Genomic DNA, 142,334 nt, shown 5'->3' on the forward strand with positions numbered 1-142,334 from the left:
TCTTACCTTCTCTCATCTGTTACAATTTTCAGCCCATTTCTCCTTTTTTTCTTTAACTGAGGAGTCAAAAAAGAGCTGTGTGTCGTGCATAGTTGCCCATTGCTTGGACAGGAACACTCAAAGAGAAGTATTGGGAGACCCAAGTCATAACACTCAATCAAAGAAACAACTCCTGTCACAAAGACTACGGGAAAGGCAGAAGTCAACTGTCAACATTATTCTTCAAAACTATACATCTAACCTTATTTTCCACATCTGAAATCCCATGCATATATGTGTAACTGGTTCTGTCATTTCAACCAGGAAGTCAAGTACAGTCTTCCTGCTTCCTCAAAGCAGGGCTGGCCACTATGAACAAAGTACTGGAGAGTAAGCCGTTATTAAGAATTGAAGAGTCCCATAGGACACACAGACTCATCTGGACAAAGTCAAAATGAACCTCCCAATAGACTGAAGATGCACAGAACTAGCACCCTGGAGACAGCCAGGTGGGCAGAGAGGCAGAGCAGGAAGTCACACTTGTCTCTGACCAAGTGGTCTACACATTACATTCCCACTATCAAGCTTCACCCCTCCCTCTGTGCAGTCTTATAACTATCATAGGAGGTCTCTTGTTCAGTGAATGAGGACACTTCACGTTGCTCTGAAAGTTCCGACTTCTTATTTCCACAGGTCAAAATCAGAAACAGTAATTTCCCTAGGACATTCTGTACTATTAAATATATCCATTCATCCTTCTACTGTGAATGTTAACTGCTAAAATTTTATCACTGAGTCATTCTTCCTTCGACAAAGAAAGCTGATTACTTTTCTTTGATAAGTGCAATTCTTACCTAATTACTGGTCTATGTAAAAATATAAAGACTGATCCTCTTTCTCCAATTTTAAAGAATACTGATAGACTACTTTCCTCAAAAGCAGCCCATGGAACTATTTCAAGAACCGGAAGCAACTGGGTCATGTACATAAGTTCTGGCACTAGTTTAGTAAGAAATATGATTTTTTAAATTTTTATTTATAAAATGGAAATATAGATAAGACTATAGGATAAGAGGGGGTACATTTCCACACAATGCCCACCCCCAGAGCTCCATATACAATCCCCTCCCCTGATAGCTTTCCTATTCTTTAACCCTCCGGGAGTATGGACCCAGGATCATTATGCGGTGCAGAAGATGGAAGGTCTGGCTTCTATAATCGTTTCTCCGCTGAACATGGGCATTGGCAGGTCGATCCATACTCCCAGCCTGTCTCTCTCTTTCCCTAGAGGGGCAGGGCTCTGGGAAGGTGAGGCTCCCAGCTTTCTAGTCCTTTTTCCAATTATGACACCATCTCCCTAGACAATAACCTGGGTTCACCTGTATATTAGATGTCAGGCGAAGGCAAAAACTAGTAAAGTCATAGGCCCTCTGGAATACTAAAATAAACCTACTAGCTTTTTCTTTTTTTAATATTTTATTTATTTCTTAGTAAGAAAGATAGGAGAAATGACCAAGATAGCATTCTGGTACATGTGCTGCTGGGGATTGAACTCAGGACTTCATGCTTGAGAGTCCAATGCTTTATCCACTGTGCCACCTCCCAGACCACCTAACTAGCTTTTTCCAAAACGGAGATCCCCCAAATCCTCATCTGCAATATTCTTGCCTTTAGGTTCATGATTAGTCAACAATTTGTTCTATATTATATCTTAACTCTTTTTCAGAAATACGATATATTTTTATAATGTTTTTTTAATATTGTATTTACTTATTCATAAGAAAGATAGGAGGAGAGAGAAAGAACCAGATATCACTCTGGTACATGTGCTGCCAGGGATTGAACTCAAGATCTCGTGCTTGAGAGTCCAATGCTTTATCCACTGCGCCACCTCCGGGACCACTGAAATAAGATATTTTAATAAGAGAGCTTCAGCTCTCTTATTCATGTGCATATTCATGTGCATATTGCATACATTAAAGAACTTATGTGCAATTATTTTTTCAAATCACTTTATTGGGGGGTAAATGTAGTCTAGTTACACGTGTTCAATCTCATTTCCCTGTGATAGGTGTCTGCAAGGTTTCCACGCACTCTGGAATAATAGTTGGATATACAGAAGATTATCAAGACTTTTTACTAAGTCATATTATCAGACTAAGGTTGTGCAAAACTCTTTTGGTCAAAGAGGTATCAAAATAAACAATCAACAAAAATTGTCTTAAACTTGCACTCACAAAGGAATCTACTTCTGCAACCCTGCCGTTGGCTTTCCTGAGTATCTTGTTTCACACACACATAAAACAAAGTTTAGTTGGGCAGAGTGGTTTCCACTTTTTGTCTTTCCTTCGAAGAGTTATCATTTTACTAATGAAATTAAATATTAATATTTATTACAGAAGAACTGGGATCTTAGAGTATGGCATGGAGTGTAGACTACTTAGGAGAAAGTTTTAGACAGACTCCCATGGCAATGGTCTATAATATTACACTTTAGAGACGGATGGATTTGTTTATTCAAAAATATGTATTTGTCAATGTGACTGATGAGGAAGTGTTCTAGTAATGACACCATCCTTTAAAATAATGAGATTTGTTTATTGAGTAAACATTTACAGAGAGCCTATTATGTGGCTGGTACTATTCTAAGAATATAATAGCTCATCATTTCATGAGAATTAGAGACAGAGATGATTCCACAAGTCATTATCTATAGATGATTACAAATGATGTTGAACAGTACAGTAAAGATACACAGAACTGAAGTCAGTAGGCAAGCGACCTGATCTTGTTAGAAAAAATATCCTTCAAGGAGGTGAGGCTTTAGCTGAAGTTCAAAATTAGAAGGAATGGTGAAGTTAAAGCCAGGGAAAATGTAGTCCCATTAAGAGCCATGCATCTCACAGATAGAAGTATCGGCACTTGAAGAAGTAAAGGAGACTACATTAAGAATGCATAACATTCTATTAGTACTACATATGCTTCAGTGAAATTTAAATATTTATAACAGCAAAGCATTAAAAGACATATAACAAATACATTAAAGCGGATGCTGACAATAAGAACAGGAAGGAAATGATCAAGAGAGTTAGGAATAAAGACAGAAAATTAAAATGATAATTAGAAAAAAATATTGTGTGTAGCAAACATTAACTCAAGTTCCTGTATCTGGAACTAAAACTGAAGCAAAAGGAGTATTATCATAGGCGACCAGGCGGTAGTGCAGCGGGTTAAGCGTACGTGGCAAGAAGCATAGGATCCCAGTTCGAGCCCCCGGCTCCCCACCTGCAGGTAGGGTTGCTTCACAAGCAGTGAAAGCAGGTCTGCAGGTGTCTCTCTTTCTTTCCCCTTCTCTGTCTTACCCTTCTCTCTCAGTTTCTTTCTCTCCTATCCAACAACAACAGCAGTAACAGCAACATTAACAACAACGGGAAAATAAAAAAACAAAAGATAGCCACCAGGAGCAGTGGCCCCAGCAATAACCCTGGAAGAAGAAAAAAAATGTGTATTATAATATTCCCCAAAATTAAAAATATAAATACCATAAGAATCATAGAAGAATATCTGTATACCCTGGAAAGAGCAAGGTGTAAAGAAATGAACTATACCTACATTGATGGAGTCCAGTGGAATGTATATTTGTTAATTCCTGTCATAAATTTTGAACATCTAAAGTATCTCTGTAATCTGCCACCCCTTTTTCTGTGATGCCAAAATTTTACTGACAGAATAATCTAGCCTGGACAAGGATATAGGATGGTAATCATGCAGAAAGATTTCCATGCCTGAGGCAGAGGTCTTAGGTTCAATCCCTGACACAACCAGAACTGACCAGAAGAGAAAGAGGAAGAGATGGAGGTGGGGGTGGGGTGGGAGTGACGGAGGAGAAGAGGTGAAGAAGAACATGGGGAAGGGGAGAGGAATAAGAAAGATGGAACAAGAAAAGAAATAGTCTGTTGATGCCCACAGAGTAGCCGTGTATCAGTGTATCTGTCATTGGTGGTGGGACGTAGCCTATGTTTTCATACGTTCAAAATGAACACCCAGTTTACCTCTGAACTCTTAAGTCACTTGATCTAAGTCTAAGTCATAATTACTTCTCAATTTACCTGATGAATTTAGATTGTCAGCATAAGAAAATCTTAAGCTTTTAGAATTAAAAAATAATAATCAAAATATGCATGCTGACGGATCACCTGAGGTATCCCATTGTTCCTCAGTTTTCCAGTTTCATATCAAAAGATTCTAAATTTCAGAAGAGATTCCCAATGTATAAACAGTAAAAAAAAAAAAAAAAAAAAGTTCATTTACTTTATTTTCACTGTCCCCTCCAGAAGAGGGACCTCTGGGATACAACTGGTGAGAACTACTCTCAAGTGGGATCAAGCCCTTTGGGACTCAGAATCTTGCACAGTTGCTCTCGGATCTGCTTAGTCTTGACCCCATAGACAATAGGGTCCAGTGCAGGTGGGAAAAGCAAGTAAAGGTTGGCAAGTATGACCTTGGCAGCAGAGGCTGTGGGTGGCCCGAAGCGCTGCATGACCACAGAAAGAAAGCCTGGTCCATAGAAGAAGATGATAACACAGACATGTGCTGTACACGTGCTGGCTGCCTTAGCCCGTGCCTCAGATGAAGGAAAGTGAATCACAGTCCTCACAATCTTCCCATAAGAGTAGGCAATAAAGGCCACATCCCCCACACCAAGAAATAGCGCCACTGCAAAAGCATAGAGGTTATCCACGGTGGTGGCCCCACAGGCTAGCTTCACTACAGCCATGTGCTCACAGTAGGTATAGGCGATTGTGTGGGAGCCACAGTAGGGCAGTCGGTGGGCCAGACTTGGAAAGGAGATGGTCAAACTAACACCTCGCAAAGCCACCAGGCCCCCAATCTTGGCAACAATGACCGGGGTAAGAATGCTTGAGTAACGCAGTGGACTACAGATGGCCACAAAGCGGTCCAAGGCCATGGCCACCAGGGCTCCTGATTCCATGGCAGAGAATGCATGAATGAAGAACATCTGGGCAAGACAGGAGTGGGAGCTGATGGCTGTGGCACCAAACCAGAAGATAGCCAGCATCTTGGGCAGAGTGGAAAGGGACAGTACCAGGTCAACAAAGGAGAGCATTGCAAGGAAAAAAAACATTGGCTGGTGAAGGTTGTGTTCTGTTCGGATGAGGAAAAGCAAGACCCCGTTCCCAGTCACTGCCAGGAAGAACATGAAGCAAAAAGGCAGTGAGATCCAAATATGGGCATTAGCCAGTCCTGGTATGCCCGCCAAGAAGAAAGTATGTGGGAAGAGATGAGAATTGTTGGAGAGAATCATGGGGATCATTTTGTTTAGGACAGGAGAGAGTTGCTGCAAAGAAAAGTATACATGTTAAGTTCAGTTGCATGGGCATTGGGTTCTCAAGGTATATATATGGTCTCACAGATGCCACCATCACTCTCCTTCCACTGATCTCAGAAAACGGTCAGAAGTAGTTTTCAGTTTAGTTGATGTTTCTGCAAGATCTTCGAACACAGAAGTGGCAAGTGAGTTTGGTCCAGTGGAAAATGCATTTGGATAAGAAGCTCAGAAACAAGGCCCCAGGATTAGATATCTTAAATATATCCATAACTTGGAGCAATTCATATAACCGTAAGCAAGTTAAAACCCAGAAACTATAAAATTAATAAAAAAAAAGACTTCCCATCATGCACATATTGCCAAGTCCTAAATGCTGATATTTGATTCAATCAGAATAGACCTTAGTCAGCCCACTCATCTTACACCACTAATTTATCTGAAACTGGAAAAAAAAAAAAGTAGCATCTTTGAATTCCCTAATTTGGAGACATCTCCATCCTCTAAACGTCACTTGATGGCTAAATTATGAAATCACTGGTTCCAGATAACTCTGCTTCTCTCTCCTTTAAACTATCCCTCAGCCATTTCACAAGTGCATTATCTTGTTTCTCACCTCGGTACCTTAGTAGCTATCTGATTCCGCTACCTCTGACATCCTTCTCCTTCAAGTTGGCATTGTACAGAAGTAGATCTGAAATTCAGAGCTGTGGTGGCCTAGAACAGACAGAAGTTCTTGGTAACTACAAGTATGTAAACATGAAATATTTCACATGGCAAGTAGATTATGGAGAAAAGGAAAGAAAACAGGCAACTAACTGTCATACCTCCAGTCCACTTTTCATATAATCCACCAAAAAAAACAGACAAAATTACTCAGGTCCATGACATTTACTGTGTGCAATACTGTTATTTGTAGGTTAGAAAGCTGAAGTCTAGAAAGGAGTAAATGTGCATGGATCGCAGACCTACTTGGTGATCTAAGAAGAAAAGAGCTCACACCCACTGACCACTGAGCTAGAAAATCATCTTCCTGTCGCCAGGTCAGCAGTGACAGCTGCAAGGCCAAGGAAGACTGTCCAGTGCCCTGTGGCCAATGGGTGAGAGTTAAGGAATCAAATGACAGATCAAATAAAAGAATGTTTTGGGGATTACATCACTCCCTGACACATACATACACCCTCAGTACCTCCAGCATCATGGTCAACTTATATGAAATAATAGTGCTATCGCACAGGAGATCCAGGCCCAGAGTCTGAAGATTTGTGAGCATAAGGGAAGTGATTTACATTCCAGTCAGGGAAGAGGCAGCTGGATAGATCTCGAGGTTTTAATGGCAGCCAGAAGAGGTCTCTAAGCACAAAAGAGAGAAACAGAAGTCAGCAGAAGTGCACAGCCCTTGAATAAAGAAACAGCAAGGCTTTAAAGTGAAAAAAAAAAAAAAACACTTTTACTTTCCTGTTCAAGAGAAACTACATAGTTATTGCCTATTCCTTCAACAACAGCTGCTACGGTGACTGAGGTCACAGCGGAAAGGATGAGAACCGAGAAGACAGAGGTGAGTGGACCCACACCACAGATGTGATGAGATAAACTGCATCAGCCATCACAGACCTGCTTCTGGACCCTGTTTCTGTCTTATGCTTCCAGAAAGAAAGAATCTAACCATTTTCAAGCCTGGATTTCCTCACATATGACATGGGTTTGCTAACATCCACCCCAGAAAATCATAATGTGTGATAATCAGATATGAAATAGCCTGTCAAATGCTGAGAATAGCCATATTAGTTTCACTGAATTATAATACATTGAAGACATAGTAGAGGGAATCTAGTTAAGAACAATAGAAACTATGATGATTCAAAGAGAAGGCACTTGATTTGAGCAAAGATGATAAATTCATCCCAAAGGGCAATGTTGTATAGTAGTAACTAGCAGCACTACAATAAAAAATATGTTATGTCCTTTCTTCTCTGTCTTCTTCCTCCATCCTAATCACACATGATTCCCATCAGCACCACCCCCTCAGGGTAAGTATTAGATGGGGAGCTAGGCTATGTCAAAAAACTTGACTCTGATCATCTGAGTAATGGCTTCAAATTATCCTCAAAGCTGCATATCCTTAATCTTACCTTGTGAGGCATAACAGTGCCATCAAAACAAGGTGAAAAAAATAATTACGTGTGATGTCCCAATTATCCCCTTCAGAAACCAGTGAGTGTTCCTCATTATTCCCTCGTGCCTCAAGAAAAGTCTAACCCAGTAAGTTCAACAACTCCATCTCTAACGGAGTAGTAAGTAAAGGAGGTAATGAGTTCTGAAGTTGGAGACATAGGTTTCAGTGCCTCCATAAATGTTACCACCCTGGGAGCTTCAAAGAGGAGCAGGTCTACAAATAGCTTATGAGTGTGTTCTAGAAGAATATTTGCTTGCTTTGGAGGAGTGAATGCTCACCCACTTGATCCCTCCTTGGCCTGTGTCCATGTGAAGTGAAGAGTCCACACAGACCTCTGAGATGTACACATGGTATTTGCAATTTTCCCTCATGATATCAAGTTCATGTATTTCCACCCCAGACCACCTGTCAAATTATCCAGGTTTAAAGGAACTTTATTGCTGGAGTGTGTGTGCACCTCACTTCTCTAGATCTACCCTTCAGTCATTACTCACCAAAGTGATGCACTGACTGCCCTACTGAGGATGAGAAGTTAAGTGATGAGTTGGGTTCCTAGAACAGGGTCTTTAATGGTACCTTCTCAGTCAGTACCTGTAGGGATCCACAGTGAAACTCCCACCACCCAAACACCAATTAATAATTTTGCTTCCTTTTCAAACAAAGCTCTAACAAGACCTTTTCCTCTTATTGGAGCCTCAGGGAACATGCCCAGAAGGGAATATTTTGAAGAGCATACTCCAGGGTTCCTTGCCAAGAGGGAACTAGGGCTGTATAGCCAGCAGCAAGGAGAGACTTCCTGTCATGGGATAATGACTAGAAAATGTGATAAGCAATCTAGGGTGGAAATGCATAGACTTGACATCATTAGGAAAATTGGGAATACTGACAGTACTTCCTGTCGTGGAGAACAGGGCAAACTGGATTGGTGGCCAAACAAGAACTGACCTGCAGAGGGCTAAGAATAAGACAGGAAAAAATTGGGAGAGGCAACACTAAAACATCTTTGGATTACATCACTGCATGATTTAAGTGGGACCATAAAAAGAAGACTGGACTAATAAGGAAAGAAAACGAGACCAGGGAATTAACTGAAGTAAATGGCCAATGTCTTTCACTTCTGAATTCACAACAGAAAGTACAAGGATAGACCAACTTCTGCCTTATTGCTTGTGACGCTTCTGCCCTGAATATGGGAAGTAGGGGTTTGAACCTGGATCACTGCACATGGTAACATGTGCTCATGCAGGTGTGCCACCACCCAGCCCCAATAAACCAACTGCTGTAGGTCTTGCCATCTATATGTTATCTCACCTTATTGAAGTAACACAGAATTCTGTTCCCTTTTTAACTTCTCTACATTTGACTAATTTCAACCACCATCATCCTAAAAACAATGCCAAGTTGATCTTTGGGAGAATATTCAAGAATGTGAAAGACTGGATTGAAAGGGATTGGAGAAATTGAGTGTACATGAACAGTCTTTCTCAAAACACAAAGACATTCTACTAAGAAAGGTTATTATAATTATTTAAAAGTTTTCTGAAATTCCATGTGATTTCTGCTTTAAAGAGCAAGCCTACCTGAGCAGTGCTTGCAAATATTTTTTTTCTGTAGAAATCGACACCATTTCTTTCCATAGAATTGTTTTTTAAAGACATTTTTTTACTTTTTCTTATATTTATTTATTTCCCTTTTATTGCCCTTGTTTTATTGTTGTAGTTATTATTATTGTTATTGATGTCATCATTGTTGGATAGGACAGAGAGAAATGGAGAGAGGAGGGGAAGACAGAGAGGGGGAGAGAAAGATAGACACCTGCAGATCTGCTTCACCTCTTGTGAAGCGACTACTCTGCAGGTAGGGAGCTGGGGTCTCAAACCGGGATTCTTATGCCGGTCCTTGAGCTGCATACCACGTGAGCTTAACCAGCTGTGCTACCACCCAACTCCCTAGAATTGTTTATAGTGTCCTAAGAAATCCATTGCTATTCAGTAAATCCTTCTTGGTTGTAACTTCAACTTTTTACCGATTTGCAAATTTGTTGTTACCAAATTAAGAACAGTAGTAAATACTGTTCAATCAGAACCGCTTAATCTCTTGACTATGCACCTCTTTCGAGTCAAAAGGCAAAGATCTGTCTATTATTCTGACAAATCTGTAGCTTTAATTCACTAAACCTTGAAATTATTTAAAACTAGATGTATTTTAAGAAAGGAGAAAAACAGGAGAGGCAAGTGGCTCTAACATAAGGAACTGATCAGTTGTCAGAGAGGGTTCAAGTAAGATGAACTTTTAAGAGCTATCCATTAATGTTGACAGCTTGAAGTCATTTGTAAGAGCAATTCTATGTGAAGTTGAGACATAAATTAAGTGACAGAGGGAGCAAAATGTTAAGGGAAGACAACCAGAGGGTTCTGAGCTCCAATTCCATCAGGACCCAGAGAGAGAAGAGGACAAAATGAAGCAGCAATAGGTGTAGGTGTGACTTAGAAAGGAAGAGAAGGCAGGACCATAGGGAAAAAATGGGCAAATATGTAAAAATATAGTTACAGAAATGATAGTCAATCTATATCTGTGACCTTAAGAGAATACTACAGTTTCCATTGGAGGGAAGGAAGGAATGAGGACACAGGACTCTGGTGGTAGGAATGATGCAAAATCATACCAATGTTATCTCATAAAGAAGGAAGAGGAGAAAGAGAAGTAGAAGGAGGAGGAGGAAGAAGAAAAGGAAGGAAGGAATTGAGGGAGAAAAGAAGGGAGGGAATATGTAGTTTAAAAAATGTGAGGACAAATACCAGGTGATTTCACTCATAGGTGGAAATTAAGAAACAAGGACAGTAAGGGAAGACATAAGATGCAACTTGGACTAGTTGTGATATATTGCATCAAAGCAAAAAGACTCTGGGGAAGGAAAACAGAATGGGATACAAGGACACCGGACTCCTGAGACCTGATGATGGAAAAAGGCTTAGGTTTCTAGAGAGACGATTTTGCAGACATCAGTCATGGGGAGATGAGAGGTTGTACTTCTGTGCCAATAACTATACCGTAAACAATTAACATGTGTGTGTGTGTGTGTGTGTGTGTGTGTGTGTGTGTGTGTGTGTGTGTGTGTGTGTGTGTGTGCAGAGAGGGTGGAAAGAGAGAGAAAGAGATAGGAAGACTTCAAAATTTTCTCATAGTAAGGACACTTTAATCAGAGAAGTTGCAATTGATCTCTGAGGATTCAGTGAATATCTGTCCACCTGGTTGGCTGCCCAGGGACTAGTTTGAATGGATTTACTCCAGAGATTACTTGGCAAATCTCTAGGAGTATTTGAGTTCAATTCCCAATGTAATGTAATGAGAGAGAGAGAGAGAGAGAGAGAGAGAGAGAAGAAATGAAAGAAAAACCCTGGAGGATGTTTGGAATAAAACAGGAAGAATCTAGAGAGTAGCACAACTGGATCAGGGATCTAGTTTATACCAAAACTCCACACTCCAGAAGTGTCCAGCAAGATAGTAGCCTTTTGAACACAGGCAGCTGAAGTCATAAGAGTAGAAGAAGCTACAGAAGACATCATTGGCTTGAGAGATCTTAGTAGTCCTTCCAAAGTAGTAAGTAGATGATCTAATCCCTTGCATTCTGAGAAGCGAAGGGACAGGTGCCTGATGTCATAATTCTATTTCATTCTGATACCTGACTTTGATTCTATAAATTATCTTCAGCTTTCATGGTTGGCTTTCCTTATTTGGTGACTCACCTTGGAACCTCTCATCTGCCTGGCTCTTTATTTTTTTAGAAACTAGATTCTGGGATTAGAAAACAGGAGAAAATAGAAGCTAGGTTCTATGTCATGAATAAGTGATGAAACAATAAGTCTGACAAACTCTATATATAAATGCCTTAAAAGCAACTTTTAATAAAAGATTATATCTGAAAAACAAAGATATAATCTTAAAAAGCAACATGTTTAATATAATACCTAGAAGAATCCTCATTAAAACCACTCCAAAACCTTAAAGTTGTTTTCATCATAATTATTTTATTTTATTTTATTCCCAAAGCACTACTCAGCTCTGGTTTATGGTGGTGTGGGGGATTGAACCTGGGACTTTGGAGCCTCAGGAATGAGAGTCTCTTTGCATAACCATTATGCTTTCTATCCCTGCCCTCATCACAATTATTTTACAATGGCTATAAATATCTAGACATTTTACTGAGTACAAAATAAAAATTTTATACATTCAAATTTATAAAGAAAGAAAGGGATTTTGCACATAACTTCTTTGATCTGCTTAGAAATTATTTAAGATATTAATGGAAAATTTTTAAGAATTGATAAGAGTTTATAAAATGGACAATACACAAGTTGTAATAACAAAACTAGTACATTTGCAATATATAAAATAATATATACTAATATTTAGCAAAAGTTGTATATAAAACTCAATAAATTTCTAAAAGGGGCACAAATTTCAAGAGGATGAGTATAAAAGAAAATGGTGAAAGCCAACATGAAAACATTAAAGAAAAACTCTATGAATTGTCATGTCATAAATACACATTAGAATACACATTGTAGGGAGTCGGGCGGTGGCGCAGTAGGTTAAGCCCACGTGGTGCCAAGTGCAAGGACCAGTGTAAGGATCCCAGTTCAAGCCCCCGGCTCCTCACCTGCAGGGGAGTTGCTTCACAGGCAGTGAAGCAGGTCTGCAAGTGTCTTTCTCTCCCCCTCTCTGTCTTCCCCTCCTCTCTCCATTTTTCTCTGTCCTATCCAACAACGATGACACCAATAACAACAATAATAATAACTACAACAATAAAACAAGGACAACAAAAGGATAAATAAATAAATAAATATTTTGAAAAAAGAATACACAAGGCAAAAGCAATCATAGTCAAACAAAATATCTCCAAATACTCAGAAAAATCATAAGAGAAGGGTAGTAGTACACATTCTTATTTAAAGATTTAAACAAATGCAGAAAACTTGACACTTACTATAAAGATATAATTTTAATTTAATTTATAAAATAAAATTTTTTTCAATGACAAAACCACGTCATACTCTTAATTTATCTACAATTTCACATAATTCAATCAAAATGCTATTTCAACAAGAATTTCATGCAGAAGCAAAATTACAACAAGACCCGGGTTCGATTCCACACCATTTCCACCACTCAAGTTTGTGTCCTTAGTCTCTAATCATCCTCCCCTAACATTTCTCCCTCTAGAAGTATGGACCAAAATTCTTCTTGGAGTGCAGAAGGTAAGAGGTCTGGCTTCCATAACTGTTTCTCCATGGAATTCTTGTTCATGAGCCCATATATTTTATAAAGATCTTGTTTGTTTGTTTGTTTGTTTATAAGAAAGAGAACCAGAACATCACTATGGAACATGTGTTGCCCAGGACTGAAATTGGGACCTTATGCTTCAGATTCCAGTGCTCTAACCACTTCACCACCTCTGATACCACGCAATATATAATATACATTATATATATGAGTAATTTAATAACGATTGACAAGATTGTAGGATAAGAGGGGTACAATTCCATACAAGTCCCACCACCAGTTTTGTATCCTTTTGCCTCAATTGGAAGGTGGCCCCCGTTCTTTATCCTTCTGAGAGTATGGACCATGGGGAACAGAAAGTGGAAGGTCTGGGCTCTGCAATTGCCTCTCCATTGAACATGTATGCTGTCAGGTCAATCCACACCCCAGCCTGTTTCCATCTTTCCCTAATGGAATAAGGTTCTATGGAGGTGAAGTTTTAGGACACACTGGTGAGGTCTTCTGCCCAGGGAAGTCAGAATGGCATCATGGTAGCATCAGCAACTTGGTGGCTGAGAAGCGGTAAGATATAAAGCAGGACAAACTGTTCAATAAACAGGAGCCTAAAGGTAAGAACAGAGCAAATACCTAAGGGTCTTCATGTGGGAAGAATCTAGGAAGTCTATTTTAGGTATGCTTCAAGGGGTCCATGACTTAATAGCTAACATACAGGTGGGCTAAAAGTAGAATCTGAGATGGTGTCAGAGTTGAGAAAAGGACTAGAAAGCTGGATCAGAGCAGAAAGTAACTCCCAAACATGAGGGATTTTCAAATAAACCAAATTCCCAAATAACTTGGTTATAATAATAATTATCAGATGAGATCAGGCATGTTCAGAGTGGTAAGGCCATAGACTATAATATCTATTGCCTTCTTAAACTCTAAGACAGAAAGGAACCTTCCACATTTTCTTTAAAATCCGTGTTTCTCCCAGTCCTAGAACCTCTGTGGCTTTCCTTGTTTTTCTTCACCCTTCTCTTGACCCATAACATTTGATACTGCATGTGCTGACCTCAACCAAATCAATGCAAACAGTGTTACCTCAACATGCTTCACTTCAGACTGTGTCCAGAGACACCATGCCTAGGATGTCAACCCTCCAGCTCCAATACTCTGGTGAGACCTTTCCTAGTTCGTAGCACCCCTTAGTTCCCTCTCTGGTGGCTCACTTCCTAACAAAGTTACAGGACTCATATATTTCTTAATGTATCCAGAATTCATAAGGTAAAACATAATAAACTTTGATTATCTTATATAACAAAATCTTTATCCTAGAATCTACTTTGACCCTTCTAACATTCATACCTGAATTCACTACAGTGCCAAAAATTAAAAACAAATTATGATGAATAAAAAGTGAGGTTGTTTGTTTGTTTGTTTGTTGCCTCCAGGGTTATCACTGGGGCTCTGATGGAGCCTAGACTTCGAACCCACTGTGCCTGGAGGCCATTTTTTCCATTTTTGTTGCCCTTGTTATTGTTGTTGTTGCTGGATAGGACAGAAAGAAATTGAGAGGGGAGAGGAAGATAGTGAGGGAGACAGAAAAATAGACACCTGCAGACCTGCTTCACTGCTTGTGAAGCAACCCTCCCTGTAGGTGGGGAGCTGGGAGCTAAACCAGAATCTTTCGCCGTTCCTTGCACTTCGCACCATGTGCACTTAACCTGGTGAACTACAGCCCAGACCCTAAAAAAGTGAGATTAATTGTCCTCCCCACCCACCCAATGAATTGCATGCTATGTAAAATTGGAGAATTCAGAGGCAGGGATCACAGTTATTCTTGTTTCCTTTTCATTTACAGGTAAATCCTGAGAAGAAGGCATCCCATGATATGGATTCCACCCTGACAACAAGCAATAGCTCAAGGTCCCAAGTGTCTGAGTTCATCCTCATGGGATTCCCAGGCATTCATGAGTGGCAGCACTGGCTCTCTCTGCCCCTGGCCCTGCTCTACCTCCTCGCCCTTGCTGCCAACCTCCTCATCTTGATCACCATCCTCCATGAGCCTCCCTTGCACCAACCGATGTACCAGTTCCTTGGCATTCTGGCTCTAGTAGACATTGGCTTATCAACCACCATCACTCCCAAGATTCTGGCCAGTTTCTGGTTTGATGCCAAGGCCATCAGTCTCCCTGAGTGCTTTGCTCAAATCTATGCCATCCACATGTTTATGAGCATGGAGTCTGGCATCTTTCTCTGCATGGCTGTGGATAGATATGTAGCCATTTGCTATCCCCTCCAGTACCCCTCCATAGTCACTGAGGCTTTTGTGATCAAGACCACATCGTCTGTGGTACTCAGGGGTGTCCTGTTGACCCTCCCATTGCCTGTTCTGGCTTCCCAGAGGCACTACTGCTCCAAGAATCACATTGACCACTGCCTGTGCTCTAACTTGGGGGTCACCAGTCTGGCCTGTGATGACATTACTATTAATAGTTTTTATCAGTTAATCCTGGCCTGGGTAGTGTGTGGGGGTGACATGGCTCTGGTGTTTGTTTCCTATGCTTTGATTATTCGCTCAGTGCTAAGGCTGAACTCTGCTCAAGCAACATCTAAGGCCCTGAGCACCTGCAGCTCCCATCTCATCCTCATAATCTTTTTCTACACAGCTGTTGTGGTCGTGTCTGTCACTCATTTGGCAGGAAGAAGGTTTCTCTTGATCCCAGTTCTGCTCAATGTGCTGCACAGTATCATCCCCCCGGCCCTTAACCCCATGGTGTATGCCCTTAGGACCCAGGAGCTGAGAGTAGGCTTCCAGAGGGTGCTTGGTCTGGGTGAGCCAGTGTCCAGGAAGTAAGTCAACGTTGAAAGGTAGAATGTTGTAAATCATACGACAGAAAGAGCACAGACTTTGGAGCTCAGCTGTCCTGGGGTAAAATTAAATCTCTCCAAGTTGCTTATGCATCAATTCAAATCAATTCACGTATTGTGTATGGCATGTACTATATGTCAAACATTGTCTGAATATCTCACAATTATTAACAAATCTAACTATCATAACAACCCTACAAAAGCAAGTACAATTATTACTTATACATTTTGAAAGTGAGACCAGAAAGTTAAGGAACGTGCCAAAGATTAAAGGAAGCTGCAGAGTGAGAATGAAGTCCAAATAGTCTTTGGGCAAGAGAGATATCTCCAGTGATAGTGTGCAGGTCCAGCCTGCCTGAAGTTCCCTGCTCCATCTTCAGTGCCACATGTCCTAGAGTATGACTCTATGACTCTCTCTCTCTCATGCACACATGTACACACATATGCAACTCTCTATGTTATATGAAATAAATAAAATCTAAAAAGAACCCAAACTCTAGTCACTGCTTAAAAACCTTTGTAGTAAACATCACTACTGATTTTAATTAATTTATGTATGACATTAAATATACATTTATGACATAATTAATTAAATTATGACAATAAAAAGAAATGATACCTAAGTAAAATTATTAATTATTTTTCTTTCAACAAAAGGTAGTTCCATTTAAAAGTGGACACTTTTTCTGGCTAATTATAAAGATAGCAGCTACTGCTTAGTTTGTGGTGGCACTGGGAACTGAATCCAGGACCTTTAAGCCTCAGGTAAGAACTTTTGTTGTGTAAACTGTTTTATAATGTCCCCAACCCAATACAGCAGATCTTAAATCCTCTACAAAAGAGTCACTCTACAGGACCCTCTAGATCATAAATTTACTTGTCTAGACTTGAGGAGCGAGTGTCTTTACAATTCTTTTTCAACTCAGGGTTTAATTTGCATTTGAGTTCTAAGAGCACTCTCTCCACTCTTTGTGAATATAAAGAAAGAGAACTAAAAGTTGTTTTTTGTGGTGCACGTGGTTGAGTGCACATGTTACAGAGCGCAAGGACCCAGGTTCAAGCCCCCAGTCCCCACCTGTAGGAGCAAAGCTTCACGAGTAGTGAAGTTGTGTGGCAGATGTCTCTCTGACTCTCTCCCTCTCTGTCACCCTTTTCCCTCTCAATTTCTGGCTGTCTCTATCCTATAGATAAAGATAATAAAACATTTTTTTGGTTTGTTTTCTATGTCTGGTCCTCTCTTGTGTTTCCTATTTGATATAATTCCTCTTCTGAAAAATGCCCCTCCCCATACATATGGTTAACATGAACTACCACCTTACCACCAGTCTTTGGAGTAGTAGTAGGAAACCGACTTAGCTGTCTCAAAGAAATAAAAAATGGTAGACAATCACTTTCCACAGACAAATGTTTACAGTGTGAAACTCAGAAACTGTGTTTCCAAGCTCTGGAGAAATCAAACCACAGTATGACACACAGCTGCCATACCAAGAAAATAGAGATGATAGGGAGTCAGGTGGTAGCCCAGTGGATTAGGTGCATGTGGTGCAAAGTGCAAGGACCGGCATAAGAATCCCGGTTCAAGTACCCGGCTCCCCACCAGCAGGGGAGTCACTTCACAGGTGGTAAAGCAGGTCTGCAGGTGTCTATCTTTCTCTCCCCCTCTCTGTCTTCCCTTCCTCTCTGCATTTATTTCTTTCCTATCTAACAATAACATCAATAACAACAACAACAATTAAAAAACAAGGTCAACAAAAGGGAAAATAAAAAAAAAAAGAAAATAGAGATGATAAAGACAAAGTTTTGCCGGTTCTTATATTTTATTATTATTATTGGTATAACCCTTTTCTGCATAAATTTTATTTTATTTATTTTATTTTTTAAATAGTATACTCATTTTAAAGAGCTAGAAATATCAGATATTGTTTTAACAAAGATATAAGCATAAACAAAATGCATATAAAAGTATATTAAATGTAGCAAGCTTAGTCAACAAATCAAGGACAATATTTTGTGAACAGAAAGATGTATTTCCAAATTTTCCTTTTATTTTAATATATATTTTTATTATGGGGTAGAAACCGAGAGAAATTGAGAGGGGATAAGGAATGGGATTGAGACAGAGAGAGAGGAAGAGGAGTAGATAACATAATAGTTATGCAAAGAAGATACTCATGCCTGAGGCTCTAAAGTCCCAGGTTCTATCCAGACTGAGTAATGCTCTGGCAAAAAGAGAAAGAGAGAAGATACATCTGCAGCCCTGCTTCATCACTCGTGAAACTTTCCCTCTGCAGGTGGGGACCAGGGGCTTGAACCTGGGTCCTTGTGCACTGTGATGAGTGTGTTTAACCAGGTGCGCCACCTGCCTCCCCCCCTTTTTAAATAACTTTCTTCCTTTCTTTCTTTCTTTTCTTTTCTTTTTTTTTTTTTTCTTACCAGAGCTCTGCTCAGCTCTGGGTTTAAGTGGTTCTGGTAATTGAATTTGGGAGCTCAGAGCCTCAGGCATGAAGTCTATTTGCATAGCCATTATGCTATCTCCCCAGCCCCTCTCCAGTTATTTACATAGATTAATATCCATGCCATTCCACAGTCCAGTTTCTAAGGCCTTCCTTCAGTTTCACAAAACAAGTTTCTACTGTGTTTATGACTTCTATTTTGGTCTCAACTACAACCCCAAAGGCAGAATACTTAACCATTTATTTTTTTATTTTTATTTATTTATTACTGGATAGCAACAGGGAGAAATAGAGAGGGCAGGGGGAGATAGAGAGGGAGAGAAATAAAGAGACAGTCACGGTGTCTTTACCACTTGTGAAACTTTCCCTCTGCAGGTGGGGGCCAGAGGCTTGAACCTCGGTCCTTGTGCACTATAATGTGAGCGCTTAATCAGGTGTGCCACCGCCTGGCTCCCAAACACTTAACCATTAAGTAGTACAGTGGAAAGTCACTGTTCCCCAGTGTAACTAAGATGCTGATAAAATCAAAAAATAGTATAAGAGGATGGGCAATGCGTATGGAGGTCATTAAAATTACTTGGGGGCTAGGAAATTTCTTTTTTTATTATTTTTATTTATAAAATGGAAATCCTGGCAAGACCATAGGATAAGAGGGGTACAATTCCACACAGTTCTTATCACCAGAACTCTGAATTCACATCCCCTTCCCTGATAGCTTTTCTATTCTTTAAGCCTCTTGGAGTATGAACCCAGGGTCCTCATGGGTTCATACTCAAGGTCTGGCTTCTGTAATTGCTTCCCCGCTGAACATGGGCGTTGGCAAGTAGATCCATATGGAGGCTGGGAAATTTCAATCCCTGAAGCCATATTTGAAGATAAGAAAGGAAGAAAGTCATCTATGCACCCAACGAGGGACCATCTAAATACATTAAACACCTATTGAAACAATTTCAAAAATACATCAATAGTAATACAATAATAGTGGGAGACTTCAATACCCCACTCTCACACTTAGACAGATCAACAAAGAAGAGAACCAATAAAGATATAAGAGAATTGAATGAAGAGATTGACAGACTAGACCTCTTGGACATTTTCAGACTCCTCCACCCCAAAAAACTGGAATACACCTTCTTTTCAAATCCACATAACACATACTCAAGGATAGACCACATGTTAGGCCACAAAGACAGCATCAATAAATTCAAGAGCATTGAAATCATCCCAAGTATCTTCTCAGACCACAGTGGAGTAAAACTAACTTTTAACAACAAACGGAAAATTATTAAAAGACATAGAATTTGGAAACTAAACAACACGCTCCTTAAGAACCACTGGGTCAGACACTCACTCAAACAGGAAATTCAAATGTTCCTGGAAACTAATGAAAATGAAGACACAACCTATCAAAATATTTGGGACACAGCTAAAGCAGTACTGAGAGGGAAACTTATAGCTATACAATCACATATTAAACACCAAGAAGAAGCCCAAATGAACGAACTTACTACACACCTCAAGGACTTAGAGGAAGAGGAACAAAGGAACCCTAAAGCAACCAGAAGGACAGAAATCACTAAAGTTAGAGCAGAAATAAACAACATCGAAAATAAAAGAACCATACAAAAGATCAATGAAGCCAAATGTTGGTTCTTTGAAAGATTAAACAAAATTGACAAACCCCTAGCCAGACTCACCAAACAAAAAAGAGAGAAGACTCAAATTAATAGAATTGTCAACGATACAGGAGATATCACAACTGACACCACAGAAATCCAGAGAATTCTGCGAAACTTCTATAAAGAACTATATGCCACCAAGCTAGAGAATCTGGAAGAAATGGAACAATTCCTAGAAACCTATGCACTTCCAAAACTGAACCAAGAAGAACTACAAAATCTAAATGCACCAATCACAGACAAAGAAATTGAAACCGTTATTAAGAATCTCCCCAACAACAAAAGTCCTGGACCTGATGGCTTCACAAACGAATTCTACAAAACTTTCAGGAAACAGTTAATACCCATACTTCTTAAGCTATTCCATAAGATTGAAGAAACAGGAATACTCCCTTCCACCTTTTATGAAGCCAACATCACCCTGATACCAAAAGCTGATAGGGACAGAACAAAAAAGGAAAACTACAGACCAATATCTCTGATGAACATAGATGCCAAAATATTAAACAAGATCTTGGCCAACCGGATACAGCAACACATCAAAAAGATTGTTCATCATGACCAAGTGGGATTCATTCCAGGAATGCAAGGCTGGTTCAACATCCGTAAATCAATCAATGTCATTCATCACATCAATAAAAGCAAAGCCAAAAACCACATGATTATCTCAATAGATGCAGAGAAAGCCTTTGACAAAATCCAACACCCATTCATGCTCAAAACTCTACAAAAAATGGGAATAGATGGGAAATTCCTCAAGATAGTGGAGTCTATATATAGCAAACCTACAGCCAACATCATACTCAATGGAGAGAAGCTGAAAGCATTCCCCCTCAGATCAGGGACTAGACAGGGCTGCCCACTGTCACCGTTACTCTTCAACATAGTATTGGAAGTTCTTGCCATAGCAATCAGGCAAGAGAAAGAAATCAAAGGGATACAGATTGGAAGGGAAGAAGTCAAGCTCTCACTATTTGCAGATGATATGATAGTATACATAGAAAGACCTAAAGAATCCAGTAGAAAATTACTGGAAGTTGTTAGGCAATATAGCAAGGTATCAGGCTACAAAATCAATGTACAAAAATCAGTGGCATTTCTTTATGCAAACACTAAATCTGAAGAAGAAGACATCCAGAAATCACTCCCATTCACTGTTTCAGCAAAATCAATCAAATACCTAGGAATAAAGTTGACCAAAGAAGTGAAAGACTTGTATGCTGAAAACTATGAGTCGCTACTCAAGGAGATAGAAACTGATACCAAGAAATGGAAAGATATCCCATGCTCATGGATTGGAAGAATAAATATCATCAAAATGAACATTCTCCCCAGAGCCATATACAAATTTAATGCAATACCCATCAAAGTTCCACCAAGCTTCTTTAAGAGAATAGAACAAACACTACAATCATTTATCTGGAACCTGAAAACACCTAGAATTGCCAAAACCATCTTGAGGAAAAGAAACAGAAATGGAGGCATCACACTCCCAGACCTTAAACTATATTATAAAGCCATCATCATCAAAACAGCATGGTACTGGAACAAAAATAGGCACACAGACCAGTGGAACAGAATTGAAAGCCCAGAAGTAAATCCCAACACCTATGGGCATCTAATCTTTGATAAGGGGGCCCAAAGGATTAAATGGAAGAAGGAGGCTCTCTTCAATAAATGGTGCTGGGAAAACTGGGTTGAAACATGCAGAAGAATGAAATTGAACTACTTTATCTCACCAGAAACAAAAATCAACTCCAAATGGATCAAAGACCTAGATGTCAGACCAGAAACAATCAAATACTTAGAGGAAAACATTGGTAAAACACTTTCCCATCTACACCTCAAGGATATCTTCGATGAATCAAACCCAATTGCAAGGAAGACCAAAGCAGAAACAAACCAATGGGACTACATCAAATTGAAAAGCTTCTGCACATCCAAAGAAACTATTAAACAAACAGAGAGACCCCTCACAGAATGGGAGAAGATCTTTACATGCCAGACATCAGACAAGAAACTAATCACCAAAATATATAAAGAGCTCAGCAAACTTAGCCACAAAAAAGCAAATGACCCCATCCAAAAATGGGCAGAGGAAATGAACAAAACACTCACCACAGAGGAGATCCAAAAGGCTAACAAACATATGAAAAACTGCTCTAGGTCACTGATTGTCAGAGAAATGCAAATTAAGACAACACTAAGATACCACCTCACTCCTGTAAGAATGGCATACATCAAAAAGGACAGCAGCAACAAATGCTGGAGAGGATGTGGGGACAGAGGAACCCTTTTACATTGCTGGTGGGAATGTAAATTGGTACAGCCTCTGTGGAGAGCAGTCTGGAAAACCCTCAGAAGGCTAGACATGGACCTTCCATATGACCCAATAATTCCTCTCCTGGGGTTATACCCCAAGGACTCCATAACACCCAACCAAAAAGAGGTGTGTACTCCTATGTTCATAGCAGCACAATTCATAATAGCTAAAACCTGGAAGCAACCCAGGTGCCCAACAACAGATGAATGGCTGAGAAAGCTGTGGTATATATACACAATGGAATACTATGCAGCTATCAAGAACAATGAACTCACCTTCTCTGACCCATCTTGGACAGAGCTAGAAGGAATTATGTTAAGTGGACTAAGTCAGAAAGTTAAAGATGAGTATGGGATGATCCCACTCATCAACAGAAGCTGACTTAGAAGATTTGAAAGGGAAACTAAAAGCAGGACCTGATCAAATTGTAAGTAGGGCACCAAAGTAAAAACCCAGTGGTGAGGAGTAGACATGTAGCTTCCTGGGCCAGTGGGGGGTGGGAATGGGCGGGAGGGATGGGTCACGGTCCTTTGGTGATGGGAATGGTGTTTATGTACACTCCTAGCAAAATGTAGTCATATAAATCAGTAGTTAATTAATATGAGAGGGGGAAATCAATTGTATGTCTCAAAGGTTCTCAAAAGACAAACTGAATCTTTTTAATAGATAGGCTACGTATTTGATATGCGGACTCTCTCAAAAGCCTAGACCAAGTAGATTAGAAGCTTCCAATAGCACAGCTATATACAAGATACTGGGTACTGTACAGCAAACCATAACAAAGGGACTTTTCAAAGTTAACCCAATTAACAAATAATGTGTGGGTAATATTAACTATTGATTGTCTTTTTGAACCCTAAGACAGCAGGAACCTCACATCTTCACTATAGAGCCCCTACTTCCCCCAGTCCTGGCACCCTTGGATAGGGCTCACTTTCCCGTATGCTTCTCCCATTCCATACCAAATAATATTGCATCCGCCGATCACAACCTAACCAAAGCAACGATTGCCATCTCAACATGCTTCACCTCAGAGTGTATCCAGAGACTTCACGTGTGGAGTGACAACCCTTCAGCTTCATTACTCGGGTGAGACCTTTCCTTTTATAGTACACTCTAATTTCATCTCAGGTAGTTCACTTTCTAACAAAGTCCCATAACCTAGACATATACCAGTTTCTGTGAGAGAGAGCGTATGTGCACACGTATCCATAAACTACTGCAAAATATATACCTGAAAGCAGCATTACACTAGAGTTTGCAGTGAGTACCTCCCCAACACTTCCTCTCCACTATTCCAATCTTGGGATCCATGTTTGCTCAACAAATTGATTGGCTTTGTATGTTAACTCTCTTTTCAATCACCAGGTTCCAGATGCCACCAGGATGCTGGCTAGGCTTCCCTGGATTGAGGACCCCACCAATGTGTCCTGGAGCTCAGCTTCCCCAGAGACACACCTGACTAGGGAAAGAGAGAGGCAGACTGGGAGTATGGACCGACCAGTCAACACCCATGTTCAGCAGGGAAGCAATTACAGAAGCCAGACCTTCTACCTTCTGCAACCCTCAACGACCCTGGGTCCATGCTCCCAGAGGGCTAGAGAATGGGAAGGCTATCATGGGAGAGGGTGGGTTATGGGGATTGGGTGGTGGGAATTGTGTGGAGTTGTACCCCTCCTACCTTATGCCTTTGTTCACTAATCCTTTCTTAAATTAAAAATTTAAATAAATAAAAAAAAAAAAAAAAAAAAAAAAAAAAAAAAAAAAGAAAGGAAGAAAGTGTTAGCGAGCATAAATCAAACCACCATCCACTGTAAGGAAGCAAAAGATGTTTATTGACGAATTGCAATCCGGGCCGAGATGGAGACTGGCCGCAGTCTACCAGGCTCGACCCTGAACAGGGCTCAAACCACACAATTTATAGGAATTCAGACTACACTCAGGGAGGGGGAGCACATCACCTTATCAACCTACATCCAATAACACGCTATAGCAAACACAAAATCCAATCATTTCAAACTTAGTAAAAGCATGATCCATTCAAAGCAAAGCGCGGGCTAGTTTCAAATATAGTAAGATCACACAACCAATAGAACTCAACCAGGCAGGGTCGCCACATCCTCCTGCCATCGGCTATGACCACCCATCCGGTAGACAGCACACCACAAAGTCTGTGCAAAGGTCCTGATAAGGCTTGTCCCCAGGCAGGGTCCTTCGAACAACTTACAAAACAATGGGTGGCCTTCACTGATTAGGGCCTGTTTATTCAAGGGGGAAGGGGCAAGGAATTTTCCACCTCATACTACAAGCAACTCATACTAAAAGCACTTAACAAACAACTGCATAAAAAGGGAATTTCAAGGCTACTGCCTTTTACAGAAAGAGAGAAAGAAGTAAAGGGAAGGAGGGAGGGAGGAAGGGAGGAAGGAAGGAAGGGAGAGAAAGAAAGCAGTATCATAAGTGATGAAGTCATATACTGTTCTCTGTCTTTCTCTTATCATGTGAACGGACCCAGATTTGAGCCCGGTCCCCACCTGCAGTGGGGAAGCTTCACAAGTGGTATCGCAGATCTGCAGATGTATCTCTTTCTCTCTCCATCTCTGTTCTGCCTTCCCTCTCAATTTTCATCTGTCCTATTTAATAATCTTTTTAAAAAGGAAAGGAAACATAGGCACTCGGAGTGGGTATATGTACATCCCCAGCATTTCCATCTCAATTTAGTTGAGATATCATGATTGTAAACTTGAGCAGGTGGGGAGGTGACTCAGTGAGTAGAGTACAGGACACCCATACAAAAGGCCAGGGTTCAATTCTTCCAGATAACATACGCCAAAGGGGGCAGGGTAGTGGCACACCCAGTTAAACACACATATCATCATCATCAATGTATGCCAAAGCAGAAATTATGCCCTGCTACAAGTGGACCTACCCTATGGCCTTGCAATTCCTATATGGGGATATAACCTGAGGGACCAAACACATCCATCCAAAAATATCTGTGTATACCTATGTTCATAGCAACACAATTTGTAATAGCCAAAACCTAGAAGCAACCCAGGTGTCCAACAACAGATGAGTGGCTGATTAAGTTATGATACATATACTATTCAGCTATTAAAAATGATGAATTCATTCACCTTCTTCACCCCATCTTGGCTAGAACTTGAAGGAATCCTGGTGTATGAGGTAAGTCAGAAAGAGGATGATCTTACTCATAGACAGAAGTTGAAAAATAAGAACAGATGGGAAAACACAAAGCAGAACTTTGGGCTGGAGTTGGTGTATTGCACCAAAGTAAAAGACTCTGGGGGGTTCAGGTCCTGGGACATGATGACAGAGAAGGACCTAGTAGGGGTTGAATTGTTATGTGGAAAACTGGGAAATGTTATGCATGTACAAACTACTGTATTTACTGTCAACTGTAAACCATTAATCCCCCAGTAAAGAAATTAAAAGAGAGGGAGTCATCTCTCCCTTTCTCTATCTTCCCCTCCTCTCTCCATTTCTCTCTGTCCTATCCAACAACAATGACATTAGTAACAACAACAACAATAACTACAACAATAAGGCAACAAAAGGAAATAAATATTTTTAATGTAAAAAAAAGAAATTAAAAGAGAGAGAGAGCGACAGAGACAGAGACAGAGAGACCTGCAGCACTGCTTCACCACTTGAGAAACTTTCCACCTGCAGTTGGGGCCAGGGATTTGAACCTGGGTCTCTGTACATGGTAATGTGTGCACTCAGTCAGGCATACCACCACTTGGCCACTAACCTTTCAATGTTTAGAAGAAAACAGAGAGGAGTAGCTTCAAGTCTTCAGGGCTGGGAATGTTAATGTTTAAGAAAAAAGAGCGATTCTACTAAATTAAAATGCAAAGCCCGCATGCTTGTGCATGGCCACATGTGTGCTCTACTGGCTGTGCCATTGCCCAGCCCCTCCCAGAGGACCCCCGCCCCACTCTTGAGGCCCAAATTTTCCTTATACTTAGGGAAACTGAGGCAGCAGAGAGTGCTGTCCAGGGGAGGTGAGACATTCCAGTGTTCAGCGGCCCAGCCTGGCAGCTGTGTTCTTTGTCATCCAACCAGGGTGACAGCAGGCTAGGGCTCGGGTGTGTACTGTGTGGGACTTCAACTGGCTGCAGCTAGCAGCTGAGCTCAGGGAGAGGGGGTCAGCTGGGACCTGAGGACAAATGCCAGGCCTGGATTCTAACCCAGGGCCTTGTGTATAGTAAGGTAGGTTTGTCAGCTTTTAAATGAACGTGTCATTTGCTGTGTATTTTGCATCTTTCGACATACACATTTAGGGCTGTGGAGACAACGCAGTGGTTCTGCAAAAAGCTCTCTTGCCTGAGGCTCTGAGGTCCCAGGTTCAATCCCCAGCACCACCAACAGCCAGAGCTGAGTAGGGGTTTGGACTCTGTGTCTTTCTCTATATCTTTCTCATTAAAATAAAAAAGAAAGAAAGAAAGGGAAGAAGAAAAGTAACAATAAAAAATTCAGTGCACTTTATTTGTTTCAGTGATACTAATCTGTCCTTCTGTCCTTGTGAGGAACTGGGTCTTTGAACTAGTGGAACTGACCATTTCAACATACTCTAGAGACACACTATCTAATCTCTCTGAGGCGTTTATGCTCTCATTCAGTTTTCAAACATTTATTATGAGTCACACACTTCATAATACACCGAAAGCATGAATTTGGTTTTTTTTGTTTGTTTGTTTGTTTTTTTTTTGGTGCCATACTCCAAACTCAGTCAATTGAAAGCATGAATTTGAATGACACATTTCTGATTTCAACAAGTTTACAGTCATTCTGGAGCACAAACAAACAACAGCATAATAATAAAATGGATTTGCATGCATTAGATTGTGTATAGATGTGTATAAAATACAAGCAAATACAGGAGTCCTAGATAGCTTAGGAAATACTGGAAAATACAGGGAAGGAATTTGTTTATTGAAATTTGGGGAATGAACAGGTTTTTCGGATAGCTAAGAAATATACATGGATATTTTCTAACTGCCAGACATTGGAGATGTGAGTAGAGAGCAATTCTTGCATCTGTAGAGAATCAAAGCACATTTGAGAATATTTTTAATGTAACCCATTCAGATGTAAAAATTAAAAATTCTCTATTTCCTTATGTTCTAAAGGCTCTTAATGTGGTATTCAAGAAGGGCCAAAAGAAAAAAGTCGGAAGATAAGCATGAAAAATGAGGAAAAAGAACCTCCCACTTCCTCTTTAGAGCCTCTATTTCCCCCAGTTCTGGAGCCTCTAGGGTGGGGCTCACTTTCCTCCATGCTTCTCTCAATTCATACCAAATGATATTGTATCTGCTGATCCCAACCTAATCAACACAATGAGTACCACCTCAGCATGCTTCACTTCAGACTGTGTCCAGAGACGTCAGGCATGGAATGTCAACCTTTCAGCCTCATTACTCAGGTGAGACCTTTCCTTCCATAGGATTCTCTAATTCCATTTTGGGTGGTCCACTTTCTAACAAAATCCCAAAACATAGATATAGACCAGGTCCCATGAGATAGGGCGTATGTCCACATGTATCCATAAATTAAGGCAAAATATATACCTGAAAGCAAAAGTGCTAAATAGTCTGCAGTGAGTCAATATATGCAGCAAGCAAGTAGAAAGACCTAAAAAAAAACACCATAAAGTTCATAATGAAATAGTATCTACTGAGCCTTAGACACTCTCCTCACCTACTTCCTGTTATACTTCCCTCAGTCACTCTAAAGCTAACCTTATCAAAGTAAGGACTACAAAAGCTGAATAAGGGCAGGAGACTGGCATACTTTAATGATGACTCTTTAGTCACTCTCAGGCCACCCCATCAGCTGGGGCCCTAATCGGGGAGTCCTGAGATTCCCAAACAGACATGATGGGCGTAGACCTCAAATAAATCCCTCTCTCCCTTGTTACTGGTCATCTCTATCAGGAACAACACAGTAGACCTCTTTGTGGGCCCTCATAGCACCTTGCCTTCAACATGGATCAACAATGGTAGAGGAGGCTGGACAACATACTCTATGCTACACCTGAGGAAGGTGGGTTCTGAAATTGGGGAAGCTTAGAATGTTCCTACTCATGACCACAGAATATGAGCTCAGATCTACAGGGATGAAGAGATCACATAGGCTCCTAAACTGAACATGGGCCCCATATCAGATAAAATTGATGGGGTTTACAGTCAATAATATTTTCACATCTCTCCCATATTTGAGAGCTACTCTCTTCCCTGATCCAGCTTTCTGGTCCTTTTTCCAGCCATGACATCATCTCCCCAGACAATAACTTATATCCACCTGCATATCAGGCTCAGAAAATAGATATATAGTATAGTCATGGGCCCTTTGGAATATAACTAAAATAGGCCTACTAACTATCTATGAAATGGAAACCCCCAAATCTTCATCTGCACTCATCCAGCCTTTAGGTTCATGATTAGTCAACAATTTGTTTGGCTTTATATGTTAACTCTTCTTTCAGCCACCAGGTTCCAGATGCTACCATGATGCCAACCGGACTTCCCTGGATAGACAACCCCACCAATATGTCCTGGAGCTATGCTTATCCAGAGCCCCACCCCACTAGGGAAATAGAAAAGACAGGCTGGGAGTATGCATCAACCTGTCAACGCCCATGTTCAGCAGGGAAGCAATTACAGAAGCCAGACCTTCCACCTTCTGCACCCCATAATGTCCCTTGGTCCATGTTCCCAGAGGGATAAAGAATAGGGAAGCTATCTGGGGAGGGGATGGGATATGGAGATCTGGTGATGGGAACTGTGTGGAGTTGTACCCCTCTTACCCTATGGTTTTTGACAGTGTTTCCTTTTTATAAATAAAAATTAAAATAAATAAATAAACAAAAAAGGAAAAGAAGAAAGAGAAAGAAGAAGAAAGGAAAGCCCACCTCAGTTCAAGAAGCCCAGAGAAAATAGGGAATAGAGATTGGTGGGAACCATCAGTCCAGAGGTGAAGCACAGCACCAGGCTTTGAAACCATAGAACCCATGGACTACTCCATCCCGAATCTGCTTAGTCTTCACTCCATAGACAATGGGGTTGAGCATCGGTGGCACCACCACATAGAGATTGGCCAGCAGGATGTGGATGTGACGAGGAATGTTGCGTCCAAAGCGGTGGGTCAGTAAGGTGAAGAAGGATGGGACGTAGAACATGAGGATGACACAGAGGTGGGAGCCACAGGTGCTCAGGGCCTTGTGCCGGGCATCCTGGGAAGGCAAACGAAAGACTGCTCGGAGGATGAGTGAGTAAGACACAGCGATGAGGATCACGTCCAAGATGACCATGACGATGGGCACTGAGAAGCCATACCAGATGTTGACAGTGATGTCAGCACAGGCAAGGCGGGCCACTCCAATATGCTCACAGTAGGAATGGGGGACAACGTTGGTCCGGCAGAAGGGCAGCCGCTTCAGCAAGAAGATCACTGGAAAGATGATGCAGAAGCTACGGGTGACAATGGCCAGAGCAATCTTGCCCACGGCAGGCCACGTTAGCACTGTGGTATAATGCAGGGGGGTGCAGATGGCCACAAAGCGGTCAAAGGCCATGGCTAATAGGATGGCCGACTCTCCCACAAACATCGTGTGGACAAAGAACACTTGGGTGACACAGGCATCAAAGGCAATGTCATGGGCATGGAACCAAAAGATGGCTAGAGCCTTCGGCACCGTGGTGGTAGACAGCAGAATGTCAGTGATGGCTAGCATGGAGAGGAAGAAGTACATGGGCTCATGAAGGTTCCGCTCTGTGATGATGACCATTATCAGGAGGCTGTTCCCCAGGACAGCAGTCACATACATGAGGCTGAGGGGGAGGGACAGCCAGAGGTGATAAGCCTCCCACCCAGGGATGCCAAGGAGAACAAAAACTGCAGGATGGAAGATGGTAAGATTGCCGTGACTCATGATAGACATACACATCCGGGTCCTGTCTATCACCACAGAGAAGCTGGTGAATCTGCTGGAGGTGGTAGGAACAGATAGCCCCTCTGAGTACACGCAGACATAGCAACATTAGCAAACAGTTAAAACTCTTGGGCTCTGCAGGGCAATGTTTTCTCAGAGAATGCTCATGTGAGTGCAGGACGGGCACTGGGTGCCTCACATGCCCATAGACCTGCTGTGCAAGAAAGATTCAAGGGCCAACAAGGACTTCATCACACCTCCAGTCACCCTGTTCCCAAAGTCTGCCCACCATAATTTTCACTCTCACTCTAGCATTTCCACACCACCCGTTTTGGACTTTTCCCTCTCCTCAGGCTTTCACTCCTTCACTTACCTGAGTGACCTTTCTCGTTCACTGTGTATATTCAAGTATTAATCATAAAATACTTCAAGACACATCTCTGTTACGTGCGTGACCTGTGCTCACAGCCATATGTATTCCCCCAGAAGGCCTGCTCAGGAAGCTGTATTTTAACTTGATTTTACTTAATTGTGTTAACTTTATCTGCCCCTTATATTGAATATATCAAATAAGACTTGCTTAACATCTTGGCATTTGTGGCTTGCTAGTGATGAAAGGAAGCACCAAGTGGAAGTCCAAAAGCTTTCTGAGGTCCTTTCTCTATTCTACTACAGGCTCAAATCTTCCCTAAAGGTAATGAGGAACAGGACAGCTGATAAAAATTGAAGCATTCGTATTCATTACCTATTCCTGGTGAAATTCACATGCTCCTACTCAAAACAGTTCCATAAAGGACTCTTGATCCTTTTGATGACGTGACCCTTATGAGCCAGTCCTCTCCCCATCCCCCTGCCCCAGAAATAATTCTGAGTATAGGACAGGGAATCAAGGTTCAGATCTCAACAGCCTTGGCCCTCTCTCTGCTTACTCCTCAAAAACATTTAGGTTTCCCAGCAGCATTACAGAGTTAAGCACAGAGCCCTTCCTGCCTTATTTCTTCCTACCCTTTGATGTGGATGATTAAGCAGGTTTGTAAATAACAACAGTAATCACGTTGCACTTTTTTTTTTTTTTTTTTGCCTTCAGGGTTATCGCTGGGGCTCGGTGCCTGCACTACAAATCCACTGCTCCTGGAGGCCATTTTTCCCCATTTTGTTGCTCTTGTTGCTGTTGGATAGGACAGAGAGAAATCTAGAGAGGAGGGGAAGACAGAGAGGGGGAGAGAAGGATAGACACCTGCAGACCTGCTGGGGGTTCGAACCAGCTTGATCATCATCTTCTGGTATTTTTTTAGTAAGTAAAGCACATTAATGAATATTCAACAACATTCCTCTAAATAAAACAAAATTTTTTTTTCTTTTTCCTTTCCCAGGAAAAATCTCTCTCTGATGGACCTGAGGTGTTGAGTCCACCAGTGATGAATTTATCATGAGTCCGATCACCTGGTAACTTTCCTCAAATGTTTTAAAAAATCTGTCTCAGTAGAAACAAAGGGGGGGATTGCATCATTTGGTGAACCCCAAAGGACATGGTGATCGATGGGAGTCACAGCTTCAGCTCAAGAACCAGGAAGGAGGAAGAGGGAACCAGAGTTAACATTCAGCACAGATCAGGAAGCAATAAAATCATTGCTACAGTGCAGTAATTCTTTCTTCCTACAAGTCACTTCTAGCTACCCGTTTTTTACTATGCCCAATCTCTCTTTAGGAAGTTGTGATGGCCTTTTCTGTCATCCAGCCAGCTTAAGTCTGAAGTCTCTCCTAACATCATCACTGTCTGTTGATTTGCACTCAGAAAACATCAGATATGATTATTAGTGAGGCTTACAGATGTGGAGACAAGTACTTTTTACCCAGTTAATTTAACAAAACATTTCATTACATAATCTTAATTTTCTTTTTTTATATTTATTTTTATTTATTTATTCCCTTTTGTTGCCCTTGTTGTTTTATTGTTGTAGTTATTATTGTTGTCATTGTTGTTGGATAGGACCGAGAGAAATGGAGAGGGGAGGGGGAAGACAGAGAGAGGGAGAGAAAGATAGACACCTGCAGACCTGGTTCGCCGCTTGTGAAGCGACATCCCTGCAGGTGGGGAGCCAGGGCTTGAACCAGGATCCTTATGCGGGTCCTTGTGCTTAGCGCCACCTGCGCTTAACCCGCTGCGCTACAGCCCAACTCCCAATCTTAATTTTCTTTTGCCTTTTCCCCTGTACATCTACATCATATTGCAAGTGTTTTCCATCACTCTTGGTATCTTTCAGATGTACAGACTCTATACAATAAAGCCCTATTCCTAATGAAAAAATAGCCTTAGGGTATAGGAGTGGCCTCTGGCTACAGTACAAGATACAGATTAGTTGTAAGAAGTCTTACAAGAATTTTTTTTTTTTGATAGGACAAAGAGAAATTGAGAGAGGAGGGGAAGACAAAGGTGGGAGAGAAAGACAGACACCTGCAGACCTGCTTCACCACTTGTGAAGCGGCCCCCCTACAGGTGGGGAACTAGGGGCTCGAACCAGGATCCTTGAGTGGGTCCTTGTGCTTCATACTATTTGTACTTAACCCACTGCACCACTACCCCAAGATATTTGCTTCTAATAATATATATTATGGCATATATATAAATTTGATGTATATAGTCCAAATATATACCTATACACACATATACATATTGAGATATACGCCAAATATGTGTTTAGTGTATATGTTTGTCATATATATACAATTATTTGATGTAAATTATAAACCACTTATCCTTCTAGCAAATGGGAACAATCCAGATTAATAACAGTTTCTCTCCTATACACTCAAAACCAACATGTGAAATGTTTTCATACTTTAAAATCATTTTATTAATACCACTGAGACTGGATGCCCTTAATTCAAAGCTGTATCTTTATTAGTGACTCATACTTTTTAATAGATAAATCTCTCAAGAAAAAGTTCCACCTATTCATTTAATTCACTCCTGATAAACATTTTCTCACCAAAAATCAGAAGTGTATAGTCATGTGATGTGTCAATATCACAGCATCATCTCCCTCATTGTTTGGTGATAAAAGTGTGAAGTCCCTAGCTCCAAGGCAAAGCCTCTTCTTTTCCTGATCTCATTCCTCTTTACAAAATGCAGGGCTGGAAGATGGAACAAACAAGTTTAGAGACAACTGACACCCCAATTAACACATCAAAGACTTCCTCAAGAGTTCTCCTTGGACTGGGGTAGACAGCATAATGGTTATGCAAACAGACTGTCATGCCTGAGGCTCTGAAATCACAGGTTCAACCCTGCACCACCATAAACCAGAGCTGATCAGTGCTCTGTTAAAAAAAAAAAAAAAAAAAAGAGTTCTCCCTTTGGAAGCATGATGTTCACAAAACTAAACAGAGTGTGGGATACTGTGGTTACTTAAGAAATATTTGAATGGGAGCCTGGAGTCAGGCGGTAGCACAGCGGGTTAAGTGCACATGGTGCGAAGCACAAGGACCAGCGTTAGGATCCTGGTTCGAGCTCCCAGCTTCACAAGTGGTGAAGCAGGTCTGCAGGTGTCTATCTTTCTCTTCCTCTCTCTGTCTTCCCCTCCTTTCTCCATTTCTCTCTGTCCTATCCAAAAACGACGACATCAATAACAACAACAATAACTATAACAAAAATAAAAAACAAGGGCAACAAAAGGGAAAATAAATATTAAAAAAAAAATAAAAGAAATATCTGAACAGCCCATGGAATGAGTGAATTATTTATTCACTAGTGCTTCTATTTTTTTTTTTTTTGCACCAAGGTGCTGATCAAAATCAGAGCCACCTGTATGCCACACCCCCACAGATACCCCCTGTCCTAGTACTCTGGCTGCTCTGTGAATTGCATACACATTTTCTCAGTCTCTATTTCCCCCACATTCCTCTGGGGCTTTTACTGACCTCTCTCTTCACTCCCATTTTTTTTCTATCCAGGGTCCACCTCCTAGTCCCACTGACATTTCCCCTTATTCTCTGCCATGCTGCAATGCCTCTCTCATCTTTTATCTCACCGACCATGGACTTTCTCCCACATCCCATTGCCCCCTCTCCACTATCTATCTGTTGTCCTTTACAGATACTTCTTTTATTTCTTTACACAGAGCTAGAGAAAAACTCAGGGCCTCACACATGTGGTCCTAGAAAAGTTACTTCTCCAGCCCACTCTAGTTTTTCAAATATGGAGAGAAAACAGAGAGGGGTGGGTGGTGGTGCACCTGGTTAAGACACATAGCACTATGGGGAAAGACCTGCGCGAAGACCTGGGGTCGAGCCGCCCAAACTCAGCAGGGATGACTCACAAGCAGTGACGCAGGTTGGCAGGTGTCTTTCTCTCCCTCTCTACCTCCCCTGCCCTGCTCAATTTCTCTCTGTCCTATCGAATAAAATAGAAAAGAAAAAAGAAAAGAAAAAATCCACCAAGAGCATTGTATTCCAGAACTCCAATAATAACTCTGGTGGCAATAAAAAGAGAGGGAGAGATGGAGGGAGAGATGGAGGGAGAGAGAGAGACAGAGAGAGAGAGAAAGAACAGAGACGGGGTGGGGGTGAGCACAAAGCACTGTTCCATATCACACAGATATCTCCATGATGGTCTCATGTAGTTCCAGGGATAAACTCAGAGTCTAACACATGTTAGGTGAGCACTCTGCGAATGAGCCAACTCCTGGCTCACCCAGATACTTTCAGACCCACACACGCACACACAATCCTGTCAGTGCCTCCCCCTTCCACCATTAAGACTCTTAAACTCACCCGCTACATCACAGTAGTTAGTATCTGGAGTTTGAGAAAGTAATAAGGAAGAAAAATGCTGCTTGTTTTGAGAGAAGAAAAAGAGAATGTTGAATATTCTCATACTGGCATGATCACTTAAATGGTTGCTTACACAGAGCACTTATATTCAGACTGTAAAGCCACAAACTTCCTTTTTCTGGAGGCAGATGGCAGAGCTACCCCTGGGATCGCGGAGCATGTGGCCAGTGAACCAAAGGAGAATTTAAAATCCTGCCCTAAATGCCAAGAGGGAGCGCAAACTCTTGGGATAATTAGTAGCTTCCATAAAAGTATATATAATATATTTAAAGATACAGTATAATAGAAGTGATAGAAATTTAATTAAGAAAATAGGATCACATGGCCCAGGAGGTGGTGCAGTGGATAAAGCATTGTATTCTCAGGCATGAGGTCCTGAGTTCAATCCCTAGCAACACATGTACCAGAGTGATGTCTGGTTCTTTCTCTCTCTCCTCCTATCTTTCTCATTAGTAAATAAATACAATCTTTAAAAAAAAGAAAGAAAAAGAAACTAGAGTCACTACACACCAAAGTAAATTCCAAATGGGTCAAAAAATTGGGTGGTAGACTAGAAACTATCAAATACTTAGACGAAAATATTGACAGAACTCTTTTTCCACCTACGTTTTATAGGCATCTTCAATGACACATGCCCAATTACAAGGAATACAAAAACATAAATAAACCCATGGGACTACATCAAATTGAAAGCACAGCAAAAGAAACCTTCACCCAAACAAAGAGACTCCTTACAGAATGGTGCCAGACATCAGACAGAAGGCTAATAACCAAAATATATAAAGTGTTCACCAAACTCAGCAATGAAAAAACAAATGACCCCATCCAAAAGTGGAGAGAGGATATGATCAGAACATTCACCAAAGAAAAGATCCAAAATCCTTTCTCTCCCTCTCTCTGTCTTCCCCTCCTCTCTCCGTTTCTCTCTGTCCTATCCAACAATGACAACAACAACAATAATAACTACAACAATAAAACAACAAGGGCAACAAAAGGGAATAAATAAATAAAATAAAAAATAAAATAAAATAAATAAGAAAAGATCCAAAATCCAACAAACATGAAAAAATGTTCCAAGTCTCTGTCAGAGAAACACAAATAAAGACAATGAGATACAACTTCACCCTTGTGAGAATGTCATACATCAGAAATAACTGTAAAAACCAGTGCTGGAGAGGTTGTGTGGGTAGAGGAAACCTCTTGTACTGATGGTGGTAATATAAATTTATCCAACCCCTGTGAAGAGCAGTCTAGAGAACTCTCAGAAGGCTAGAAATAGGCCTATATTGATCCTCTCCTGGGGATATATCCTAAGGAACCAAACAACCTCAACCAAAAATATTTGTCTATACCTATGTTCACAGCAGCACAATTTGTGATAGCCAAAACCTGGAAGCAACTCAGGTGTCCAACAATAGATGAGTGGCTGAGAAAGTTGTGGTTTGTATACAAAATGGAATACTACTCAGCTATTAAAAATGGTGAATTCACCCTCTTCACCTCATCATGGATGGAGCTTGAAGGAATAATGTTAAGTGAGATAACTCAGAAAGAGAAGGATGAATACAACTTACAGACAGAAGTTGAAAAAAAAAAGATCAGAAGGGAAAGCACAAAGCAGAACTTAGACTGGAGTTGGTGTATTGCACCAAGGTAAAAAAAACTCTGGGGTAGGAGGAGGGCTCAGGTCCTGGAACATGATGGCAGAGGAGGACCTAGTGGGGGTTGAATTGTTATGTGGAAAAACTGAAAAATGTTTCACATGTATAAATTATTGTATTTTACTCTCAACTGTAAATTATTACTCCCCAATAAAGAAAAAAATCTCAACTTGACCAGATATGAAATGATTTAAAAACCTTTAAAGGTGTATTAAGAAAAATCAGGGGAGTCGGGCTGTAGCGCAGCGGGTTAAGCGCAGGTGGCGCAAAGCACAAGCATAAGGATAAGGATAGGATAAGGATGCCGGTTCGAACCCTGGCTCCCCACCTGCAGGGGAGTCACTTCACAGGCGGTGAAGCAGGTCTGCAGGTGTCTATCTTTCTCTCCTCCTCTCTGTCTTCCCCTCCTCTCCATTTCTCTCTGTCCTAACCAACAATGACAACAACAATAATAACTACAACAATAAAACAACAAGGGCAACAAAAGGGAATAAATAAATAAAATTTAAAAAAAAATCAGGCCTTTTAAAAAAAAAACATGTTTGTCATTGCCAAAAAGAGACATTTTTAGGTAAAAATAATAAAAATTTAAAAAAAAAAACCATGCTGGGTGGATAATGCAGATAGTTCTGGTTATCTGGTCAATGGGCAAAAAGCAAGCACTTAAGGTCTCCAGTTCTGATCTCTTGTTCATTTCTTATTGCTGGAATTTCATACTCATTTTCTCTTGTTGGATGACTAAACCAGATGATAGTCAAGATAGTGAGCCAACATTTACTCAGCCCAGCTTTGCTCAGACGAACTTTCAGCAAGTGGATCAGCTGCTTTTGTCTCTTTGCCATCTTGTGGTTTAGTATTTTCTGGGTGACTACATCATGACTGATGTCCAGGATGTATCCATGTCAAGGTGACTGCTAATCTTGGGTCTCATCTCCTTGATTCTCCTTATCGTCTTCATTGCCATCCTCTCTAGGTCGCCTTTGGCAAGAAGGGCCCCTGCAGGATCATCATGGTCTGTAGTCCCAATCCATGTTCTGTCTCACTGGTCTATCTTGTTCTCCTGCACCTTGGCTGTTAGCACCCTCCATTACTTCTCCCTGCACTGGAAGGTTGAAATACTGTGGTTGAAACCCAGAGAGCCTCCACATGTAGTAAGGTGGAAACCGTCACTTGAGACAGAGTTTTCAGGAGCACTCACTCTCTGATTCCTCATTCTTTTCCCCACCCTCACTATTCTGGTAATCCTGCTGGTACTTGCATGGAGGATCCAGGTGATATGGACAATGTCTATAATAGTTATGACCTGCTGCATCTTTACTGCCTTGCACTGGGACTCCACCAGAACCTATAACATCTGCTGCCTCCGAAGCTTTCTCTTCTTCAACCACGTCAAACTCCACAGTCTCTTCATTTCCTGCACTGCCAGGGTACTACTTCCTGGGGTGATTCTTCTTATGGCAGCCTCGCATACAAATACATCTGTGCTGTCATTCTTGTTGACGAAACCATATCCCTTCCTCACATTAAACCATTTTACTGTTCCCAAAACCTTCATTGAAATGACCTTCTTGGGTCTTGGCCTTGCTGCTCACGATCACAGTGATGGTGACTGGGGCCAGTTACTGCAGCTGCAGCTCCTCCCGGAGTATGATGGCAACTAGGCTGGAGGCGGCCGAAAAGGAGTATCAATCACTAAAGAAAAGTTCAAAATGAAAGGGGAAGAATAAATAAAAGGTCGATTAAATCTTTACACTCTTGAAAATCAAAAGGTATCTTGTATGAGAACTTAATTAAGACCTCTATCATTTCCTCTTCACCTACTTCCTATTTCGCTTTCCTCAATCACTCTAAGCCTAACCCTGTTAGATAAAGTAAGGACTACAAAAGCTGGATAAGGGCAAGAGACCAGCACACTTTAATGACGGCCCTCTTGGTCACTATCAGGCCACATTCCAGACAGGGAATCCTGGGATTCCCACACAGATATCATGGGCCTAGACCTCTAACAGATCCCTCTCTCCATTGGTCATCTCCATCAGGAACATCATAAACCCTCCTGTGGGCCTCTACAGGACATTGCCCTCAATGTAGAACAACAGTGGTAGAAATTGCCCCATTCTACGAAGGGAGGTTGGGTCAACATACTCTGCCACTTGAGGGAGACAAGTCCTAAAATAAGTGAAGCCTAGAATATTCCTAGCTGTGTCCATGGAATGTGAGCTAAGACTGACAGGGGTGCAGAGTTTACACAGGCTCCTGTGCTAAATATGAATAGTCAGTCACTGGCCCTTAGTCAGATCAATCAGGTTTACAGTTAATGATGTTTATATGTTTTTCCCATATTTGGGAGTTTCTCTCTGCCCTGATACAGCTTTCTAGTCCTATCCTCAACTCTGACACCATCTTCCCAGATAATACTCCTAGCCCAACGGCATGTTAGCTGTCAGGATCATGCAAAAATTAGTAAAGTCATGGGCCCTTGGAATATACCTAAAATAGACTTCCTAGCTCCTTCCAACATGAAGACCCCAAATTTCATCTGCTGTGCTCTTATCTTTAGGTTCCTGATTATGAACCAATTGTTCTGCTTTATATATTAATGCTTCTCAGCCACCAACTTGCAGATTTTACCATGACGCCAACCTGACTTCTCTGGACAGATGACCTCACCAATATGTCCTAGAATCTCACCACCCCATTGTGTCCTAGAATCCCACCTCCCCAGAGCCCTACCCCACTAGAGAAAGATAAAAATGGGCTGGGGGTATGGATCAACCTGTCAGCTCCCATGTCCAGTGGAGAAGCAATTACAGAAGCCAGACCTTCCACCTTCTGCTCCCTTCTTTGGTCCATACTCCCAGAGGGATAAATAATACAGAAATTCCAGTGGAGAGGATGGGATATGGAAATCTGGTGGTGGAAATTGTGTGGAATTGTACCCCTCTTATCCCACAATCTTTTCAATCATTATTAAATCACTAGTAAAAAATTTAAAAAGACTTCTATCATTACATAGAGGAGTGTCATGTAATGTTTCTAGCAAAGAAGCTGCTAGAAACCCAATAAGGCAAAATGAAAAAAGGAAAGGAAAATTACATCAGCCCTGCAATTACACTCTTAGGTGAACTCTGCCAAACATTTAAAGAAGAATTAACAAGAATCTTTCTCAAAGTCTTCCAAAAAATTTGAAAAGGAAGAAAACTTCCAAACTCATTTGACAAGATAACTATTACCTTGATACCAAAACCAGACAAGGACACTACCAGAAAAGAAAACCGTAAGTCAACACCCCTGATGAAAATATGCGTTGTTGTGGTCTGGGAGGTGGCACAGTGGATAAAGCATTTGGATTCTCAACTATGAGGTCCTGAGTTCAATTCCCGGCAGCACATGTACCAGAGTGATGCCTGGTTCTTTCTCTCTCTTCACCTATCTTTCTCTCTCCCTCTTTCCCTCCCACTCCCCTCTCAATTTACCTCTGTCCTATCCAATTAAATGGAAAAAAAGTGGCTGCCAGGAATAATGGATCCTTAGTGCCGGCACCTAGACTCAGTGATAAGCCTGAAGGAAAAAAAAAATGGTATAAAGGCAAGTCAGTGGAGGAAATACAACTTTTTGAACCAATAATGTTGGGACGGATGAGCAGCCACATGTAAAACAATCAACTTCAGTGTAAACTTTTTAAATTTTTTAAAAATTATTTATTTATTTATTGGATAGAGACAGAAATCGAGAGGTAAGGGAGGGATAGAGAGGGTGAGAAACAGAGAGACACCTGCAACACTGCTTCACCACTTGCAGAGCTTTCCCCCCTGCAGGTGGAGACTCGGGGCTTGAACCTAGGTCCTTGCGCACTGTAACATGTGCGCTCAACCAGGTGCGCCACCACCCAGCCCCACCTCACATCTTTTTTTTCCCACTGGGGGTTGTGATACAGTTGTTGACACATTAGTGCAACTTTTCACCTCCCTGTGAGAGGTGTCTGCAAAACACTCCAAACCCCAACTTGGGTCCTTTCCCACCATCCTGCACCAGGACCCCAGTGCTGTCTATGTCTACGTCCCCTGCTCTTCCACTCTTACCCAACATTCTGATTTGATGCAATACAACAAACCCAGTCCAAATTCTACATTGTGCTTTCCCTTTCTGTCCTTGTTTCTTGAGTTCTACCTATAAGTAAGTTCATACAGTATTTGTCCTTCTCTTTCTGGTTTATCTCGTTTAACATGATTCCTTCAAGCTCCATCCAAGATAAGGCAAAAAAGATGGCTTTGTTATTTTTAGCAGATGAGTAGTGTTCTACTGTGTATATACACCACCACTTTTTTTTATATGAAGTTCTTTATTCAGAGAGACAAGTAACAATTGATGGAGCTTTTAACAGAATCATTAGAAGGTGCTTCTTTCCAGAATAGTCATTTATATATTAAGCACTTATTATTTTAACAACCACAGTGGAAGTAATGAATATGTAAATTTATTAACTTTTTACTAGTGATTTGATAATGATTAACAAGATTGTAAGATAAAAGAGGTAAAATTCCATACAGTTCCCACCACCAGCACTTGGTGTCCCATCCCTTCCATTGGAAACTTTCCTATTCTTTATCCTTCTCTCGGAGAATGGACCAAAATTCTTTACAGGGTACAGAAGGTGGGAGTTCTGGCTTCTGTAATTGCTTCTCTGCTAGGCATGGGTGATGGCAGGTCGATCCCCAGCCTGCATCTTCTTCTTCTTCTTCTTCTTCTTCCTCTTCTTCTTCTTCTTCTTCTTCTTCTTCTTCTTCTTCTTCTTCTTCTTCTTCTTCTTCTTCTTCTTCTTCTTCTTCTTCTTCATTTTCTTCCCATTTTATTTGATAAGACAGAGAGAAATTGATAGGGAAGGGGGAGACAGAGAGGAAGAGAGAAAGATCTACAGACCTGCTTCACCACTTGTGAAACGTCCCCCCTACAGATGGAGAGCCAGACTCGAATCCTGGATCCTTGCACTTAGTAAATAGTGTGTTTAACTGGGTATACCACCACTGGGCTCCCTCCCAGCCTGTTTCTATCTTTCCCTCTGGAGAAGTGAGACTTTGGGACACATTGGTGAGGTCATCAGCTCAGGGAAGTCGGGATGGAATCATAGTAGCATCTGCAACTTACACCATCACTTTCCTTTTTTTTTTTTTTTTTTTTTAAGTTTTTATTTATAAAATGGAAACACTGACAATACCACAGGATAAAAGGGGTACAATTCCATACAATTCACACTACTGGAATTCCATATCCCATTCCCTCCCCTGATAGATCTCCTATTCTTTAACCAACCCTCTGGGAGTATGGATACCAGGGTCATTATGGGGTGCAGAAGATGGAATATCTGTCTTCTGTTACTGCTTCCCTGCTGAACATGGGCGTTGGCAGGTTGATCCATACTCCCGGCCTGTTTCTCTCTTTCCCTAGTGAGGCAAGGATCTGGGGGGGGGGGGGTGCTCCAGGACACATGGTGGGGCCATCTGCCCAGGGAAGTCAGGTTAGTATCATGGTAGCATTTGGAGGAACCTAGTGGCTAAAAAAGAATTAAGATACAAAGCAGAGCAAATTGTTGACTAATCATGAACCTAAAGGCAAGAATATTGCAGATGAAGATTTGGGGTCTCCATTTTGGAAAAAGCTAGTAGGTCTATTTTAGGTATATTCCAGGGGGGCCATGACCCAACTAGGTTCTGCCTGCACTTGACATTTAATGTGCAGATGACCTAAGCTTTTGTCTGGGGGGGATGGTGTCATAGTTGGAAAAGGACCAGAAAGTTGAATCAGGGAAGAGAGTAGCTCCCAAATATGGGAAAAGTATATAAATATTGTTAACTGTACACCTCATCGATCTGACCTGGGGCCCATAGTCAACACAGGAGCCTATGTAACCTCTGCATCCCAGTCGGTCTGAGCTCACATCCTGTGGTCACGGTTAGGAACATTCCAGGCTGCGCCAGTTTCATCATCCTTGAGTGATAGGCAGAGTAAGCTCTTCAGCCTCCCTTTGGAGAATGGACCATTCCTTACCACTGTTGATATACCATCACTTTCTTAGCCATTATTCTGTTGTTATGCATTTGAGTGGCTTCCAGATTTGAACTATTACAGATAGTGAAGCTATGAACATAGGTGTCCATAGATCTCTTCATATGGATGTATTTGCTTCCTTTTTAGCCCCAAGAGAGGAGCTGCTAGGTCATATAGTATGTCCATTTCCAGCATTTTGAGAAGTCTTCAAACTGTTTTCCACAGGGGTTGGTAAACTTTAATCTTAAAATTTAACTCCAAATGGGTCACAGATGGGTGAAAAAAAAACACAAGAAATTTTATAGAAAAAAAATTAGAGAAAATCTGGGGGCTAGCTGGTGATACACCCTGTGAAGTGAACATGTTACTTTGTGTGAGGACCTGGGTTCAAGTACCCAGTCCCCACGAGTAGGGGGGAAGCTTCATGAGTGGTGAAGCAGTGCTGCAGGTATCTTTCTTTCTCTCTCCCTTTCTATCTCCCCTTCCCCTCTCAATTTTTCTCTATCAAATACATAGATTATTTAATTAAAATATATTTTAAATCAGAGGAAGTCTGGGATTTGGCTCAATGCAAAGAATTATTAGACTTGATATCAACAACCCAGATCATAAAAAGGGTGAGGCGGGAGTAGTGAGTCACATAGTGTCAAAATTAACACTTGCACTGCAAAAAAAATCCAGTGAAAAAAAAGATGGAAAGGCAAGCTACAGATCACAAAGATGCTTTTGCAATTATATGTTCAAGGAAAAACAACTAGTGTTCTGCACACATAACTTTCAAAACTCAATAGTAACAACAGCAAACTAGTTAAATTTGGCAAATGACAGCAAGAGATGTTTCTAATAAGGATGTGGGTAATAAATAAGCACATGAAAGATGTCCAACTTCAGTAGTTATGAAGAAAATACCAATCAGGATCATGATGACAATAATACCCATATCTTGGAAGAGCCAAAAAAGAAAAAAAAAAAAGGAAGTGACAACACCCAACACTGACAAGAAGAAAAACTGAATTGTTCAAATTAGTCATGGATTATCGGTAGGAGTGCAAAAACCACATCTTCTATGGAAAACAACTTGGCAACTTCTTCTAAAGAAATATCCAACAACCATATGATCCAAAAATATGTTCTTTGGCGTTTATCCCAGTGAAAAAAATCACATTTCACAGGCTGGGAGTATGGATGGACCTGCCAATGCCCATGTCCAGTGGAGAAGCAATTACAGAAACCAGAACTTCCACCTTCTGCACCCCATAAAGAGTTTTGGTCCATACTCCGAAAAGGATAAAGAATAAGGAAGCTTTGGTGCCAGGTGGTGACACACGTGGTTGAGCGCACGTGTTACAATGCACAAAGACCCTGGTTTAAGCCCCCAGACCCCACCTGTAGGGGGAAGCTTTGCAAGTGGTGAAGCAGTGCTGCAGGTGTCTCTCTGTTTCTCTCCCTATCTCCACCCTTCTCTCTCAATTTCTGGCTGTCTCTATCCAATAAATAAAAATTAAAAAAAAAAAAGAATAGGGAAGCTTCCAATGGAAGGGATGGGACACCGAACTCTGGTGGTGGGAACTGTGTAGAACTGTACCCCTGTTATCTTAGAATCTTATTCATCATTATTAAATCACTAATAATTTTTTTAATCAATGCTGCAAAAATCTGTATACATCGCACTACAGACATCCTTCAACAATGAATGGTTCAAGCTGTGGTACAGCCCTACCACAAAATGTCATCCAGCAATAAAAAGGAACGATTGATACATACAACTTGGAAGGAACTAAGCAGTCAAAAAAGCAATCACAAAAGGTTATGGTTCCAGACATATGATATTCACGAGATGGCAAAAGTAAAAACCTAGAGGTCATTGGTTGGTAGGAGTTACTGACAGGACTGCAGAGGTAAGGTGGAATGTGGGCGTGCCTATAAAAGGCAAAAAGAGGAGTTCTTGTCATGATGAAATTGTTGTCTATCTTGGCAATGTCAACTTCCTTCCTGGTATTGATAGTGCTTTGTAGTTTTGCAGCTTATGACCACTAAGGGAACTAATGAACGTTACATAGAACTTCTCGGGGCAATTTCTTAGTAATTTCTCCTTTTCCTATTTTTTAAAAATTCTATTTATTTTATTTATTTTGCCTCCAGGGTTGTTGTGGGAGTTAATACCTGCACCATGAATCCACTGCTCCTGGAGGTTATTTTTTCCCTTTTGTTGCCCTTGTTGTTTATCGTTGTTAGATAGGACAGAGAGAAATGGAGAAAGGAGGGGAAGACAGAGGGGGAAGGAAAGATACACACCTGCAGACCTGCTTCACTGTTTGTGAAGTGATCCCCACCCCTGTAGGTGGGGAGCCGGGGGCTCAAACCAGGATCCTTCCGCTGGTCCTTGCGCTTTGCGCCATGTGCATTTAACCTGCTGCGCTACCACCCGGCCCCCTTTTTCTATCTTTTTTAAAGAGAAATTGAGAAGGCGGGGGAAGGAGGGAGAAAAAGAGAGACACCTGCAGCAAAGTTCCACCACCTGTGAACCTTCCCCTCATTTCCTCTCCCCTCTGCAGGTAGAGATTGGAGCCATGAACCCAGGTCCTTGGGAATGGTAATGTGTGCACTCTATCGGGTGTGCCGCTGCCCAGCTTCTTATAGTTTCTAAATGCCATGTCCCCAGCTTATTTTTCCCATATTCTCCATGTTTTTATAGCATTTGCTTGCAGTGTGGTGACATGTGGGATTGCTCTCATTACAGCACAGAAATTGTATGTAGTGGGCTTGTGGTTGATGGTGAGTAACTTTTTTCTTTTCTCATCTTCATAGATACATAAAAGCTCCTGAAACTGCAGGGAACCCTGTCAGTCAGCAGTTTTGCACCACAGTGAGAAGCCATCAATATTTATTTATACACAACTACCTGGTAGGCATGATGATGAGCAGTGAAAACATTGTAACTAAGAAGCACTGCTGGTGATTTTTAAAGTCTGATGAGGAAAGAGACAAGTGATTATAATCAGATAGGGTGAATGCAGGGCCAGGCTGTGGTGCATCCTGTTAAGTACACATAGTAGTAAGCTTAAGGACCCAGGTTCAAGCCCCTGCAGGAGAGGTGTTTCTTAAGCACTGAAGCAGGTCTGTAGGTGTCTAATCTTCTCGCTCCCTCTCTATCTTCCCCTCCTCTCTGAATTTCTATGTCCTATCCAATAAAATGGAAAAAAAAAAAAAAAAACATCAGGAGCAGTGGATTTGTAGTGTCAGCACTGAGCCCCGGAGATAACCCTGGAGGAAAAAAAGAAAAAAAAAGAAAGAAAATAGGGTGAATGCTATTACAGAAACTAAGTCTTATCTTCCAGGCTTCAGGGGGTTGAACAAAGTCCTCCCAGTGGAAGTGTCTCCTTTCCCAGCTCTTTCCACTCCCTGAAGACAATGTTTCCATTGCTCCCATTTTCTGCCTTCTTAACTCTTTTGAGTTAGCACTGAGCAGACACTTAACAGGGAAGAGTTAACATGCTACACGTGGGAGGGGAAGGGCCCTGAGGGACGCAGGTTAAGAAGCCACATAAAAGGGCCCCACAGGCACCGGTCAGGAATTTCCCCCCATCTTCTGCTAGTGTTTGCTTCCTTGCCATCTATTCATTCAATAGTTATTAAGCTTCTGTTGCCGCCTGGATTCTGGGAGGAATCTGATCAAGCCCTCCTTCATCCTCAGAGATGCTTCTTCCTCTTACAACTTTTTCTCTGACTTGTCTTTTCCTCTTTTTCTGTCACCTCCACTCCCCCTACCCAGCAACCCCAAGAATGAGTGTAGATTGTGAAAAAAGAAGAGACAGAGAAGTTCCTGGTTCTTGTCGTTTATTTATTGCTGCCATTCCTCATTTTCTGTTGCTTCCCCAGGTCCAGTTCCAGTGATCTAGTTGATACGCAAGTTCACTGCTTCAGCGCCAAGTTAATAATAATGTAAGCATCTCAAGTCCCCAGACTGGCCCATCCCCTCGGGCTGCCAGCCTCATTCCGGATCCCCTCTGCCACCTCTCCCTGTTAACCCTTTTCTCTCTACTCTTTATTCTTGAATGTTAACGCTGGATGGCACTTAAGATGCCCACTCCCATTGTAGAGCTGAGGGGCTGAGGCCCAGAAGTTCTGCCTTAGGATACAGTCTGAGACAGGACTAGCCTGCTCCCTGCTCCCTACACAGCGCTGGCTTCTGGCCCTCCCAATCTACAGAGACCAAGACTGATTCTCCTTCCACTCTGAGAAAAAAAAGTATTCATCTCAGCTAAACTCCAACTGGAAGGCTCTGGCTTTTTCGGTAACTGCTGCCCTGACGTGCCACCCCTTCCCTTTTGTCACCATGCTTCTCCCCTACAATCCTCTGAAGCTCGTGCCCTAGCTAAGACTGTGACTTTGCTTATCCACCCACAACCCTCGCCAGAGTTCTAACCCTGTAGCTCAGCCCAGCATCACCACTCGTCATACTCCATGGCAGGATGGGCGGCACCACCAAAATCTCACCCTTTGTCTGTCCCACACTGGAAGTCATGCCCCCATGAGCCTTAAAGCACTGCCCGCACCCACCACAAAATGGCAGGAGCTCCCCAGTCCAACTGCACCTCCCCACGCCCATCCTCCTTCCTACTAACTGGTATCCCCGGGCTAGTGGGAACCCAGGGCTGGCTAACACTGGTCTTTGGGCCCATGTACGTACTGGCCTTGCTGGGCAATGGATCACTGCTGGGAGTGGTGCAGGTGGAGTCTGCACTGCACCAGCCCATGTTTCTACTCCTGGCCACACTGGCAGCCACAGATATAGGCTTAGCCACATCTGTAGCCCCGGGATTGCTGGCCGTGCTGTGGCTTGGGCCTCGGTGGATGCCATACGCCGCCTGCCTGGCCCAGATGTTCTTTGTCCATGCGCTGATGGCCATGGAGTCTGGGGTGCTGTTGGCCATGGCCTGTGATCGTGCCGTGGCTGTAGGTCGGCCACTGCACTACTCCAGCCTGGTCACCAAAGCCCGCGTGGGCTATGCAGTGCTGGCCCTGGCCCTGAAAGCTGTGGCCATTGTTGCCCCTTTCCCCCTGCTGGTGGCACGGTTCGAGCACTTCCGAGCCAAGACCATACACCATGCCTACTGTGCGCACATGGCCGTAGTGGAGCTGGTGGTAGGTAACACTCGGGCCAACAATTTGTACGGACTGGCCCTTTCCCTGGCTGTGTCCGGTGTCGACATTCTGGGAATCGCGGGTTCCTATGGGCTCATTGCCCACGCCGTACTGCAGCTGCCCACCCGAGAGGCCCGAGCCAAAGCCTTCGGGACATGCAGTTCCCACATCTGTGTCATTTTGGCCTTCTATGTGCCTGGTCTCTTCTCCTACCTCACACACCGCTTTGGTCGTCACACGGTCCCGAAGTCCGTGCACATTCTTCTCTCGAACATCTACTTGCTGCTGCCGCCTGCCCTCAACCCCCTCATCTATGGGGTCCGGACCAAGCAGATCAGGGAACGGCTTCTGGAAATCTTCCCATTCAAGAAAAAACAGTTCTAACGGCCAGTGGAAACTACAGGTGAAGAGGGTGGAGTCTGGATGTGTGGCTTATGTGTTCTGCATCCCATGATCTGCATGTGACTGTGATAATTACAAAACAGGTGTTGTCTGTGAAGCCCCTCTATGGGTACCACTTACACCTGCACTATCTGGCGCAGCCATGGATCCTGCCTGGAGGAGGCAAGAGGCACAAGTTACACACTGTCACGCAGGGCAGCTGGGGAGATGCCAGAGCTGGGAAAGCATTAGACTTACATGCCTGAGGTTCCTGGTTCGATTCCCAGCACTGTGTGTACTGCAATGATGTTCTGGCTCCCCCCCCCCCCCCCCCCGCCTCATGTGAAACTCTCTCATATGTAATAAGATAAATCTTCAAAGAATTAGATCAGGGAATTATGGGATCATGATACTAGTGATTTTAAGTCACCACCAGGCCCCATCGCTTTAATTTACCTGCCCACATTCCCACAGAGGCTCCTCTACAGTTCTACAGTTTCTAGGCCTGGCAGTCTGGGAATAGTGGCACTGCCTTGGGAGACAAGGGTTAGGGTACTTGTCTGTGGTCACAGTCCTCCCTGTTCCTGGAGCTGGCTTCTATTTCCAGTCTGTCCTTAGCGATGGAGTTAGACAGAACTGTCCTCCAGTACTGGGAGAATCTGGATTGTGTCGGGGGGGGTCACAGTTTGGATAGGGCACTGAACTTTAAGACATTCACAGTTCAGAGAATCTTCGTGGTTTCATGTGTAACTATCCTGTCCCCCCAACTCCATTCCTGCCAGTGTCAAAAATGAGTGGCTTGAATCTCTCCCTGCTTTCGGAGTCGGGGATCCAACTGAAAGAAATGTTGGTATCCTAGAAAATTGTTTTAACCACTTCGCCTGTTTGCCTGGAGTCCAAAGTCCCTTAATAATCTTTCTTCTCTTGCATCCTCATCCAAGAATCTAGAATTCAGAAACAAAATCCTCAGCAGCACCCCCAGTTGTCCTGGCCAATATGACCAGCAGCAAGAGTTCAGTGCAATGTGATGGAACAGGAATTATGTCACACTGCTGAGGCTGCCCGAGGGTAGCAATATTAAGCAGGAAGTGCCGTGGTGTTGCACAATAGGGTCTCTGCTTTCAGCTCAGATGCTATGCTGCAAGGAACTATTTATCCAGAAAAATCTTTGAGGTGCCAGGAGCACCTGGTTGAATGTACATGTTACAGTGCACAAGGAGCCAGGTTCAAGCCCCCCGGCCCCCACCTGCAGGAGGAAAGTTTCACAAGTGGCAAAGCAGGGCTGCAGGTGTCTCTCTGTCTCTCTTCCTCTCTATCTCCCCCCTTCTCTCGATTTCTGATGATCTCTACCCAATAAATATTATTAAAAATTTTTGAAAAGATTATTTGACACCAGCATGAGTCTAGAAAGAGAAGCACTGCAAAGGGCAGGGAGTTATTGTTATGAGATTAGAGAATGCTGGAGTCTAAGTGGGCAGACCAAAGCTCTCTGAGAAGAGAGATCTCTCAACCACATGTATTGGCATTTGCCACGAACACCTGAGCCTGGAGCGATTGTGGCCAGTGAACAAGTGCTGGACCAAGCACTTGGGATGTGATATAGAGCAGGATGCTGGAGCCCTGTAAGGGGTCTGATGGGTCTGACCTGGTCATCATGAACAAGGAGCTAAGAGAGAATCCAGAAGGTACTGGCACAGTGAGTGAAGTCAAATGGGCAGAGTGGACATCTAAGCCCACAGAGGGTGTGGGCTCAGTCATTCTCAAAGTCAACATTTTTTCATAGTTTCATCAAGTCAGAAGTCTTCCAAGCAACAGTTTTGTGGATAATTATGACGATATGCTAATCCCAACTGGGCCGTGAGTCTTTAAGAGGTTGATACCCGTCTTTGAGGGATTCCTCTTCAATAAATCAATCCTGATCAAATAATTAGAGATGCCAACAAGGACATATGCAGTAAAATGTTTAGCAGTAAAATGTTTATTACAACATTATAAATATAAAGAAACGTGTATGTCTGACAATCCTGTGTCTCACACACATACTCACACATACTTTTTCTCCTTTCTCTTCTGGTACATGGAAAGAGAAATCAATTGTGTTCAATGTTCACAAGAATTCAGTCAACCACCCACCCACCCACCCACCACAGGAGGCCTCTTTCCTAAGGCACCTTCACTACCTGGCTGTGTACAATTCTCAAAGGGTTCCCATACTGCATACTGACCACTGTAAAAATGTTCTCCCTTTAAGTCAAAAATTTGTCCCTGTAGGCGAGTGTATATATTTTGTTCTGAACATTTGTGTTTTGAGACTGCACACATACTATGTGATGTATTGAAAAGGCTTTGCTAGCAGCCCTGTGCTACTCAGAACCTTAGAACAACTATCAGCCTATACTCCCTTATCTATAATTCCACCATAAGAAATCTCTCAACAATAACCTTTTCCATAACTTTGGCCCCAAATCAATATGAATTGTCATGATCTTATTTACAGTATTTGTGTCCCTGTTTGACTCTTTATACATTTAGCTGCAGAAATACTGATATGTTTGTTTCCGGGACACTGCCCCAAAATTCACTATATGATGTAGGCACTCTGTTTCCTCTCTTAAAACAAACAAACAAATAAAGTAGGGGACTGGGTGGTGGCGCACCTGGTTGAGTGCACAAGTTACAATGCGAAAGGACCCAGGTTCGAGTCCCTGGTCCCCAAGCTTCACAAGTGGTAAATTAGTACTTCAGATGGCTCTCTTGTCTCTCTTCCTCTCTATCCCCCCCTTCCATCTTGATTTCTGGCTGTCTATCCAATAAATAAATAAAGATAATAAAAATTTTTAAAAAATTTTAATGAAATGAGAATTTTTTTAAAAATTAAAATTAAAAAAAAAATCTTTCAATTTTTTGAATTCCAAAACAAATCTATTCTTAGAGTTCAGCTAGGGGGCCGGGTGGTAGCGCAGTGGTTTAAGTGCACATGGTGCAAAGTGCAAGGACCAGTGCAAGGATCCCGGTTCAATCCCCCAGCTCCCCCCACCTGCAGGAGGGTTGCTTCACAAGCGGTGAAGCAGGTCTGCAGGTGTCTTTCTCTCCCCCTCTCTATCTTCCCCTCCTCTCTCGATTTCTCTCTATTCTGTCCAACAACAATGACAGCAATGGCAACAACAACAACAACAACAAGGGCCACAAAAGGGGAAAAACAGCTTCCAGGAGCAGTGGTTTCGTATGGAGCCCCTGGAGGCAAAAGAGAGAGAGAGAGAGAGAGAGAGAGAGAACTCAGATAAGGGTTTAGGGTCTCCTAAAATTATCCCTACAGCCTGAACAGCCCCTGCATGTGTGTTCGCCTCATGCTCTCATTTCAGTCACCCCTCAGGTATGCTGCAGGTGAACTGTTCCTTTTCCCTCAGGGAGAACCCACAACATACAAAGCCATAGGCCCACAAGCATGGTGTGGTCCAGATAGTCCAAGAACTCATCTGTTCCACCCAGGACTCAGCTGTCATCTATTTTTCTTCAGTAACTTTCAGTTTCCAGTTATAAGCCAAGAGCAGACAGACCTGCCTGGTGTCAGAGTAGAGGCATACAGAATCTGGGAGCCCAGGGAATCATGGTAATCAGCCAACAAACCAGACAAGATAGAGGAGGCCCGGTAGTGGTGCATCTGGTTGAGCACACATTACCATGCTCAGGGACCCGGGTTCAAGCCCCTGCTTCCCACCTGCAGGGGAGGACGCTTCACAGTGCTGTAACAGGTCTGTAAATGTCTCTCTTTCTCCCTTTCTAGCTCCCTCTCCCCTCTCAATTTCTTTTTTGTCCTGCTTAATAAAATAGAAGGGGGGAAAACAGAAAAAAAATGGCTGTCAGGCTTCTTAGTGCTAACACCAAGCCCCAGTGTAGTCCTGGTAGCAAAATAATAAAATAATAATAGCTTCAGGATAAGGGATTCATCAGAACTCAATCTCCCCCTACCTCTCTGAACTCCTCTTTTTAAAAAAAAAGAAAAAAAAAGATCCCAGAGATACTTTTCATTCAATTCCACTAACAGCCCTGCATCCTCATCCTGGAACCCTCAGGATATGGGGTGCTTTGCTCTCTCCCTCAGTGGCCCTGTACCCTGCATCTCTGTCTCCTTGCACTGATTGTCACTTTTGCTCCCATGTCTCTTGTCCTAGTGAAAGTCACTTTCTCTCTACTTCTACCTATGTAAGAGGCTTTGTTTGACTCATCTTAACAAGAAACTTGGTGTTTCTGATTTGGTTTCATTCTGCCCATTTCCTTGTCACAGCAAAGACAGTGATCTGAACTAGACGAGCCTTCCCATCACACACTCAAGTGAGCAGAGTTCTCCCTTGATGAAAAGAAACTTTTGGGCAATGAATAGCAGGCATGGATTTAAATTTCAGAACTTCCATTAACTCACTGGGACTAGTTTATGTAACCTCTCTGGTCCTGTTTCTTCACTTGTAAAATAGAGAAATAATAGTATCTTCCTAGAACTTGCTAAGATAATGCATTCAGAGTGTTGAGTACAGTCCCTAACATATAAGATTAAACACACATTTTATGCTATTTCCTGCTTGGGGGGCAGAGACTGGTGAGCACTGTCAAATCTTTATTCAAAGACCTAGCGCCCACCCACACTTCAGCTTTGTCAGGAGCCTTGTCCTCCCTTGTGGCCAGGTGTATCTCTTTAAGGAAATGTTTCTTGACAATTTCAGAGTACCTCCCCTGTGCTCCAAACTCATTCTAACTCTTCCAGGTCTGTGCTCTGTGGAACACACAACACACACACACACACACACACACACACACACTTTTCTTAGGCACAAAGGGGAAGTCCCAGATAGGATAGAGAGAGAGAGAGAGAGAGAGAGAGAGAGAGAGGATTCATATAACAGATAAGGGACAGGCTGGGAAAGAAGCTACTAAAAAGTTCCTCTGGAGAGATTCTTTTCACATAAAGCACCAGGTTGAAATCTCTGGGCAGAGACAAGGGCACGTCAAGCATAGACTAGGTCAGACTAGACACTGAGCAGCCTCGGACAGGGAGTGCCACCTAAGGAGAAATTTCTTCAAATCTACCTGGGAAATTCTGGCTTCCTGAAAAAAGCTCTCCAGTTACTAAGGCAACAATGTCCAAATTAGATTCTTATTTTCCATGCTGTCACCACCCAGCATGGCACCACCTACACACACACCTGGTTTTCACTGCAAGTGTAACCAACTCGTTATTATTGGGCTTCAACCTAAATGGTCCATTACAGTCACTTGGGGAGCCTGCAGAAATCCTGATGCCCAGGCCCACTACCACCAATTTATTCAGAACTACTGAGGGGCGGGGGAAATCAGGCAGAAATAAATTTATAAGCTCCTGGGTAATTCTGAAGTACACCCAAGGCTGAGAACTACTGTTTGGACTTCAGTTTAAGTTCTGATCTCTATGTCTCCTCATGTCATTCAAGACTCTGACCCAACCAACCAAAATCATTTGCTGCTGACAAACAGCATAGCAAACTGCATCAAGGAATTGAAGAGGCAAGATCTAATCCTCTTTCCTTAGAGAATTCACACACACACACACACACACACACACACACACACTCTCCTCTGCATCATTCTTCCCCCATACAGCAGAGCAGATTAGTTCAAGAGTATGAGTTCAGGCTAAGGGAATAGCAAGGTTAAGAAAGTGTCTGCTTCCTCCTACCCAACAGCCCACCATCACCAAGCAGGACCTCTATGACCTCATGCTGGAGTAAGTCAAAGCCTAAGGCCAGGAGCCTCACCTCCCTGGGCAGCCTGGGGTTCCTGCAGCAGCCACTGCCCTCCTACACAGCCCTAGTCTCTCCTACCTCCCACCATGTTGGATGGTACCCCCCACCTGCTGACACTGGATGAAGCTGATGTCACCTGGACGCTCATCAAGGATAAGGTGGGTCAGGTAAGAGGGTCAAAGAGGAAGTCGACCTACTAGGTGTGAGCAGTGATGGGAAGCCTGGAGACTTATTCAGTGCTCACATATGACTCAGGCACCACACGTAGTGCTTTGTACAAACCACCAATGTAATCACCATCAGAATGATTCTTTGAAAGGCAATGTCTAGGGAATGATGAGAGCAGAGGAGGAACATGATTAAGAGTAAGAGTTAGGGGGTCAGAAAGGCTTCCTGCAAGGAATGACATTCCACTTAGGCAAGCAAGAGTCACTTAATAAAACCTGAATGAGTTCACAGGGTGAGTGGACAGTATGTTAAATCACAGAGCTGATGCAAAAACCAAAAGAGGAGAAAAGGAAAATGTGTTTTTGGGAGCTGCAGATTTTCCCCTAGAACAGAATTCAAAAGGGCAGTGGTGGGGGAAAAAAAATAATAAGATTAAGGAAACACAGAAGATAGTGAGGAAAGGCCCTGTCGACTTTCTAAAAGAACTTCTGACCTCTTCACAGACATCCCCTCCATCTTAATTTCCAGAGTGAGAAATAGCAGGAAATATCAGTTGCAGTTCTACCTAACAAGTTCTACCAAATCTAGACAGTCACAAATTTCTAAGGCTTGAGAATTTAGGCATCAAGTTCTACTTACATGATGTGACTACAAAGGACACTAACAGAAGGCAGCCCAGCAAGTTTAAAAGAACCATTCTAAATTGGTGCCTACCAGATGCAAACCAGGAAAGGACTTCCCCTGCCGCACTAGAAGTCATGACCTCAAAGGTCAGCTTCCCAAGGAAGCGGAAATGGGTCTTCCCAATATTAATCACTGCTTTCTATTTAAAGTGGTATAAAAATTTGGCCCTGAGCTAGATCAGTCAGAATTGTGTGAAGGTAAACAGCATCTCCAAGTATTAAAAAGCCACACAATCTCTGAGTATCAGAAAAAAACTCCCTGTCCTATTTAAATAGAAATTGGTTAGTCAGGCTAGCAATGTGCAGGGTAAACTAGGTGTTACGTGACAAATCAGGAAGAAGGACATCTTTAAGTGATGTGGTTTCCTCTCTCTAGCTCTCTTGGCACTTTGCAGAGCATGTGGTTAAAGAGAAGAGCCCCCCATTCAGAATTCAAATCAACAAAAGTGTATCCACAAAGATAAGCTTCAAGCATCACTTTCTGGGGCTTCCCCTGAGACATCTAAATATATAGGTTTTTAAAAGTTCACAGCACTCCCACCTACAAGTCAAAGTACAGAGGAAGGTCTTACAATAATCACTATAGTACAGAACTGTGTGCGCTACTCTTCTTCTTTTTAATTGCCACCAAGGTTATTGCTGGGGCTCAGCGCCAGCACTAAAAATCCGCTACTCCCAGTCGCCATCTTTTTCCTTTTTTTTTATCTTTTATTTTTTTCTATTAGAGAGGACAGAGAGAACAGTGAGATAGAAAGAGAGAAAGATAGACCTACTCCACCACTTGTAAAGTGGACCTCCTGCAAATGGGATCAGGGTTTGTCAATGTGTGCGCTTACCCAGGTGCGCCACTGCCCGCTCCGCTTACTCTACTTTACGCTAGCCACTAGAATCCTCAAAGGTAAGAAAAGGATTTAATAAAACCTCCGTGACAGGTTCATGTCTACATTTTGAGAAGAGTCTCCAGCTTAATCAGAGGTTAAACTTTTAACAGAAATTTGAACTGTAAGAACTAGGTTTTTCCAATGTCATATTCTTGTTAGAGGAACTTCTGGAGACGCTTATTTGTCTTATCTGTGTTAAGATCCCCGGCACCAAGGGAGCAGCTAAGGTAGAGTTCTCTGGTTGCGTGTGATGAGTGGACTTTTCACTTTCATGGAGCAGAGCCTTTTACATAAAACTACCAACGCAACACCCCTTTCCTCTCACCCCTGGAGCCCCGCTGGCTCTTCTCAGAGGCCATTTCTTCAGCTTACTGCCCTCAAGTCAAAAGAAAATGTTCAAAATGTCTTAGTGAAGCAAAGGAGATCAAGTGATGGAAAATTCTTTCATGCAGTCAAGAAAGAATGCTAGTTATACCCCCAAGCAGATAGCAGAGTCTTCAGGACACCCAGTTTGTCCCAAGTAGTGACACAACTCACTAGCTACCCTCTCAGGTGAAGAAGTTATATTTTCAGAACAGCTCTATGTAGCAAAAGCAGATCCTAAGTGATTGGTCAAGTCTACCAGGGAGCTAGCTGAGCTGGCAGGCCTTTCTATGAGCAGAGACACAGACATATGGGGTTTGGGGGCTTGGGTGAGAAATAGAGCACAATCCACTTTCAGAATAAGTCTCAAACATGAAAGGAGTGCAAGAGGGAATCTCTGTGCTCCCTGGAAGAATCTAGAGCCATGAGCCTGAGTCAATGACATCCAAGACGTGTCAAGACCCTACTAGAGAGGATCTGACAGGATTTCCCAGGTGGTCATGAAGTTAAATTTACCAACCCCTAAACGGTCAAGACAAGATGGCCCAAACCAAATGGAACTGGAATCCTTAAAAGCATAACAGGGGAAGAGGGGGTTGCAATGGGACACCCAGTCAAGGGCACATGTGACATGCACAAAGACCCAAGTTCAAGCCCCCAGTCCCTACCTACAGGGGGGAAGCTCCTCAAGTGGTGAAGTAGTGCTGCAAGTGTCACTCATCCTCTCTATCTTCCACTCCCCTCTCCATTTCTCTCTGACCAATCAAATAAATTAAATCAACACACACACACACACACACACACACACACACACACACACACACACACACACACACTGGAAATGGCACTAATAAATAATCTGTAACTAGGACAGAAGGTATATACTAAAGAGTTAGAAACAGTGTAGAATGAACATTCCAAAGGCATTTCTGGGTAATCATCCTGATGTCACCCATCTAGCCAATCACTTAAGAATAATCCCTGAGGATTCATTTTCCCATATCCCTTAAATTACTAAGTTTTACTAATTTTGTATCCTAAATATCATACCCTATCATTTTAGTTCAGGACTCACCGTATCCTGCCTGCAGTGCTACATCACTCTTGGCTTACCGCTTATCTCATTTCATGTGTTACTACAAATTAGCTCTCTAAAACTATTTGAGCTTATCCTTCGTACATAAGAGTCTTGCAAATGGTTCCCTTCACTTTTCGGCTACATAATCGAGTTCCTGTGGGTGTCCCTCACTCCCTACACTTGAGTATTATGTAACTGCAGGTCCCTGACGACGGGCGTCTTAGGTGATGCCCAGGTGTATGCCAGCTCTTCCCTCTCCCTGAATGGATGGACCTTTCTCCCTTACCTGGCTAATGCATTACAACTCAAGTATTACCACCTAGAGACCTTTGTGCATAAGTTGAATGACTTGTGGTTCGGTTGTTATTATTTGCTTAGCTAACTACAGTGTACATTTTTGGCTCCATTAGACGGAGCTATATTAGGACAAGGACAGACTCTCATTCTTTCATGTTTCCCCCAGTATCTAGCAAAGTCTGGCATACAATAGACACTCGGGGTTTTGCTAGAGGGGACTGGGAGGTGAGCAGGAAGTCTAACAGTCTGAGCCCAATGTGGAGATGTAATCAAAGACTAGAAGAGCCCATCGAGAGTAGGCTAGAGGGTGTTAGTTAGCCAGTTCATTCCTAATGCTAACACAGTTCCCGACCTAAAATTGGCCACCTGCAGGTTATCGAGGAGCGCTTTGGAAGCAATGTGGTGGCAGTGCCTTTCCTGTCGGACGCCACCTGCTACGATCTATTGGGTGTGTTAATAAAACAGTCCCGCCCAGCGCACACCCGCCTGGTCCTGCCGGGGCGGCAGGGCCGGCGGGCACTCCAACCGGTGGGGCCACTCCCCAGCCTTCTGGAGCAGGCAGGATCTGAGGGTGCCTTTGCCCACTGCACCCGGGAATACTCACCCAATGGCAGAGCAGAGTTAGCCTATGAAGAAATGCGTCTGCTGGATGGGCAGCCCTGCCGGATCCGCCTACATATGGGAGGCCTGCGTAAGAAGGTAGCCTTTCTTCTGCTGCCACCAGGGCAGGTGAGCCTACAGCAGAGTCTTCCCTGGCTCCGAAGTACCCACAGCGTCTATGTCATCTACCAGGTCTTCTCCTGCTCCTGGCTACAGATGGGACTGTCGCCTACAGCCCGTGAGCCCCAGCTGCTCCGGTTACAACGGTCACTGCCTATTGCCTTTTCCTGCCTAAAGTTTGCACTGCAGCCCAAGGGAGTGCTGGGACCACAGAAGTCCCTGGCCAAAGATCCACTGCCCCATGGTGCCACCTGGGTCAGACCGAACCTCAGCATCATGCCACCTCTGGCCCCCGTATCAAACCCTGTCAATAGCCCCGAAGCTGCTGCTCTGCCCCCACCTGTCCCAGCCCCACCCACACCACCACCCCAGGAAGGGCCAGATGGCAGACCCACAAGAGTCTCCTACAAGGGTCGAAACCCCTTCCGAAGGGGGCCCCAGATGTTGTCAGGTACTGAGAGGGGACATGAAGATGAGAGGGATGGGACTGAGTGGAGGGAGAAGACATGGGTGTCGAGCGCAGACACGTGTGGAGGTGCCCCTAACTCTGGCCTGGATTCTGGTGGAGGAGGGGGATGGACTGGGGGAGCCGGGGAGGCCGAAGCGGAAGCATGGTCTTGGAGGGAGGGTGGAGGTGGAAAGCACAGCAGACAGGACCGGAGGGAGGAACAAGGGAGGAAGAAAGGCCAGAGCATGAGTCAAGCTGTAACTATCCCCAACCCTGGCAGAGAACTGGCTCTTCAGTCCCCGCAGCCCCCCACCAGGAGCTCAGGGTGGGGGCCCCGGGGACCCCGACCGGCACTCCATGTCCCTGCCCCTGCTGCAGGGTCTGTCCTCAGAGTTCGACAGCGACGACTGAAGCCGAGGCAAGAGACGCTGGGGGCAAGACCCCCAAGGTCTGGCATAGGGATACTGGTCCCCAATAAACATCAGCTGCTGCTCCCCAAACCGTCCTGGGCCCATGCTGCTTCTTCCTTCTAGGATCTGGAGAAGAGACGCGTCCCTACTTTTGTCCTAGGTCTCCCATCCCCTCACCCTCAAAGGGCACACCGAGCACCCTGACACTCCTTGGCGTCAATGGCCTCACCAGAGAAAGTCTCCCTGGCCCCCGCCTTCCCACCTCTGTACAACCTGCTTCAGTGCCGCAGCCCCATAGGAACAGGGTGGGAAAGAATGAGCACAGAATAGAGATTTCCCTTTTATACATATTGCAACAAGTTCGCCATAAAACATTCATCTTAAATAAATTAAAAAGTCTTCTCGCCACTTGCCTCCAAACATAAAAAGGAGCCTGTGCCCTGGCCCCAGCCTAGGCCACTCGAGGCCCTGATTGTCCACGGAAGAAAGTTAAGGATTGAGGGGCCCACTGCCTGAGACCGGAGGGACAGCCCCCTCCTCTGAAGTATCCAACAAGAAAGGTGAAGTGACAGCATGGGCCTGGGAGATGGCAGCCAACTCCTTGAGAAACTCGGGGAAAATGACTGCACAGTAGACAGCATTCTTGACTCGCAGAGCCTCACCTTGGCGCTCAGGGGCCCCTCCCCGGGGAGGGAGAACTGGAGTTGAAGCCCCTGGGGAGCTCCCACCTAAGCCAAGTCCTGCTGCATCTCTCCCAGGCTGAAGAACCAACTGTGCCGCCTGCCGGGTCCTGGTAGGACTGTGTGTGTGCCGCAGAAGCAGCTCCCCCAAGGACGGTCTCCGGCTCTTCACTGGGAACAAACAGGGGTATCGTGAAGGCGCTGGCATCAGGAAAGCTCCCTTGGTCTGGGAGAGGAGAGTTCCCTAGCCCTAGGCTCATGGCCTTCTCGACTAGGGTTCTGAGGAAATGGAAGAATGGACAAAATGGGCCAGAAATGAACCTCGGGTATCACTTCATGTCCCTTTCCTCATGCTAACTCTGAGGACGGGAACAGGGAAGGTCTCTTTCTCACTCTCACACCAAAGGGCTGCCTACCCATAGTCCTCTCCAGCCTCCCCACTCAACCATCTATCACTCTCACTCTTCTCAACCAATCCCTGCTTCAGCTTCCTCGTTCCCGGTCAAAATTCTTCCCTCCCCTACACCTTCTGACCCTGAAGGATTCCCTCACACCCCTGCGGCCCTAATCACTGTTCTACCATGACTAAGCTATTTCTCCTAGACTCAAAATATGCTCCTACTTCTTTTTTCCCAGCACCCTGCTGAACTAGGGCCAACCACTCCCACTTTCCCTTGCCTGTCTATAGCATCTGACCCACATCTTCTCTTTCTTCAATACTCACAGGACTCCACACACAATAACAGCTCAGGGACTGAACCACTTCTGTTATACTCCACTCGCCCTCCAAGCCCTGCTCTTCCGTACGACCGACCACATCACCTTCTACCGGTCCCTGGCTGATAGTCATCAGCGGCACCCTCCCATGCCAGCTTAGATACAAGTGAGTCACTTAAATGGCTACCCTTCCTCTGCCAAGGTACTTGGCTCTGGATCAATGTCCACTAACTAACTACCTTGGACCTAGGTCCTAGTCTCTAGGTCACTACATGATTCCTACTCTTTTCACCTAATCTTGGCTACTGCGATACCAGAGAGACTGATTAAATTTCACACTCAGTGCTCTTCACAATCAGCCTCAGACACCTCTTCCAACCTCTTTTCAAAACTCTCTAGACTTTTGTGCCTCTGTAGCTCTTGCTGTCTTGATTTTTCTTCTCCCCACCATTTTCTTCCTTGTACTCTTGAGATTATGGTCTGGTTTTACTACCCACGACTCTGTGAAACCTCTAATTTGACCTCCCCAAACCTCTTACCTTACTACCCTGATCACATTGTATTTTAATAACTTGTTTACATGTCTTCTACCTGATAAACTAATCTGTGAACTTAAGGGCTTGGGCTGTGTCTTATTTACCTTTACCCCTGGATACTCCACAGTCAACATAACACCAGAACTGTGGAAACAAGAAACTCAAGCTCAGGAAGTCCATCCAGACCTTCACAGCTGGTAATAGCCCTCCTGGCACACTCTTCTCAATCCATAGACTCTTCTCCTGAAGCCTGCATCTTACTTTGGCTCTCTTATTCTGAGCATATTTGATTAGTAAACAGAAGATAACATCGGTCCCCAGCCTTCCCCTCTGCAACTCACAACTCCATTGGTACATATCATTTCCCACTGGATCACTCCTCCTCTTATATGAAAGGGAGAAGAAAAAACAAATCCTATCTAAAGCTAATCTTTCAGGGGCTCTGGCTCCCACCGTTTCTACCTCATTTAGAACTGTGCACCTGTAGCAAAGCCATTTCTCTAGTCCTCTACACTGCCAGGTCTTTGCAGGCAGAGGTCACAGTCAAGTCCCCTACACCAGACAATGCCTCGCGCATAGGGCTAGTGCTCAGATGACAGACCTAGATGTAAAACTTAATGATCTCCCTTCTTCGTGTAGTCCACAACCACTCACCAGATTCTGCCAATACCTTCCTGCCATTTCCGCCTGATCAGTGCCTTCCTTTTTGCTTCCACTATTCTGACGCAAGCCTTGCTCGCCGCACTTCCTGACACCATGTTTTCCTAGCTCCTAGTTCCAATTCGCCTCATACATGAACTAACATCCTGACCACTCCACCCACACAGCCAAGAAGCTACAATGGTTCCTTCCTGCCTAGAAGATCACGAGTTCTATCCAGCCCAGCTCTTGCTGACAAGCTCCTGTTCTGGTCAGATTTCTCCAGCTTCACTGCCAGCTCTTCCACCACCACCCAAAACCATACTCCCAATCTTTTGCCTGCCCAAGTCTTAGCCTTCCCCAGTCAAAAGTCACTATCTCAACCTCAACACTGTCCCCTTGACTTTTCTCCACTCCTAAGGCAGTTTTTGCTGCACTGTTGACTCAGCTCTTTGTGGACAGAACTAGGCTCTACCCTCTAACAGGAAGCCTAAGGACAAACATCAAGACGCAACTCCCTACCACTGTCTAAGGGAGTGTTGGGGAGAGGTGGTAGGATAAGTCTCACCTAAGGGATCAGAGCGGCGGAGGGCAGGTCCTGCTGCAGGACCCTCAGCCCAGTCCAACTTGCCACGGGCAATGAGGTACTTCTTGGCTTTGGATAGCAGTGCTGGGAAGTCCTCCTGGGAGGCTGCAAAGCTTTCAATCTTATTCTTCACGGAGCCCAGCACCTACAAAGCACAACTTCATGACATTTCTGAGTGACTCCAGATTGGCACAGTCCTTTGTAGTCCCACTGAGTCTGTACCCAGCCCCCCAAGGCCACTCCAGCTGCGGGCCTGGCCCACCATGGATGGAGCCTGGACGCACCCATGCATGCATGCATCGCACACCTGCAGCAGGGACTTGACACTGGGCTGGAAGACCATGTTGGTGTTGAGCAGGAAAGAGCGGAGCAGGGGCTGGGGGTGACAGGCCAGCTGGGCCACCAGCCCCGTCAGCAGGAAGTTGACATAGACGGAGTTCTGCAGCATGTTCTCGAGTTTGGCAAAGAGCACAGCCATGAAGGGGCCTAAGGGGGTGGGCACAAGGATACAAGGCCTGAACACAATGCACATCACAGGCATTCCTTCCCCCCCCCCCCAAAAAAAAAGACAACCCCCACCACTAGGTGAATGTTACTTGTATGGCAGTCTCTGGGTATATTTAAATATCCCATGACCCTCAGCTCGCAAGGGGATCAGATGGCAAACACTACATGGACCCACAAGAGTCTGGATGCCAGTTTTCTCCACAAAAGCTGGACGAGCCGGATCTTAGGCTGGGGAGAAAGAAAGACCTGCTTTCAAAGTTCACCTTTACTTTTTCCTACCGAAGTCACTAGACAAATGAGAACTCTCCAAGTTTAGTTTCTTAAAATAATCATATACCCACCCGACCTTACACGTTATTGAGAAGATCAGAGATAGTGATAACAAGATCCAGCCAAGTCTAAGTGTTCTCTAATCACTATAAATGATAGAATATTCCAGTTTAAACAAAGTTCTACTCAAGAGGAACAAAAGTAGAAAAAACAAGAGCATGATTAGGAACAAGAATGAAGAAAATCAGATTACAACACAAGACACGGTAACAGAGACCTAGTTCCGAAAAAAAACAAGAAAGAGCAGCAAAGGCAAGAAGGTGATGACTATATGGGCCAAATTAAAATGGAGGGATAAATGTTTGAAGGGTGCGAGAAGAAGTCAGCTCTCTCCAGGAGCTGGGAACCAAGAAAGTGAAATAAAGTCTGTAGGGGAAAAAATAAAAGTTTAGTTCATGGCTAGAGGAAAACTGATTCAAGACAAACACTTTGGCAAAGAAGAAAACAGCAGAAGAATCAGAATGATCTAAAGGGAGAACTGGCCTCAGATGAGTTAAATCACCAGGTTCTAAAGCCATCAAACGAGACTGTCTGATCAGAGATTTGTGAGGTAAAGAGAGAGTCCTAAGAAACAGACTGAGTTGAGACAGAACAATGAAAAGCAAGAAACAGTACACCCTGGGGGGGGGGGGGAATCCCAGAATATTTTCCATGCACATGACTAGTCTTAAACCCAAAACAGCTGTTATCTGGCCTGCTCCTGAGATACCTTCACGATTTTCTCCCTTTGCTCCTCTTATTTCCTAGGACTGTCTTGCAACAGAATTTAAAAAAATCTCCCGAATGATTTCACAAAGATATATATTAAAAAAAAAAAAAAGACAAAATTTTAATTAATACTTCAAAAATGTGACAAAGACCTTTACCCCACCATCTTCTAGTGGTTCTGAGTAGGAAGGAACAGCAAAAGCTAAAGAAATCAGTTTGCAGGGAGTCGGGCTGTAGTGCAGTGGGTTAAGTGCAGGTGGCGCAAAGCACAAGGACGGGTGTAAGAATCCCGGTTCAAGCCCCCAGCTCCCCACCTGCAGGGGAGTCGTTTCACAAGTGGTGAAGCAGGTCTGCAGGTATCTGTCTTTTTCTCCCCCTCTCTGTCTTCCCCTCCTCTCTCCATTTCTCTCTGTCCTATCCAACAACATCGACATCAATGATGACTACAACAATAAAACAGCAAGGGCAACAAAAGGGAATAAATAAATAATTAAAAATATTTTTAAAAAATCAGTTTGCTTTGTTTCGTGTTGTTGTGTTTGCTGTTTTTTGTATACTCTACAGGAGAAAGTTGCCATGACCCCAGTACAAAAGTCCTGATGTTGAGCACATAGGATGGCAGCAGATCCCAGGCCTGGTAGAGGCATGTACCAATCCAAGACACTAGGTGACCACAAACAACTGGATGATGGCTGGTTATTCTGGTCAATTTTTAAATCTGGCACACATCCAGGAGATGGCAGACCTAGTACAAAGCTAGCACCCTGCAGCCCAGGAAGTAGCATGGTAGAGAAAGGGATAGGCTCTCAAGCATGAGGTCTCAAGTTCGATCCCTGGCATTGCATATACCAGAGTGATATTCTGGTTCTCTCATACATAAGTTTAAAATAAATAAATCTAAGTTTAAAAGTTTAAACATAAGTTTAAAATAAATAAATCTACCAGATGCTAGTTCTCACAGTGTAGCAGTTTCATAGTAAGTGACTGACATGCTCAATGACACAGATGAAGTGCCAACTCATGGTCTCTCGAGGCCATGCCCTTAAGTCACATCATACGGCTGCCCAGAGGTGTCTGTGTTCGGGGTTTTGCTACTGTTGTTTGGGTGGGGAAACATCACATGGTGTGGAGCAAGGAGAAGAGCCGCTGGACAGTATAAAGCTGGCACCAAAACAAAAGGAAGAAGTGTTATCCCAGTCATCCAGGTCAAGACCAGCTCCAGTCGCCTACTGCAGAGACCAAAGAACTCGACTGGGGAATCCAGGGCTACACATCGGTCATCTGAACTCAAAAGGGCATTTTGCTCCATGTGCTTCAGGCCTTACCAGTAACCACAGATCCTTAAGAAAGGCTAACTCGGCAGTGATGGCAATCAACAAGGTACAAGCACAGGAAAAAAAGGAAGCACTTGAAACTGAGTTCTTTCTTAAAGAGACTGGGAGGAAGGAGGCAAAGGACCACACAGGGAAAGAAAACCACAAGAGCTGATCCTGCACCCAGAACAGCTGACGGGTATACTGGTAGGGATGGCCCAGAATGGCTACATGGCTTACAGGGCCTGTCTCTCATACAGGACAGCAAGTGTGACTTCCTTATGGTTCAGACTGCTGTGATTCACCGGAAAACACCAAGACACAGAACACCTTGGTCACAAATCTCAAGAACTGGCCAGGTGAGGGAAGAGGAAAAGCATGCACAAAGGGCAGACATACAGGCACAGACAGAAGTCAGTAGTCATACCAGCACAAGCATGGAAGATGTACAGACAGACACGGAGACACAAGTAAAGGCATGACATGTGTCTGGAAGGGACACAAGCAAAATGGGTGGGGAGCTGAGCAAGTACATGTGACATGGCCCAGAAGTCTCAGAAACCAGCACAAACATGTGGAGAGCATGCAGAGCACACACAGGAGACGGCCACAGCTACATTTCTTACCAGTAAAGGGCTGGCTTGGCAGCTGGTTGATAGTCCGCAAAGGGCTGCTGAAGAAGGGGCCAGGGGGCTCTGGGGGACAGGTGAAGCTCTTGTAGGCCTCCTCCTCCTCAAGAGGCAATGGAGGCTCTAGAGGGGGCTCTGGGCCAGCCCCCCCATTGCTCAACGCCACCTCCAGCTCCCGGAGCTCCTGCCCAAAGCCCTCCAGTCCTGCCATGCCCTCCGAGGGGCCCTCTAGTAGTTCCCCAGCTCCCTCCTGTGGCACCCGACGAACTTTCTTGGCCCCCTCAGGCCATGGTCCGGGAGCCCCATTGAGCTGTAGAGGGGGTAGGTGGCTGGAGCCCTCCCCTATACTCCCAGTCAGCCCTCCACTCCCCAGCTCTTCCTCCTCTCCTTCCCCTACATTGCCCCTGTCCTCCTCAGACAGCAGGCTGCGTTTCTTAGTCCTGGAGCCAACGGGGCTAGGCTCGGGAGGGGGCCGCTCGCCATCATAGGGGGCAGACCAAGTACGGCAGGCTCGAACACAGTGGTCCACACCACAGCGTGCCTCACGCAGGTACTCCAGGTAATTGTCCTCCAGCTCACCAGGCTCCTCTGCAGGGCCGGGCCGTCGGCCAGGGCTAGACGATGGGGATGCAGCAAGCCCTGGTGAGCGTGGGGCTGGGGCTGGGGTCTCGGAGCCACTCAGGCTTTGCTGTCGCAGAAAGAGAGCCAGACGGGATGGTGTGGAAGGCCGGGGCACAGTCACCACAGAAGAGGAGTCAACACTAGGGCTTCCAGGGCCTTGGAAGGAAAATAATTTAAAAAAAAAGAAAAAAAAAGCGTAAGAGACAGAGGTCCAGATAAAGGTCTAAGAAACTGAGGGAAAGTGAGCAGGCAGCAACAAAGAGGCAGAAACATGGGGCCTTTTTACAGAACTGACTCTCCAACCTCCAAATTATTATTGGTAGTAGTATTAGTATTGTTTTATTATTATTATTTTAACCAGAGCACTGCTCAACGCCAGCTTACAGTAGTATAGGGGACTGAACCTAAGACCTTGGAGCCTCAGACATGACAGTCTCTCTGCATAGCCATAATGCTCTCTCCCCAGCCCTCCACTTTCTCAATTAATCTTTTCTTCATTTACACCCCACCCTTTTCACCACGATTAACACAAAAGAGGCAATGAGAACAGAACAAGGAAAAAAAAAAAAGAGGAGGAACATCTTGGCTCATCTTGGTGAAGTTAAGGATCTACCTGGCAAGATCCCTCATCAGCCACCCCAGAGACAGAATGCCACTCATGGCCACTTTCCCTCCCTCCATCCTAGCCCCACTTCTTGATGTGTTCCCCAGAACCCAGGCCATACCCGTGGCGTCCTCCCTTCTCCCTGCCTCTCTGCTAGGCCCACCTCGTGCCCATGAGGCATGCTCTGGACGGGGTGGGCTGGAGGCACGGTGCCGACAACAGCGTGGGATTAGGGAGAGAAACTTGTCAGCTGCTCGTCCGTACAGGTCTACATCACGCACAGCTGGCTTCTGGCTCAGCATCACATGGTTACATGGGACAAGATACCTGAGAAAGACGGCAGAAGAGGACACAAGGTAGATCAGGAGAGCTAATAGCAGCCAGGGAGAAAGAACATGGGTTATATGGCTAAGAAAGGCTCCAAGAAAAGTCCCCCTACAAGCCCACTGCTCAGCAACCCACAAAGCCCAAAGGACTAAGGATCAGCCATCCCTCAGCCTTCCCCCACAGGTACCTGAGAACCAGCTGCAGCAGAACGTCCTCACAGCTGAGGTTCAGTAAGGTCCTGAAGAGACTCAGAGAGACCATGCAGAGCTGGGGAGAGCAAGGAAGGAGGTCACCACAAAAACTCTCTACTAGATGTTAACCAAACAGGGAGGTTCCTCTCAAACCCAACTAATCATTCCTGAAGGAACAGTATACATACAGGGCCCAGTACATAACAGTCATTCTAGTATCACATGAATGATTACACAACCTGTGTGGGCAAGGCTTGAGCATGAGCATGCAGTGTTAGAAGTGACCACGTGTTGAAATGGATTTATTTCTACAGACCACACATGTCAAAAGACTTCCAGTTGTGTAGACCTATCCCCACAGACTCCAGCAACACTTAGATGGAATGGTACCCATGAAAAAGTGACCCTGGGATAATGAGAAGAGAAAACAGAGAGAGGAAAACCAAGGGAATGCCCATATTAGCAGGCTGCCTAAGCAACACAACAGCTGAGTGCTTACCAACAAGAAAGCAGAGGCAACCTGCAAGGATCCCAGCTGGGAAGCAGGAGTCACAGCCACCTCTCCAACCCCAGTATCTCTCTTAGAAGGTAAAATAAAAGTTCAAGGGCAGCTGACAAGAAAAGGGAGAATGAAGGGTGTGTCCCGAACAGAAGGCTTTTGTTTCAGAAAAGGAAGAAGGGTTGCCTCTGGCTAGGCTGAGAGACCAGTCGCAGGTACTCTCCCTCAACCCTCTGAGTCTTTGAAGCACTTTCACAACACGTCCCTTACAGCGAGTTCCCTCAGAGCCCTCACGATCCTTAAAGACAACTTACTGGATCTTAATCTAGGGCACGACCTGCAGAGACTAGGTGCTTTTTGTTTACTAAACGACTGTGGGAGAATTAAAAGTCAACTTTATTGGGGAACAGATGTTTAGGGGGTAATTAAGGGACTATCTTAACTAGCAATGACTCACTGAAACGTAGTGGAACAGATCACTGCCCAAGATGTGCAAACCTGCAAATATTTTACTTTACATGGAGGAAGGACTTGGCAGACGTGGTTAAAAAGGAATTTTGAGTTGGAGAGACTATCCCAGATTTCCCAAGTGGGCCCAATAAAAAAATCATATGAGTTCTCAAAAGTGGAGAACCTTCTCCAGCTGGGTCAAAAAAGAAGAAAGATCTCAGATGTGAGAGGAATTCAACCCATCATTAAAGGTTTTGAAAAAAGGGAACAAAAGCCAAAGAACTTGGCCTCTAGGAACTAAGAACAGTCTTCTATTGGCAACAAGAAAAACAGAAATCTCGGTCCTATCACCGTAACGAAGTTAAGTGCTGCCAACAAAGCTAATGAGCGAGAAAACAGATGCTCTCTCAGCGCCTTCAGAAAGGAGCACAGAACCTACACACACTTTGATTTTTAGCCTGGTGAGGTTCATGTCACATACAAAAACCTACAGAACTATGAAACTGAGAATCTGTTTTGTTTGAAACCACCCTGTTTGCAGTAATTTGAATAAACTAATAGAGTCATGCTCACAGACTCACTTTAAGCCAGGTGTAGGGTCTATAAGCCATGTATGGTCCTCGAAATTATTTGGTGTAAGTCTGTCAAGGCAACTAGAGCTTTTTTCATACCAAGAAAAGTGTGAATGTTATAAGTATCAAGAAATTTTAAAAAGGTGCCCTACCCTGATTTAAGCCATGAAAGATAAACTACAGAAGTTAAGAAGTCAGGCCAACGGAATCATGTTTTAAAAGGCCTAACAATGACGCTAGAACACAGTTACTTTTTCTGTATGACTTTGTGCATTCTGACTCTAGGAAGGAAAGCAACCTGCATGTGTATAATATGAGAATCCTGAAACCAGAAGAGCTCAAGGACCAGGAAACTGATGATGATGATGACGACGACAATGACAACAGTAATGTAAGTAACAATAATAGGAAAGTTTCTTTGAGACCAAGGGACAAAAGTAAATGCTAAACACTAACGACAATGAGGAAGGAATAAAGAAGACAGAATAAGATCAAGATAAAAGCAAAATGGATAGAGTCCAGAATAGAAGAAAAAAAAAAAAAATATATATATATATATAATTAACCCCATGAGGGAAATCAACTATCCCTAAACATGAACAGAGCATCACACAGATAGAGGACGATGTTCTAACTTCAGTAAAATGATGGGGGAGAAAACATCTTGATCTATGCAAAATTCAAGCGTTCATGTCTATTCCCAATTCATCTATACCACTAATTCCTTTTCTTCCGACTTACTTTTTATGAACGATCACTGCAAACACAGTGTTGGGATTCAAATCCTGGGCTTCATATATGCAGGACAGGTACCCCACTGCTTAGCCACCTCCCCAGCCTATCCCACCAATTCCTAATCCAAATTCATCTTATAATTATTTCCTGGAACAGTTTTAAAATACATATGCCATGAGCCTACTCCCAAAGACTGTAATTCAAGATATCCAAATTAGAGCTCATCAGAATCTTTGTCAGTGCACAGCTCATTTAGAAACATTGGTTTAGCGGGAGGGTAGATAGCACAATGGTTATGCAAACAGACTCTCCTGCCTGAGGCTCCACAAAGTCCCAGGTTCAATCCCCCTCACCACCACAAGCCAGAGCTGAACAGTGCGCTGGTTAAAAAATGGCTAAAAAAAAAAAAGAAAAAGAAAAGAAAACCCAACACACCTATATACCTGCACGCATGTACTTATCTCAACACGCGTCATTTCACAGATTAGAAACATTGGTTTAATCATTCAGTCTGGACTATCTCAAATTTACTCTCACTTAGTTAGACAGAAACCTCAGAGAGACAAACCAAAGCTATCCTGGAATTTCATCTATTTGGAACCCTACTGCCAGGTACCGCAATTATCTATAAGAGTTTTCTAAAACCATGAATAGTCCAAGAACTTCTACTTTCAACATAAGACCAAGGAAACTTAAAATATATGTAACAAGAGGTGGCAAAACTGACTCTGAAGATAAAATAGAGGCCTAAGGTCTGTAGCTAAACCAACACTTTATTCCCGTAGAAAAGCTTCGGCTTTATGACTTACCAAATCATACGCATCTTGATTGGTTAAAATGCAGATTCCTTGCCAAGCTCTACAAGGTCATGCATGATCTGATTAGTTGTGATTTTTCCACTTTCATGTGACTCCTTTCTCCCCTTTACTCACTACACCTTCAGTCACACTGGTCTTTCATTTCCTCAAATTCATTAAGCTTTGCCCCCTTATGAAGTCTTCTCCAAGCTTCACCTTCTGCCTAGACTGTCCTTCACTTGTTCTTCACTAGGATAACACCCTCGTGGGATTCAGGTCCCAGCTAAGTATCACCCTTTTTGACAGCCCTATTTTGTAAGCACCCTGTTTAGGTTTTTTCATAATCATGAACGTAATTTTCCATTATCTATTAATTAATTAATGTATCTGCTTTCCTACATCCTCTATAAAGGGAGAGCTGAGCCCACAAGAAAGCCCAGCTGGGTAGTGAAGCTGCTGTCATGCAACCCTACACCCCACCCCACTGGAGGAAGCTTCCTGACTCTCTCTGTCTCTCTTGCTATCTGAAAAAGTCAGCCCAGAGCAACGAAGCCCTGACCAAAAAAAAGGAAAGAAAAAAGAAAAGAAAAACAAGCAACTTCAACTCTCTGCTCTATGAAGTCACCAACCATACCTACTTGGCTTACATCCCCTTTACCAGTGACTAGTGTGGCCTATAGCAATCACTCAGTCAAGTGTTCAAGTGGAAGGGATGTAAGCAGGTAGGTCACTGCCCCAGATTGCCCAGAAGCAGCAAATCCAAAGGTAAAGCAAAACAATAGCACCTGGGTCACCTACTACAGACATAAAACCTACAGAAATATTTTTAAGTCACCTTCACTAGGCCACAAAGCAACACACAGCTGACGAGAATCTTAACACCAAGGTAAATTAAATTAATGCTCCATCACTGCAGTGCATTGGCAAAACCTAGAGTCAGAATGCACAAAGTCATCTAGAAAAAGTAACTGTGTCCTAGCAAAAAATATTCAAATGTAAATAAGTTACAAATCTAAGTTAAAAATCTGTACCCCAAATGGTTAAAAGTTCCACGCTATAAAGTAAATACCACCAAACTCTGAAGCGATTACTGAAGACAAAGAAGGGCAAGAACACCCTCCCCGAACAAAGGCCAGAGAGAGAAGATGGCTCACCCAGGTAAGCCAGGACAGAGGTAGGGGCCATACCCGGGAGTTGCTGCCAATACGCGCAACAAGGGTGTCAAGGATGGTGTGGGTGTCATGCCGGTGTAACAGCAGGAAACGCAGGAAGGTACGGAGCAAGGCAGGCTCTGAGATACTCCGTAGGAAAAGTTCCAGATAGGCGGTACTGGCAATCATCTCCTCCACGGAAGTCTGGACGAAAGGAAGGGAAAGTTTGGAAATTCAAGATTCCCCTGCACCTGTACTGAGACATGTTCCCTGAGTGCTAAGGAGGAGCCGGGAGCAGATAAGGAAGACAGGCGGATTCCCCAGTCCCCAGTCCACTAACCTTGAGGTGGCCACCCCTCAGCCTAGCCCCTAATCTGCCCTGCCACCCTGACTCTCACCTTATGCAGGGCAGGGCCCATGACAGGCACCAGAAACCCATTATGGATATAGTCCACCAGCTGCTTTTGCACCAGAGGGTGAGCCACCTGTGGGGGTATGAGAAAGAGGAAGGGCTGTGAGGAGAATCACTGTCAGGGTGAGAGCAGAATGGTACAAGGAAGCCCCCTACCCCCAAGATGACAGAATAGCAAAGCTCCAGGAGAATATGTCCCTTCCCACCCCATCTCCCCAGAATGACCGAGAGCCAGACTTCTAAGCATCCCAGTCCCACCTGGATGACAGCATTGCAGAATTCTAGGGAACTCATGAAGAGCGCCAGGGCTGGCACTCCCAGCCAGTCCTCCCGCCGCAGGCAGTGCCAATCATCCCCTGGGACCTCAATCTTCCGGGGCAGCGAGGAGTACAGGGCACTCAGCCCTGTGGCCAGCACCTAAGAGTCATCCCCAACGACTGGTTAGCAAGCAATCAGACAATACAAAAAAAGGGCAACAGGACAGCCAGCAACCCATAGTTTTGATGGGAGTACGGGGAAGAAATGTTATCAGAACAGGCACCTGGTCGCCCAGTGTGCTGGGGCATTACCAGGAAACACTGGTCCCTGAAGAGCCTTCCCACATAGCTTACGTGCCTGTGCCCACGTCAGCCGTATCCCAACCCCGGGCACTGTATTCAAAACCAGGAGCTACTTCCCGAAAGAGAAGGTCTTGGTACCTACACCCACCCACATGTCCCAAATAGGAAGATGCAGTCCAGGATCCACACACACCCCACCCCAGCCCATCTCAGGAGGTGCTGACCGGGCAGAAGTAGGAGTGATCTGCGATGTAGTGGCCCACAGTGGGGCTCCCAGCTGACAGAGCCATGAGCAACAGCAGAGCATCTCGGGCCTGCTGGCCCAGGGTACCCTCTCGATGGACAAAGGGAACCAGGCGAGAAAAGAGGAGAAGACGGGGGGCTGCTCCAGGCTCAGGAGGTGGCTGCAAGAAGGACTCCAGCAGTACAGGTTCCCGTGCCAGACACACGCACAGTTGGCTGAGTAGTAGCACCAGGCCTTCATCCAGTGCCGGGCTGCTGGGCACAGGGCGGCCACAGGCATCCAGCAAGGTCAGCAGAGCTTCACGGACCGGCCCATGTCGCAACAGTGGCTGACGAGCTTCGCTCACTAGCATCTCAAATAGTTTCAGTTGCTCAGCCCGCCGTTCCTCAACCCCATCCCCAAGCTCATCCCACTGAAGCTGCCACACCAACACTCGGGTGAGCAGATCCTCGCGCAGGGCAAAGTCCAGCAGGGGTCCAGGGGCCGAGGGGGCTGAGGGGACGGCACGATCCTCTGCCAGCAGTGTCAACATTTGGTAATTGTGGTTGCGAACAGCACTGAGATCGTCTACTGCCCGGGGGCCTTGCCGCTCCAGGATTCGCATCACCTGAGCAAACAGGACAGAAAAGAAACTTGACGATGATACAGTGCGAGAATAAACGTCAGGAAGACCTGGGCAACCCACAGAGTAGGCCTCCTGGCACAGAGTTCCCTACCTGAGACCAGTGATTCTTGAAGACCATGAGGCAGGTCTCAGGGTCAGCCACGACAGGAGTCTGTGGACTGGCCCCATGCGGTACACGGTGCCCTGGGCCCCGTGAAGCCAGTCTGCTCAGCCAGTTCATCCTCTCCATGAGTCAGGCTGGGCAAGGCCAGCAGCCAGACGACCACACTCAGAGAACTGGCCGGCTGGAGGCTTTCTCCATTCGTGTCTCCAGTTTGCTTCATCCGGTCTGCAGAAGCCAGTAACTGGTCATGGAATCAGAAGATTCAACAGGCCGGAGTGACGAGCCCAGAGGTAACTGCCCTGTCCAGACTTGCAAACCTAATTTGAACAGAGAGGACGGGAGAGGTCAATAGCAGTTTGCTACTCTCCACTCCCAGTGGGAAGAACCGAGAACTCTTCACTGACAATCCTATATGCACAGTCAGCACCTTAAACCCAAGATGTCTAGAACAATTCTCTTCTACCAGTTTTCACTGTCTCCAACTTTCCCCATCTTGATAATGGCTAGCAACATTCACCTGCCTAACTCTTCTACCCTCAAACCATGTCACACTATTGTGGTAGCTTGCAGCCTGGTCTCTGTGCTCCTAGTCTCAGTCCTGAAAGTATTCTCAACACAGCAATTAAAGTGAAGCATTTTTAGCATCTAAATTAGATTGCATCTCTCCTCTGCTGAATACCCCTGCATGGTTTCCTAACACATTAGCAATAATCCAAACCCTTTATCGTGGCATAGGGGACCTTATCTAACACAACCAAGCATGGCCTCTTACCACCCGCCTCCTCACTCACACTTTACTCACAGAGGCCTTCTTGAAAACCTCGTGGTCCTTCTACCTGCAATGCTCTTCTGGTCTTTACCCTGCTCACATCACATTTTCAAATACCACTGCCTCGGAGGGGCCTCACTTAATAATGCTATCTATTAGAAGCAGGTCTCCCCACCTTTATGCTACAGCTGCCTAATCCTTTGCCTTCTTTGAAGTTTCCATAATCAAAAAAAAAAAAAAAATTGGGAGGGGGGGTTACCTTCCACACTAGAATATAAACTCACTGATGGCAGGATTTATCTGTCTCACTTGCTGTTGTATCCCGAATGCCCAGAGCATCATCTACAGACCAAATAAGTAACTACTGAATGTATGAATGCTTAGGTGAACTAATGGACAAATAAACAGTCAGAAAACCCTATCTTGATCTGACTCCATCCCTCTGAGACTATTGAAGAATTTTTTTCTGTCAATTTTTTCTCCCTAGAATTTTTAAAAAGATTTTATTTATTTATTAATGATAAAGAAAAGAGAGGGGAGAGGAGGGAGGGAGGGAGGGAAGAACCAGACATCACTCTGGTACATGTGCTGCCAGGGATTGAACTCAGGACCTCACGCTTGAGAGTCCAATGCTTTATCCACTGTGCCACCTCCCAGACCACATCTCCTAGAAGTTTTTTCCCTAGAAATCCACCCTGTAGGAAATAACAGAAATATACCCTTTCCTGAATGAGACGATGCAGACACGACCAAAAGAAAAGAACATTTTTCATTCTAGCAAGGAGCACAAGGGCAGATTCCCAATATCCTCGCGTAGGCCCCATTCCTATCAGGCACGAGCAATGCTCGTGTCTAAGAACATGACACCCTCACTAGAGAAAAGGAAAATGTCTGTAAGCAGCTGTCGGTCTCGGCTCTGCTCCTTCTCCATTCACCTACCAACCTCCTCATCTATATTGCCTCTCCCAAGCAGAGAAACTTCAGAGGAAAGGTGTGGTTCACTGGTCCTTCCTCTTTACACTTCACAAGGGATGACTAATACAAGCGATTTGGCAACAGCCCCAGTTTGCCCTTTGGTTACATTATCCACCCATCCCCTTTCACCCAGAAACTCGCTCACCATCGCCAACTCACAGCTAAAGGAAAGCAGCAAGGGGAATCTCCTACAAAGCACGAGAGAGCTGTGAAATCGGCAGGGCCCAGTCCTGGCCCAGCAGGCCGTGCTCACTCCCTAACTCCAGACATGTGCACACTAAAAAGGGACTTTGCTCGTAATTACTGTGCTAACTTGGAAATATGAAGACGGTAACAAAAGTTGGGGCAGGGAGGCAGGGGGGAGATGCATAAATCAAACTCTAATAGATACTACAAACAGATATTGATTAAATGCCACAGATGAAGGGAAGCCGTTTTGCCTGGAAGGCAGAGGGCTACAAACCAAAGGTGATGTGACTAAAGTCTCTGACAACAAGGATATGCTGGCCACACAGGGTGGGAGGAGAGATCTTCTGCTGAAAAAACAATGTACACAAAGACAAATGTGAAAACCAGCTGCAGAGAGCTGAGAAGACAACAGAATAGTTATGCAGAGCTTTTCCTGCCTGAGACACCAAAGGCCCCAGGTTCAAGCCCCCGTACCACCATATATGCCAGAGCTGAGCAGTGCTCTGAAAAAGTAGAAACAAATAAACAAATAATAATAATTTTAAAAAAAACTCTAAAAAGATGGAACAGTTGCGGACTAGAGAAGATACTGAGTTGAAGGATAAATAGGTGATGAAGGTTACAAAGATCGCTAGATAGCATGCTAATGTTTTATTTATTAACATTATGGAGGCAAAAGCAGCTTATAAATAAGGAAACGGCAAGATCATATTTTCCATTAAAAAATATGTCAGCTAGCAACAGAAGGTGGAGCAAGAGACAGATGGCAGTGGGCAATTTCTAAGAACTGATTTCAACAGTCCATTTTTAACAAAAGAATGGCATGAACATGAACTAAGGTTGTTAAAAGATTTAGAAAGATTTATCTTTAAAAAAATAAATAAATAGGAAGTCAGGCGGTAGCACAGCAGGTTAAGCGCACGTGGCACGAAGGCCAAGGACCTGAGTAAGGATCCCGGTCTGAGCCCCAGGCTCCCCACCTGCAGGGGAGTCGCTTCACAGGTGGTGAAGCAGGTCTGCAGGTGTCTGTCTTTCTCTCCCCCTCTCTGTCTTCCCCTCCTCTCTCTATTTCTCTCTGTCCTATCCAACAACAACAACATCAATAATAACAATAATAACTACAACAATAAAACAACAAGGGCAACAAAAGGGAATAAATAAAAAATTTAAAAACTTAAAAAAAAAAAAAGACAATTCTAACTGACACACTGAGAAAATGTGCCAGGCTCTGTTCTAAGCACTAATTATAGCAGCTCATTTAAGCCTGCACGTTCTACCATCACGTTCTACATCTTTTGTCCATGGAGAAATCAAACTCTACAAACACTGAATAAATTGCCATAGTCAACCAGTGAGTGGCAGGGCAGGAGTACAAATATAGACAAGTAGATTGGGATAGCTCTAGATTTAACTGGATCATGACTTAGGAACAAACCCAGGTAAATAAACAGAAGATAAAAGAAGACCATAAAGTGATGTAAAAGTTATTTAGTAAAAGGTAATGCACAGTAGACCACAGACACAAAATAAAGGAAACTGTGTTTTAACAAAGTATACAGTTTGGGACACCTATTAGGATAACCGCAATGTCTAGAAAACAAACAATACTCTGAGTTCAAAAAGGAATCAAGGCAAAAGATCTCCAGCAGTCACCATTTTAGAAACATCCAGAGATTAGATCTTAAAAGAAGTCAAGAATAACCTTCTAGGAAACATTAAGATTTAGGAAAGAAAAAACAACTTTAAACTTTAAAAACAGGGGCCAGGTGGTGGTACACCCAGCAGAGCGCACATTATAAATCACAAGGACTTGAGCTCGAGCCCCCAGTGTGTCTTTGCTGGGGCGGGCAGTAGGGATGCCACGCAGCACTGTGGATCTCTATCTCACCTTCCCCCACCCAATTTCTCTCTATCTCTATCCAAAATAAAGAAGTAAATTTAAAAAGAACTTTAAGTTGATCAGTAGATATGAAAGGGGAAATTTAGAAAACAAGGGAAGTTCAAGAAACTGGACGTGGCCTAGTGTACAGTGTAGAAAGATTAAGTGGAAGGAAGACTGAACAAGATAGCTCACGTGGCAGCATGCCTACGTTGCCACAAGAGACCCAAGTTCTAGGCCCTGGCTGAATGCCACAGTACTCCAGAATCCTCAGTGTTATGGTATCTCTTCTCTCTCCCTCTTTATATCTGGAGGGGAAAAAAAAAAAAAGTCAGTCTGCAGTGGTGAAATCGCACATGCAAGGTCCCAGAGAAGAATAATCCATCAATTTTAGTTACCAAGTTTTTAAATAAAGTTAAGGAAATCACTGGTTAATAACTGACTAGGAGCCAAAGAAGTGCAAGATAAAATTTCAGGAAATTCAGTAATATGGGGAAGGTTAAATATAGCTTACAACAGTTGGTGGGGTGGGAGAAAGGGAAATTGTTATTGCTTGGTTCAGTTTGGTCTGGTTTTAGGATGGGGACCTCAGAGGTGTTTGTCATGTGAGGCAAAGAAGTCTGAAAAAAGATAAGGCTAAGGACAAAAAAAAAAAAAAAAAGGCCAGGCGATGGTGCGTGTGCATAGATTATCATGCACAGGACACAGACCCAGGTTCAAACCCCTGGCCCCATCTGCTACCTGTGGGAGGGAAGCTTTACAATCAGTGAAACGAGACAGAGAACAAGGGGGAGAAAAAGAGAGACAAGTGCAGCACTGCTTTACCACTCATGAAGTTTTCCCCTGCAGGTAGGGGCCAGGAGTTTGAACAGAATGCACCACTGCCCAATCTGTGTAAAAATAATAAGTTATAAGAGAAAATACTAATTAAATAAGATGATCTATGTAGCACTCCTGGCATAAAGCAGCTGTGAATATTTTCCCTCTCTTCCCTCTCTTGCTCCTGTTGGGCCATCCTGTGCCCTCATCTCTGTTCCAGAGATGTAACCTGCTCTGACTCCGTCCATCCTCACCACCTCATACACATACCCTAAAGAGACACAAGCAGGCAGTCTCAGCAAATCCCAGACACACTTCAAGGTTAAAAAAAAAAGAAATAGGGCAGAGGGTAGATAGCATAATGGTTATGCAAACAGACTCTCATGCCTGAGGCTCCAAAGTCCCAGGTTCAATCCCCCATACCAACATAAAAAACAAAACAAAAAAAAAAAAAAAAAAAAAAGAAGAAAGGGGAGTCAGGAAAAGAAAGGGGAGTCAGGCAGTAGCGCAGCAGGTTAAGTGCATGTGGTGTGAAGCGCAAGGACCGGCGTGTAAGGATCCCGGTTCCAGCCCCCAGCTCCCCACATGTAGGGGAGTCACTTCACAGGCAGTGAAGCAGGTCTGCAGGTGTCTAGCTTTCTCTCCCCCTCTCTGTCTTCCCCTCCTCTCTCCATTTCTCTGTCCTATCCAACGACAGCAACAATAACAACAATAATAATACCCACAACAATGATAAAAAAAAAAAAAACACAAGGGCAACAAAAGGGAAAAAATTGGTTTCCAGGAGCAGTGGATTTTTGATGCAGGCACTGAGCCCTGGCAATAACCCTGGAGGCAAAAAGAAAGAAAGAAAAAAAGAAAGGAAGGAAGGAAGGAAGGAAGGAAGGAAGGAAGGAAGGAAGGAAGGAGAGGGAAGGAAAAATGTGTGGTGATGGAGGTGGAAGATGAAGTGGATCTTTCAGACCCACAAACAACCAAGGTCAGACACTCACCTTGGGCCCCCAAAGTAGTCTTGTAACAGAGAACACTCAACAAAGGTGTCCAGCCAAGCCCAGAACAGAACGTGCGGTGCAGGAGGTGGTGCTCAGCCCCATTTAGGAACCTTTGCCCTGGGAGAGGCCAAGTGAGGGAGGGACCTGGGGGCAGATACACGTGTAACACCAACAGCAAACAGAAAGGAACCAAAATGGCCTCCCTAGTACAAGTCAGTAAAGTCTAGAGGCAAGGCGTCATTCCTTAAATGCCTCTCCTTCAGTAAGAAGAGAGGTTATTAACCTATGAGGCAATGAATGGACTACTCAGTACAAAGGTCTGATTAAAACCTCACAGGAAGCCAAAAGGTGTGAGGGAACCACTTCATTCACAGGCCCACCGATCCAGAGCTCAGTTTATCCATATCTTCCCAGCTTATCGATCTCACAGGTCACATACATACAGGACAAGTAAGATGTCAGGATATGACCCCCATCTCACTCACTCCCCTTCCCCCAGCACTACTTGTGCTTCGTGCAGGGAATCTCCCCACCTCACTCCAGGAGTCCCGATAACTAATGCTGTGAACCTGTCACATGGTGACGCTCCTTTACAAAAGTGAATCCCAGAGCCAGGCAGTGGCGCACCTGGCCGAGCGCTCACATCACAGTGCACAAGGACCCAGGTTCAAGCCCCTGGTCCTCACCTGTAGTGGGGAAGCTTCATGAGTAGTGAAAAGGGGCTGCAGGTGTTTCTTCCTCTCTATCTTCCCCTTCCCCTCAATTTCCCTGTCTCTAGCTAGTAATAAATAGATAAATAAATAAGGCTCACCAGGTGTCTATTCTTCTCCCTATGGCTCTGGAAAAAAAAAAAAAGCTGTCAGGGAGCACATGCAGGAGTGAGCTGCTATGTCACACACGATCATCTTTACCCCCACCGGGTAAGGTGACAAAGCAGATGTCAGAAAAAAAAAAAAAAGTGAGACTGAACCATTTCTGAAAGAATGAGGAAAGTTCACAGGGTAGAGAAGCAAAAGGGAACAGTGACCACAAAGATCTCAAGGCTCAGAAAAGTAACATGTTTGTTAGAGAATTGTCAACAATCTATCCAAGCTAGAACACAAGAATAGGGAGTGGCGGTAGAAGAGGTTGGTGAGGTGAGCTGAGGCCAAATGATGCCACATTAAAGAAGTTGGATGTTGTCCTACAAGCACAAAGAGCCAAAGGTTTTTAAGCAAAGGAGTTCCATGATCAGACTTGCAGTTTTTAGGGAAAAAAAAATCATTCCAGGGATGAACTGGAAAAAGAGCAAGTTTGAAAGCAGGTGATTGTTGGGGGAGAACAAAATCCAAGTGAGAAAACTAAAATTATGGACGTGAAGGGTGATAGACAGCAGACAGGAAAAATGCATCAGGATTTTAGTAAGTGATAAACACGGATGAAGAAGCAGCAAGAATAGAAGAGACAATGAAATCTTTGCCTGGACTAAGATACAGCATATGGTTAGCAGGCTTATGAAGAACAAAATAGTTCTGTTCTGGGCGTGTTAATTTTGAGATACCAATAAAGATACATCATAGATACAGGGGACCACTATCAGTGAATGGAACACAGGGAGAGGCCAACATTAGATATAGAGAAGTAATTACTCCCATGACGCAATTTTTTATTTCACATCCTCTTACTAAATTGAAGTAATATTTTCATGTGTCTTTCCTAGCCAGAGGGAGAATTCTTTGAGGCCTCAGAGGACCAAACCTTTATTACATATGGTTGTCTTTATTATCTAGTTACCTTATAAGATGTAAACATCACAAGGGGCGACCTATACGATAAAGTATCTGCTGAATGGGGAAGAAAAAAAAAAGAAGAATGAGTGAATTTATTCTCCAGTTCTTAGCAGAGTGCCTGACACAGAGCAAATGTAGAGCAAAATGCTACACATAACACCCTGAACATGTTTCTGTCGGAACCTCATCCTTATCTGTATTTCCTTCTTCTCTGGTTGACTACTCAGTTATGTCGTAAGTTTAAATCCATTATACTTAATACACTGTGATTCAACAGAGTCCAGGATAGCACGTAATAAGCCTACCAAACCCAGTGCTTTCTTCCAAGAATTTGAACAGTTCCTAAGAGCCCTCTAACATGTAACTTGACTAACCCTACCGTTATCACAATACACTGCAGGCATTTTGTTTGCATGCCATTTTCCAGTTCATTGTCAAAATATAAAACAAAACCATCACCCCCAAGTCACCATCAGAATCTCTCCAATCTCTTGTGAAACAATTAGAAATTACAAAACAAAGCAAAAAGAAAAGAAAATTACAAAATGGTGCTGCCCATCTTGCATAATGTCCTCTGTGTCATCCATCACATGCCTTTCAGTTCACATCACCTTCACTCTGTTACAGGGCTCCTTTCAAGTCACTTACTCTCAGGAGACCAAAGCTGGGTCTTCAACTTCAGCACTAAGTGACCTCTGCCTTCTGAATTTGATTTCTCACTTACACAGTCAGAACTCCTGCCCTTGCCTACTTCACCAGGTAGCTGTGCAAACTGAGTGAAAGCTGAGATTCCATGAAAAAAATACCAGTGTTGTTCAGATGTTAGAAGTTACAGACTTCCTGTGTAAAACATATGTTTCCTCAACACATTACAATGGCTGCACTAGCATGACTCTAAATTTCTGGGTTTCATGAAACCTGTAGAAATAAACTTTTTAATGTTTAAAAAAGGTTGTTCTTATTATGGCACACAAGCCACTAAAAGAAAAAAGCATGTATGTCTCATCAATGAGACAGTGCTTTAACTCCAAAGAACAGCAATCTATTTCTAAGGAAAAGCAAACAAACAAACAAAACATTTCACACGTTGCCTTTCTTTGCTTCCACCTCTGTAGGGATGCAACCTTATCATGGGCTTGACACTGCCCTGGGCCCACTTCAGGAGTTGCTGCTCTAAACTGTTTTTATACACGTGTAACTGACCATTTGGGCAGTCTGCCCAAGATTCCCCCAGCATAAGAACCAGTTTGGCCTAGAGAGAAGCAATGAAAACGTACAATGGGACAGAATGATTCTTTCGAAGGCTGAGACTCTAGACTACAGACCCGAGTTGTGCCTAATTCTCAAAGCATGATGCAGGTAGGCGAGGCCTATCTCTTCCTCATGTTGGAGGAGTTATCTAGGCTCTTTGACAGACAGTCAACAGAGAGAATTTAGTGGTATGAAAGGGGCCGCTATTACTGAAAGTCAAATCAGCTTCCCAGAACTTTCATGTGCACTGAAGCTGGTGGGGAGAAGGGAACCGGTGAAATAGTGAACTCAACAGCAAGTCATGGAGAAATGATTTAATTGCAAAGAATACTTTTGCCCGGTGACTGATGTGTTCACTATCATGAAAGTGGTGATGGTTTCACAGATAGAAACATATGTCCAAACTCACCAAACATGCAACATTTTAAATATAAGAAGTTTATTGTAAATAAATTAACCTCAATACAGTAGGTTTTTTTTTTTTAAACACAAGAAAATGAGGGGCAAAGCCATCCTGTTTAGGAGTCTAAATATAATTGTGTATATACCAGAGCCACGTGGTTTCCATTCAAGTGGAATGGGCAATTTGAAAGCTGGTCAGTCCAATATAGATGACAACCATCAAAGCCTCACAGCTCAGCATAAATGAAGAGTAGCAGCAGACTCGGGTTGTCTAGAAGCAAGTGGAGACAAAACAAGCATGTGCAAAGAAAAGAGAAAAAGAAGGAAAAAAACTCCATGTTTTAAGTTTGTGGACCCCAGGAGGACCCCGTAGATAACTGGCGTTCCGGTGATTATTCTGTTGAAGACTGAACCTCGAAACGATCTGCTGTTATCACAGCCTGGACACTGGCCCGCGGTGCCCAGACCCTCCGTCCTCCCGGGGGAGGAGAGCTCCCGGGAGCGCCGCCAAGTGCACAGCACTTCCCCTCCAGCTGTTCCGCTCCGCCTCAAACTACCGCTCGCACTGGGCACCGCAGTCCGCGGAGGGCGGCTGCAGAAGCATCCTCTCACTCCTCCCCGGGTCTCTAAACCTTCCTCCCCTTCTTCCCACGCCCGGCCCTCAACTCCCTCGCCCGTTCGCCACCGACCGGCACGAAGCCGCCTTGGCCGCGGACTCTCCCCGCGCCCCCTGCAAAGGCCTTACACCCCGCACTCTGGTCCCGGGGGTGTCCCCCGCGCCCCCGTCCTCGGGAGCCCCGGTCCCTCCGCACATCGTCCCCGGGGAAAGCACCAATGCAGGCCAGCCCCCCGCCAGGTGCGCTCACCCCTGGGCTCTGCCCTCACCTGCAGACACACACACAGCCGGCCCCTCCGCACATGCCCGCCCCGCACCCTGGCCCCAGTGCAGCCACCAAACCCGAGGCCGTCATTTCCTCACGCACCTCTCGGGGCCCTCCGGCTCATACGTACTGTTGGCTCCGAGAACCCCGACCCCGACCAGGCCCGATCGCCACCACTGGGTTTAGGTGAGTTCAGGCCGCCGCCATCGCCTCCCAGGCGCACTAGCCGCGCCCCGCCCCGCGCCACACGCAACCCGCGCCCCCGCGCACCACACGTATCCGCCCAGCGACGCACGACTGGGCAGCGGCGTGCCAGCTCATTGGTTGGGCCCTGCCAAAGCCAGAGCGTCGATGCTCGTTTCCTAGCAACGGCGGAGCTCCGGGGCGGGGTTATCCCTGGCATTCCCCGCGAAAGAACCGCCTCTTCTCTTAGCCCCGCCCCTTATTACAGTAAGCCCCGCCCCTCAGGACTCCGGCGTGTCATAGGGGAAGACCTCTGGGGAAGTGGAGGCCCGCCGCGCGAAGGCGGAGCCCGGGGAAGAAAGGTCGAACCAGAGGGCAGAAGGCGGCACCTAAGGCGGGACCAGTTTAAAGAGGCAGGGAAAGCCAGAGGGCGGGGCTTAGAGCACTGGAACTGAGATTCGCCGGGTCAGGACGGGGCGGGGCCACGCGTTCTGGGCGGGGATTAGAGTGGCACAGTGGGCGGTGAGGGTGGGGCTAATGCAAATCAATGGGGCGGGGGCTTGAGTGGGCGGGGGCCTGTGGGAAATGTGGGCTTTGGAGAAGTCTGATTGAACAAATCAGTTCTTTTTTGCTTTTCTTCTTTTTTTGTAACCAGAGCACTGCTCAGCTCTGATTTATGGTGGTGCAGGAGGTTGAACCTGGGACTTATTATGGACTCATTATGCTATCTACCCCACCCAAATCAGTTCCATTTCTAACCAATATGCTCCCAAGGCTTGAACAGTACCCTAGAGATGAGCTCCTCTCTTTCCTTTCTCTCAACATCGGCTGCCCCTAGGGCTTTATCTTACTCAGTTACTAAAGGAATATGGAATAAGATTATCCATGACAGGGCAGATTGTGAATCAGTTAGAATCCCTCTCTGAATTCCACATGAGTGAGACCACCTAGTCACTGTCTTCCATCTCTATTTATTTCATTAAGCATAAGCACCTCTAGTTCCATCCATTTTGTGTCAAGGGACACAATATCATCTTTTTTGGTTGCAGAGTTGTATTACATAACTTCTTAGAGAAGTAAAACACATGGACTTGGGGAAGAAAAAAACTGAAGCAAACAGTCTCTAAGACTTTGTAAGAACTGTGGTGGTGATCGCTTGGAGAGTGGGGACAGAACTTTGATGGTGGATGTGGTGTGGAACTATATAGTTTACAATCTTGTAAACCACTATTAATCACAAATAAAATGGAAAAAAAAAAAAGAACCCCTTTTTGCACTACAGGTCCTCAACCTTTCAATGAGACAATTACAACTTAGGGGCATAGATGACACTGAGAAGCAACAATTCAGCATGCCATGAGTGTGTGTGTGCAAGATGAGGGAAAAGAAGGGCAGAGCGTTGTTGGGGGGCTTTCAGGAGGAGGTGATGGCTGAGCAGTTTTATGAACAAGCAAGGGTTAGATAAAGACACAAACAGGGAACTCTCAGAGAAGCTTCAGTAAGCTCTGTAGTCCGGTTGAAAGTTCTATACATTCTATTAAACTAATCTTATTTTGTCCTCGGGTGTTACTTTTTTATTTATACCCTTTTGTTGCCCTTTTTTTAATTATTGTTGTAGTTATTATTGTTGTTGATGTCGTCATTGTTGGATAGGACAGAGAGAAATGGAGAGAGGAGGAGAAGACAGAGAGGGAGAGAGAAAGACATCTGCAGACCTGCTTCACCGCCTGTGAAGTGACTCCCCTGCAGTTGGGGAGCTAGGGGCTGGAACTGGGATCCTTATGCTGGTCCTTGAGCTTTTCCGCCACCTGCGCTTAACCCGCTGCGCTACCGCCTGACTCCCTTCCTCAGGTGTTGTAAGATATCGGGCGGTAGCGCAGCGGGTTAAGCGCACGTGGCGCAAAACAACAACAATAACTACAAAAACAATAAAAAAGGGGAACAAAAGGGAATTTTAAAAAAGATATACTTGGGTATAAAGTTCACAAGAACTTTGCGTACTATTATTGCAACTTTTCTGTAATCCTAGAATTGGTTCATAAAGTATTTAAAAAGAAGTGGAAGTTTGAGCTCAAACAATCAACATATGCCAAAGCAAGAAGAATGGACAATATGTTGGAGGCTGGCCTGGGAACTACTATCAGCACATGTCTGGAATCTAGGGACCAAGCAGAGGAAAGAAACATTGTTAAATAAGATTGAAGACACAGAAGTAAGGCACTAGAGAGTTTGCATCGGACAACTTAAGAAGTTTAGATTTTCGCTAAATGGCAACCTGTAAAAAAATTTTATGCATGGCCTGATTGATAAGACCCAAACCAGTATAGTAACAATGTAGAGAAATCAGTATGTGAAAGTAAGTCACCCAGGCATCATGATGATTAGAAGACTATAAAAGGAAAATAAGGATTAATCACTTTGGTTTATGTGAGTTCAAATAAATACAAATTGGAACTGAGATATTGGAAAGCAATGTAGCATTTATACTTGCAAAAGCATTGGCTGGGAGGGGATCTGGGGACCTAGATTATTTCATTTTGTAAAGTCCATTAAGCTATACGCTTGGGAAATGTGCATGCTTCTTTTTTTCTATTTTTTTTATAGAAGTAGCATTGGTTTACAATGACAATGTATATTTTATGTATGCAGAACCACTTTTCTTCTAATACCACCAAAGTCATAATGTGTACACTTTTTCTGACCTGTGTCAGTTCTGGTTACTCTACCGTATAATAAACCATTCCAAACTTAGTGGTATAAAACAATAGCCATTTTATTCTGCTCATAGCACAGACTCTGAATTCTAAGAAAAGAGTTAAAAGGAAAAAAAACTATGGATCTTTGTTCCATGATATCTGGGGCATCATCAAGGGAGTTCCAGTACCTGATGGTGACTTGAGGCTGCCGGCTGGAATTATTTATAGGATTTTTACTCACATATCTTCTTGTTTTGTTTAAGTATTTGTTTATTCCCTTTTTGTTGCCCTTGTTTTTTTTTATTGTTATTGCAGTTATTATTGTTGTTGTTGATGATGATGTCGTTGTTGGATAGGATAGAGAGAAATGGAGAGAGGAGAGGAAGACAGAGAGGGGGAGAGAAAGACAGACACCCGCAGACCTGCTTCACTGCTTGTGAAGCGACTCCCCTGCAGGGTGGAGAGCCTGAAGCTCGAACCTTGATCCTTACTCTGGTCCTTGCGCTTCGCGCCATGTGCACTTAACCCACTGTGCTACCACCTGGCTCCCTACTCACATTTCTTCTATCTGGGCTGGGCCAACTGAACGACTGAGCTCAACTGAGATTGCTGAGCAGAGTACAGACACATGGCTGCTCCTTGTAACTTGGGCTTCTCATAATGTGGTGGCTGCATTCCAAGAAGGAACATCCTGTAAGGGAAATTCCAGACAGTGAGCTTTCCAAGAGCACCAAAAGGAAGCTGCATGGTCTTTTCAGATTTGACCTCAGAAGTCACACGGCACTCCTCTGTTAATTGGAAACAGTCACAAGAGAGGTGCTTCAAGGAATATGTGACTGTTCGGAAAAACTGCCACAATATTATTATTATTATATGACATGGTGGCAGTTTCAAAACTGCCACCATATCATATAATAATGATAATAATAATATAGGCATTTGGGTTGAGAGGTCAGAAATAGGAATTAAAATAAAAGGCAGAGGCTGGCAAAGTATTGAATAGTTCACTTGAATAATGTTCCTGCTTTGCCATGTGCATAACCCAGGTTTAAGCCCTACCCCCACAGTACTGGAGGAAACTTGAATACTGTACCAGTCTTTTCCCTCACCCTCTTTCTCCCTCTGCTTCTATGTCAAAAAGTCAGCCTGGAGCTGACCTTGGGAAAAATTTTAAAAAGGGAACATAATGTTAAAGACACCATGAGCTAAAAGTGACTACATCATATGCAAGTGAGGACTGCCAGCAAGCAACTAGGTCTACAGCTCAGAGAGTTCTTGGAAATCATTAACTAGAAAAGGAAATTTTAGGGAGCTGGGTGGTGGCACATCTGGTTGAGCGCACATGTTACAGTGCTCAAGGACCCAGGTTCAAGCCCCTAACCCCCACCTGCAGGGGGGAAGCTTTGCAAGTGGTGAAGCAGTGTTGCAGGTGTCTCTCTGTCTCTCCCCCTCTTTCTCACTGCCTTCCCTCTCAATTTCTGGCTGTCTCTACCCAATAAATAAAGATAATTTTTTAAAAAAGGAAGGAAGGAAGGAAGGAAGGAAAGAAAAGAAAGAAGAAAAGAAAATTCTAGGTCCACAAAATAGCTCACTTGGATAGTGCCCTGCTTTGCCATGCAAAAAGCTCAGGTTTAAGTCCAGCTAGCACCACATTGGAAGAAGGTAAGGTGTGTAAGGATGTTGGTGAGGTTGTAGATAACAAAAATAGAGCTCACATCTGTTATGACCAGCATGCTTTGTCCCTGGGGATGAGTTTAGCATCTGATACAAATGAGCTACTCAGTAGCGAGTTGTTGACTTTAGTAAATAGTGAGGCCAAAGCAAGGAACTTGCACAAAGTAAAACAATGAATATCTGAGCCTACAGTGGGACTCAGGTCTTCTGACCTAGAGAGGGCACCTATACAGTACAGGGTTGTTTTTTGTTGTTGTTGTTGTTGTTGTTGTTGTTTTTGTGTGTGTGTGTGTGTGTGTGTGTGAGAGAGAGAGAGAGATAGAAAAGAGAAAGACAAGACACAGGCTTACCTCTGAGGCATGCACCCCCACCTTCTCCAGGGACCTCATTAGAGATGTTTAGCTGGGAAGGTGTCAGGCCAAGCCCTCGGAGACAGGGCAGAGTGCTGAAACCAGTCTCCACCTCATCAGTAGCGGAGAACCCTGTTTGTGTTGCTAAGAGCTTTAGAAACCAAAGCCAGAGAAGTTGCAACTGGAGACCAAAGTCGGAATTAGTCTTCACCTCCTAAAACACCCAGAGACCCTGGACATATCAAACCCCAACACCAGGACGCAGAAACATGAGCCAGGACAACAAAGTGAAGACAACAGAGTCCAGCCCACCTGTCCCACCCAAGGCCAGGTGAGCAACTCCCATCCCTTGTGGTAGAGCGTCAGCTTCACTAGTTGAAACCTAGTTCCACTAGTGCCCCATGTCCCCCACATCAACACTAGATGGCTGGTGAATAAATGAAATAAGACTTCTTGCCCACAGGAAGTCAGTGCCTGTCCTGGACCCATCTGGGGACTACTATTACTGGTGGCTCAACACGATGGTCTTCCCAGTGATGTATAACCTCATCATTGTTGTGTGCAGGTTTGAGTGGGGTGGGGTGGGGGGTGGAGAGGCACGAAGGGAGGCACTTAAGCAGAAACAAGGGCTAAAGAGAAAGATCCTCCGGGAGTGGGCAGGGCTCAACAGAGGGGCGGGACCCAAGAATGGGGCAGGCAGCTAGGCTCAGGCTGGAAGCGAAGTGCTAGTATCCTAAGGAAACCACAGTGGGGAAGGGGGTCACGGTGGATGGTGGTGCATCTGGTTGAGCGCATGTATTACAATGCACAAGGGACCAGACTCAAGCCCCCAGCCCCCACCTGCAGGGGGAAAGTTTTGCAAGTGGTGAAGCAGGGCTGCAGGTGTCTGTCTCTCTGCCTCTCTATCTCCCCTTTCCTCTTGATTTCTGATTGCCTCTATCCAATAAAAAAATAGAGAAAAAAATTTTTACAATATTTATCTATTTTCCCTTTTGTTGTCCTTGCTGTTTTATTGTTGTAGTTATTATTGTTATTATCATTGTTATTGATGTCATCGTTAGATAGGACAGAGAGAAATAGAGAGAGGAGGGGAAGACAGAAAGGGAGAGAAAAAGATAAGACACCTGCAGACCTGCTTCACCACCTGTGAAGCGACTCCCCTGCAGGTGGGGAGCCGGGGGCTCGAATCGGGATCCTTAACACCGGTCAGGTCTTTGAGCTTTGCCACATGTGCTGAACCTGATGCGCTACCACCCGACCCCCCAAAATACTTATTTTTTTTAAAAAGAAACCATGTCATACACTGTGGGTGCCCTTAAGTTAAGGCATGCCCTTCTGCCCATGCCATGCAGAGCCTGTTTCCCTGACCTGCAGCATGGTTATCTGGTGGCCTGGTTAGTGCTGGATTATATAAGTGACCTGCTGTACCTGCTGGACATCGTGGTGCGTTTCCACACAGGTCAGTGAACCCCCAAAAGGCTGAGCAACCCCTTCACTCCATACTCTCTTATCAAAGAGAGCCTCTATGTAACAGGAAATGACCTCAGGTGGCTGAAACTGCTCACTTGAATCATGCACTGCTTATCACGTGCAGGGTCTAGCTCTGAGCCTGGCCCCCACTGCATTGATGGAAACTTCTGGTGGTGTGATCTCTCTCTCTCTCTCTCTCTCTCTCCTCCTGCTCTCTCTCTCCCTCTCTCTGCCTTACTGCCTCTCAGCCTTTACCTTAAAAATAATAATAATACCAGAAAATGTTATGCATATACAAACTATTGCATTTTACTGTCAACTGCAAACCATTAATCTCTCAATAAAGAAATTAAATAATGATAAATATTTGAAAGAAGAAAAAGCAACCCCTCCCTATAACACTTTCACTTCCCTCTATGTTCACACCCAGAAACCCCAGGGCATGGGTATGCCCACCCCACCCCACCCCCTCAGTCCCAGGCCAGTCTCTTCCAGCAGACATCCTCCTGATTGTCAGGGCCAGCAAGCCAGGCCCTGACTCAACCCCACACCTAACCTCCCATGCTCAGCTGACCCCCATCCTTCCTCCCTCCTCCTCCTCCTCCTCCTCCTCCTCCCCCCCCCCCCCCCCCGCCTCTCCCCTTCCTCCCACCCCACCAGGATTTCTGGAACAAGGCATTCTGGTGGTGGACAAGGGCAGGATCTGCAGTCGCTACGTTCGCACCTGGAGCTTCTTCTTGGACCTGGCTTCCCTGGTGCCCACCGATGTGGCCTACGCGCGGCTGGGCCTGCACACGCCCACGCTGCGGCTGAACCGCTTTCTGCGCGCGCCCCGCCTCTTCGAGGCCTTCGACCGCACCGAGACCCGCACGGCCTACCCCAACGCCTTCCGCATCGCCAAGCTGATGCTGTACATCTTCGTTGTCATCCACTGGAACAGCTGCCTGTACTTCGCCCTGTCACGGTACCTGGGCTTCGGGCGTGACGTGTGGGTGTACCCCGACCCCGCGCGCCCCGGGTTCGAGCGCCTGCGGCGCCAGTACCTGTACAGCTTCTACTTCTCCACGCTCATCCTCACCACCGTGGGCGACACGCCGCTGCCCGACTGCGAGGAGGAGTACCTGTTCATGGTGGGCGACTTCCTGCTAGCAGTCATGGGCTTCGCCACCATCATGGGGAGCATGAGCTCGGTCATCTACAACATGAACACGGCCGACGCGGCCTTCTACCCCGACCACGCGCTCGTCAAGAAGTACATGAAGCTGCAGCGGGTCAACCGCCGGCTGGAGCGCAGGGTCATTGACTGGTGAGGGTGCCGGGCTCGGGGGAGGGGGGCGGTGGTGCTTCCTCCTCCTCTTCCTCTGCCCACCAACTCCCCTCCTCCTCTCCTTTACCTCTCCTCACCCTTTATCCTCTCTCCTCCTCTTCCTTCCTTATCTCCCCTCCCCCGTAACCCTCCTCCCCTCCTCCACCCCTTCCTCCACCTTATCCATCCTCCCCTCCTCCCGTTCATTCCTCCTCCCTCTTGCAACTCCTCCCCATACCCTGCCATCCTCTTATCCCTCCTCCTCTTTACCCCTTCTCCCTATTATCCCTCCTCCCCCTTATCCCTCCTCCTCTCTCCTCTTCTTCTACCTTATCCCTCCTCCTTTCCTCCACCTACCCCCCTCCCCCTTACCCCACCTCCCTCTTATCCCTCCCCCTTACTCCTGCCTCCCCTTATCCCTCCTCCCTGCCTCCCCCTTACCCCACCTCCCCGTTATCCCTCCTTTCCTCCTCCTCCTCCTCAGGTACCAGCACCTGCAGATCAACAAGAAGATGACCAACGAGGTGGCCATCCTGCAGCACTTGCCTGAGCGGCTGCGAGCAGAAGTGGCCGTGTCTGTGCACCTGTCTACTCTGAGCCGGGTGCAGATCTTCCAGAACTGTGAGGCCAGCCTGCTGGAGGAGCTGGTGCTGAAGCTTCAGCCCCAGACCTACTCACCAGGAGAGTATGTCTGCCGCAAAGGGGACATTGGCCGGGAGATGTACATCATCCGCGAGGGGCAGCTGGCGGTGGTGGCAGATGACGGCGTCACGCAGTATGCTGTGCTCGGTGCGGGGCTTTACTTCGGGGAGATCAGCATCATCAACATCAAAGGTGAGTTTCCCCAGTGTCTGTTTCCGGAAGAGGGCCAGGGAAAGGGGCTGCCTGGTACTGAGACCAGACAAATTAAGGAATATGACCGTTGCTGGAGGCACTAGAGGGAACCAGAACATGGACATTCCAGTCCCTGAGAAGAGCTCAGCCAAGGGCAGTAGAAGGGTAGGTCCTTTGAACAGAGAGTGGACCAGCTCTGTAGGTATCAACCTCAGACAGACAGGTGGAAGACAGCAGAGACGATAATAGTAATTGCGGGGACCAGGTGGTGGTGCACCTGGCTGAGCACACACACTACAATGTTCAAGGCCTCAACTTCAGACCCCCAGTCCCCACTTGCAGGCGGGGAGCTTCAGGTGCAGTGAAGCAGGTCTGCAGGTGTCTCTCTCTATCTCCTCCTCCTCTCAATTTCTCTCTGTCCTACCCAATTAAAATAATAAACAATAATATTTTATGTTAATTGCATGCATACTACCTGCCCTACTGAAAGTACTTAATATAAACCAGCTTAGCAAATTCTCAGGGCAGCTCTGTAAGATATGTACTATTACCTACATTGGTTTTGGTTGGTTTGTTTGTTTTGTTATCAGGGTCATCACTGAGCCTCTGGGCCTATATAGCTCCTCTGTTCCCAGCAGACTCTTTTTTTAACATTTTAAAAAATATATTTGTTTATTCCCTTTTGTTGCCCTTGTTGTTTTACTGTTGTAGTTATTGTTGTTGTTGATGATGTCATGGTCGTTGGATAGGACAGAGAGAAATGGAGAGAGGAGGGGAAGACAGAGAGGGGGAGAGAAAGACAGACACCTGCAGACCTGCTTCACCACCTGTGAAGCAACTCCCCTGCAGGTGGGGAGCCTGGGGCTCAAACCAGGATCCTTAAGCCGGTCCTTGTGCTTTGCACCACCTGTGCTTAACCCACCGCATTACCGCCTGACTCCCCATTTTTTATTATCTTTATTTATTGAATAGAGACCGCTATAAATCAAGAGGGAAGGGGTAGGGGGGATAGAATGAGAGACACCTGCAGCTCTGCTTCACCACTTGCAAAGCTCTCCCCCTGCAGGTGGGGACCAGGGGGCTTGAACCCAGGTCCTTACACATAGTACCATATGCACTCAATCAGGTGTACCATCACCCAGTCCCATGGACTCATTTTTATAGAGAGTAAAAGACAGTGAGACAAGGAGAGAGAAAGAGAGAGAGAGAGAGAAACAGAAAGAGAGACGCACCAGCACCGCTCCACTGTTTAAGAAGCTTCCCCCATGCAAACGCTCCTATGCAATGCCCATGGAGTTGAACTCAGGCCTCCTACATGGTAAAATGTGGGCTCTGTCAAGGGAGCTAGCTCCTGCCCTCCCTACATTTTAAAAGGAAGTAAATTGGAGCACAGAGAGGTTTGAGAATGTGTTCAAGTTCACACAGGTAGTAAGTGCACAGACTTAAGATCAGTCAATATAAGGAACAATTTTCCCAGCACTGATGACAGAGAAGGTAGAAGAAATTCCCACTCGGTAAACATCCATCCCAGGCCAGGCAGGTTCTGTACACACTGGCTCCTCGATTCCTCACATCAGTCATGGCTGAAGGCCTTGCAGCAGACGTTACGCCTGGTGGCAGGTAAAGACACGAAAGCCATAGAACAGTCCAGGGGTGAGTGCACTGTCCCTTCCTGAGACCAAATGTGCTCTCAGCCTGGACATCCCACTGTCTGGTTGGTCTAAATGCCTCCCATCTGCCTTCCAAAGACCCTTTGTATGCAGCCCGTCAGTCTATATGACTTTGGACAAGTCACCTGCATTCATAGGCCCCAGTTTCCTGTCCCGTCACTAAAGAGTCTTATCTGTGATGAGTCAGTGAGTTCCCCAGCTTAGTGTGGGCTACACGGCAAGTGCTCAGCAGTGAATCTTTTGACCTTTCCAAGGTCCATCCATATAGCTGGTATTTTGCATACCTGACTGTGTTCTCAACATCCCAGACCACCAGTGTCTGGCTACAGTGCAAAGATAACCATAGATCTCCCCTGCTTGAAATATCTCCATAGTTCCCCGCCCAAACACAGGAGGTGGAACTCCTTGCCGTGACTTAGAAGACCTTCTGGGACTTTGCTCTTTCCCGTCTCCGAACCAGATACAGCCTGATGCATCCACACAACTCCCTCCCACCCCCCGTCCCTCTGTTCCTGCTCCTCTTTCTGCCTGGCACCTCCTATCCTTCTCCTCTTTCCCTGGTACCTTCTACATAGTCCAGTCCTCAGTTCCTTCTAGTTTCCCTAAATTCTGCCTTATAGCTGATTCCAGCTCTTTTGCCGTCTTCCCACAATACTCTGTGCATTCATCCACACAGTGTCAGCTACACGGTTATGTTCATTCAACTAAATGTCTATTCCCTCTAAATTATGAAGCTTTGGAAGCAGGTTACTGACAGCAACGGGCCTTGGTACATTATTTATTTATATTTAAAGATATTTTCTTTATTTGTCCAGTATAAAGACAGAAGTTGAGAGGGGAGAGGGAGATAGAGATGGAGAGAAACACCTATAGCATTGCTTCACCACTCATGAAGCATCCCCCTACAGGAGGGACTTGAACTCAGGTCCTTACATACTACATGAGCTAAGCCAGGTGTGCCAGTGCCCAGCCCCTCACAAGACATCGAATCAACAACTTAAGCCAGAAAGGAGACCAGAAACATGGATATAGGGTCAGGGACCCAGGTTCAGTAATGCGATGCCACCTCACACCTGTTCTGACTACCCGTCCTCCACCTGTCTGCCCTCGGACCACAGGAAATATGTCTGGAAACCGCCGCACTGCCAACATCAAGAGTCTGGGTTATTCAGACCTGTTTTGCCTGAGCAAGGAAGACCTGAAGGAAGTGCTGAGTGAGTACCCCCAGGCCCAGACTGTCATGGAGGAGAAGGGCCGTGAGATCCTGCTCAAAATGAACAAGCTGGATGTCAACGCCGAGGCAGCTGAGATCGCCTTGCAGCAGGCTACAGAGAACCGGCTGCAGGGCCTTGACCGGCAACTCGATGATCTCCAGACCAAGTTCGCACGTCTCTTGGCTGAACTGGAGTCCAGCGCGCTCAAGATCGCCTATCGCATTGAGAAACTGGAGTGGGAGACTCGGGAGTGGCCCGTGCCAGATGAGCCGATTGAGGCCGATGACGAGGATGAGAGTGGGGAGGGAACTTCCAAGAGTGGGGCAGGCAAAGCTGACCAGGAGGGGGCCCCAGGCCCAGAATGAACCCCCACCCCCAATCCTAAGGACCAAAAGGATCCGAAGTTGGAGCAGTCTTCCTGCAGAAACTCTTCCATCTCGACTACTAGTTTTTTTTTTTTTTAATTTTTTATTTAAGAAAGGATTAGTGAACAATCGACTACTAGTTTTTTGTTTTTAATTTTTTTGACATTTTTTTAACCTTTATTTATTGGCTAGAGACAGTCAGAAGTCAAGAGAGAAAGGGCTGATAGAGAGGGAGAGAGACAGAGAGACACCTGCAGCCCTGCTTCACCACTCAAGAAGCTTTCCCCCTGCAGGTAGGGACTGGGGGCCAAACCCCGGTCCTTTAGCATTGTAACATGTGCGCTCAACCAGATGCGCCACCACCCCGACTATTAGGTTACAGAGGCAGGAGTGAGCAGGTCGAGGCCCAGCTAGAGATGCAGGAGCACAGCACGAGTGCAGTCCCTTCTCGCTAACATAAGCACAGTCTCACAGAGGCAGCTGCTCGCTCTCAAATGTCTTATACCCACATGCTCCATACACAGCCAACCACGCACTTACACTGTGAGTCACAGCGATAGACTGATGCCTCCACAGGTGTGCACACCCTTGTGAATATACTCAGAGCCCCCGTGTCCCAACATGTCCTTTAAATGGCCTGCAGATGGGAAGTTCACAAGGACACTTCAATAAAGTATCTGCTGCCTCACTGTGTATTAATGGACTGATGGGAGAAGGCAAATCAGTGGTGGGATAGGATGGATTCTGCCTGGATTCTGAGTCACAGAGGCATGGGACACGGACTGTGTACTAGGTGGTAGGTTAGATCCAAAGAGACTGTGATGTCTGGTGAATTGAGCTGTACTGAGAGTGGTTCATGTGGTACAGCACACATTACCATGTGCAAGGACCAAGTTCAAGCCCCTGGTCCCCACCTCAGGAAGGAAATTTCAGAAGCAGTGGAGCAGTGCTATAGCCCTCTCCCCACCCGACCCCTCTCCCACCTCTTCTGTGTGTGTGTGTGTGTCTGACTGTTTCTGTCTCTCTCTTTCTCTCTCTTTTATTTTTTTATTTTATTTTATTTTATTTTATTATTGGATAGAGACAGAGAGAAATTGAGAGGGGAGGGGGAAGGAAAGAGAGAGAGACAGAAAGACACCTACAGCCCTGCTTCACCACTTGTGAAGCTTTTCCCCTGCAGGTGGGGACCAGGGGCTTGAACCTGTGTCCTTGTGCACTGTAATGTGTGCAGTTAACCGGGTGCACCACCACCTGGCCCCCTCTCTTTCTCTTTATTGCCACTAGGGTTATTGCTGGGGTTTGGTGCTGGCACAGCTCCTGGCAGTCATGTTTTCTTTTATCTTTTATTTTCTTTCTATTTTGCTTTTTTGATGGGAGAGAAATTGAGAGGGGAGGGGGAGATATGAAGGGAGAAAGATAAGACACTTGCAGACCTGCTTCACCACTCATGAAGCTTCCCCCTGCAGGTGGGGAGCGGGGGCTTGAACACGGATCCTTGTGCATGACAATGTGCACCCTTAACTGAGTCCACCACCGCCCAGCCCCCCTCTTCTCCTTCTTTATCTATTTCTCTCTAAAAAAGGAAGGAAGGGAGGAAGGAAGATAGAAAGGAAAAAGGTTGCCAGGAAAAGAGGAGTCATGCAGGCACCAAACCCCAGAAATAATCCTGGTAGGGGATGGGGAGGAAAAAGCAAAAGTTAAACCAAGGTGACACAGGAACTTGTATCACTGCTAAAAAGAGGCCTGAGGGTCTGGGGCAGAAATTTATGGGGTCTGTAGAGGAAAAGGCTGGTAGCATCTCTGAATCAGATTCACTCTGACCACAACTTTATCTCCTCTTGGGCCTGGCCAGCTGTGCCAGAAAGCATTTTAAAGTGTAGGGTTTATGCCAATGCCCATGTCCATCAGAGAAGCAATTACAGAAGCCAGACCTTCCACCTTCTGCTCCCCATAAAGATCTTTGGTTCATACTCCCAGAGGGATAAAGAATAGAGAAACTTCTAATGAAGGGAAGGAGATATGGAACTCTGGTGATAGGAGTAGAATTGTATGGAATTGTACCCCCTCTTATCCCATAATCTTGTCAATCATTGTTATATCCATTTAAAAAAAAATAAAGGGAAAATATTTTTTTTTTAAAGTGTGGGGTTTAATTTATCCCTGAATAACAGCACAGACAGGTCAGTGCCACTGAAAACAGAATTGATGACTTAAGGAGCCCCCCAAGAGGAGGGGATACATTGTGCCTTGCAGTGCCACATGAGGAAGCACCAGGACTGATCAGAAGGCTGAAGGAACAAGAGGATGGGGTAAGCTCAAAACCTGCATCAATGTTCTAGTGGGAGGTGCTTAGGTGGGGATATGCCCTGTAGGAAAGATAGTGGAACACAGATTGGTAGGGAAGACAGGGCTTGTGGTTGGAGGACTTACAATAAGATTTTCTAGAGCTTATGAAAGTTGGACAACAGGGGAGTTGTAAGCAATTACGGTCCTTGGTTATGCCCATTACTTCCAAGTGCCAACTCATCAATTACAGGTAAAGAATGATTATTTCAGATGGTACAGAAGAACATATAAGAGAACCCTCAGGGGCTGGGTGGTAGTGCACCTGGTTAAGCACTCACATTACAGTATACAAGGACCTGGGTTCAAGCTCCTGATCCCCACCTGCAGGAAGAGAGCTTCATGAGTAGTGAAGTGCCAGGCTAGCCTGAGGGTGTTTCTTTCCGGGCTCGTGCTCTCTGGGTTGGAGAGAACTCGACCAGAGCCAACCTAGGCTGCTGCTTACTCAGAGATGCGGGAGAGGAACCAGGAACTCTTGTGAATGAGCGAGAACACAATGCAATGCTTTTATTGATCAGAGAAAAATGCCTTTATATCTTCTGAAGCAGATGTGGCAGGTCAGAAAAGGAAAGGGGTAGGATAGGGGGTGGAGAGAAGAAAAGAGCATGAAAGTAGCAAGCTTCCATCTAACCAGTGGGGATTAAACCAATGCCCTGCAGGCAGGGCGGGTCTCAGGCAAAACAATGATTATGTAAATAGACCACAGCATCAAGCAATGCAGGGGGCCTGGCATAAAGACCAACAGTGAAGCAGGGTTGCAGATCTCTCTCTCTCTCTCTTTCCCCCTTCCCCTCTTAATTTCTCTCCATCTATCCAATAATAAATAAATAAAATTAAAACAATTTTTTTAAAAAAGAGAGGACCCCCTCAGTGCATCTAGGCAGGTTGTGTGGTAGCAACTGCAGACTATGTGGTCCTGCAGCCACAGAGACACTCCCCTAAGCTGCTGATGTCCTCAGAGTGAATGTTATGGGCACACAGGTTGACACAGATGCACTTCGAGATGAGGGAATCAGAACAAAATTTTACCAAATAAATGCAGGAACTGAGACCATGGCTGGTGTCAGAAGAGATGATGAGGATTGTTGTCCACTCAATCATTTAAAAGGATGTGTTTATCTTGTGATATTTCTCATAAGATATAAGTTTTATAGGGGTGGTACTAAATCGGTCATATGCATGTCTACATCACCAAGGCCAAAACTCTACCTGACATAGCAGGAACCAAAGTATATATCTGACAGCCAAACACATAGAATTTAAAGCAGTTAGATGCCCAGTGTTGGAGGGAAATGCAGATCAATTTCTCAAGAGGTTTTCTGCCACATCTGTCCCACATCTTGTTGAGCTGGAAGAGGCAGGCATGTCATTTTGGTGGCACGTGATGGAATTCGGGGATTGAAGGCAAGATTTTCATTGGCACACCACAGTGTGCACATCTGTCCCAAGTGAGGGGTCTTTTTGAACAGACGGTCTGTGCCACACCACTGTATCCTGGTCTACAGCACAGGGAGGCTGTTGACTGGCCATCTGGCCTAGCCTGGGTGCAGGAATGAAACTCTACTGGGCTTCTAACCTGCTTCTGTTGTGCTAGGAGACAGAGATCAAATGACCCAACCCAGAGAAGACATCTTCAATATCAACAATTCTATTATTGCCATGCCTGGGCCCACCATGTATGACTATTTGGGATCAAGATGGGCAGAGTGAGGTAAAGAATGGCAGAAGGGAACCAAAAAAATAACAATCATCATAACAGTAAAATTAATATAATCATTTATTATGTTGTTATAGTATTAGTATATCATAACATTCTTATACTTTAATATATTAGAGTATAATGTGTAACACATATATCAATAAAAATCTTGCAACCAAAGGAAAATTAGTTGCTGGGGATAGGGAAATGTCTCAGTGACTAGAACGCAAGATTAGCATACCTAAGACCCCAACTTTGATCCCTAGCACACATACACCAGAGCAGAGCCCTCTCTGCCCCCCCCCATCCACCATTAAATGAAAAAAATGCTAGGTACTATGTACTAAGCACTAAACTATCAATGAAAAAATGCTGGGTACTATATACTAAGCACGAAACTATCACAGTATTTATATTTTAGACTTTATTATGGCCTCTTAACAGTCAATCCAAGGAAAGCACATTAGTCCTTTTTTTGTTCTCCAAATCTCTCACTTTCCTTTCCATTAATATTATGAGTCTGCACAACCTCACCAATGTGTCCTGAAGCCCTACTTCTCCAGAGCTCTGCCCCACTAGGGAAAGATAGAAATAGGCTGGGGGTATGAATAAACCCGCCAACACCCATGTCCAGTGGAGTCGCAATTACAGAAGCCAGACTTTCTGCATACCATAAAGTTCTTTGGTCCATACTCCAGAGGGATAAAGAATAAAGAAACTTCCAGTGGAAGGGAGGAGATATGGAACTCTGGTGGGGGAATTGTGTAGAATTGTGCCTTTCTTATCCTACAGTCTTGCCGATCACTATTAAATCAATCAATAAAAAAAAATATTGTGAGTCCGCAAAAGATCTTCTACCTCATAGGTCATGTGATTGAATTAGGTTCGTTCACATAATCCAAGGTAAACTCCCTACTTTAAAGCCAGTTGATGGTTCGTCTAACTTAGATGCAATGTCCTATTTTGTCATAATCACAAGGGTGACAGAATATGGAATTCTAAGAACAGAAGCTTTGGAAAAGAGAAAAATTTTCAGAGCTGGCTGGTGACACACCTGGTTGCACACAAGGACACAGGTTCAGGCCCCCAGGCCCCACCTGCTGCAGGAAAGCTTCACAAGTGGTGAAGTGGGGCTTCAGGTGTCTGTCTCTCTCCCTGTCTCTCTCCCCACCCCTCTCAATTTCTCTGTCTCTACCTAAATAAATAAATAAATAAACTATTAAGAAAGATAGAAAGGCAGACACTGAAGCCTCAGAACAGCTCTCCCTCAGGGAGAAATCCTCCATGAATAAGACCAGAATCACCTGCTGGTTCAAAGGCCCTCCTCCTCTCATATATTCTGCCCAACACAAAACCATCACAATGTTTTGCAGCAGTCTAAACTGGAACAAGAGAGAGCAAGCAAAGAAAAAAAAAAAAAAAAAAAAAAAAAGCCACGACTCTCATTTACAAATTTGCTACCCACGTAGGTGGTTAAAAATCTTAGATGGGAATTTTTTAGCATGGAGAATCAAGAATATACCTTTTTTTTTTTCACATTGACATCTGCTTTACAAACATTTTCGCCTTATCACTTACATAATTTTAGAAAGTTTAGATTATCACTGTCCTCATTTTTTTTTTCAGATCAGGAACAGAAGCCAATATAACAAAAACATTCAATACCATTGATTGAGAAGCAATTTTATGCCTGTCCAGGGCTAAGTGCATTGTTGAAATTAAAGGTTTCGAATTGCTCGCTACTCAGAAAACCAATTAACTGAGAGAGAAGAGTTGGTGGGAGAGAAACAAATTCAATCAGGTGCTAGAAAACCTGAGCAAATGGCAAACTCGTGTCTCAAAAGAACCATCTTCCTCTCAGGCTGGGGCTTGGGTGTTATATTTCTTTTTTTATAGAGGCAGAAAGAAATAGAGAAAGGGGTAACAGAGAGGAAGAGAAAGAGAGACACCTCCAGCATGGCTTCACCTCTTGTGAAATTTCACCCCTGCTGGCAGAAACTGGGGGCTTAAAACTGGGTTCTTGGGAGTTGGACGGTAGCACAGTAGGTTAAGCGCACGTGGCATGAAGCGCAAGGACGAGCTTAAGGATCCCTGTTCGAGCTCCGGCTCCCCATCTGCAGGGGAGTCACTTCACAAGTGGTGAAGCAGGTCTGCAGGTGTCTCTCTTTCTCTCCCCTTCTCTATCCTCCCCAACTCTCTCCATTTCTCTCTGTCCTATCCAACAATAACTACAACAAGAAAACAGCAAGGGCAACAATAGGGAATAAATTAATTAATTTTTTAAAACTGGGTTCTTCTGCATAGTAATATGTATACTCAGCCAGGTGCACCAGCACCCAGCCCCTAGGGTTTGGGATTTTTAAAAGGCAGAGAGTTAGTTATGGGGGTGGGGGTGGGGGGGTCCAATCACACAAACTGAATCACCAGGACCTAGTGGTCCATCTTTTGTAGAGCTCTGAGATAATATCACTAAGCAACGTCTTTTTTTTTTTAATTTGCTTTTTCTCCCTTTTGTTGCCCTTGTTTTATTGTTGTTGTAGTTATCTTGGTTGTTGTTATTGATGTCGTTGTTATTGGATAGGACAGAGAAAAATGGAGAGAGGAGGGGAAGACAGAGAGGGGAAGAGAAAGATAGACACCTGCAGACCTGCTTCACCGCTTGTGAAGCGACTCCCCTGAAGGTGGGGAGCCAGGGGCTCGAACTGGGATCCTTACGCTGGTACTTGTGCTTGACACTATGTGCGCTTAACCTGCTACGTTACCACCCGACCCCCGGCAATGTCTTTTCTTTCATGTAGACTTGACTAGCTCCTAGTTTAGCATTTTTTTGTATCAGGGAACAAGTCAAAAGGTCATGGGGCACAAGAAGACATAAGACATACATAGATGGAGTCTGTGATGACTCTCACTAACAATCCTTACAACTGTATGAAGGAGGATGCTGTCATCACCCCACTGTGAAATAAGGAAACCAAGATGCTGGGTGATTATATAACCTGCTCGCCATCACAGGGCTTATAAACGACATGGACTGAGACCTGGACCTGTCTTAGGATTTGTTTTAGAATGAGAAAGAGAAAGAGACCCTTCAGTTTTAAGCAGAGACCAGACAAGCTCTCTCTGTTCTTGAGAATAACTGTTGCAAGCGGAAGTAGCAGAAACCAGGAGAGAGGGAGCCAGTCATGCAGAGCAAAGCTTGTGAATCACCAGCAAGCCCTCTCAGTGTGCTGAAGTGTGATCTCAGGGCTGCAGCCACAGACAAGGGACCACCCACAGCTCAGGAGAAGAGCTGCCAGTTCTAGCTGTCTGCAAGCCTGCAGCTGTGGGGAAGAGAGCAAGAGTTTTGAAGTCACTACTAGATTCCCACAGGGATGTCAAGAACAGGTGAAGGGCTCTTCTACTGAGAGCCCAGTGGCTTCTGGCTTCGCATTACTCCCTCCCACACCTCCCACAGGACCAAGTTCCTGACTCACAGTGCTTCTTGGGTCACTACCCTCAGGACACGTCTGTTTAATATCTGGGCGGTATGCAAAAGCATTCCAGTACCCTGTGGGGATACTCCCCCTCAACGTTCCCAGCTGGATACTCCCTCACAGAAGCACCTCTGACCCACCTCCACTTTATTCTTTTTTTTTTTTTTCTGAGGATTTGGGCCACAAGCTGGAACAGAAACAGATATAAAACACTAAATTTGGAAAGAAATCAGATTCGTAGGCAGAGGAGCTATTCAATGCAAAGAAAAATATCACAAGCACTAGGAGCCAGGAGCAGGAGGCAAGGTGGGTTTAGTGTCAGGACACAGCTGGGTTTTGACTTGAAGTTCAGTCAGAGCTGCATGGTCAAGTAAGGGTTAGAGTGGGGGTCAGGGCCATGGCCCAAGTTACATAGAGTGTTAGACCTCAAAGCACAGCAGATGGGAAAGAGTGTGGAGTCAATCAAGCAGAGTCACTTTGAGTTTGCAAACAACACCTAAAGATCTTGCAGTGTTGTTGAAAGAAATGTTTGGAGAATAAAAGTGTGAATGATCTTATGAGACAAACTGTGACTGGCAGGCATCTTGATAATGAATAGTGGTCAGGACTATTAATCCAAGCTCTCTAGCTGTCAGTAGTGTCTTTGAGAGAGACCTGGGGTACAGGTTATCTGGTCCAGAAAGCCACTGGGGCTACTAAGCTGTTTTGGTAACTCCATACTTGGCCAGCAGAGGGCGCACATCACTTCTTCCCTCTCCACCCTCCAGCTCACTTTGAGGATTTCATTACCTTGTAAAGGAGAAAGAATTAATTACCCGGGGAAGAAATGGAATCTTAGGGGATGCATTGGATCGACCTTCTCGTGGTGCATCCCGTGAGTACCCATTCCTTGGGGAAACTGACGATCCTTCCTAGCCGACTGAATCCACATGGATCCCAGTCACTTTCAAAGCCAGCAACAAGCAGCTCCTGACAGCTTTCAACCTGACGCTGTTGACTGGCTACGGAAGAAGGGCAAACGCTATAAGAAGAAGAAGAAGGGGCTAGAAATGATGTTGGGGAATTGTGGTCTCCACTGTTTTTGTTTTTTTAAAAAAAACTTGCTCAAGCTTTTCAATAGAGACTAACTCTCAGTAGTGCAATGCTCAGCCCTTATACAGGAAGTTGTGCCAAATTAGAGCCCTGAGCAGCCCTGTTAGGAGATGAGGGCATTCAGAGCTGCCATCCCTAACAGGTGGAGAGTACATTGACCTTCTATGTGCCTGTCCTTACCTTTCTAGTCTCAGTGCCCTGGGTTCCCGTCCTTCACCAGCAGGTCCATGGGATCCCAGGATACCAAATCAGATGTGCTCTTGGAGGCCCTCTCTGCATGCCTTCTTGAGTCAGTCTTTCCTGTGTGTCTATGTGTGTGTATGTATATTTAAGATTTATTTTTTAATTTATTATCTTTATTTATTTATTTGCATAGATTTATTTATCTATTGGATCGAAACAGGAAGAAATCAAGGGGGAAGGGGGTAATAAAGAAGGAGAGAGACTTGCAACACTGCTTCACCACTCGCAAAGCTTTCCCCCTGCAGGTGGGGACCAGGAGCTCGAACCTGGGTCCTTGTGCACTGTGACATGTGCGCTCAACCAGGTGTGCCACCACCCGACCCTGATTTATTTCTATGAAAAAGTGTGTCTGGTCCCAGAGCACTGCTCAATTCTGTGATGTGGTGCCAGGGATAGAATCTGAGGTTGTGGGGCCGTGGGGCCAGGTGTGTGCTGTAACTGGTCGAGTACACACACTACCATGCACAAGGGTCCGATTCAAACACCTGACCCCTACCTGTTAGGGGGATGGAGTTTCAAAAGTGGTGAAGCAGGTCTTTAGGTATTTTTCTTTCTCCCTCCTGTTTCAATTTCTCTCTGTCCTACCAAATGAAAGAAAGGGAAAAATAAAAATAAAAAGACCATCAGGAGTGGTGGCTTCATCATAAAGGCGCCAAGCCCAGTGATAGCCCTGGTAATAATAAAAAGAATAAGCACACACACACAAAAAAAAAAATCTGGAGTCTTAGACATGCAAGTCCCATGATTAACAATAGAGCTATAGCCCCATCTCCCTTTTAAATTTCATTTATTTATTTTATGAGAGAGGAGATCTAGGGAAAGCCCTATGGTGTTTGAGCCTCAAGTGAAAGGCCTAACTTGGGAGATCCTGTACCCTCTTGGCTTAGCTGTCAAAATCCATGTCTGAAGCTTCAAGGAACTAGCCAGCCAGCCAAGTGGAACCAACTGTGTGTGTGTGTGTGTGTGTGTGTGTGTGTGTGTGTGTGTGTGTGTGTGTGTGTTCTCCCTAGCACACACCCAGGTCTAGAAGGACAATCCATTCTGTTTTTTTTTTTTCTTTCTTTGTTTTTCCTTTGCTCAACATCTATGCCTGCCTTGGCTCTAGCCTGTCAGTTTTTTCAGCCTACTCCTCTTTGTTTAATTATCCCAAAAGATGGGCTTCCCATGTGGGCAGGGAGTGTGTGGGCAGGACTCAGCACAGGAGCCTGTCTGCTCATCAGAGAAATGCAGAGGAGGTCTTGAAAGATGAGGGGAGAAGGTGACTTAATCAGACACAATGGGAGGAACTGAACCAACGGTTGCATGTGCATCTCAAGGTCTAAACTCAAGCTGGCTTCTCTCCTGGCACTAGGTCCTGCTGCATGTGTCTGTGCCAAAGCCAGGAGTGCTGGGGGCAGACTAGTTCCATGACCCTTGAACACCCACAGGCTACCAGGAGTAAGCAGTACTACCTTCCAAAGCAGATTAGCTAAGCACTATATTCTCCTCTCTTTGTTTTCCCCAGAGTATTTACTGAAGCAGTTGTTTGAATGTTCCCCTCTTATCTCAATCGTGATATAGAATATTGAAATAAGGATCATATGCCCACTCTTGGATCAGTAGGCAGTTCCAGGGCTGGCTAAGAACTCCCCAAGGGAAAGGTCCATTGTTCTAACTACCAGAATCAAACTCAGTGGGGTGTCACACACCACCACCACCACCCCCTACCCCAAGCCTGTAAACACCCACGAATGCGCATCTTTGGCCAGTGAAAGCTGGCATAAGAAAGGTCACTCCCACAGGACTGAGTTTGATCCCACCTCAAAGGCATTTTGCACTGCTGCCTTGACCTCTGAGGCTTCTGACTTGTTCTAGGAAAAAGATTTGGGCTCTTTCCGCTGGCTACCTGTATCAATGACTTTTCTGATCCTTTCTGGCACTGATCAAAAGTCCCCTGTTAGGAACGGCGTGGAATTACCCCCCATTATCTTATAACTTTGTAAATCAATATTAAATCCCTAGAGAAAAAAATAAACAAAATGTCTAAAAAGAAAAAAAAGAATAAAAGCCCCATTTCCTGGCCCTGAGCAGTCCTATTCTTTCTGAATGCTGACTTCAGCCTTGTATAGATGGAATTTTCTAATTTTTGACCCTCTTGCTATTATATATTTTTTTATTTCTTTATTGGGGGATTAATGGTTTACAGTCGACAGTAAAATACAATAGTTTGCACATATATAACATTTCCACATAATAATACAACCTCCACTAGGTCCTCCTCTGCTGTCATGTTCCAGGACCTGAGCCCTCCCCTCTACCCCAGAGTCTTTTACTTTGATGCAGTACATCTTGCTGCTACATTTTCATTCCCTCCTCTGTTCATGGTAGGGTCTACCTTCTCCATTGGACTCAGTATTTCTTCATTTGTCGTTGCTGTTGATTTTTTCCTGTTTTACAAACCATTTTCTTGAAATGGCCTATACATATCATCTTGTCCTTACTACCTCTTGTTCACCTCTAGTAGGGGACTAAGGGAATGGTTTGCATGCACAAGGCCCTGGGCTTGCCCGGTCTCTGCCTAAAACTACATGTGACCAAGGATGCTTTGCTCTTCTAAGTATGTCACATACTAATGTGTATTCAACCTGCAGGAAAGGACAATGAAGAAGAGGTTCGCTCTTCCCCTTTAAGAGTGTGATCTGGAAACAACATTTGTCACTTCTACCTACAACGCTATCCAGAGCAGAGTCCTAAAGTCACACTTGGCTACAAAATCTCCTAGGACACATGGCTCTTATCTGGCTGACCATAACTTCTTTTCACTTGCAACTATTCTCTTCTATTAACTTCTTATAATTGAGTCTCCATTTGTATCAAAAGCTAGAAACCTCGACACATGATAGGGATTCCACACCTCCCTGTCTTCCCATGAGCCTTGCACTATTAATTCTTTCTATATCTTTAGTTGTTCCGACTTATTGGAGTAATTTCAGTTGCCTCCCCCTGCCTAAGTTTTCTTGTTTTTCTATCATATTTCATGTCCTTCTTTAGTTACTACTGTCATTCTTTTTTTTTTTTTTTTAATAAATACTATTGGGAGTTGGGTGGTAGCACAGCAGGTTAAGCGCACATGATGCAAAGTCCAAGGACCTGCGTAAGGATCCCAGTTTGAGCCCCCGGCTCCCCACCTGCAGGGGAGTCGCTTCACAGGTGGTGAAGCAGGTCTGCAGGTGTCTTTCTCTCCCCCTCTCTGTTGTTCCCTCATCTCTCCATTTCTCTCTGTCCTATCTAACAACGATGACATCAATAATAATAATAACGACAACAATGAAAAACAAGGGCAACTAAAGGGAAAATAAATAAATATAAAAAAATACTATTCTAAAACACTCAAAGTTGCTTGCTCTACTCCCTCCCAATAGCTCTGATCATGCCCAGTCTGTCTTTTGCCTCTATATCCTCACCAAACTTATTCTTTCCAAGGTTCAAAAAGTTGTCTGGGTTACTAAGTTCAGAGAACATTTCTTAGTCTTTATTTTTCTTGATCCGGAAACAGCCTTTAAATCAACAAAGAAATTTTCCCGTTGGGTCAGGTGGTGGTGCACCTGGTTGAGTGCACATGTTGAAATGCACAGGGACCCAGGTTCAAGCCCCTACTCCCCACCTGCAGGGGGAAAGCTTCATGAGTGATGAAGCAGTGTTGCAGGTATCTCTTTCTGGCTCTTTTCTTATATCACCCCCTTCCCTCTCAATTTCTGGCTGTCTCTATGCAATAAATAAATAAAGACAATAAGAACAAAAAAAGAAATTTCCCCCTTAAGTCTCTTATTTTGTTATTATCATGTTTGCTCCCTATTTGGCTTTTATGTCTCTCTGGGCACCTCTTGGTCTATTCTGCAGGGTGCTCATTCCCTGTGTGATCTTCTGGCTTAGTTCCTCATTTCTTCTTATTCAATATGCTCTTGTTAATTCTTTGGTTTACATTACTCCCTTTGCAATTTGTAGATTCAGCTTCCTACTTAGATGTCTAATAGACATATGATTTAATATGTCCAAAATGGAACAGATTTTCTGGTGGGAGTCACTGCCTGATAGTTAACTGTTTTCTCTGTGAAGTGGGAGGTTATTTATTGTGAGTAAAAGATAGTGTGTGTGTGTGTGTGTGTGTGTGTGTGTGTGTGATTAGAGTCTCTGTAAGTCAAGAAATATTGAAAAGAATTTTTTCTCTTTTTTAGGAGAAAGTTTATTTCTCTCTCTCTCTTTAATCAAAACACTGCTCAGCTCTTGCTGATGGTGATACAGGGGACTGAACCTGGGACTTCAGGGCCTCAGGCATGAGAGTCTCTTTGCATAACCATTATCCTATCTACCCACCACCCAATTTCAGACTTCTTTTGAAAAGTCTCATATGTTTGGCAGCGGAAGCAAAAGTCAGAGAGATTTAGACAATAAGAAGGATTCTATACACTGCTGTACACTGCTGCTACCTTGAGGATGCTCCAGTGGCCTCTAGCTCAGAGCTCTCCCTAGCTGATAGCCAGCAAGAGAACAGAAACTTCAGTCCTCCAGCTGCACGGAGCTGGATTCTGCTAATAACAAGAATGAACATGAAAGCCATTTTCTTGCAGGGTCTTCAGGAGAGGATTTAAGCTGGCCTGGTCAACACAAACAAAAAGCTAACCAGAGGTGAATAAGGTTTCTTACAAAACGAGCAAGCTTTCTTTTAGTGGACAAGAGCTATTTCGTGATAATTTCCTATGCTCAAAGCATATCTAACCTTGAGAAAGCAATATAAAACATGTAAATTCTGATCTCCAAAACTTTCTCCCTTTGAGTCATGGCTTTTGTACTTAGTGGCTTGGTAACTTTGGGCAAGTTACTTAAATTCTCCCTGAGTCATAGATTTTTCCTCTGAAATAATAACCAGTAATAGTGGACCTAGTTTTATATTTGGTTAAGATAATATTTTTATCTTGAGATCAACTGATTAGTAACATTAATGGCATCTCCCAAATTCCTTTACCTTCAAGCAAAATCATCTTACTTACAGGTCTGACCCACCCTCAAAGGAAAGCTGTTATACAAGATAGAAAAGTCATGGGCATGGAAGGTCATCTTGTCATTTTACCTCCCACAAGAGAAGCCAGAAATACATCCCTAAAAATGCTAAGATAAAAAGGATAATTGTTCACTAGGTGATAAAGGAAATTTTCCAGAGATCAAGTGAACAAGCCTTATAACTTATATCCCACCATGAACCAGAGGGATACCAGTGTGTCTATAAAGGAAAGAATAAAGATCTATGTACACTGATACCAGTGTGTCTATAAAGGAAAGAGTAAGGATCTATGTACACTGATACCAGTGTGTCTATAAAGGAAAGAATAAGAATCTATGTACACCTATGTTCATAGCAGCGTGATTTATAATAGTTCAAATATGGAAGTGACCCAGATGCCCTATAAAATATGAGTAAATAAGAAAATTGTTATATACGTGTGTAGTAGAATACTACATAGCTGTTAAAAATGATGAAATCATTTCCTTTACCTCATCGTGGGTGGAACTTGAAGGAATCACATTAGGTGAGACAAGCCAAAAATCAAAGGACAAGTACTGAATGTCTACACTTGTAAGTAGAACTTAAAAAACAAGATATAGGGGGCCAGGTGGTGGTGTATCTGGTTAAGTGATCACACTTCAATGTACAAGGACCAAGGTTCAAGCCCCTGTTCCCCACCTGCAGAGGGAAAGCTTCACAAGTGGTGAAGCAGGGCTGCAGGTGTCCCTCTGTCTGTCTCCCTCTTTATCTTCTCTTCCCCTTTCAATTTCTCTCTGTCCCTATCCAATAATAAATAAATTAAATAAAATATTTTAAAAAACAAGATATAAAATGAAAACACAAAGTGAAAATTGGACTGCATGTGGTGTATTGCAGCAAAGCAAAGGACTTGAGGAAAAGAGGGAGTGGAGAAGCACTGGAGGAGTCTGGGTGTGTAATGGTAGAAAAGGACCGAAGTTGGGGGTTTGGGTGTTTTGCAAACACATATCACAGGGAGAAGAGAAATTGTACCCAGATGTCAACAACTGAATTGGAAACCATGAATCCCCCTTCAATAAAATGATAACAAAGAAAGAATAGGGACCACAGTAACTTGCTCTAAGGTAATCAGACCCATAGGTCCATAGGAGCCAAAGCATGCAGATTCCATAAACTAGGTTTTCTTCATCTCCTCAGAAGAGAAGAATGATCCCATTTGCACTCTGAATGCATCACAAGGGCCTGAACTCTGAACATAAGGTGAAGGGTGGCTGTCAGGAGACGCCAGACAAACATGGTGGCTAACACAGGCCATTAGAGCAATTCAAGCGACAGTGGGGTAGGGGCAGGAAAGACAGAAACAGAGGACCAGGCGGTGGTACAACTGGTTGAGTGCACACATTAGTGTGTGAGAACCCAGCTTTCCCACCTGCAGGGGAAAAGCTTCACAAGTGGTGAAGCAGGGCTGCAGGTGTCTCTCTGTCTCTTTCTCTCTCTACCTCCCTTTCTCCTCTCAATTTATATCTCTATCCAATATTAAATAAACAAAAATGTAATTTAAAAAAGATAGAAGCACACAGTTCAAGGAATACTCAGTGGCTAAATGGATAGGGCTTTGTGACTGATGTGAAAATGAGAAGTTGTGGTGGTCCGGGAGGTCGCACAGTGGATAAAGCATTGGACTCTCTGGCATGAGAAGTTGTGTTCCCCGGGAATTGGACTCTGACAGCTTACTACAACAGAGGATGTTTATGAAAGATGGCTCTGGGAGTCAACACCTGACCTGCACCTGAGAGAATCAAAGTAAGATTGGGTGAAGGGAGACGAAGCCTGCAGGGACTTCATCCCAGCAAAGTCCTTGGCCAACCCCAAAGGAGCTGTGTTGGTGTTGTTGTCCATTAGGGTGAAGGAGCTGAACTTTATGCTTGAGTGCCGGCCAGCCACTGGATGCAGGATGCCCTAGACAGGGAACATGAGCTTGGAAGAGCTGGCTTTCTTCAGCTCAGGCAGTTCCAAAATGAACTGACAGTAGAGGGCCATCTTCCAGCAGCATTCTTAGCAGCTGGAGAATACATCCTTCCTCTCTAGAGGGGAGTTTAAGCTTTTTGTCAAACGCTTTACTGCAAGGACCAGGAAATGGCACACCTGGTTAAGCGTTGACATTAGAGTGTGCAAAGACCCAGGTTCAAGCCATCTGCAGGAGGGAAGCTTCACGAGTGGTGAAGCAGGGCTGCAGGTGCCTCTCTGTCTCTCTCCCTATGTCCCCTTCCCTCTCAATTTCTCTCTGTCTCTACCCAATAATAAATAATAGTAATTGTAAGACTTTACTACAGGGGTGAAGCTGCAGGAGGGAGTAAGGCATCCAGAGTGATTCCTAAAATTCTGATCTGGGCCTCTTGGTGGATGCACGTATGACCCTATGTTGTAACCATTGGCTCACCTGTCATTGTCCTGAAAAGAGAGGGAGCCACTCAGGCACTGACTGTATGGACAGCTAATACACAGCCCGGCACTTGGCACACACTTTGCAGAATAAGTGAATGCCCACCTGCCTCTCCTATTTCCACTCCTCTGGCCCCTCCATTTCCTTTGCTCCCCAACACCTACATCTGAACGTCACCCAATGTGGGAAAATTCCAGCTGGTTATCTGAGGCGCCACTTGTGTTGAAGCTGAGCAAACAGCAGATCAGGCTCCTGTGGTCCAGGACTGGGGGGGAAGGGGGCGCGGGCCATACCTGGAGGAAGGACTCCGGATGGGGAGCACATTTAGAGCCCTTGTTATTGTCCCAGTTCCCATAAACTCAGTGCCTCCCAGGCCAAGGTATCTCTGGGAGTGCCTGGCTGAGCCTCTCTGACTCTCCACAGACTCTTGGACCTCATCCCTGACATATCCTACTCTGACAAATCCACCTCTGACAGCTAGTGCTGGTGGCTCAAAGAATGGACTTTCAAGTCATCCTGGCTGGTCTTTCTCAGGACAGGAAAAAGGATAGAGGGCAGATCTGAAATGCTAAAGGAGGCAAGGCCTGCCCCCCCCCCCCAAAAAAAAAGCTGAACCTACTTGGGCCCAGAGAAAGGCCCCTCAAGCTTTGTTTCCGTGGGCCCCAACTATGCAGCCCTCTTCCGGCCCCCTCCTGTGGGAACCTGTCGCCCCACGCAGGCTGCTCAAGAGCTGAGAGCAAACCGAGGTGGGGTAGGAGTGGGGGGGTGGTCGCTACCTGGATACCACAGACAAAACCAGCAGCCGCCTCTGCCACCAGCCACGGGACTGGTGTTGCAACCTCACCCCAATGTGCTCTTGACAATTGTTACCGCTCTCCCCTCCCCAAGCACCCGAGTCAGCCTCTCCTTCGAAGGAGCTCTGGGTAACAGCGTGAAAATGCTTGGGCTGAGGAAGAAGGTGAGGGGGCAGATGCAGGGGCTACCCCGGGCCCGCGACAAGTCACTGCAGGAAACCAAGGAAGCCACATGTCGCGGCCACTGCGGCACAGCCACCACAACTGGGCGCCGCAGCCGGGACCGGAGCGCACCCCGCCCAGTGTCCAGCCGCACCTCCACCGCCCCCCCCCACCCAGGAAAGGCGTCCGGTCCCCCACCCCGCCCCGCAGGCACACCCTCCACACCCCTCACTCTCCAGCCACCCCCCTAAACGCCCAGTTCCATTTCTATCATATCCCCCCTCCTCTCTCCTCCTCTCCTTTCTTCTCTGTCTCCTCTCTTTTTTCTCTTTCTCTCCTCTCTCTCCTCTCCCTCTTTCCTCTCTTCTCTCTCTTCTCTCTTTTTTTCTCTCTCTCTCTCTTTCACACATACACAGAGAGAGAGAGAGAGAGAGAGATTCCCCTGGAGCCAGGGCCGTGGCGAAGGGACGTGGGCGGGAAGGTGCCCCGAGAAGACGGGAGAGATTTAGGGAGGGGCAGCCCCCGGCCCCGAGAGCGGCCGAGATGGTGGGGGGCGGTGGCATTGAGGTGGCTGGACCCGAGCAGCAGGAACCTGGGAGGGAGCGCGCCAGGCGCGGCGAGCAGGGGAGGAGTGGCGGGGCCCGGCCCAGGTTGGGGGCGGGGACCAGGCGGGGCGGGAGGCTCAGCCCGGCTCGCTCAGCTCGGGAGCAGGTGGAGCCGCAGCTGGAGCCCGCCAGGCCGAGAGCCGGGAGGTGGCGGGCTGCACTGGGGCCATGGAACTGCTCCAGCTGAACCGGAGCGCGCCGGGATCCGGATCCGGACCCGGACCCGGGCCAGGGGCTGCCCTGTGCCGTCCCGGGGGCCCCCTCTTCAACGGCAGCGCGAGCGGTAACCTGAGCTGCGAGCCTCCTCGCCTCCGCGGAGCCGGGACACGAGGTGGGTGCTGCCCCTGACCCCCGCCACCAGCGCCGACTGCACCCCACGGGACTCGTGGCTGGCCTTCCGCAGCCTCGACGCCCACCCCCTCGCCCCCCACCCTGGCGCGGTGGCCCCTCGTAGCTCCTGCAACTCCATCGCAGAGTCATGCCACCTGGTCAGACGTCCTTCATCCACACCCGGCCCGTGACACCCACAGCTCCTGTCCGGTCCCAGCACACTGTCCCCGCCTGGATATGGAATAAATGGTGCGGAGGCAACGACCACCTCTTGCCAGCACCCGCACCCCTATCCCCAGCTCTCTCTCTCTCTCTCTCTCTCTCTCTCTCTCTCTCTCTGTCTCTCTCTCTTCCTTTATACCCAGTTTACAAAGCAAAGCCACTGTGGGGAAAGGAAAGACAGCAGGGTTGAGAAGGACAGACAGGAACTGGTTGGGGAGCTAGCACTCAGGAAGGCATGAATTTGGGGAGCCAGCATTATCTCCTGTGTCTCACACCTCAACTCCTCCACTGTCCTCAACCTAGTCCTCATCCCTCCCACTGTCCTCAACCTAGTCCTCAACCCTGAATTAGCCTGGACATAGGGACTTCTTCCAGCTGCCTGTCTCCATTTTACTCAACCTCTCAACTCAAGTTCTTTTCAAGTCTTTCTCTCTCCCTCCCCCTCCCCCTCACCCCTCCCCCTCCCCCTCCCCCTCCCCCTCTCTCTCTCCCTCTCCCTCTCCCTCTCCCTCTCTCTCCAGGTAATGTCCCTAGACCCTTTACAACCCCACCTCCCAATCATCACTGCTGTTGGTTTCGCCTCCTAGAACTGCCCCGTCAGCAACCCCGCCCCTTTCCACAATTTCCCTTTCCCTTCCTCCTCTCTCTTCAGACTCCTTCCTTTCACCCCATCCCTAAAATGCCTTTCATTCCCCCACCACCTGAGAGTCACAATTCCTTGATGAACCAGCTCACTATATCAATATATGGTCCCCCCTTCTAGCATCTTTCCTGAAGTGTTTACTAGACACACGTTATTGTAGAAGAGGCCATAGATGTGGGACACAGGGATGAACCAGAGCCATCTGGAACCTCAACAAGTCATGGTCAAGTGAAGAAAAAGAGATAAACGAGTGGGAAAATCACAGTCAGCTTGGGAAGTTCCCTGAGAGCGTCCAAATTGTGAGCACTCAAAGGAGATGGGGTCCCAACACTTCAGGGGCAGGGTGGGAGGGGAGGGAACCTGGGTGTTACATCTTGAATTAGAAGTTCAGTGGATAGAAAAGGAAGAAGTAGTATTCCAAGGAGCCAGAACAATGTTAAGCAGAAGATGATTGTTCCAAACGGAGGAAGGGAAAAAGAATGCACTGTAATTCAAACATTCACTCCACAAAATAAGGCATGTTGCCTTAGGCCAGCTGCTGCATGCTCTCACTTACAGTCTTCCATTCAGCAAACATTTAATGAGCCAGAGATTATGCTAAGCACTAGGGGTGTCACTAGAACACAACCAACATGTTTCCTGTTTCCTAGAACTCACTATTGAGTAGAGGACATAGACATGTGAACAGGGGGACGGCAGCACAAAGTGACTGATGCCTTTTAAGGGTTGTGGGAACTCTACATACTAGAGGCTTGGCAACCCAAGTTGATCCCCTTAGGAGGTGAAGTTTAAACTGCATGACAGTTTTTAAAAGCTGTGGCCCAGCCCATGGTACAGTGACTTAAAGCACTGGACATGCAAACTTGAGGTCCTCATGCTCTGTTTCTGATAACACATATGCCAGAGTGATGTTTTGGTTCTCACCATTACATATCTCTCTCTCTCTCTCTCTCTCTCTCTCTGTCTGTCTTACTCACTAACAAATAAATAGATCTTAAAAGTTGAAAACAAACAAACAAAAAAGACAGGGGAGTCTGATGGTGGTTCACCTGGTTAAGTGCACATAGTACAAAATGCAAGGACTTGCTCAAGGATCCTGGTTCAAGCCCCTGGCTCCCCACTTGCAGAGGGGTCACTTCACAAGCAGTGAAGCAGGTCTACAGGTGTCTCTCTATCTCCCCTTCCTCTCTCAATTTCTCTCTGTCCTATCCAAAAAAAAAATTTTTTTTTTAATGGCTGCAGGAGCAGTGGATTTGTAGTGCAGACACCGAGCCCCAGCGATAACCCTAGAGAAAAAAAAAAAAAAAGACAGAAGAGATAGCATCATGGTTCTGTAAAAGACTTTCATGCCTAAGGTTATATGGTCCCAGGTTCAATCCCAAACACCACCATAAGCCAGAAGTAAGTAGTGCTCTGGTTCCCCCCCATAAAAACAAATAAAATATCTTAAGTGAAAAGAGAGAGATTTAGGCAACCAAAGCACAGAAAAAAGGGCAACAGGCATTGCAAGCAGAGGAACAGTGTGTAAATGGCCAAAGTTCAAGTCCATCGCACTTTTGTACAATGCGAGAGAGCTTCTGAGTGCCTTGAATGAGTACCATTCCTCATAAAGCTAATCCAGATGAAATACTCAGGATGAAGAAGTGCCTAGAGTATGCACAGAGGCCTTTTCACCTAAAGAGTTGTCTTATACCGAGGGTTCTGAGAACCCTCCAAAGATTCAGCAGTGCTGCCAGGATTAGTTCTGTAGTGGGGAAGATCAAGTAAAGGCCAAGAGATCAAAGATGAGAGGGTGATGCTTTAGAAGGCTGTTGTATTGCGCTGGTCCCAGGGCAAGATGACGCTGAGTTATCTCGGGCACCCCATAGTGGGGATGCAGAGCTTTGAGCGGCACTTCTGAAAGCAGAATAAACACAAGTGGCGATTTTGTAGAAATGGGGATGAAGGAAAAACTCAAGGGTTGGCATCCAGGTTATTGATCAATTGAATAGATGTTGATACTGTGTAATGAGAAAGATTACAAAGGAACAGGAACATATTTGAAAGAGATTATAAATTCAGTCTGGAGCCCATTGTATATAAATGCTGGGAAGGGGTGGGGGGAATAGCATAATGGTTATGCAAAAAGATTTTTTTTCAATTTTTATTTATTTATTTTCCCTTTTTGTTGCCCTTGTTTTTTTTTGTTGTTGTTGTTGTTATTGTTGTTGTTGTTGACATCATCATTGTTAGATAGGACAGAGAGAAATGGAGAGAGGAGGAGAAGACAGAGAAGGGGAGAGAAAGATAGACACCTGCAGACCTGTTTTACCCTGTGAAGTGACTCCCCTGCAGGTGGGGAGCTGGGGGCTCCAATCAGGATCCTTACACAGGTCCTTGCGCTTCTGCAAAAAAGACTTTCATAGCTATGATTCCAAGGTCCCAGATTCAGTCCCCTACACCACCATAAGCCAGAGCTGAGCAGTGTTTTCACACCTGTCTCTCTCTCTCTCTCTCCCTCTCTCTCTTCCTTTCTTTCTCTTCCTCTTTCTCTCTCTCCCTCTCCCTCTCCCTCTCCCTCTCCCTCTCCCTCTCTCTCTGTGTGCGTGTGTGCATGTATGTGTTTCATTAAAGTACAACAAATAGAAAATATTTTTAAAAAAATAATAAATGGGGGCCAGACGGTAGTGCCGCAAGTTAAGAGCAGATGGCTCGAAGTGCAAGGACCAGGGTAAGGATCCCGGTTCGAGCCCCCGGCTCCCCACCTGCAGGGAGGTTGTTTCACAATTGGTGAAACAGGTCTGCAGGTGTCTCTCTTTCTCTCCCCCTCTCTGTCTTCCCCTCTTCTCTTTTTTTTATTTATTTTTATTGTCTTTATTTATTTACGGGTAGAGATAGCCAGAAATCAAGAGGAAGGGGAAAACAGAGAGGGGAAAGAGACAGAGAGACATCACCAACCCTGCTTTACCACTCGCAAAGCTTTCCCCCTGCAGGTGGGAACTGAGGGTTCAAACCAGGATCCTTGAGCACTGTAACATGTGCGCTCAACCAGGTGCACCATCACCCAGCCCCTTCCCGTCCTCTCTTGATTTCTCTCTGTCCTACCCAACAACAACAATGGCAACAATAACAATAACAACAGGGGCAAAAAAAATAGAGAAAATGGCCTCTAGGAGCAGTGGATTCATAGTGCAGGCACTGAGCCCCAGAGATACCCTGGAGGCTAATAATAATAATAATAATAATAATAACAAATGCTGCTAAGTTATCCAAGTGGGGCTGACCATTAATTTGTTCAGTCTTGGGGGGGGGTAATGAGCTATAAATACCAAATGGAAAGACCTTTGCCTAGATGAGGTCATGGATGTCATAGATAGTAATAGATAAAAATCACACAAAATTGTGTCTTATACACAGAATATGTATATGCATTGTATTATGATTGTGCATTATACAAAGAAAAGAGGTCCTGGGACAGGAACGTAAAGTCATTCTAGCAGATTCAGTGTTAGAATGCATGTGTTACATGCACAAGCTCCTGAGTTTAATCCCTGGGACCAAAAAGCAATAAGCAACTAGCATAAATACAGGCAGAAGAAGGAGAGTCCACAACAGAGAGCCAGAAAAATCCATCAGAGGGGCCAGGTAGTGGCGCACATAGTTGATGCACACATTGCAGTGCACAAGGACCCAGGTTCAAGCCCTCAGTCCCCACCTGGATGGGGAAAGTTTCAAGAGTGGTGAAACAGTGCTACAGGTGTCTCTCTCTCTCCCTATCTTCCTCTTCCCTCTCCATTTCTCTTTGTTTCTATCTGATAAATAGATAGAAATAAAGGTTGTTTAAAAGAAAAAGGAAAATCCATCAGAGAGACAAGAAGTCAAGTAAAAAGAAAACTTCAGGCAGGGTAGGATAGGTGATGCCAAGTGCTGTTCATCATTCTGATTCAGTAACAGGTCCTAGGGAAGAACTGTAGGTGTGGAGGTCTGACTGCAGCAGAGTAATGTCTTGGCCAGTGGAAGAACTATGAGACATGAACTAAGGTGTGTAGACAAAAAGCTTAGTAGGGAGAGTAAGGCAAATTTTTAAAAATGATAATATTGTGCTAGAAATAGTATGGGTTTGAGAAAGTAGGTGTGTGTGTGTGTGTGTGTGTGTGTGTGTGTGTTATAAATGGTATCATTATTTAAAAACTGTTGATAGGGTATTCCACATCAGGAAATGTAGGGGATATAGCATAATGATTATACCAAAAGGCTTTCATTCCTGAGGTTCCGAAGTCCCAGGTTCAGTTTACCACAACCCCTCAAGACAGAGCTGAGCAGTGTTCTCATCTCGCTCTCTGTATCTTTCTCTTTGATCTCGCTCTCATTAAAATAAACAAAAAAATAATACTGTTTAAAACAGGGGAGGTGGAAGGTACAGAAAGTAGAGCAGGGAAAGCCAGCAGAAAAAAGAAACCCAGAGAAAACAAAATCTGAAGTGACATTGAGCACAGGTGCAGGAATTGGCCTCACATATCTGGATGTTACGCACAAAGAAGTCGCCTCAGAGACTTTGTTGGTCGCACTCACACAGACATTAGCGGACAGAATATACGTACCCAGGTGCACTCCAGTATTGCCAGTGGAAATGTGGATGCCACCCACAATATTCTGACCTACAGAGACTTGAGCTTTACCCATAATCTCACAGGTGCTGTCCACAGAAATACAGATGTTACCCACATGTTTAAATACTGCCCAGAGTCACTTCAATGTTATGATTCATTCATCGGATACACTATTTTTCTTTCTTTCTTTTTAATATAATGATTTGATAATGGCTTACAAGATTATAAGATCGCAGCTGTATACATGACACCGAGCCCACCACCAAAGTCTCCCCCTCAGCCACCACCAGTTTGCTCTCTCTCTCTCTCTTTTTGTTTCCAAGTTCATGTGTTTTTCAATTCTCTATATTCCACATACGAGCAAAACCATATAGTAGTTGTTCTTTATTTCCTCACTTACTTCACTAAGCATAATCATCGCCAGTTCCATTCATTTTTTGGCCTGAATTACATAAGTGTGTGTGTGTGTGTGTGTGTGTGTGTGTGTGTGTGTGTGTGTAAGAGAGAGATTGTCCCACTTAGAAACTTTAAAAAATATTTTATTTATGTATTCATTTATTGGATAGAGACAGAGAAACTGAGATGGAAGGGGAAATGGAGAGAGAGAGAAAAAGAGAGAGAGGCCCACAACACTGCTCCAGTGCTCATGAAGCTTCCCTCCTGCAGGTGGGGAACAGGGTTTAGAACCCTGGTCCTTGCACATAGTAACATGTGAGCTCAACTGAGTGCACCCACCACCACCCAACCCCTAGGGTTTTTTTTTTTTTTTGCAAATTAGTATTCCCTTGAATCTATAACTTCTTCATCCGATGTTTTCTTAGTGGTCATGTAGGTTGCTTCTACTTCCTAGGAATTGTGCATAAAATAGTTATGAACACATGAGTGGATATATCCCTATGAATTAATGTTTCCATGTCTTTTGGATATATGCCTAGGAGTAGCACTGCAAGATCATAAGATATTTCCAATTTTATCTTTTTGTTGTTGTTGCCCTTGTTGTCATTATTGTTTTGGTGCCATGAATGTTGTTGTTGGATAGGACAGAGAAAGATCAAGAGAGGAGGGGAGACAGAGAGGGTAAAAGAAAGACAGACACTTGTAGACCTGCTTCACTACTTGTGAAGCGACCCCCCTACAGGTGGGGAACCAGGGGCTCGAATCGGGATCCTTACCCCCCCCAGTCCTTGCGCTTTGTGCCATGTGCCCTTAACAAGCTGCGATACCACCCAACCCCCACCCACAGTTTATCTCTCTAAAGATTTTCCATACTGCTTTCCATAGGGGCTGCACCAGTTTTTAATAGACTTCTATTCTCTCCACATCCTCAATAACACCTGTCACTTCCTATTTTGTTGATATAGGCCATACTCATACGTGTGCAGTAGAATCTCATTGTGATTTTTAATTTGCATTTCCCTAATGATAAGTGGAACATTTTTTTTTTCATATGCTTTGGGGCCATCTGTACATCATCTTTAGAAGACTGTCACATACATTCACTGACACATCATCAGTTATTTCCCATGATCATTTAAGTAACTCTTCTCTAGGTATTGCCCACAAAAACCAAACCATTATGTCCATCCAGGTGCCGAGTCATTTTGCTCAATCATATTAGCAATGCACTGAACAATTCAGTATGCTAACTTCTCATATCCAGACCCACTTAAATGTCCCCCACAAATTTAAAGTTAATTCTCTCATTTGACCATTACATATATCATTCCTTGGATACGTTCCTGTTCTCCTACACACCCAAGCTTCTGGAGATATTATCTACAGACACTTGTATGTTACCCTTGTTCATTCAAATGTTACAACATTTACTGCTATTATCTAACTCCAAATGCAACCTGCACCAATCAGATGTTACCTACAGAGAAGAGATGTTACTCTTCTCCAGATATTGCCCAGAGAAATGTGCTATCTGGCCTTCTCAACGGTGACTTTTCCTAAGGATTTAATTATTGCGGAATCTGAAAGATGCTTCTGAGAACTGTCTAGTGCTGGCTATGGTATTACCCATGTACCCTTGCGTATTACTCCCTCTCTCTCTGCTAGTACCCACCGACATCACAGTTTCCCAGTTTACCCAGGCGTCACCCACCCTCCATTGGATACTATCTATGCCCACTGCAGACATAACGGGTATTACTTTGACATCTCTATGCATGGGTGATCAGACCAGTGAAAGGCAGGATTGGCAGCACCAGTAACTCCAGTGTTCTGCAGAAGTCCTTTTTTCAAAAGGTTAGGGTTTTGTTTTCTGTCACTTTATCTGGATATTTTATGCTCACATCTCTTTTCCATCATCTTGAAAGGACAAATGCAGATCCTCTGGAGCCCAGAAGCAGAAGAGAACTCTCCCAGCACTCTGAGTTCCCTGGTCAGATTTAGCTCTCCTCTCATCCCTGACAGGCTGATGCTCACAGGTTGGCAGGCAAGGCACTTGCTGTACCCCTAGATGGAGCCATCTTCCATTCTTCTGCCCCTTCCTTAGGTTCTGGGTCACCGAAGGCTCCGTGGTCACTCATTCCACCACACAAACATACACATGAGCATATACACACAAGAGTCTTCATTCGGACCAGGTGGTGGTGCACCTGGCTAAGCTCACACGATACAATGCATAAGGACCCAGATTCTAGCCCCTGGTCCCCACCTGCAGGGAGAAAACTTCACAGAGTGGTGAAGCAGGGCTGCAGCTGTCTCTCTGCCTCTTTCCCTCTCTATCTCCCCACTCCCTCTCAATTTCTCTCTGTCTCTGTCCAATAATAAATATTAAAATAGAGTCTTCATTATTTAATGAAGGTTTTCTAGTAGAATTCTTTACAGTAACTTTTGCTTTACAGACAAATTGAAGAGAAATGGCAGATAATCCTCTCCACGCACGCGCGCACACACACACACACACACACACTTTCCTCTATTAGTAACATCTTGTCTTGGTGTGACACACCAATACAACTGATGCACTATTAATTAAATTCTATAGTTCATACTAGTGTTCACCATGTTGTAAATACTGATTTTTGACAAGTGTATAATGACAGCTATCCATCACTGCAGAATGGTTTTACTGCTCTAACACTTGCCTGCGTCCCACCTGTTCATTTCTCTCCCTCCCTCTCTTCTAAGATCCCTAAGTTTGCTTTTGATTGAGTCTTTTTTTAACCTCTCCTAACTGCCCAATAGCAAAGATAACTGTCATTGAAAGCAAGGTGATAGACCAATAAAATAGCAAAGTATTGTTATGTGGCACTTGATAATAACTAAAACTTTGTGCTCTAATTTTCATGAGTCCCTATGGGTAATGGTAATAGACTTATCTCTCCGCTGTACTACAGTTTAGTCAAACTCAGGGACTTCCATACAGATGATTATGTTAGCTTGATGGGTGAGTGAGAAATGTATTTTTCACACTTCAGAGTACTGTGCCAATTTAGGTGAGATTATTGAATCAAGAACTAGTTGAAGAGAGACATCCAGAAGAGGATTTGAGTGAGCTGACACAACTTGAGAGATGAAGGGACAAGGAATAGGAAGGTGAAGGAAGAACAAAATGCAAGATAGACCACCAGCTTTATTTTGGGGAGGGGCTCAGTAACCTCTTCACAGAGATATCCTTCCCAAAGTCTCTCTCTTTCTCCTCACAGACTCCCCTTAAGTGGCCACACATAAGCCTTTCACAGGCCTCCACTGTAGAGAGGGCCTTCACTCCCAAATGAGGCACAAATGGTTTGTAATATAATAATAAAGTAACACATTGAAAATCACAGGCTGTCACAGACACTCTGAATCTCCCACCCCACATACATACACCTCCCACACATAGCACGCAGATCTTCCAGCATCTATCTCTAGGGAGACAGAGGCTCCAGGAAAGGGCATAATTGAGAGAGATTTGTAGGCATGGAGCTAAAGGATGAATGAAAAAAGACTAAGTATGAGGAGAATGAGAGACTCATTCAAGATGCATTAGCAAGTAAATGTTAACACATCCACATCCACAACTTTATACCTAGCACAACAGATGCTAGGAGAGCAAGACAGACATGGCCCTGTCCTCCAGAAACTCAGTATAGTGGGAGAGACAGAGACTCAAACAGACATGTACAGTGAGAACTTGTACGAGACAGTACATTCAAAGGGAGAAAGAGGCTCTGGGGTGAAGGTTTGCTCAGGAGAAGGAGGCAGCATGAGGAATGACAGAAGAACAAGGGAGCAATTGCAGAGAAAGCATTTGAGAGATCAAGAGACTTGAGTGCTACGCTGACTTGGTCCCTTGCTGTCTCCTCTAAGCAAGTGATGTCACTGCTGGGTTCAGCTCAGGGGTTACTTGTAAATAGCACTCATTTGACATCGATAGCAGTTTTTGAATAGTGTGATTATTATTATGAAAGAACAGTTTAATTGAAGGCTAAGGCAAAAGTCAGGCAGTGTGTGGGGCTGTGACAGACAGACCAACAATTTGGGGTCCTTCCTCACCACAGCCGGCAAGACTCTGTCCCTACCATCTTTCCTTCCAAGCTTCAGTCTCTCTCTCATTGAGGGATGGGTAATTAAGTTCAGTATAATTCAATTCCTTCTTGTCTGGGTCTGTTTGTTTGTGATATGAAAGCTCAAAGATGATTACATCTTCCCCTGGACACTGACATAAATGAATGGGGGTAGCACTCTCTCCAGCTCAGTCACAATCGGCGGCGTCCTTCCTGTGAGCTCCCACAGCACCGTGTGTGTTCCTCATCCTCACTTCTTACGACATGATGTGGCCATGATCTGCGTATATGCCCAACTTTCCCTCTCCAGGCTGTGAGCTCTCCAATGGCAGAGTGTCTGCCAGGCATCCTTTGTCCCCAATGTCTGGCATAAAGAGAGTCCTCTGTGTTTATTGAGTAAAAACAAATGTTTTGAGAAAATGGTTATACAAACCAGAAAAGGAAAATTAACTAACAGGTGTGCAAGAGGCATGCATGGGTCATAGGAGGGGAAATTAACTCTAAATACAATGTCCAGGATGATCTTATAATAAAAGAAGGATCAATTGATTGGAGACTTGACAGATAATGTCTGAATAGGAATTTATCAGATAAAGAAAACAAATGTGTGATATGGAGGTATTAGCAGGGCGATGAGGGGTGAGAGGAGAGTATTAATAGAGACTAGATAAAAGAGATGTGCAGGCTAAGAAGCCAGTGTGAGGGGGCCAGGTGGTGGCTCACCAGCTTGAGCGCACATGTTGAGTGCACAAGGACCCAGATTTGAGCCCCTAATCCCCACCTGAAGAGGGAGAGCCTTCTGAGTGGCGAAGCAAAGCTGCAAGTATCTCTCTCTCTTTCTCTCTCCCTCTCCATCTTTCCCTCCCCTCTCAATTTCTGACTGTCTCTACCCAACAAACAAAAATATTTTTTTAAAAAAAGAAGGAAAAGGAAGGAAGGAAGGAAGGAAGGAAGGGAGGAAGGAAGGAAGGAAGGGAGGAAGGAAGGAAGGAAGGGAGGAAGGAAGGAAGGAAGGAAGGAAGGACTGTGAGCAAGGTAGGGAGTCATAACTGCATAAACCTTCAGACTGACTAAGTAACTAGGGAAATAGCTTCTCTGCTAGGGCACAGAAGGTAAGGCCTGCGGTTACCAATTCTATCTCTGATGCCACATGTAATGGAGTGATGCTTTGGCTATCTCTCTCTTTCCCATATTACAAATAAAAAGAGTCAATAATAAAGAAACTAGCAAAGGCAAAATAGCTCACTTGGTTAGTGTGCTTGCTTTGCCATGTTCACGACTCAGCTTCAAGTCCAAGTCCTGTGATGCTTTTCCTTCTTTTCTTTTTTTTTTTCTCTTTGTCTCTTTTTATTTGAAAAAGTCAGCCTGAAGAGGAAGTCCCAGTGATGACAAATACATAAACCTTTCCTTCGTAAGAAAAAAAAAATCATCCAGTGGCTTAAGTGTTTAATAGAGAGTAGGGGAGGTGGTTTTGGCATTTTGTCTGTTTGTTTGTTTTAGTTTTATTTGATAAGACAAAGAGAAATTGAGAAGGTGCGAGGGGGAGAGAGACAGAGAGATATCTGCATCACTACTTCACTGCTTATGAAGCTTCCCTTCTGCAGGTGGGGATTGGGGGCTTGAACCTGGTTCCTTGCATATGGTTTTGTGTGTGTGTGTGTGTGTGTGTGTGTGTGTGTGTGTGTGTGTGTGTGTGTGCCATTGCCCATTTTAATAAGGATATGACCTCACCTGTATTTCAAAAACTGGTAGGCCGTCAACATTATCAAATGCTACAGGGAAGTCTAATGGAATAGGCTGACAAGAGGCCTTGGATTTGATAGTTCAAGTTTAGTGACCTTGGGAAGTAATGCCCAAACAGCAACGCAGGGATACAAAGCTCTGGAATGAGAAGATGCATATAATATATTCCAGAAGTTTAGCTGCAAAGAGAAGAAACTATTTGGATCAAAACTTGAGGCACCTTAGCATAGGCTTTTTTCAGGGAGTATAATTGGGTCAGTTTAAGCCTTCAGGGAGACAGAAAGGTAAGTGATTCAAGTTCAGTTTCTTGAAGGGGGGAGGGGGCAAGGTTCTTGGGAAGTCAGTTCTGGCAGGGTGGTAGGGGGCCTCCGTGAGGCAGGGGCGGGTGGAGGGCACACAGGATTCCTAGTGCCTCCTCTCTCTTTTCCTTCCCAGACTTGGAGATGGCCATTAGGATCACGCTTTATTCAGTGATCTTTCTGATGAGTGTTGTCGGAAATGTGCTCATCATCGTGGTTCTGGGACTGAGTCGCCGCCTGAGGACTGTCACCAACGCCTTCCTGCTCTCGCTGGCTGTGAGCGACCTCCTGCTGGCTGTGGCTTGCATGCCCTTTACCCTCCTGCCCAATCTCATGGGCACATTCATCTTCGGCACTGTTGTATGCAAAGCTGTTTCCTACCTAATGGGTACGTACCTGGCTGTTCTCCTAAAGCCTTTGCTGTATGCAGGATATACCCCAGTGAGGTTGGGGGGAGCCACTCCTCTGGTGGATGTGATGTGCAAGCACCCAGGGTGAACCCTTTCCCTTTGCTTGTTCAGGGGTGTCTGTGAGTGTGTCCACGCTAAGCCTGGTCGCCATCGCCCTGGAGCGGTACAGCGCCATCTGCCGACCACTGCAAGCACGGGTGTGGCAAACGCGCTCGCACGCAGCTCGTGTGATCGTGGCCACGTGGATCCTGTCGGGACTGCTCATGGTGCCCTACCCGGTCTACACCGCCGTGCAGCCCGCAGGGCCCCGCGTGCTGCAGTGTGTGCATCGCTGGCCCAGTGCGCGGGTTCGCCAAACCTGGTAAAGGCGTCCATTTCCTGTACCGGGAATCCTCTAATTTTTTAAAAATTTATCTTTATTTATTTGTTGGACAGTCAGAAGCTGAGACGCAAAGGGGAGAAGAGAGGAAGAGAGAGGGAAAGAGAGAGAAAGAGGGACCTGCAGGTCTGCTTCACCATTCGCAAAGCTTCCCCCCTGCAGGTGGGGCCCAGGGTCTCGAACTGGGGTCCTTGTACACTGTTCTTCTAGCGTTTGCCCTTCTTCCGTAGCCAGTCAACAGCGTCAGGTTGAGCCTGATGTAAAGTTTCGAGACCTCCTTTGAATCTGGAGAGGTGGCAGTCGTTGACTTTAGCATGCGCGCTCAACCAGGTGCGCCACCACCTGGCCCCAGAATTCCCTTCTTCTCTATCAGATGCTTCACCCCATTCCCGGAATCTTTCTCCAACCGCTCCAACAATGACCTGTCCAATTCCCCGTCCGCACTGCCCAACTTGGCATTCCCATTTGAGGGGCTCCTCCCCAGTTCCTAGTCCTTCTGAACAGCAGCAACCCCAAATCCTATTTCTGGGGCCTGGCCACCAACCTCACCCCCACCCCCACCCCAGCCCCAAACACCAGCCATCCTGCGCTATTTACTCCTCCACCTGTGAGTTAGCTTGGAGGAGACCCGCGAGGCGAGGCTGGCCTGTGCTCTGTCTCCAGGTCGGTCCTGCTGCTCCTGCTCTTGTTCTTCGTCCCCGGCGTGGTGATGGCCGTGGCCTACGGGCTCATCTCCCGGGAGCTCTACTTAGGGCTGCGCTTTGACAGTGACAGTGACAAGGAGAGCCACAGCAGAGTGCGAAACCCTGGAGGACTGCCTGGTGGGTGTCATCCAAAAGGAGTCTGGCCTCGGGAAGGGGAGAGGCCTTGAGAAGGGCGGCCTCGGGGAGGGGTGGGGACTGCAGCGAGTGGGCGGGGTCTCGGAGGGGCGGGGTATGGAGTGGGCGTGGCGAGCGACCGAGGAGAGAAGAGGTTGGAATTGGGTCTGGGCTGGAGGTCTCGAGGGGGCCCCAGCCTGGCATCTGACCGGTCGCGCTCTGTGCCCAGGTCCCGCCCACCCCAACGGGCGCTGCAGGTCCGAGCCGGGGCTGTCGGGCGAGGACGGCGACGGCTGCTACGTGCAGCTCCCGCGCTCCCGGACCGCGCTGGAGCTGGCGGCGCTGACCTCGCCCACCCCGGGCTCCGGCTCCGCCTCCCGGCCCACCCAGGCCAAGCTGCTGGCTAAGAAGCGCGTGGTGCGCATGCTGCTGGTGATCGTGGTGCTCTTCTTCCTGTGCTGGCTGCCGGTGTACAGCGCCAACACGTGGCGCGCCTTCGACGGCCATGGGGCTCACCGCGCGCTCTCGGGGGCGCCCATCTCCTTCATCCACCTGCTGAGCTACGTCTCGGCCTGTGTCAACCCTCTAGTCTACTGCTTCATGCACCGGCGCTTCCGCCAGGCCTGTCTGGACACCTGCGTCCGCTGCTGCCCCCGGCCCCCACGAGCTCGCCCCAGGCCCCTCCCAGACGAGGACCCGCCCACCCCCTCCATCGCTTCCCTGTCCAGGCTGAGCTACACCACCATCAGCACGCTGGGTCCAGGCTGAGCCCTGGGGGTGGGGGGGGGGAGGCGGAGGCGGAGGCAGGACAGATGCCCACAGCACAGACACACACGAGACAGAAACCAACACCTGATACGCAAAGTTGACACCAACAGCATGGATTAGCCCACACACACACCCCAACAACAACACCCCCCCGAAAATGATGGGCTTCCCTGATACAAAGGAAACAATAGGACCACACATACAAAAGACGAGACACTTGATATGTGAAACTGAGCAAGACTCACAGAAGCATGGCACTGACCTTGGAGATACACAGACACTGGGGCAGGGTGATGGCGCACCTGGTTGAGCACACGCGTTACAATGCGCAAGGACCCGGGTTCAAGCCCCCTAGTCCCCACCTGCAGAGGGAAAGCTTTGTGAGTGGTAAAGCAGAGCTGCAAGTATCTCTCTGCCTCTCCCTTCCTTCTCGATATCTGACTGTCTCTATCAAATAAATAAAGATAATTTTTTAATTTAAAAAGAGAGAGCGATACACAGACGCGGTATCCTTTGCAGTAGCCTGTCCTTACACCATGGAAACTGAAAGAGACTGCTGTCCCCACCCACCACACACAGACACAGCAATGGCACTGATTATTTCAGGACTCTGGGACTGGCTCCTGAGAGACTGGCGGCTGTCCCAGCCTGACCTCACAACACCCTTCCCCAGGCAGCACTGCAAACACTGGCCTGCCTAATTGCACCTGGCCCTGAGCAAGAGGCTGTTTTGCACTGAGAAGTCCCTTCCCTCCTTCCTAGTTCAGTACCGTGGACCTGCCCCCCCTTCCCTCCTCCAACTTCTTCAAGAAATAATTAATAAATTACTTGGCTTCCTCCTAAACTGCCTTTCTGGATCCTTGTAAAGAACAGGTGAGGGGGCATGGAATTTTGTGGCATTCTCCTTGTGAGACCTCTCCCCCACTCCTTTGCCTAAAAGCCAGTGTTCTAGATCCACCCAGTGATCAGTAGACTCAGTAGATTCAGCCATGACATGTCATGATTCCTGAAATGGGATCATTGTTGAGGTACCACATTAGTAGATGCTTATTTAAGTTTCCAATGAGAGATCAAAGAGGAAGCACCATATAGTAAGACTTCTCAGTTCTCAGCGTGTGTTTGAAACAACAGGGGGTTAGAACATGTCAAACCTGCAAAAGTTAATTAAAGAGCAGTTAGTTGGAAATTACATTTATTTTAATGCGTATTTATTTGATAGAATAGAGAGGTTGAGAGGGAAGTGGGGAGATAGAGAGGGAGAAAGAGAAAGGCCTGCAAGACGACCAGGAGGTATCACACCCGGGCAAGCTGCACATAGTACGAAGCATCAAGGACCCATGCAAGGGCCTGGGTTCGAGCCCTGGCCTCCTCACCTGCAGGGGGGATGCTTCACAAGCCACAAAACAGGTCCACAGGTATTTCTCTCTCTCTTTAAATTGCTTTCTTTTTTTTAAAGTGTTTTCTTATCTTTTTAATTTATTTTTTGGATAGAGACAGCCAGAAATTGAGAGGGAAGAGGGTGGTAGAGAGGGAAAGAAAGAGACACCTACAGCACTGCTTCACCACTCACAAAGCTTTCCCTCTGCAGGTGGGGACCAAGGGCTTGAACCCAGGTCCTTGAGCATTGTAACGTGTGTGCTCAACCAGGTGTGCCACTGCCCAGCCCTGGTGTCTCTCTTTTTTTCTCCCTCTGTATCTCCCCCTCCTCTCTCAATTTCTGTCTGTCCTATCCAATGAAAAAAAAATCCACCAGGAGCAGTGAATTTGCAGCGCTGAGCCCTGGCAATAACCCTGAAGACAAAAGAGAGAGAGAAAGACTGCAGCACTGTTGACCCCCCCCCCCCACAAGTGGGGACTGGGAGCTTGAAGCCAGTTTCTTTTGCATGGCAACATGTTTGCTTAATCAGATGTATCACTGCCCAGCCAAAGGAATTTAAATTTCTAATGTACTTTTAGGTGCAGTTGTCAGAACCTGGCCAAGCTTCTGCCCCAGGAAACACCCTTACAGATCAGCAACAATGAAGAGGCTGGAGGTACTAGAACTGAACCTGAATAGGAGACCTAAAGTTCAACCTCCCTTTTGATCAGGAAGAGGCAGAAACAGCAATATCACTCTCCACATACACAGTGACAGACAGGAAAGCACAGACAACTTCACCAAAGGTGCACACCTTGGTGTTTAATAATAGTAACTATTATTATTAATATCAGAGGCATGAAGTGTTGGAAAATGGTTTCTTAACACTTTATCTTACAACACATAGGGAAACTGAGACCCAGAGCAGGAAAGAAGGTTGCTCGTGGGGAGTCGGGCTGTAGCGCAGCGGGTTAAGCACAGGTGGCGCAAAGCGCAAGGTCCAGCATAAGGATCCGGGTTCAAGCCTCCGGCTCCCCACCTGCAGGGGGTTCGCTTCACAGGTGATGAAGCAGGTCTGTAGGTGTCTATCTTCCTCTCCCCCTCTCTGTCTAAGCCCTCCTCTTTCCATTTCTCTCTGTCCTATCCAACAACAACAACATCAATAATAACTGCAACAATAAAACAAGGGCAGCAAAAGGGAATAAATAAATAAATACTAAAAAAAAAAAAAAAGAGGGTTGCTCATGGTCAAATGCTGAAATTGAGCAAGGGAAAAATAATCACATGGAAGCAGACACAAAGCTGGAGAAGCTATACCTATCAGGAGATAGATCCTAATGCTGTGGAGTCCAGAGATTATAAAACTGGGTGACCTTTAAAAACGACTAAGTGATACAGATGATTAACACAGGCAGAAATGCTAAGGAAGGGAGATAGCATAATGATTATCCAAAAAGACTTTCAAGCCTGAGGCCACGAAGTCCCAGGTTCAATTTCCCATACCACTATAAACTAGCACAAAGCAATGCTCTTCTCTCTCTCTCTCTCTCTCTCTCTCTGTGTGTGTGTGTGTGTGTGTGTGTGTGTGTGTGTGTGTATCTTTCTCTCTGTGTTGCTCTTTCATTAAAATAAAGCAAATAAAATATATGTTTGTTTTTTTTTCTTAAAAATGCTAGAACAATGACCAGGGCCTTGGAAGAGATGTGTGAAAAATTAGGCATCCAAAAGTATACGTTTTACTAGCTTCGCAAGCAGCGACCCACCCTTTAATATCACTGAACAGAGGTCGAATGGTGCGAGCAAAGGGGTCATTTGTTTACTAGTGTTGAGGCTGTTTCCAGCCATCTTCTCATAGGGTTCTGGGCTGCAAAAGACAGGAGGAGGGGAAGAAAGGGAAGAGAGGAGGGAGAGGCATTCCAAGCTGACAGCTATGACAGTGCTGGTTAAAAATAGAGGCCCAGCTGGTCTGCGGAGCTGAAGGCAAGATATCAGGCTTTTCTCTCTCTTGCCAACTTTTCGAGGGGGCGGAGAACTTGTCCAAGCCTTCAGGAGACGATGCTGCTCTGAGTCATGGCGCTCTCAGGCTCTCCTGCTTGAGCCTATGAGCCTGTTGACCACCAGATGGCAGTGTAGAGCTCATCATCCCCTTCCCTAGAGGGAAGCCCCCAGGTAACCCCTCTACAGCTTGGAAGGCCCCCATCCTACAATCAAATTACCCTTAACCATTTTTTTAAAATTAGGTGTTCAGGGTAAATCCCAGAAACTCCAGATGTCAAGGGGACAAATTAGTGAAAGGGAAGTGTCATAGTGAGCCTGCATGCAAGACCTCAGGTCAGATTTCTGACCACCATGAAACAGCACAGGGCCGAGTCCTGGACGATGGTGCATTCCCTTTAGACGGATCTGACTTGAGGGGAGCCGGGGAGGCTTTATGGACATACTCCAGTTTATCTCTAGAGAGGACAGGTGGATGTGAAGGAAAGAAATGGGGTGGGGGGGTCGGGTAGTGGTGCACCCAGTAGAGTGTACATATTACAGTGTACTGGGATCCAGGTTCAAGCCCCCCTTGGTCACCTTCAGGGGGTGGGGGACGTTTCTCCAGTGGTGAAGCAGGGCTGCAGATGTCTCTCTTCCTCTCTCCCTCTCAATTTCCCCCTTCACTAGTGATTTCTCTGTGTATCTAAAATTAAATAAATAAGTTTTAAGCTTAAAAAAAATTAGACGTGAAGGGAAGGCCCAGAGATTTAATGTCCAGAATTGGAGCCCTCCAAAAAGCATTTTTTTAGTTTCTACCCATGGTCCTTTGAGTGCTTCCTCCTCTGAGTCTCATTCACTGCTGTCCCTGTACCTTAAGAGGGCACTTGGCTAGCCAGACTCTTGGTTCATCACTAGTACCAAATGCAAAAATCAATATTTCCTCTTTGGTTGGGCCCATTCTCTTGCACAGAGAATGCTAGTTCAGTCATATAACCATATCTTAAGAGAAGGAAATAGTTAACCAGTTGGACCCATTGAAACAGCACTTTGTGACCAGAGAGATAGCTTACCAGGTAAGGAACCTGCTTTGCCAGCCATGTGTGAAGCTCAGGTTCAAGACCCTGCACTGGTGGGAGTACCATGGCAGTAACAGAGGAAATTCTAGTGCTGTGGTGTCTCTCCTCCTCTCTCTCTCTCTCTCTCTCTCTCTCCATTTCTCTATTTGAGTGAAAAAGTGGTCTGGAATCTGTGAAAGAACTCAGCTCTACAAGAGAAAGGAAGAAAGATAGCGAAAGAGAGGAGAGAGAGAAAAGGAGCAGAGGGGAAGGTAGCATAATGGCTATGCAAACAGACTCTCATGCCTGAGGCTCCAGAGTCCCAGGTTCAGTTCCCCCACACCATAATAAGCAAGAGCTGAGCAGTGCTCTGGTAGAGAGAGAGAGAGAGAGAGAGGGACCGGGTGATGGCACACCTGCTTGAGCGTATATGTTACAGTGCTCAATGACCCGGGTTCGAGCCCCACGTCCCCACCTGCAGGAGGCAAGCCTGGCAAGTGGTGAAGCAGTGCTGCAGGTGTCTCTCTCCCTCTCTATCTCCCCTACTGTCTCAATTTCTGGCTGTGTCTATCCCATAAATAAAGATAATTTAAAAAATAAAATAAAAACATTTTTAAAAGAGAGAAAGAAAGGAAGGGAGGACTTTTATCTTAAACCATCCTAGCCACTAAAACTCTAATTTGGCACATAAATACTGAAAAAGATGTGGAAGGGTGCCTAAGGAACGTACATTTGAACAGCAAGACTTCAGTTTCCCAGGGTGAAACAAATGGCTTTGGAGCAGCACAAGAAAAGCAGAAAACATAAGACACTCCTCCCCAGGATACATGATCCAGTCGAGATTGCAAGAACCAGGGCTCCAACACAGTATGTGATCAAGGAGCAGCAGGTGTGACACCCTTCCCCTCCCCCATCCCAGACAGGCGCAGCGCCTTCCAGGTGAAACTCAGTTTGTAAATAGGTGTCTGTCTCTCTTGCTTCAACCACTGCTCTGATTCTATAGCATTCAGCAGTATTGGCCCTTCCTGAAGTAAAGGGGAATGTGAAGGCCAGTTGCCAGGCTGCCTAGTGCGTGAACCTGTAGTTCAGCCTGAGGAAGGCAAGGACGAGAGGGGTAGTCATAGCAACACAAGCTGGGCTGAAGTTGGACATTTTTAGCTACTGCAGCCAGAGAAGCAGAGGGCCTTCACAAATGTTAGGGGATAGCTGCCGGCACAAACTTGGGATGGTGGTGCAAGTCAGCCAGATACAGGCAGCAAAAAAAAAAAAAAAAAAAAAAAAATGGAGAGCTGGCCAGACAGCCACTGTGCAACTACCAAGAAGGGAATTAATCCAGTTTCTTTCTTTCTTCTTTTTTTTTTTCACCAGAGTACTGCTCAGCTCTGGCTTATGGTGGTGCAGGGGATTGAACCTGGGACTTTGGAGCCTCAGGTGTGAGAGTCTGTTTGCATAACCATTATGCTATCTACCCCTGCCCAAAATTAACCCAGTGTCTTTCTATGAACATCAGTATCCAATGTGTCCTAGATCAGAGACTCGCTATAGAATGATGAGCTCTGACTGGCTACCACTGTCTTCTGACCTCAGTCTCCTCACCTGTCATTGTGTCCTAACCAGGGTTATTTCAGGCCTTGCTGTGGAACTGTGAGGGTTCCATGAAGTAGAATAGCTATCACTCCTCGAAAATGTACAAGCTGGGGCTGGGTGGTGGCACACCTGGTTGAGTGTAACATTACAATGTGCAAGGACCTGGGGTCAAGCCCTCAGTCTCCACCTGCAGGGAGAAAGCTTTGCGAGCAATAAAGCAGTATTGCAGGTGTCTCTCTGTCTCTCTCCCTCTCTATCTACCCTTTCCCTCTCAATTTCTGGCTGTCTCTATGCAATAAAGAAAGAAAGATGGGGCCGGGTGGTGGCGCACCTGGTTGAGCGCATGCATTATAATGCACAAGGACCTGGGTTCAAACCCCTGGTCTCCACCGGGGGAAAGCTTTGCAAGTGGTGAAACAGGACTGCAGGTGTCTTTCTGTCTCTCTTCCTCTCTATCTCCTTCTTCCTTCTCAATTTCTGGCTGTCTCTATGCAATAAATAAATAAAGATATATTGTTTAAAAAAAAAAGAAAAGAAAGAAAGATAATTAAACATTTTTTTAAAAGAAGACCTGTTTAAAAAACAGAAAATGTACAAGTTCAGTGATAGTGTTTAGAGGCCCAACACAATTCTGGAACCCACCTCTCTGTGTATTCAAGATATATGTACTTATTTATCTTATAATTTTGTAAATCAATATTAAATCACTAATGAGAGATAGCTCACCAGCTAGGGCATGTCACTTGCCATGTGTATGACCTATGTTTGAACCCCAGTACCACATGGGAAGTGCTACAGCATCAGAAGAAGCTCTGGTGTTGTGGTGTTTCTCTTTCTCTCTGTCTCTGTCTCTCTGTCTCTATCTCTCTCTCTCTATATATATATATATGAATAAAACAACAAACAGCTTGAAGTGGTGAAATCACATACGTGCAAGGTCTCAAGTGGACCCCCCAAAAAATGTTTAATGTATCTTGATAACTAAATGGAACCTTTAATTTAATAAATAAAAATTTATATATATATATATATATATATATATATATATATATATCTCACTGGGGCCAGGAGGTGGCTCACTGGGTAGAGTATACATTTTCATGCAGGAGAACCCAGGTTTGAGCCCCTGGCCACCACTCAGGAACACTTGCCTAAGGGGAGGCTTCACAAGCAGTGGTGGAATGGTACTTGGGTGCCTCTCCTCCATATTTCTCTCTCTCTCTCTCTCTCCCTCCCTCTCTCTATCTCTCATTAGTAAATTTTTTTTTAATTATAGAAATCAATTATTTGACATAAGGAGGAAGGGCAGACCTGCATCTTTGCTTTATTAGGCTGTGGCTTGGTCCTCACCTCGCCTGCCACTCTGGGCCCCAAACATGAACACGTTTGAAGCCCATGTGCTCCTTAGGGCTTTGTGTTTCCGACTGCTAACTGACTGAGAACGCCTCTCACCAGGACCGGCTGAGAGGAGAAAAGGCTGGTACATGGCAGAGTGGCTGGTTGCCTCAGGCTTTCAGTACAAGGAAGCAGGACCAAAGGAGAGTGGGGCAGGGAGGAGGGTGAGTGGCTGGGGAGATGCCCGGCACCCTGGATGCAACTTAAGGAGGACACTGAGTGGAGGAGTGGGAAGAGGAGAAAGGTGGTCTGGGTGAGAGAGGTCAGAAGAGAGGGGTGATGGGCAAGGAGAGGAAAGAGGAGAATAAAATGGAGGGTGGCAAGTTTTTCCAGAGAGAGAAATCACTAAGAAGAGCCAGTGTGTTCACTTCTTCCAGCAAGGAGGGGCCCTCACCAAGGGCCAGGAAAATTCAAGTTGCTGAAGAGCCTGGAAGTGGCTGTCAGGGTCAGCTGCGGATCTAATATGTGCTGATGGCCCAGCAGGGCTCTCCCCCAGCAGAATTCAGCAGACTCTTCTGGGACAAGTTGGTTGGGGTTGTTGATTGTTGTGATGTGGCAAAACACAAATAACTATAATAACCCTGCCTCCCAGTCACATAATGCTCAATTAACCCTTTCAAAGAGCAGTTCTCCTGTTCCAATCTGGTCCCCGCAGCAACACCGGTAATGTCATGAGAGGGTCACGTTGTCCCCGTTTTATAGGCCCAGGAGTTCAAATCCAGGTGAAATGACTTCCCAGAGTCAGAGATCAAGTAAATGGCTGAGTCAAAACAACAGACTGTAGTGATTGTATTGAGATCAGCACCTACCAATCTAGAATTAAAAAAAAAAAACAAAAAAACGGCAGGGTGTGACTCAGAAACAGGAGGTAACACGGAGCTGATGCATTCGCTGAATGTTAAACACACACAAAGGAAATTCCCAGCCTCAAAAAAACTGTTCCCACCTGGTGACTGGAGATAGGGTTCAGTGCTGAACTGCATGCATGACTGGCAAGCAGGAGATCCTGAGTTCGATTCCCAAGCACTGCACATACCAGAGAAATAGCTGCTCAAGTTATTTCTCTGTGTCTAGTAAGTAAGTGAATCTTTTACAGCACGACTCTCTCATCATCTGTTAGATTCAGGAAGGCAGATGCTCCTCACCCTGGGCCTCTGGTCTCCAGGTTCCCTGAGAGCATCTCTGCGAAAGGCCTCCCCATGGAACCCCTAGCAGACACACTACACTCAGAAAGTACCTATCTTATAAATGGCAGTTCATTCAGATGGATTATTCCCTAGCTCAGGGCTTGTCCTCTAAAAATTGTAGCTAGACTATGCATGTGTTCTATGTCACATATGTATAAATACACACAGACACACACACACAGACACACACACGGTTTTAAAAGGCTGTCTAATGACAGGCATGGTTGCAGTCAGGCACAAGTCCTGAATGTATATACACTGAACGTGAGACTACACAGTAGAGCTTAGAGTCCTGATGAGTTTCACTACTACTCTAATCCTAACTGTTTCACTTCAGAGAAAATGATGATATGAAACACTTAAGTGTATATTTTTCAAAGGTGTGTTCTAAAATTGTCTACCCTTTCTGTCGAGTGAGTGTTGCCACCTTCCGCCATCAGCTCTCACTGCTGATGGGGGATGTGTCTCCTTGCTCTTTTTTTTTTTTCTTTTGCCTCCAGGGTTGTTGCTGGGGCTTAGTGACTGTACTATGAATCCACTGCTCCTGGAGGCTATTTTTTCCCCTTTTTTGTTGTCCTTGTTTTTTACTGTTCTTATTATTTTTGTCATTATTATTATTGTCATTGTTGCTGGACAGGACAGAGAACTCGAGAGAGGAGGGGAAGACAGACAGGGGAAAAGAAAGAGACCTGCAGACCTGCTCCATCACTCGTGAAGCGACACACACACCCCCCCTTGCAGGTGGGGAGCCAGGGACTTGAACCGGGATCCTTGCCCCTGCCCTTGCACTTCGCACCATGTGCGCTTAACCCACTGTGCTAAGCATAAAAGGAGAGAGACAGGGGGCCATTTAAATGTATATTTTTCAAGGGTGTATTCTAAAATTGCCTACCCCTTCTGTCGAGTGAGTGTTGCCACCTGTCTCTCTGTCTCTCTCCTTTTATGCTCAAACCATTACAGGATGTTCCTCAAAAGAAATTAGTCATCTCTTGAACACAAAATCAGGAATTCTTTCCCGAGTAATGGTGGGAAAAAAACAAAAGGTATTTGGATCAATCCTTCAGCTAAAAACAACTTGAAAGAGAAAAATGACTCTATATGAGAAATTTTCTTTTTTTTAAGTTGGGAGGGATTAGCGGTTTATAATAAATAGTAAATACAGCTTTTGGTACATATGTAAAAATTCTCAGTTTTTTGCAGGACATTCTAACCCCCCCATGTGGGTCCTCCTCCACCATTGTGCAACTGGACCTGAAGTCTGCCCTCCCCCCAGGAAATATTTTTTTAAGATCAATAGATGATGAAATAATAGGAAGTGCAAAGAAGACAGACGTTTTTGCCTTTTTGCACTTGCATATTCCTCAAATCAATTTTTTTTTTGACAGTGTCATGGATCCCAGCACACAGAGATCTACGCCAACTGCCAGCAATGTAGTGAGTCCAATAGGAGACTGTGGTATACAGCTTGTAACATACCCTCCAGTCCTCAATGTCAGAGAAGGGACCTAGGATTTCAGTCTAAGTAGGAGTATGATAATGTGGGGATGTCACTCCTGTGATCCTTATGCTAAAAAAAAAAAAAGACTCAACCACAGTATAGATACTCAACCACAGTATAGCTTCTAGCAATAAATTAAAGTCACAGATTTGAGAAACCCTGTGAACCCCAACAAATACAAAGGAAATCAATACCTAGAATTATCATCATAATAAAAGTACAGAAAACCAAAGAGAAAAATTTCAAAAGCTGATGGGGAAGGAAAGGGCAAATATTTAAAGGAAGACAGGTGGTACAGGAGAGACACTAAAAACAATGATTTGTTAAATGAGGAGATAATCACATTATTTTGGGGAGCATATCTGTTTAGTAGCTCTATGCTGTGTTACTTGACCTCTTTGACGGTCAGTCCCTTAATCTGAAAAAAAAAAAAAGTAAATAACAAGATTTTTTTCCCAGTTCCAAATATCTGTTTTGGAATATTTTTGTTTCTATAATATATTTCCTAGAGGGGGGATATAGCATATGGTTATGCAAAATAATTTCATGCCTGAGACTCTAAGGTCCCAAATTCAATCCCCTGCACCACCATAAACCAGAGATAACTACTAATAATAATAATAACAATAAGTGTAAAATATACTGCCTTCTTTCCTTCTTAAAGAACTAGAAGTTTTGAGAGGGCAAGGAATTCCTATTATAATAACAGCTGTTCAGCCACAGACGAATAAAAAAAAAGTGAACAGATATGTAGCTTAGGGTGTACCTAGTAGTTTCTTGACCTGAATTAAATTGGGTTGGTTTGTTTTTTTTTATCATAGTAAGAATTACTTGAGGCAGTTGTTGGCATCATAATTTTTGGTTCTCTTCCCATGAACAGCATTGTCCTTGAGACTTAGGCTAAGTCTTAGGAACCTGGCTTTTTCACAAATAGTTGAATACAGTTGGCCAAGCTATAGGTTAACCTGAGCAAATATTTCCAACTGTAGGAAAGGCAAAGAGAAATGATAAACTGTGAATTTGTTCATCTATGAGGTGAATATAATATGGCAGGTGTTAGAACAAGGTCATAAAATTTTGGAAGACATGGGTGTACAGGAAACACTTTATGGCAGGGTCAGCTGGTAGTGCAGCTGGTGGAGTGCTCATGTTACTGTGTGGAAGTATCTAGATTTAAACCCCTGGTCTTCACCCGCAGAGGGGAAACTTCACAAGAGGTGGAACAGTGTAACAAGTGTCTCTTCTTCCCCCTTCTCTGTCTTTCTTTATCTTTCTGTGTGTCTCTGTATCTTTCCCTCTATCAGAAATAGAAGGAAAGAAAAAAAGAAGTAAATAAATGGCTGTTAGGAACCGTCCCAGTAATAGCTTTGGTGGGAAAAAAGAAAGAACTTTATGGCAAGCATATTGTGGTCTCATTAAATGAGAAATAATAGACAAAAGAGAGACTTAGTGGAATAGTTGTGAATGAAATACCCTCTGAGCTAGACTATTCTCAGGAGCTCTAGACATTTCCATATGACTAGAAAAATGAAGCAGGAATACAGGAAAAGAAAATAATTTTGAACAGAGGTAGATAGATAGAAAATGCCCAAATTGGTCCCATTAAAAACAGGAACACCCAACGATTCCATCTCCTGTGGGAGATGGCATTTCTTGTGCCAAGAAGGAAGTAGACAAGGCTGGGTAAAAAAAAATGAGTGGGGAGTCGGGCTGTAGCGCAGCGGGTTAAGCGCAGGTGGCGCAAAGCACAAGGACCGGCATAAGGATCCCGGTTCGAACCCCGGCTCCCCACCTGCAGGGGAGTCGCTTCACAGGTGGTGAAGCAGGTCTGCAGGTGTCTATCTTTCTCTCCTCCTCTCTGTCTTCCCCTCCTCTCTCCATTTCTCTCTGTCCTATCCAACAACGACAACAACAATAATAACTACAACAATAAAACAACAAGGACAACAAAAGGGAATAAATAAATAAAATAAATATTTAAAAAAATTTTTTAAAAAATGAGTGGGTAGTTTTGACCACTCAGTACAAAAGATTTGATGAGCTTAGGGTAGAGAGTAGGCAATAGGAGGAAGCAAGAATTTGAGTCCCTTGCCTATTTCTTGCTTCGGGATTTCCAGTCCTTCAAGGATCTCTTTCTGACCATATCACTAGCCCGCAAACCTAGATGCCAAAGTCCTCGTGGATCTACCCTCAGTAAAGAGTGGAGACCCTAAGATTCTCTCCTCCAAGAATTTTGACACTTTCTTGCCTCCTCTACTCTCTGCCTACCTATCTGGAATAGCTCAACTATGAGCCTCTGGGTTCAGATCCCAGCACCACATTGGAGCACCATGGATGGCACCAGAGGGAGTTCCATGGATGGTGGAACTGAGCTGTGGTGGCCAGGAAGCCACTCAGTGGCTTTGTTTGTACTTATGGCCCTGAGTTCATTCACTGGTGCCTCATAAAGAAAAGGAAAGAAAAGAAGAGGAGAGAAGAGGAGAGGAGAGGAGAGGAGAGGAGAGGAGAGGAGAGGAGAGGAGAGGAGAGGAGAGGAAAGGAAAAAGAAAAGGAGAAGAGAAAAGGAGAGGAGAGGAAAGGAGAGGGGAGGGGAGGGGAGGGGGGAAGGGAGGGAAAGGGAGGGGAGGGGAGGGGAGGGAAAGGGAGGGGAGGGAAAGGGAGGGGAGGGGAGGGAAGGGAAGGGAAGGGAAGGGAAGGGAAGGGGAGGGGAGGGGAGGGAAGGGGAGGGAGAAAGGAGTTCCTGTAGCCAGGAATATATTCTTGTTTTCATCAGCAATTTCCTCTGCCCAAAATGCTTCCCCTCCTTTTCACTTGGTTACCTTAGATACATCTGTCTAGTCTCTACAGAACTGTTTCTTACACAGAGAAGCCTTGCCTACTCCCTGAATCCAAATTGTGCCCCACCCACTCGCTCTTTCAGTTTTCTTCATATACATATTGTTGACAGCACACATATTGCAGATCACCTACTTGTTTGCCTCTGTGTTTCTTACCCTTTGCACAAGAAAATTCCATGACCCCATCTGCCCTCACCTCTCCTCACTCGGTACCTAACCCACTTGCTCCCTCTGTCTCTCTCTGTCATTAATATTTAGTATAAAAGGTGAGGACTGTGACCTTAGTAACTTAGTAACTTTCAGCCTGAGGCCTTGACAGAATGCCTTTCTCTATTACCCCTGCATTCTCAAGACCCTAATGCCTTTTCTGTTTCCTCCTCTAGAAATTGTGCCCAATTCTGTTTCTGGTGCTAATATCCACTTCCTTTGTTACACTGGATTTCTTTTTTAAATAAAGACAGAGAGGTAGATAGACAGGGAGAGAGAGAGTAAAAGAGACCACAGCACTGAAGCTTTCTCTAATGTGGCCAGGGCCGGACTTGAACCTGGCTGTGTATAACTAAGTGAGCAATTTCACCACCTCATGGTCTTTAAGGATAATTATCTCCTGGGTCTATAAATTGTACCCAAGGTTAATTGCATCCAAGATTATTTCCCTCAACAGACAGATCAAAAAGTGCTGTCACTGCTCAGACATCCATCTGCCTTTTCAAGGTGCAGTCTCTGGAATTCACCCAGAGAAGTTCTTTGGCATGCTTCCTGGGAAGTAAATCTCACCAAAAAAAAGTAAAAAATAAAGCCCTGTGAGTAAGTTTTTAGAATTCATTAGCTCTTCTATATAGTTTGAATTCTCTGTGGTTTTGGCAAACTGTATGAGTCACTTTCTTTTTTCTTCCTCTGATAAACAAGCCCTTGACTCCAGAACTCTGTCTTACGAATTCCATGAAACATTCTAATTTGAAAGCCGGTGCTAAAAGACCTTCAAAAAAAAAAAGCTAACTTTTGCTGTTATTCTTCTTCATGCTTGCTGTGTCCTTTATGGTTGACAAGTATCTCAGACCCTGCAGTGTGCTTTTCTGGCTGTGATACTGTGGGGCTGGAGATTGCTGGAGTCATATGGAACCATTTTGGGAGGACAGTTGTTGGCTTACAAGAAGTAAGCAGAGCTCATCTCCTTGGGAGCAAACTTCTACAAGCCATTATGTCAAACAGGTGCCAATTGACTGGGTCTAGCCACTAAACAACTTGAGTTTTCTTTCCTCTGTCTATGAGCTAGTTTCTCCTATGCTCCCTGATAAAATCTCAGGAGGGTCCCCATAGCCTTTTCAATCATTTTATTTATTTACTTTTCATTCATTCATTTATGTATTTATTGCCTACAAGGTTGTCACTGGGGCTCAGGATGAAATGCTGCTAGAGACTTTCATTTTCTACCTTTTATTCCTTCTTTCCTTCCTTCCTTTCCTTTGTTCTTTCCTCCTTTCTTTCTAATAGAGACAGAGAGACAGAGATCTATCTACCTGTTCTACCACTTGTGAACCCCCCCCCCCAAGGGATGAACACTTAAACCCCAGGTTTGGTTTTGTTTTTATTTTTGTTTTAGGAACACTTTAGAAAGATATAAATGTCCTCCAGTACTTTTTTAGTCATAAAACAGACTGCCGCGCTCTCTCTCTCTCTCTCTCTCTCTCTCTGCCCCTCTCTCTGTC

The 142,334-nt window shown here is 44.9% G+C and overlaps 8 protein-coding genes and 1 pseudogene across 18 annotated transcripts; 5 read left to right on the forward strand and 4 right to left on the reverse strand.

Annotated features, from left to right (window-relative positions):
• Nucleotides 1–4,351: 4,351 nt before the first annotated feature.
• LOC103117664 (olfactory receptor 52K1-like) lies at nt 4,352–5,314 on the reverse strand. Its single transcript, XM_007527776.2, has one exon. It carries the CDS (start codon nt 5,312–5,314, stop codon nt 4,352–4,354), a length of 963 nt encoding a protein of 320 aa, XP_007527838.2.
• Nucleotides 5,315–14,655: 9,341 nt separating this feature from the next.
• On the forward strand, nt 14,656–15,621 carry LOC103117663 (olfactory receptor 56B34). The gene has a single exon (XM_007527775.1). It carries the CDS (start codon nt 14,656–14,658, stop codon nt 15,619–15,621), a length of 966 nt encoding a protein of 321 aa, XP_007527837.1.
• A 13,457-nt stretch (nt 15,622–29,078) lies between these two features.
• Nucleotides 29,079–30,056, reverse strand: LOC103117708 (olfactory receptor 52B2). Its single transcript, XM_007527817.3, has one exon. It carries the CDS (start codon nt 30,054–30,056, stop codon nt 29,079–29,081), a length of 978 nt encoding a protein of 325 aa, XP_007527879.2.
• Nucleotides 30,057–36,854: 6,798 nt separating this feature from the next.
• Nucleotides 36,855–43,508, reverse strand: LOC103117707 (Y-box-binding protein 1-like; annotated as a pseudogene).
• Nucleotides 43,509–43,615: 107 nt separating this feature from the next.
• On the forward strand, nt 43,616–48,115 carry LOC103117661 (olfactory receptor 52W1). The gene is made up of 2 exons (XM_007527774.3): nt 43,616–43,626; nt 47,131–48,115. The coding sequence occupies exons 1-2, from the start codon at nt 43,616–43,618 to the stop codon at nt 48,113–48,115; spliced, it is 996 nt and encodes a 331-aa protein (XP_007527836.3).
• A 5,789-nt stretch (nt 48,116–53,904) lies between these two features.
• C17H11orf42 (chromosome 17 C11orf42 homolog) lies at nt 53,905–59,024 on the forward strand. 2 transcript variants are annotated; one of them, XM_007527773.3, is made up of 3 exons: nt 53,905–54,044; nt 57,729–58,527; nt 58,805–59,024. In XM_007527773.3, exons 1-3 carry the CDS (start codon nt 53,973–53,975, stop codon nt 58,933–58,935), a joined length of 1,002 nt encoding a protein of 333 aa, XP_007527835.2. In that variant the 5' UTR covers nt 53,905–53,972; the 3' UTR covers nt 58,936–59,024. The 2 variants fall into 2 exon arrangements, with proteins under 2 accessions (XP_007527835.2, XP_060032931.1); XM_060176948.1 differs by having other exon boundaries at nt 53,926–54,053.
• A 237-nt stretch (nt 59,025–59,261) lies between these two features.
• Nucleotides 59,262–83,671, reverse strand: FHIP1B (FHF complex subunit HOOK interacting protein 1B). 10 transcript variants are annotated; one of them, XM_060176944.1, is made up of 14 exons: nt 83,527–83,671; nt 82,662–82,786; nt 80,867–80,916; nt 73,459–73,787; nt 72,723–73,349; nt 72,197–72,355; nt 71,925–72,011; nt 71,530–71,730; nt 67,319–67,398; nt 66,926–67,131; nt 65,577–66,356; nt 62,400–62,578; nt 62,075–62,237; nt 59,262–59,785 (listed from the first exon to the last, which is right to left on the reverse strand). In XM_060176944.1, the coding sequence occupies exons 4-14, from the start codon at nt 73,594–73,596 to the stop codon at nt 59,424–59,426; spliced, it is 2,982 nt and encodes a 993-aa protein (XP_060032927.1). In that variant the 5' UTR covers nt 73,597–73,787; nt 80,867–80,916; nt 82,662–82,786; nt 83,527–83,671; the 3' UTR covers nt 59,262–59,423. The 10 variants fall into 10 exon arrangements, with proteins under 10 accessions (XP_060032927.1, XP_060032925.1, XP_060032923.1 ...); XM_060176942.1 differs by lacking the exon at nt 80,867–80,916; XM_060176940.1 differs by lacking the exons at nt 82,662–82,786; nt 83,527–83,671 and adding an exon at nt 81,511–81,666.
• A 4,610-nt stretch (nt 83,672–88,281) lies between these two features.
• Nucleotides 88,282–96,684, forward strand: CNGA4 (cyclic nucleotide gated channel subunit alpha 4). Its single transcript, XM_007527772.2, has 6 exons — nt 88,282–88,630; nt 88,763–88,864; nt 89,652–89,758; nt 90,430–91,075; nt 91,560–91,909; nt 94,698–96,684. The coding sequence occupies exons 1-6, from the start codon at nt 88,569–88,571 to the stop codon at nt 95,156–95,158; spliced, it is 1,728 nt and encodes a 575-aa protein (XP_007527834.1). The 5' UTR covers nt 88,282–88,568; the 3' UTR covers nt 95,159–96,684.
• Nucleotides 96,685–113,043: 16,359 nt separating this feature from the next.
• On the forward strand, nt 113,044–130,736 carry CCKBR (cholecystokinin B receptor). Its single transcript, XM_007527769.3, has 5 exons — nt 113,044–113,363; nt 125,494–125,745; nt 125,879–126,128; nt 126,810–126,967; nt 127,194–130,736. Exons 1-5 carry the CDS (start codon nt 113,201–113,203, stop codon nt 127,730–127,732), a joined length of 1,362 nt encoding a protein of 453 aa, XP_007527831.1. The 5' UTR covers nt 113,044–113,200; the 3' UTR covers nt 127,733–130,736.
• Nucleotides 130,737–142,334: the final 11,598 nt, after the last annotated feature.

This window comes from Erinaceus europaeus, chromosome 17 (assembly GCF_950295315.1).
Source record: "Erinaceus europaeus chromosome 17, mEriEur2.1, whole genome shotgun sequence".
Classification (NCBI taxonomy): Eukaryota; Metazoa; Chordata; class Mammalia; order Eulipotyphla; family Erinaceidae; genus Erinaceus; species Erinaceus europaeus.

Excerpts from the sequence above, each read along its gene's own strand:
- C17H11orf42 (XM_060176948.1), top strand. The coding sequence starts at position 53,973 with ATGTTGGATGGTACCCCCCACCTGCTGACACTGGATGAAGCTGATGTC. Across the intron at positions 54,054-57,728 it reads TCAAGGATAAGGTGGGTCAG|GTTATCGAGGAGCGCTTTGG; the intron begins GTAAGAGGGTCA and ends GGCCACCTGCAG. Across the intron at positions 58,528-58,804 it reads GGGGCCCCAGATGTTGTCAG|AGAACTGGCTCTTCAGTCCC; the intron begins GTACTGAGAGGG and ends CAACCCTGGCAG.
- FHIP1B (XM_060176941.1), bottom strand. The coding sequence starts at position 73,596 with ATGGAGAGGATGAACTGGCTGAGCAGACTGGCTTCACGGGGCCCAGGG. Across the intron at positions 67,132-67,318 it reads CTGCTGCAGCTGGTTCTCAG|GTATCTTGTCCCATGTAACC; the intron begins GTACCTGTGGGG and ends CGTCTTTCTCAG. Across the intron at positions 62,238-62,399 it reads GTGTCAAGTCCCTGCTGCAG|GTGCTGGGCTCCGTGAAGAA; the intron begins GTGTGCGATGCA and ends TGTGCTTTGTAG.
- LOC103117664 (XM_007527776.2), bottom strand. The coding sequence starts at position 5,314 with ATGATCCCCATGATTCTCTCCAACAATTCTCATCTCTTCCCACATACT.
- LOC103117708 (XM_007527817.3), bottom strand. The coding sequence starts at position 30,056 with ATGTCTATCATGAGTCACGGCAATCTTACCATCTTCCATCCTGCAGTT.
- LOC103117663 (XM_007527775.1), top strand. The coding sequence starts at position 14,656 with ATGGATTCCACCCTGACAACAAGCAATAGCTCAAGGTCCCAAGTGTCT.
- CCKBR (XM_007527769.3), top strand. The coding sequence starts at position 113,201 with ATGGAACTGCTCCAGCTGAACCGGAGCGCGCCGGGATCCGGATCCGGA. Across the intron at positions 126,129-126,809 it reads GCGCGGGTTCGCCAAACCTG|GTCGGTCCTGCTGCTCCTGC; the intron begins GTAAAGGCGTCC and ends CTCTGTCTCCAG. Across the intron at positions 126,968-127,193 it reads AAACCCTGGAGGACTGCCTG|GTCCCGCCCACCCCAACGGG; the intron begins GTGGGTGTCATC and ends CTCTGTGCCCAG.
- CNGA4 (XM_007527772.2), top strand. The coding sequence starts at position 88,569 with ATGAGCCAGGACAACAAAGTGAAGACAACAGAGTCCAGCCCACCTGTC. Across the intron at positions 88,631-88,762 it reads CCTGTCCCACCCAAGGCCAG|GAAGTCAGTGCCTGTCCTGG; the intron begins GTGAGCAACTCC and ends TCTTGCCCACAG. Across the intron at positions 89,759-90,429 it reads CGTGGTGCGTTTCCACACAG|GATTTCTGGAACAAGGCATT; the intron begins GTCAGTGAACCC and ends CCACCCCACCAG.